The 123,054-nt window shown below is 41.6% G+C and overlaps 4 protein-coding genes and 1 pseudogene across 6 annotated transcripts; 1 reads left to right on the top strand and 4 right to left on the bottom strand.

Moving 5' to 3' along the window:
- Window positions 1–1,736: 1,736 nt before the first annotated feature.
- On the bottom strand, window positions 1,737–35,845 carry CHUK (component of inhibitor of nuclear factor kappa B kinase complex). Of its 2 annotated transcripts, none has more exons than XM_081249905.1 (21): window positions 35,680–35,845; window positions 31,420–31,514; window positions 29,160–29,274; window positions 28,434–28,503; window positions 27,491–27,579; window positions 26,220–26,309; window positions 25,956–26,080; window positions 25,656–25,763; window positions 24,916–25,051; window positions 20,529–20,723; window positions 19,850–19,952; window positions 16,919–17,042; window positions 16,376–16,527; window positions 14,611–14,672; window positions 13,535–13,644; window positions 12,820–12,869; window positions 7,275–7,371; window positions 6,835–6,982; window positions 5,805–5,935; window positions 3,732–3,831; window positions 1,737–2,975 (listed from the first exon to the last, which is right to left on the bottom strand). In XM_081249905.1, the coding sequence occupies exons 1-21, from the start codon at window positions 35,782–35,784 to the stop codon at window positions 2,946–2,948; spliced, it is 2,235 nt and encodes a 744-aa protein (XP_081106031.1). In that variant the 5' UTR covers window positions 35,785–35,845; the 3' UTR covers window positions 1,737–2,945. The 2 variants fall into 2 exon arrangements, with proteins under 2 accessions (XP_081106031.1, XP_081106032.1); XM_081249906.1 differs by having other exon boundaries at window positions 5,822–5,935.
- A 2,427-nt stretch (window positions 35,846–38,272) lies between these two features.
- CWF19L1 (CWF19 like cell cycle control factor 1) lies at window positions 38,273–64,418 on the bottom strand. Its single transcript, XM_081214611.1, has 14 exons — window positions 64,308–64,418; window positions 61,164–61,248; window positions 59,855–59,933; window positions 59,141–59,242; window positions 57,201–57,415; window positions 55,148–55,266; window positions 52,781–52,865; window positions 51,012–51,152; window positions 49,994–50,108; window positions 49,162–49,241; window positions 44,038–44,247; window positions 42,306–42,425; window positions 41,549–41,646; window positions 38,273–38,704 (listed from the first exon to the last, which is right to left on the bottom strand). The coding sequence occupies exons 1-14, from the start codon at window positions 64,328–64,330 to the stop codon at window positions 38,560–38,562; spliced, it is 1,617 nt and encodes a 538-aa protein (XP_081070737.1). The 5' UTR covers window positions 64,331–64,418; the 3' UTR covers window positions 38,273–38,559.
- A 3,314-nt stretch (window positions 64,419–67,732) lies between these two features.
- BLOC1S2 (biogenesis of lysosomal organelles complex 1 subunit 2) lies at window positions 67,733–74,757 on the bottom strand. The gene is made up of 5 exons (XM_081249890.1): window positions 74,649–74,757; window positions 74,158–74,274; window positions 70,314–70,433; window positions 69,544–69,648; window positions 67,733–68,218 (listed from the first exon to the last, which is right to left on the bottom strand). Exons 1-5 carry the CDS (start codon window positions 74,743–74,745, stop codon window positions 68,187–68,189), a joined length of 471 nt encoding a protein of 156 aa, XP_081106016.1. The 5' UTR covers window positions 74,746–74,757; the 3' UTR covers window positions 67,733–68,186.
- A 2,780-nt stretch (window positions 74,758–77,537) lies between these two features.
- PKD2L1 (polycystin 2 like 1, transient receptor potential cation channel) lies at window positions 77,538–119,051 on the bottom strand (the record flags this gene model as incomplete). The annotated part of the gene is given in 20 exon segments (XM_081249876.1): window positions 77,538–77,573; window positions 77,575–77,583; window positions 78,225–78,348; window positions 78,591–78,709; window positions 79,483–79,609; window positions 80,754–80,875; window positions 81,082–81,180; window positions 82,036–82,147; window positions 82,444–82,625; window positions 82,808–82,975; window positions 83,654–83,873; window positions 84,042–84,262; window positions 85,208–85,309; window positions 85,313–85,462; window positions 85,960–85,962; window positions 85,966–86,055; window positions 86,059–86,087; window positions 118,292–118,405; window positions 118,818–118,901; window positions 118,904–119,051. Coding segments are annotated over 20 exon segments (2,259 nt in total).
- Window positions 101,532–102,359, top strand: LOC308619729 (ras-related protein R-Ras2-like; annotated as a pseudogene). Its single transcript has one exon. The product of its transcript is annotated as a ras-related protein R-Ras2-like (transcript).
- Window positions 119,052–123,054: the final 4,003 nt, after the last annotated feature.

Genomic DNA, 123,054 nt, shown 5'->3' with positions numbered 1-123,054 from the left:
GTCACCTATTAGCGTGCCAGAATGCTGATCCAGTGAGGGCTTTATGAAAGCCATCCAAGCAACAAGAACAGAATAAACTAATAAGCCCATAACGTGGGTGTGTGTTGGAGGGTCCTCCGGGAAGACTGAAGACAATGAGCATTTGAGCTTCCTTGAAGCCTGTGTGACGGAAAGGAGTGGGATGCTAGGCTAGGCCCAGATTTTGAAAGGCTCGAATGCACTTTTTCTGTGGGGAGGGACAACTGGATGGCTAGAGAATAGAGACAGACAGACTTCCTTTTCACTACATATTTTTCTGTTCTTTTAAATTATGCATTATCTGCATGTATTACCGGAAACAAAGGACAAAGTGAAAGAGAGAGATGGGAGTAAGAAAGATGGATACAAAGGAAATAAGGGCAGCATGTTAGAAGAGGTTGGGCAGTAATGGTGTAAGCCTTGAAAGGCTAGCAGTGGGACCACAACAGGACAAGGTGGACTAAGGTTGGAGGGCTCTGTAACCTCTTGGGCAGGGAAGTATGGGAAAGCAGTACCTTAGGGCCAGTGAGTCTACAAAATGGCTTACAGTGGAGACAGGAGACGGAAGCCAAGTTGTTAGGAAACTGCAACAATGGTAGTAACAGTGGAAATGGGAAGAGGTAAATAGAATCAATTAAAATCTCCTTTAAAGGAAGCCCTCCCAGACCACTGTACCTTCTCCCTTCAATAAATGCACTTACCTGTATCATTCATTTGACTTCTACTACCTAGGAATGTATGGGACCTTGTCTGTACCAGATAAATGTTATTTGCAGAGCTTAGCTATTTTAACTGATAAAAAGCAAAGAGAATAAAAAATAACTTGTCCAGCCTCTGTTTTCTGGATGGATTCTCTTAGTTTTTCATAATATTGCTTGAATTAGGGAATGAAATGGATATAATGCACAACTGACACTTAACTCTGAAACGTTGTCAGCCAATAAATAGTGTTCAACTCATGTCTCATAAGCAAATTTGAGGTGATCGCATTATAAGACTGTTCTGACTCACACCACTTGCCCTTACGTATCACGCAGATCAGGCTAGCCTGAGATCATATCAGCCACAAACCATAAAAATGGCCCCACCCTCTACCAGATCTTTTATCAGTTATTTCAATATTTAGAAAATGCATGATCATTTAAAAAATCCTTTAACAATAATTTCATTCCAGATAAACATTCTTATTGTACTGCCTGTGTTAACTTTTCTGATCTTCCCATTCTGCTCAATATCTCCCAAGCAATAGGTACCCAATAAATGTTTATTGATTAAAACCTTCTAGAACTGGAGAAGCAAGAGAGAGACTGCCTATTTTAACAGCTGGTAGTCAGAATGTCCATATTCAGAGAAACAGTAGTACCAGATGACTAGAGTTAGGAGAAGACATCCCCAAGGTCTCAAACTTAGATGACTGGGAAAATGACACTACTAGCAAAAATGGGGATGGTGTAACTAAGACAGCAGTTTATAGGGCAAGGTATGAGCACAGTTTTTAGACATGGATAGTGTTGATAGGACATCTCAGGAGAAAAGAGTATATTAAAGAAGCTACCCAGTACTGTCTTTACCATAAGTCCTGTTTCATTCCTAAGCAAAGTACACTGAGAGCCCATTATGTTCTTCTGTGCTCCAATTCTGCTTCATAGAATCTTCACATTTTCCCAAAGCATATTCAATTATTATAATCTGATTTTAGTGAATAGAGGTTCAAAAAGTAATTTAAAAATTATTTAATATACAAAGTGAAAAACTGTCTAGAATACAAAAGAATTTCACATTTTTTTTTTAAACAAGTAACACCTTCTAAATTATTTAACAGATGATAGATCCACAATCCTTTATCTGAAACCCTTGGGGCCAGGTGTTGCAGAATCATGAAATTTTCAGATTTTAGAAAGGTAATTCAGTGCATATACCATACTACATAAACCCCAGGCAGGGTCTGTGGCAGCACCCTACCCCCAAACAAGCAAACACGTTAATATTTCTACAGCAAAAAAAAAAAAAAAAAAAAGATATTCACACTAAATGGGATAGATTCAATGTCAGTTCAAGTTGGATGTGCAAGCAGGTGAATTCTGTCACCAAGCTTATGAAAAACCTTGTTATCAGAGGTTTTTGGGTTTTGGAATTACAGATCAGGAGTACAGACCTTTATAAATTTATATGACAAGACATGAAAGATTCCTTAAACAAAAGACCCATTTATACAAATGAAAACACAGATAAGCTTTCAAATACATTATAAATTAACAGGCATCTTTTCTTTGATATTATTAAATGTACATCTTAAATACATATACACATAGCACACTTAACAAGATTTGAAAGAATCAACTGGTATTAAAGGCACAGATGCACAATCCCTTCTGTAGGAAAGGGGTACAGTCAAATGTGCATTTGGGATTGAAATTGAAAATGGGATTAAACTAACTCCTTATGATGCCAGGAAAAGCACTGTTGAGTGCAACACAAGGAGGTAGGGTTTATTCTTCAAGAAGTACAATTCTACTTGCAAGCAGTCTCTTCCACAGAAACACAGGCAAACAATTTTTACTTAGAATACATGTTAGTTGAGATTTTCTTCTCTGTATACATTACTTTGGCCTTATGCCCAAAAGTTAAATGTTGAAAGATAGTCAAGTTAAATAAGTAATGTTTTATCAAGTTTGAAGACAAATGGATTCCAAAGATGCTCCTAAGTAGCTGTAGTATTTAAACAAGTCCACTGACTCATTAAATTCTATCTGTTCAGAGGTTAAAATTACCCAGAGTCAAAATATTGCACCGTGAAATCATGTGTAGTTTCTGATCATAGTCATTTCTTCCATTGATTGGTGTCTGAAGAATGGTGTCATAAGAGAAAAATTTCCAACATTTGCAGCAACAACTTCATAGGTTTGGGACAGTCAGTAAGTGGCAAGTCATTCTGTTAACCAACTCCAATCAAGATTCTAAAACCAGGCATGAAAAAGTTACAATTAGATATTGACTAAAAGTGGTAGGTATATGGGTGTTCATTTCTGCAAGTTTTCTGTATATTTGGACATTTTATAATCAAAAGTTGAAAAACCAGAAGTACAAATAAGTTACAATTAAATAGTTTACCTTTTCTGCTAACTAAAAAAAAATATTTCAGAGTTTTTGTAAATATTTGAAGCAAATAATTAATGAAAGAGGAAATAACAAAGAATTAACATCAAGACTAAATGTAGTGAAAGTTAATTCAGTAAACATTTTATTGTAGTTTCTCCAAGTTTTAACAAATCAATAATTCACAGTAACCAAATCTTCATATAAACACTTCTATAAATTATAACCATATTAACATTGTTCATTTTGCATACAGCAGTTACTATATTTGAATTACAGTACAAATCATGTCCAATCTTATTGGAGAAAATTGATTGCTGAAGCAAAAAAGTACAAACCATTCGATTTCAGTGGTCACACTGCAAAGAAAGCTCACTACTCACTACTCATTTAACTTGACCAAAAATGCTATTGTTGAAGATAACTGATGACATAACCCTAGTATATCCGTGAGTAAGAGAAGATGTGGAGTTGAGGTCAAGCATTCCTCAAATGCTCTTTCCTCTGAGTTCTATTCCCCATCTGCATCCCAAATGCCAGATAAATCTAGCATGGAAAGTTAAATCCTTTGCACCCAACATACGTAAAACAGACATCCGTATCCATATAAAACTTACCATCATACTGTTGCCCTGTTTCTCATTTGCTTCATGCATAATAGTGCTTAAATGGCCAAGACAGTTCAAATTTTCTTCTATTATTTGTGCTAAAGTCTCCCTGTGGAATGAAAGCAAAGAGGCATACGAATTTCCTCTATTTTCTGGTCTTCAGGGTCAGGATGATTCTGCCCTTCCGACAACACTGCAACCCTGCAACCCAATGCAGCTGATTCCTGTAGTCTTCAGTTTCCTCATCCCTCCCACCCAGATGCAAGAGTCCAATTTGTTACTCCAAGCTGCTGCCTCTGCCGGAGTCCACTATAACTGCAATCTGATTTTCCTCTGAAATATAAGTGGCACTTATATACAACTTTTTCCCCCTGAAAATGCTCACTGGGGGGAAAAAAAGATCCTGTGGCACAGCTAGATGAAAGATCTCTTTGTTGCTGAAACATTTCCCTTTCCTTATAAGTAGTAAAAACATCAGCATGCTTACTTTAGAGATACACATGTAGGGGAGGAGATACAAAAGTACAATCTTTTCTGCAAATATCAAGGAAGGTGAAAAAAACTGTTTGGAAAATACAGATAACAACAATGAGAAAGAAAACAAGCAAGCTGATTCCTGAGGGCAGCAGAAGAAACCTGTGACAGGGGAGCTGCCCAGAACCAAGAAGTATCCCTGAAGTTTGTATTTGAAGAAAATCCTGAATTTGGTTTCCACCTTCTACACTTCCCTCTTCCATATGGCCTCCATCCTTACCTTTTACTAACCCTCAGTCCCTACCCGACTAGAATCAGTTCTAAGCCATGGAAGATAGTCATTATTAGCTCAGAACTAAATTCTCATTCAGCTTACTCAACAGATAGAAAAACTGAGGCCAACAGTTCCCAATCCTTTGTGGTTAAGTACCACAGGTACATTATAATTGAAGTTTTCCTTTATAATGTATTCCTACTGGAAAATGTATTTAAAAATTCCTGTTGAATATACTTTGCAAACAACCACAACCTCACATTGAAAATCACTTGTATAGAGGTAACATTTGCAACCATTTGCATCCCCTAATAAACCTACATGCCTTTAATGAAAGCAAAAAGGTATTATATTTTATTTGTGTCAATTCTGATTAATGGAATATTTCCTCAAGTCCATATAATTAATTATAGCCTATGCTGTAGCTGTGGATGTATTACATTGAGCCAAATGTATAATGACCCCAAGATATACCCTGGAGCTTGCTTTCTTTAAGAAGATAAAATACCTGGTATCAGCTTGCCTTCCTGCCATGTGCTTTTCTCTCATAAAAGGAGAGTACAGAATGTGCAACTGCATGACCTCCTAAGCAGTGATGTTACATGGCTGCACCTCTGCAAAACTAATTATGGGCAGAGCTTCCAGGAAATGCTGGTACTGTAGAGGTCTCCATGAATTGTGAGAAAAGCAACGATACACAAGCTAGCAAAGAGCCAATGGCTCTGGATATGGCACATCTTATGCGGAGAAAAATAACAGAAATGGATAGTCATTCAGCTTTTAGCAGAAGAGCAGGAATTAAAAGAAAATATAGCACTTCAAACTTGAGTTATTTGCAAAAATGATTTAAGGCACTGAAAAAAGTCATTTTAGAAATACTAAGTTATAAAATGAGTAAATTAAACTCAATTCCATTAGAGGGTTGATCAAGGGCCCTAAAATGATAACTGCAAAAAGATAGCATAATTTCTCAGAGATAAATGGTTAAGTGAGGAATAAAGTTTGGCTAAAAGATTTGATAAGCCAATAACAGATAAAGAACTTAGAACCTGGACTGAGCTAACAACAAGTAACATTTGCTGAAGATTCACTTCCCAAGCATTTTATATACACTGTCTAGCTGAATTTTCACAACACTTCCCATTTTACAGGTAAGGAAATGTGAACATTAGAAGAGTCAAGTTAACTGTATAAGGTTATTACAAAGAGACAATCAGGATTCAATCCTGGTCCATAACGCAGTGAAGAATATGTCTTAACTACTGCACTGTACTGCCTCATTCCTACCACTGCTCTTGAAAATACAACTATCTATTGTAACAAAGTGAACCCACCCATCTTGAGGAGTTACCACGCATGACAGAGGATGTTCACGTTCTGCTGAAGTTGTGGGCAGCCATGCTGATGCCTGAGGGGTTACACCTTCTAGACTGGATCCTACAAGGGACCGAGCAGAGCTCTGTGTCTGAAGGAAAAAAAAAAAAAAAAAAGATTACAGGCAAGCACCTCCACACATTCATATTCCTAAGACTTAACATTTCTATCACTACTTTTATGCATAACCAGACTATTTCTGTATAAATCTATCTCTACTCTTACACACCCCTACTAACTATCCTGTCCTTGACCCCTTTCTTCATTGACTAAAACCAAATGTATCTATCCTTCTATTCTACTTTAGTTGGAAAAAAAAACCCTCCAGTTGAACAAAGGACTGGTTTTTTAAACTAGTCAGGCACATCTACCCCCAAATTGGGTTGGGATACCACAGTAGTCTAGGGCTGAGAGGAGTATAAAAACAGGAAACTGGAAAGGAGAGAGATAATGAAAGATGATCATGAAGTCCTGTATCAGAATTGCTAGTGAGACACCAAGCAAAGAACAAGAGCGTCAACCCAACATAAAATACACGTGTCTTCAAGAGGACACAGATCATGCTGATAAAAATCCCTTTTGGGGGCTTCCCTGGTGGCGCAGTGGTTAAGAATCTGCCTGCCAATGCAGGGGACACGGGTTCGAGCCCTGGTCTGGGAAGATCCCACATGCCGCGGAGCAACTAAGCCCGTGCGCCACAACTACTGAGCCTGCGCATCTGGAGCCTGCGCTCCGCAACAGGAGAGGTCGCGACAGTGAGAGGCCTGCGCACCGCGATGAAGAGTGGCCCCCGCTCGCCGCAACTAGAGAAAGCCCTCACACAGAAACGAAGACCCAACACAGCCATAAATAAATAAATAAATAAATAATAAATTTATTAAAAAAAAAAAAAAATGGTAGATGGTAAATTTAAAAAAAAAAAAAAATCCCTTTTGCAGGGAGTAACAGCAAATCAATATCATATTACATAATTCATTAAAAATTACTTACACAGGCAATTTTAAGGAGATGCCATATTTCTTTCTGCCTCTTTCCCTGCATAAACATGACAGTATTGTCAGCTTCTTTGATGTTACTGAGGGCCACTTCCACCTTGGGCAGTAGATCAATAATCTTCTGCTTACAGCCCAACAACTTGCTGGAGAGGTAAAATCTGTGTCAGACACTTATACATCCCCCAAGACTGTACCCCATACTCCCAAACCCAGCTGGGGGAATGAATCACAATCAGCATAGATTTAATGACTGATCTGCAAAGCAATGCACACAAACAGGACACATAAATGCATGCAGCTGTGGTCAGGGTTCCCAGCGTACTGCCAGTACTCTTCCTGGTTCTAGTATATTTACCAGAAAAGGGTATTACGCTTTGAAAGGAACATGATAAAAGTATCCTGGCTTTTCAACAGTAAGGAAAACAATATTTCTACCTCAAATGACCGAACAGCTCCTTGAGAACCCGGTCCTGACTCTGCACAGTATGCACAATGATTTTCACCATCTCCGTGCTGTCGCTGTAGGAGTGATCTATAAAAGATCTCAGTCAGTAGGTATAACCTCTCTTCCGCATGAACATATCAGCCTCCAAACAAAAAAATTCCTAAAAATCTGAAACTAGTTTTAATTAACATCTCCATTTAATTTCAAAACTAAATTAAAAGATTTTAAGATTATATATCTATAAATAATCATATAACTAAAAATGAAGTCTGTGTGTGTGTATGTAATGTATATATAGATTTATCACTGTATCTTCAGTTTTAAGAAGAATCATCTTGGCTATCCTTAACCCATACTAACCCAAGCCCCAGACACATATGCAGCTTTCTGGACAAGAGATCATTTTTTCTTGGATGATTAACATAATTTGTTTAGAAGCAGTAGGACAATTCATCAAACTTTCACTGACTCAAAGGAAGGAATCCCAGCTAGGCTTGCTTGGAATTTCATGTTTATCCACCTGTTTATACCCACGAAAACGTTGAAAAAAGCTGACCAACTTAAGCCAAACCTGATGCGCTAATAAAAGGACCTGTAGACACCTTGAAAATTCAGTTTGAGGGTAGTATGAAATCTTAAAGCAAACTGGTAGCTGACAAATGTCCTCAAATGGGATGGTTGGGTGGTCACAGTGAGTGGGTTCTACCGTTATAGATGCCATCTCATTTAAAAAACAAACAACCACAATTAATTGTAATATTTCAGAAAATGGCTATTTAAGTTTTAAAACATTGGAAGGTTGCTCATGGATCATGCTGGTATTTCCCCGGACAATAATTAGTCTCTAATGCAAAAATATTATTATTATTATTTGCTATTCTCTACTTAAAATTTTCTCATTTAACCCTCACAGGAGTCCTGTGACATGGCTACTGTTGTTACCCACATTTTACTATGAAAGGAGTATTGAAAGAGGTTTAAAAAAAGTTGTGTCCTTTGTTAGCACTGCAACGACCTCGACTAGCACTCAACTTGATTCCCCACACATCTTTTTCTTTGTCTCTCCCTCAACAACAACCAGATACAGAGACTCCAAAAAGGCTCCTCTCCAAACAGCACTTCTTCATAAATCCCACGGGCTAGGCCCAACAGCTGTCCCATATAACTAACTCTTTTAGACGGTCAAAGACCTCAGAACTTTAACCTACTCCAACATAAAGAATGAAGAAAGTTGGTTTTCACCATTTTCAGCTGAACAAAAGTCTCAAGGCAACTCTAAACCGGAAAAGACACCAAAAACCATACCTCAAGTGTGATTACATAAGCCCCAACAATAGACAAAACTTCTTGTCACAACTAGTTTGTCACTCAAGGTGACTATCAGTTCAAAGAAGCCACCTGGATAGCAAGTTTATTTCTAGGCCCTGTGATATGCTGATATGCATGGCTACGGCAAAGTTTTATAAAAATAATCCAAACAAAATGTTACCAATGACTGTGGAAAGTTAATCCACTGAGTCAATGGATGGAATTTTATATACCTTCATCTGCAATATCTGATTCAATGGCCAGAAGACAGAGTAATGAATATCGATTAAAGGAAAAAAAATTAGCCTTGCTCTATTTGAAATCTTAACTTTCAATATTTTACTCTAACCACAACTTATATCACTTTTTGGGCAATATCTTCAACTTTTCTGTCCTCTTATTGCCAGCAAGATCCTAACCCTACATCAGTCTAACCACCTGCTCTATCAGTTTCTGTATCCAAGCTACTAACCACTACCAACAAAAAAAATTATACTATCATTCTCTCTGTTGTAATTACTAATTCACAGGGTTTCACTTCCGCTCTGGATTCTTAATAAATGTCTTGGATCAGCAACATCTGCCATTGCACACACAAGCTTTCAAAAATCTTTAGCATACTCCCTTAAATCTATGATGTCACACCTCTTCAATTACAGAAAACCCCACTTCTTACTTCCGGATAGGAGGACATAAAGCAGTAAGATCCTCACCTTCCAACCCCTATACCCACATAAGTGTCTGTATCCACACACATCCCCCCCCTTAATATCAGTGGCAACAAGCCCAACCCCTCCTACTGTTCTCTGGAGTCAGCCTCTCAAACTTGTTCAGAGACTTCCCTCTCCACAGGCTTTTGGCCCTAAACACAAAAATAAGCTCAAGTCTTTCTTCTGAAAACTGACCTCCCTTGATCTTCATCTCCTCCTAGCTGCTCACCTCTCTTCTTTCCTTAACAGCCAAGCTTCTGGAAAGAATAGCCTAGATAACCAGTTCTCAAACTTACTGGTCTCAGGACACCTACACTCAAAAATTCTTAACAACTCCAAAGTGTTCTTCAGCAATTAAACTGAGAAATATAGAAATATTAATTTATTCATTTAAAAATAACAATAAACTCATCTATTAATACATTTTTATTCAACATAACTGTATTTCCCCCTCAAAATTTAGTGAGAGCACTGGCATTGTTTTACATTTTTGCAAATCTTTTTAATATCACCACCAATCTTATCAGAAAAGCATTTAAGTATTGGGAAGCTGACAAATTTCAGCCGATGGATAGACGTTTTCCTACGTTTTAATTTTTTGCTGGAAACATGGAATTTTATCATTGACAATACTGCTGGCTTTTTTCCTTCAAGTGACTGGCATGCTCCATAAATTTTTAGAAAATATCTGCCCCATAACCAAATCTGAATAACCGTAGTTTTTCTGACAGTCATTGTTCCAAGTAAAAATGGTGTTCCATTAAAGAAGAGGCCGGTCAACAGCAATGTAAACAACCGCTGAAGTGGTTTTCCTTAAGACAACCATCATACCTCAGTATGTAGCAGAAGCACTTTATGAGTACTTCCTATTTTGTCACATAGAATATTAAAAAGACATATACTCAAGGGTTGAGATTTAAATAGAAATTTTACTGCTTTATCAAGGACACTCTTAAATAAAACTGGTATTTTTTTAAAACTATGAATGCATGTTAGTGAAAATCAATGACTACTAGCATACTTTGGTGCTCATGCCTTCATTCATGCTAAGCAAGGTGCAAGCTGTTTACCCACCAATGCTTTTGCAGCATCAGTGAAAATGTCAACATAGTAAAAAAGGCAAATAACATCCTAGTATTATGAAAACAGTTTTGACCTCACTGACTCCTCTGAAAAGGTTTCAGGAATCCTCAGGGGTTCATGAGCCACACTTTGAGAACTGCTGATCTAGACTGACTTTTCCATTCCCTCCTGTCCCGCTCCCTCCTCAGCCAACTACAATCTGGCTTCTGTTCCCAAAAGGCCGTTATTTGACCAAGATCACCAATGATATCCAAACTACTAAGTCCAGTGAATATTTTCATTATCATTTTTATTACCCACATCTCTGTAGCATTTCACCCTACTGATCACTTTCTTCTTGAAACTCTCTCTGCCCTATTCCAATAATATCATTCCTGCTACATATTTGAGCCATTTCTCAATATTTGTAGGCTCTTCTGCTTCTAGCCATTTCTTGAATGTTGGTATTCCCTAGGATTCCATCCTTGGTTTTCTTATTCAACATACTTTTTCAAGATGACCACTTTATTCCTATGGCTGATTACTCTCAAAATAGCTAAATATCTAGCCTGGGCTTCTCTACTAAATCCATATATATGTACACGTCTGTGTGTGTGTGTGTGTGTGTGTGTGTGTGTGTGTGCATGTATATGTATATGTATGTGTGTTTATATATACATGCATATATACATACATACATACATAATACTACTAGACATCTCTATTTGAATGTCCCACTGACACCTTAAGATCAACATGTACAAAAATGAACTCATGTTCTTTTCCCATTAAGTCTGTCATCTTTCCTATACTTCCTATTATGGTGAGTGGTCCTACCATGCACCCAGCTGCTCTAGCCAGAAACTTGGCAGGCATCCATGATTCTCTACCCCATCTCCTGCCACCCATATTAAATCCATCACCCAATACTAACAGTTCTACCTCCTAAATCTCTCTCCTGCCCTTACCCTCCTCCTCTTCACCCCACTGCCACAGTTCAGGGCTCTTTGCCTTAGCTAATGACCCACCTTATCCTGAGTCATGATTACTTCAACAACCTTATAACTAATGCACATCTCTAGCCCAGCCTCCCTTTAATCCATTATCCACAATGCTACCAGAGCAGTATTTCTAAAATGCTAATCTGATCATGCCATTCCCCTGCTTAAAACTTTTTAGGGTTTCTCTTTGCCATCATGATGAAATCCAAAATCGTTACTATGACATACCAAATCCTTTATTATCCAGCCACATCTCTCCTTCTGAAGCTACAATCCAGTCACGCTGCATCTCCTCAAACATGCTAATTGTTACATGTATATGTCTTTACCTATTATACTTAGATATGCAAGAGCCTACCTCCTTTCACTGAGCTACTGCTACTTATCCTTTAAGGCTCATCTCAGATATCATCTCCTGCAGGAAACCTCCTCTCACCAACCCTGACCTCCAGTCAGGGTTGGATGCCTATTGTATACGTACCTCATAAATGTTTGTAGAAATTAACTGAACAAATTCCACCTCAATAAAAACCAACATAGAGGAGATTTTGATATTTGTTAAATACAATTTAAGATGTATAGTAATTTGCATGTGTTTGTAAATTTTAAGGTGTAAAACTTATGGGTTTTGTTCGTTTTTTTACAATTTCAGTATATAGCAAATTAGGGCACAGACTTCACCTTTTATTTCTTCTATAACCCTTCAAAACAAATCAGTTTTTAACTGAAGGAAAATATCTTGCACATACATAATACTTTATAGTTTTCAAAGCACTTTCACAAACATCCTCTCAAATACATTGCCACATACAGTCACTGAGTTAGGAAAGCTAGGTTTCAACCCCATTTTGCAGAAGAGGGAAATGAGATACAGGGAGAAAAGGTTATTTGCCTGAGGTCACTTGGTCAGTAAAGTGCCCTATCTAGAATTCAAGGCTTCTGATTCTCAATCCAGTGCTCTTTCCAGCAGAACATGCTCTGTACTCAGCAGATGTTCAACAGAATTGTTTTGCCCATGAAATAAGCAATCAGCGACCACGTGCAGATGAAGGCATCATTTTCACAGTAAATGCTTTGGCCTAGCACATGGGCATCCCTCTGCCCATTCCACACCTGAACCCACAGTATCAAATTCTTTCCAATCTCTTTAATTTTAAGCAGCACTTATTTTTTCCCGTCTTTCCACACATTTTCTTGCTTCCTCTTTCCCTTGAGTTCCTTTTTTCTCTTTCATTCCTTTCTTTCACTTCCCTTTGAAGTTTTTTCTCTGTTTTCTTACTTTGCCTTCCTAATTTCTTAAATTCTCACGAACTTAAAAGCTGTTGTACCATAAACATCTCAATGGCAATACCCAAACTGGAATTTATTCTGCAGCTTATTTAAAATCCAGTCTCCTGGATTTGCTAGTGATGGTTTCCTAAAATGCCTTTGTGTACTGTGAAAAAGTGTCTTACCTGAAGATCTGTGCTTTAACTGCTTATAGAGATCAATGGCACGCTGTTCCCTATGAAAGAAAAAAAAAGGTTCTATATGTGAAGATAGTTTAATGATTTTAATAATCCCCAACTTGAAATGAACAACATTATTTGAATAGAGTAATGATCCCATTTTAAAGCAAGTACATATTGCCAATGAATATTTTACAGAGCATTTCACTGGGTAATAAGCAAGATCTTAAGATGCAAAGTTTAATATATTAATACTTCATATCTGCTCTGATCTACTATCACATATATAATATCCTTGCACCAGAAACACTTAAATGGGAAAAATTATGACCTGTGATTAGAGGAAAAAATCTCAAGTTTCTAATCAAAACACTTAGGAAGTTAACCTTATTTAGGGAATCTAATAAACAATATCTTCCTTGAACCAGAAGTATGGTAAGTAGGGAAACAGTTTGTAACTTAGAACACTTGAAAATTTCTTAACACTCACATGAAAAGATGCTTTGATTTAAAAAGCAAAGGTCAACCCAAAGAGTTATTTCCAAAATTTCCTGTGACTAAGAAAGAACTTCCTTTTTAAATATCATGCCAATATATTTGGGGAAAGGAAAACTGTAGAAAAGAATCACATATAGACTTAATCTGCCAGAAATACAAAGAACGAATAATCCGCTACCAAAAATTACAGACATCAACACCAACAACACGAGTTCACCCTTACAGAGATTCCATCAAGTCTCCCTGACGTCGTCCATAGGGGCTCTTCTGTAGCTCCATGATTTCAGTGTGCAGGGACATGATCTGATCCTCCAGGTATCCAATGACACCCACCTAAAATATGATGAAACACAAAAGAAATGACAGGCTCACCACCACATAACACAAAGAACTCAGAGAATGACTTGCTACAGTAAGAGAACTAAGTGATTTAATGCAGAACACTGATTTTGTTGAAGCCTTTTTATCTTTCAGATTATGGCATGTAATTTTCACATGAGCACCAACTTATTCCTAGGCTTCTCTCTTTTCTCTCCTGACAACAGTAGACTACTAGCTAATTTTCTTTTTCCTCCTGAGAAGCAAAAAGATAAAAGTGTCACTAACAAGAAAAAGTGGCCATCAAAACCACTGCATCTCAGTTCTATGATTTTCATTGCCTCTTGTTCCCAACTGCCTTGAATAAGGATGCAGAAGGATAAAGACATGGGATTTCCCAACCCAGGATACCAACTGCCCCACCCATGTCCTCAGGGAAGTGCTGGCATCAAGAAGAGCAACAACTTAGTGGGACCACAGACAGATGTACCGGGTAAGGAAGGAATCTGCCACCTAGAGAATGATTTATACCTAGTGGAACCATATAATTTATTGTCCGAACTAGCATAATTTTGAGAGTATTATTGATAATTATGGCAAGACAGGTATAAACTGAAACTGTCCCAGGTAAACCAGGATGTCCAGCCATCCTATCTAAACCAGTCATAAAAATAACAGTGATAACTACCATCTGTTATTCACTCCCATTTAATCTGTATAACCCTATTAAAAAAAGGTACAGTCCCTATAATATCATATGGAAACTGAAGCTCAGTGCGACTTCAATTTAGTCTCTTTTGCCCAAAGCCTTGGTTTTCATCCACTATGGTACTTCCCTCTATATATACAAAGTATTTACTAGATATTTGGCTGATATTCAGGAATGACAATGAAAAATACTCTACAAACCAAAACCAAAGACAATTTCTAAGGGAGACCTCAGGAATTAATAAGCACACAAAGTGAGCTCAATGATTTTACCTCAGCATAGTGGATAGCCTTTTCTTCCATTTCTTTCCATGCTTTTAACATTTTTTCTGAGGCTAAAAAAAAAGTCTTAATTGGTTATCTCAGAAATAGCCATAGCTTTAATTACTGACCTACCCATCTCCTTGCCATATCAACATCAAAAACAGAGTTATGAGTTGAATTGTCCCCCCAAAAGATATGCTGAAGTCCTAACTCAGTACCTCAGAATTTGACCTGATTTGGAAACAGAGTCACTGCAGATGCAATTAGCTAAATTAAGATGGACTCAATCCAGTATGACTAGTGTCCTTATAAGAAGAGGAGAAGAGACACAGACACAGACACGTGAAGGGAAAGCTCCATTTGACAACAGAGGCAGAGATTTAAGTGCTACAGCTGCAAGACAAGGAATGCCAAGGATTGCTGGCAAACCATCAGAAACTAGGAAGAATCAAGGAAGGATTCTTCTCCACAGGTTTCAGAGAGAGCACGGCCCTGCCAACACATTGATTCTGGACTTCAAGCCTCTGAAACTGTGAGATAATAAATTTCTGTTGTTTTAAGCCACGCAGTTTATAGCAATTTGTTATGGCAACCCTAGGAAGCCAACACAGATGATTTTCTCTTTAAAAAAAAAAAAAAGAAAGAACATTTTAAAAGTAATACATGAACATGATCTTCTTAAAAAATCAAATACTATATTGGGGTATAAAAAGAAAAGTCTCTCTCTTCCCCTCCATCCTCCACCCTCAAGGATCCCTTTGTTAGTCATTTCTAACATAGACACATATCCTTTTCTCTCACAAATGGGACCATCTATATATACTTTTCCTTCTTTGCTTTTTTCCCCAACTTAAAACATTGCTGCCGTTAAAGACCTAAGTGATCTTTTAACATCAGCACACATAGGGCTACATCACTCTTTTTAAACAGCAGTATAAGATATACAACTGACAAGTCAAAGATAATTTGATAAAATAATTATAATGTTTTGCCATTCTTCAGAGTGCCTATAATATACAAACAGAAATAAAACAGCAATCATAGAACCTGCTTTAGTGGGTAAACTTATTTACCCAACTAGACACTGCTGATCATTTATTCTGAAATACACATGCCTTGCTCAGGATAAGTATACAAACCAGATTTATTTCCCAAAAAAAGATTTGTTTCATGAAAGAAAATAGAAATGCTGAAGGCGACCCTTTTGGTTTATTATTTGAATTTTAACTCTGCTTTTCACATTTCCTTAGTATATCTGAAGGGAGATAAACTTGGAGTGAAATACTGAAAAATTGGAGGCTGCATACAATAAAAAACAGTGGGACTCCACGGTAGGCGGTTTGGGGGAAACAAAAACCCTGGAATTATTTGTGTTATTATTTATAGAAAGATAAGTAGTTTAAGACTTCCCAGGCTAAGAAGTCACCCCAAAACAGACTTTGTATCTATTTTCTAAATGAGGTTTGAAAATTGCTAATTCTTAAATCATTTTTGTAATTTTCTGAAGCTGAACAATTTTAGTCCAACTGTGGTGGTGGTGGTGGTGGGGACAGGAGGTGGGGGGGGAAGGGCAAGGGGGAAATAAAGTTGCTCAACTAAAGGTTAAGAATAAAAAAACTAACATTCAAACCAAACACGGTTTATGATGATCTGAGATGTCCTCTCTTTTGTTCTAGTATGAATGTAAGTGAAACAACTGGCTAAGAAGAAGGCAACATAGCAAATGGCTTTAAGAGACTAGACACTTCTTTCAAATACATTACCCAACACTTACATATCCCATAAGTCATCTGCTCACTATATCTTTCCAAGTCAAGCTGAATGCTTTTGTGAAAAAACTCCAATTTAGCTTTCAGTTGCTGAGATGCTGAGATTAAAGTGTTCTTCATTTTTGTTAAGTTAGCATTATATCTAAGAAGACTTAACCTAAACCAGAGCAAGAAAAAAAAAAGATATAAGCATTTCAGAAACACTGGACAAAAGTTTAAAGACTCAAATTGCCATAAGCCTAAAGCCTATGTTTCTATGAGAAATAGCTGATCTCTAGAATCTGGTCTCTAAAGACTTCCTGCCCATGATACTCTATGATAAAACAATCTTCTTATACTAGGACTGTTCAGGAACTACTGTCAAGCTTTTGTAACTGGATGGTTTCAGACCATTAGTAAGAATTCTACAAGTCTGATCAGAATATTACATTTCAAATTGGCCCAGTATATAGTATTGCATGGGATATTGACTAGTGAAAACTGGCAAAATTAATTCTTGAGCATTAATGCACATGACATTGTGCGTGTAAACAAGAGAATCCACTTACATTGCTGCTCTCTGTCCCTGAAAGAGCCTGCTGTAGTCTTCTTTTAGCCCAGACACATAGTGCACTGCTTCGGCCCATACTTTACGCAGCTGTATAATTGGAAGCTGTATTTTGCTGTCCTGTACTATGTGTAAGAAGTTGGGGAAAAGGAGAGGGGAGTTACTTTTTAAGATTCTAGAGTTCATTTACTATTCTTTGTGATTTCCTGTCCATACAAATAGCATTCCCATAGATACTAGAAACGGATGCTAGAAAGAACCACTTGTTACTGTTTCATTCAGTCAATGTACATTTACCAAGCACCTGTACACCTAACGTGAGCCCTCCAGATACAAGGGGAAATAAAAATGAAGAAGATGTAATTACTACATAATCGCAAAGCTTACAATTATTCCTGTCTTTTTTTTTCCTTGCTTCTCTCCAACCTGGAATACTCTTTTTTTCTCTCCACTAATTCAAATTCTTTATTTCTCTGAAGATCTAAATCAAGTCCCACGTCCTCCACAATCTGCCACAGTCTTTTCTGCTTCTGAATAACAAATTTCATCTCCTGGACTACCAACCCAGCTTCAGGAAAACTTTATTTTTTTACAGTATATGATTACAGGGTAAATAGCAGCTTAATAAGAAATGCATTCCTCAATGTAAGACTTATGAAATTATCTATTTATGATTATCTCTTGTCTTTTCTTTGGTAAAGGGAATGCTTCTTTCTAAAACCATGGCAGGTATATATTAAGTTCAATGAAATTCCATTTTAACATTATAAAATTCTCCAAGATTGAAGATTCATCTCATATTTAAGGTGGCAATTATATTCTCTGTTATTCTTTTCCAATGAAAATCTTCAGAGAAAGGTCACTACACTGGATTTCATATTGAGAAAACACATTATCTGAAACAGACTTCAAAAAACTAAAGCTGTGTAACTGGAAAAATCTTTGCCTCCCCTAATAATGATTAATAGCCTCAAATAACTTTTCTTCTGTTTTTATATACCCACACTTACTCCTGAGGCTTCCTATAAGAGACCAAACCAAACAAAACAAAACCCACACCTTTTAAAAAAGAGTCTGGGTGAAGAGAGCCTGAAAAAAAATCACATACTGTCAAAAATAAAGTCTGGGGCTTCCCTGGTGGCTCAGTGGTTGAGAGTCCGCCTGCTGATGCAGGGGACGCGGGTTCGTGCCCCAGTCCAGGAAGACATGCCATGGAGCGGCTGGGCCCATGAGCCATGGCCGCTGAGCCTGTGCGTCTGGAGCCTGTGCCCCGCAACGGGAGAGGCCACAACAGTGAGAGGCCTGCGTACCGAGAAAAAAAAAAAAAAGTCTGAAAGGGCCTAGAAATGATACCCCAAGTATCCAGATTTTGGTTTCTAATATTATTCTCAATTAAAATGAAAGGAACCAGGGCTCCTTGGAGAAATGGCCAATTCTAGGACTAGGGCAGGAATTTTAAAAGATGGTCCTGGAATACCATGTGGTGCCAGAAAGTAAGGAAGTGCTTAAAAAAACAAAAACAGAAACACCCTTATTGATGGGGCAAGTAAAAGGGGCACAGGAAGCCAACTGAAAGAGCTCCTAATGTAAGCTCCAACAATTTGAACAACAAAATAAACAAACTAGTATTGGATTATATCCATAATATAAAGTAAATATCCATGAATTCAAATTGATATAATAAATAATTGAATAAATTAATAAATGGGAAAGAAGAGATAAATCTTGTGTGCAAAAGAATTCCAAACAAATTATGTAGATACTCTACCCTAAAGGAGGGGGAGCATAACTTCCACTCCTTAAGTGTGGGTTCTTGCATAGTGATTTCCTTCCACAGAGTACAGTATGGAATGGGGGGGAAAGACTAAACTTTACAGTGGAGAAAGCTGACAAACACTACTTCAGCCATGTAAGCAAGGCCAATACTAACAGTCATTAATCATGTTGACAATATGTACCCTTTACATAATGTGATGAAAACAGCACTTGAATTCTGTGATCTTTCTCTCAAAAATCCGTTTTCCTAGTCTAATCATGAGAAAAAATATCAGATAAATTGCAACAGTGGGGCATCCTACAAAATATTTGACCAGTACTTTCAAGGTCATCAAAAACAAGGAAAATCTGAGAAATTATCACAACCAAGAAGAGCCTAAGGAGACATGACAACTAAATGTAATGTGGTATCCTGGATGGGATTCTGGAACAGAAAAGGGACATCAGATTAAAAACTAAAAGAAATCTGAATAAAGTATGAACTTCAGTTAATAATCATATATTGGTTCATTAATTGTAACGAAAGTATCATACTAATGTTTAAGTTGTTAACAATAGGGGAAGCTACATGTGTGGGGGAGGGGAGTAACATAAGAACTCTATACTATCTGCTCAATTTTTCTATAAATCTAGAACTGCTTTCAAAAAAAAAAGAATGAAAAGGAAAGATTATATAATGTCAGCCCTTATGCCCAATTTTGTTCTTGATTTTATAATTTTGTGCTTGTTTTTAGTTTTGGGTAGACAGAAATTGACCACTTAACTTCTTCAAAAGAAAATAATAATTCTCTCAGGATAAATGAAATCATTTGAATGTTAAGCAGTATTCATAGGATAAAATGAAGTATTTGAACATGCTTAAATAATGAAGGAGAAACTAAAAAGTGGGCTTAATTAATAGTGAAGATTTATTGTTTTGCATGTGAGAACACCATCCACAGGAAAGTAAGTCTTCTCCCAAATGAGGGATCTGGTGGTGATTTAAAATTTACCTCTTCACCTTTCAAACCATACAAACCCATCTTTCACCACATACAGAAACCTGAAGTATGAGACACAGAACAGAAACACCAAAGGACCATTTCTACTAGTCATTTTGAGTCAAAATTATATTATTTCAGATTTAAAGCTCAGTCAGTAAATGAACTATACTTACCAATATAATTTACACAGTCAGATAAACTTCTGGAAGCAAATGGTCCTTCATATACAGTCTTACTTTTATCAAACAAATAAACCATATAGCTATCACAGCCCCTCTGAAAGAGAAACAAACAAGAAAAAAGATCCTTGAAAATCCTAGGTTCTCTGAGTACCTAAGCACCAGATTTCCTACTTTGAAATGCCAATGGTGAAGTCAATTTCATTAGCATACATCTCACAGATTTAAGGTCTAAACTTTTGTTTAGGAAAAATAAATAAATAACTGTAGTATGGACTAAAGTGAAAAACAATCACTAAATAAAACTAAGGATAAAAGAAGACCTAGGGCTCCCCTGGTGGCACAGTGGTTGCGAGTCCGCCCGCCGATGCAGGGGACACGGGTTCGTGCCCCGGTCCAGGAAGATCCCACATGCCGCGGAGCGGCTGGGCCCATGAGCCATGGCCGCTGAGCCTGTGCGTCCGGAGCCTGTGCTCCACAATGGGAGAGGCCACAACAGTGAGAGGCCCGCGTACCACAAAAAAAAAAAAAAAAAAAAAGAAGACCTAAAAGAAGAACTCTAAGATGCAGACCATCCCCCAAAGGATTCCAAGTATACATCAAAAATGCAGGGCATGTAATCTCTCTGTGCAAACAGATTTCTTATACTGTAGGTATATTAGAATTGTCTTACAACTCCATCCAAAACACACTGGGAGGCTGGTTTCCGAGGATCCAAAGAAATTCCCGTCTCTGAAAGAAGCTCTTGGGAACCAGTATTTATTCCAGTTTCACGCTCAATACGAGACTGTAGTGAATGAAGACTTTCATCAGGTGGTAACAGAAAAGAAATGATCTTTGCAGAAGTCATATTTAGGATGTGTACTATCTGTTTAAATAAGAAAAAAGAGAAATAACTATTGATCGTTTGCTACATAAAAGATTCAGTGCTAGATACTAAAGAGAATTTAAACAAAAGGCATTATTTCTGCATTAAACAAGGTTCATTCATTTTCCAAAGTGAGATCTCCTTCTATCATTATAGAATGACATTCTGAAAACTGAAGAGTAGAGTTTACTTTTCTACTGCAACTGATGTTAGTTCCAAGGAATAAAGTTTCAAAGTTCTAGGGATGTACAAAATCAAGAAATAAAACCCCCAATTTAAAAAGGTAACACTTATAGAAAAACGGTACAGATGAACTGGTTTGCAGGGCAGAAATAGAGACACAGATGTAGAGGACTAACATATGGACACCAAGGGGGGAAAGTGGCGGGGAGGGGTAGTGGTGGTGGGATGAATTGGGAGATTGGGATTGACATACATACATTAATATGTATAAAATAGATAACTAGTAAGAACCTGTTGTATAAAAAAATAAATAAAATACAAAAATTCAAAAAAATAAATGAATTAATTAAAAGGTAACACTTATTTTGAGAAATATATCACTGACCTGGAAGGAAATGTTTATGAATTGCCTAATAGATGCCAACAAGTTAAGTGCTTTCACATAACATCCTGTTAATTAGATCTTCTAATCTCCATTTTGGCAAAGACAGAAACCAGAGCTCTGAGAACTTCTTGCCTAAAGCCCCAATCAAAGTAGCCTGATACAGGCCAAGTAAGTGTGAGACTGAGTTAGGTGGGGCTCTACCTCGGTAACCAAGGACAGCCACAGAGTTAGAGGTCAGTCTTTTGAACACAACGTAATTTTAAATCCTTTTCCTTCTACTGTCCTTAGATAAGCTGTACAAAGTTAATACCTATGTTTCCCCAACGCCTTATATTGACTAGTGTATACAAATGATTAAAATTATCTCTGCTAGAAATGTTTATTACAGAAGTAAAGCACTAACTTTCTTTTAATATATAATAACCTTCTAAGTTTAAAAAAGGTGGGGGGAAGAGAAGGGAATCTTCCAAGTTGACATGGATTACAGTACAAGCATACCAGCTGAGACCTTCCATTCCATCCTGGCCTAGGCAGATTTCACACTGTGACAGTGGCCACTAAGAACAATAGCAGAAATTTAGTATGAAAATCCTAAGGTGGACATTTACTTTACCACAGGGTATATTTCAAACTAGGGTGGGGTGATCATAGCATCCCACTACTAAAGCCGAGCTAGAAGGGAGCAAAAGAAAGGGTGAGGAAATACAACCTAAATTAATCTTTTTGTTCACTCAAATATTTGATAAGTACCTACTATGGTACATACTATTTAGTGTGTTGTGCTAGTAATGGGTATGCAAATTGAGTAACTTACTGATCCTTGTCCTCCATAGGATAATAGTCAAATAAAAGATATTAAGAAACATTAAAAGAACTAAAATACAATGCAAAATACAATAGGTACTGTAATGATGTAAAATATTGTGCCGATTCTGAAGGAGATTACTTGGTGGGAGGAGAGGGATGCTTTATAAAGGAGGCACTATCTGAGCTAAACTTTGAAAAGGAAGAATGATTAGAACAAGAAAAGACTAAAAGAAGAAAGGTTCTTCTAGGCAGAAAACAACAAGGTAGGCAGAGAGGTAGAAAGGGATGAGCATAATCAGAGAATATAAATTATTCAGTTCAAATGTACCTAAAATGATGTCCCCTTAGGGCATAACAGGAGCTAAGCCTGGAAGTGCAGGATGAAATGAGACAAAGATAGATTCTGAATACCAATGTTAAGAGTTTGGACTTTGAAAGGGAACTATGGAAGGCTTTCTAAATTGAGAACCTGGCAAGTTCAGAATTGTTAAAACATTCAAAAGATAAATCTCACAAAATAATTGGATATGTAAATTGAAGGACATGGAATAGTCAGACAGCCAAAGTTTCCAACCTAGGTAACTGGAAGGGTTACAGTGCAAGACAGTGCAAGTAAGGGTTATAGGAAAAGCTGCAGAAGTAATTAACGGAGCAAATGTGCTCAGTTTTTAATGAATTATGTCTTGGATAAGTGGGACCACCAAGTGTAGTTATAAATACTCTGCAGAGAGTTGTATAGTCACAACTAAGGAGATAAATTTCGAAGTTATCCATACTCAGTTTATAGTTAAAGTTATACAACTGGAGAGACTGCCAAAGAAAAGGAAGAAAAGTAATATGGAAGAAGAGAAAGCTAAGGAGAGACTCTTAGTGGCAAAGAATGTTCAGTACACTTTTTTCAACTTTGCTACATACTTAAAGTTTTTCATAATAAACAGTTGGAAAAATATGCAGACTCACTAAACTTTTTTTTAAGGGAAAGAAATATTTCAGTAACTGTTTTGTTGACTTCTTCTTTAAATGAAAATAAAACAGATACCATTCCCTCCTTGAACAATGTAATAAACATCTTAGAAAAATGCCCTGCAATAATACCAACCTGTTTTGCAGTTCATGCTTCTGTGTTACACATGACATTCCCCTGTCTGTAAATCTTTCCTCCTAACCATTCCCAGGATTAACACTTACTTATCCTTCAAAGTTCAGTCCTATTATTACGTCTAGGAAGCATCCCTGAACTACTATGAATAGTACCCTACACATACCTTATTCTGTACAACCTCAAAATAATATTGATCTTTTAAAGAAGACATTACTGTACCTGAGCTATAAATAAGTATGTGTGTGTGTGTGTATATATATATATATATATATATATATATATTTTTTTTTTTTTTTTTTTGCCCAGATTCACAGATATGCAAACCGTGGTGTTGCAAACTGAACTAAAGTCTATAGACCACAAAACACATAGGAGGGCTCTTTCCCCATGCTCTACGACAAGCACATGCTCACAGACCCCTTCCAAGTAAAAGTGATGCTATGATTACCATGAAAAGGCTAAAAAAAATCTGAGATAAAAACCGAAATTTTTTGAAGGCAACAAAGAACTAAAGAGTGTCACCAAGTCCTGCTTATCTAATACATTAGGGGATGATTTATTCCTTGGCACAGGAGAAGAAAACCAAATCATGACACCAGATATCTTTTCAATGCTAGCCAAGAATGACACCAACATGGCCTCAAGTTCCTATTTAAAAAAGTATATCAACATGAGAGTAAAACGTTATATGACTTACTTCTTTCTCATTTCAATTTTAGAAATGCTACCTGCTACAAGCAATCAACAAATATGAAAAGACCATAGATGAGAGTTGTTTTGGGGTATACAGCATAATAGAACCTCTCATTCATATCACTGGATATTTACTGAGAACCTGGTACATGCCCTGCTTTGTACACAATGCCGGCATAGGGATGGTGTGGTGGTAGGGTAGACAACTGTTAATAAAAGTAGTAAAAGCAATCCCAGCATTGAAAAGATAATCTGTATAGAGAGGCATGAGTGGAAGATGAGAAACAATTAGAGAATATATAATAGTAAAAATGATTAAATGACAAACTGTGAAGTAGAGACCATTCAGAGAAAAGGAAAGTTGAATATGTGCCAATGTAGGTGAGGAGTTACACAGAGATAGATATCAGTCTGGGCAGAAGCATCTGTCAAAGCACAAAAATGCATAATGGACTTGATGGCATAAGGAGCAGTGACAAGCTGGTCCTAAGTGAAGTGAAGGGTAAGAGAAATGAAACAAGCACTTGGATGGGGTGGACCTGAATTAAGAAAGCCCCCAAAAGCCAAGCAGATCAGTTTAGACTTGACTTGGTAGGCAAGAAAAAACTGTTAAGTTTCTTGGACAGGAGAATAAAAAAGCATTTTCAGAAGATGAGACAGGCAGTTCATGTTGCATGGACTGTAGGATGGAAAGGAAATATAGAGGCATGAAAGCCAGGTAGGAACCTTCCTCACCAAACCAAATCTAGTATGATTAGACGTAAATGAATGAGGTGAAATGGTACCAATATGAGAAAGGGGAAAACCCAAAAGATGCTACAAAGGAATAATCAACAAGACCATTTTGAAGTAAAACTGAGAATGCATACTAAAGAAATAAAAATGCATCCACTCTAAGAATATCATCTTGTTTTTCATATAAGCATCAGGAAAAGATTATTAAAATATATTTATGCCCATTTTCCAAATAAGTTTGTTAACTTCAATGCAAGTCTTATGAAGTAGACCCCATTCAAACTAACCTTCAAATTCAGAATGTGATCCATTAATACAAAACATCTTGGCTGCTTCAAAGTGAGATCAATAGGTCCTCCTCTCTGCTGAGGATCCCAGTTCAGCATCAACTGTAGCCAGTTTTCCATAGGTTCTACTATTAAACTAGAAAACATACAAAAACAGGATAAAACTCATTACGTTCCAATTTTCCTTTAGTTTTGTAAAAAAAGAAAAGGTAGTTTTACAGGTTGTCCATTTCCTTTGTCATTATTTGTATCATTTTATATCTTACTTTCAAATAATTCATGAAATGACACATGACAAGCCTTTTTTCCATAAAAAACAACCCCAAACCCACATATGCAAGTTACCAGCAACTCCAACAGGTGAATCCAGTTCCATTCCCTAAGGAATCCATTCACCATAGTATCCCAAGAGTGTTCTTAGCACCTAAGCCAATCAGTTGAATGGCAGTTCTTGTTTCCACTAGACCTGTGCTGTCCATATGGTTGCCACTAGTCACAAGTGGCTATTTGCATTTACACTTAAGTTAATTAAAATTAAATAAATTTCAAATTCAGTTCTTCAGTCATACCACCCACCTTTCAAGTATTCAGATACTCACGTGGCCAGCACAGATATAAAACATTTCCATCATCACAGAAAGTTCCACTGGATAATGCTGCTTGAAACAGACAACTCTACTACTGTTCTTTTAAAACCCTGAAGAAACTGAAGCAAACTTCCTCAACTAAAATATACATACCTACAAAGGCCATTTGGTTGAGGTAAATGGCTACTAAACCGAACTTCTCCTGTCATCTCTTCGCATGCAAATATACACTTTGGATCCTTCTTCTTAATCTTCTCATGCCTATAAAAACAAAAGCTACCTCAGTTGACAACCTGATTCTCACGAACACTAAGAATTTTTGCCTTTTAATTTTATTCAATTATGTGTTAAAAAGCAATTATACCATTTAAAGAAAGGTTGGGGGGGGGGGAAGCGGGCAACTGAAAATTCCCATTCCCATTAATCATACCAAAGTTCTCTTCCATTTCTTACCAGGTAAACGGCTGCAGATGATGCAAAAAAGGCCTATACCCAGCAATACACTCAAACACCATGGTCCCAAAGCTCCAATAATCAACAGTGGCTGTGTAAGGCTTATTCTCAAAGAGCTCTGGGGCCTTAAAAAGAAAAAATGCTTTAAACATCAACACTGTAAGAGAAAAGCTACATGAGTTTTGAACTATTATATTCACGACCTTCAGAAATAAGAATGAGAATCCTGTACACTTAAATTCAAAGAAACAATACATGTCTTACCAGATACTGCAATGTTCCCACAAAAGATGTACATAGACTTCCTTGATCAACATCTTTGGCATATCCTAAATCAATTATTTTATGCATAATCTGCAAAATAGTAAGTATTAAATGGTTCAGAAATTTGAAAAGGAAAGGCAATGATGTCCTTATAAGGCTCTGGAGAGGGTGGTGGTGAAGAGCATGGGCTCTGAAATAACACAAACGTGTTTCAGGCCTGAGCTCCATCACTTAAATAGCAATGTGATCTTGATCAAGTTACTTAACTTCTCTCAGTTTCCTATGTAATGGTATTACTAACAATCCCTACTTCACACAATTGCTATTAGGAGTCAATGAAATAGTGAAAATAATTTAACAGTGTCTGACATATGGTAAAAACTAAATATAGACTGGCTATTAATTTTTATTTTGGTATATTCAGAATAAGCTTGATCCATTAAAACTGGAAGGCAAAGGCAACTTCCAAACTTGTAAGAAGCATCATACCATTTTAGAGTGGATCAATGTGAGTAAACACCTATCTAACTTCAAGAATATCCTGAAGTCTCAGGATACAAAAAACCCCCAAATAGTTGGTGCAAAGCATACACAAAGGGCTTCTAAGAGAAGATGCATCATCAAGGTTTCATCATCTCCAACTGATCATTATCTTCACTACCTAAGGCCACACAATCCAATTCAAGGTTTAGATTCTTGGCTTTATGTCTTTATTGGAATGGAATTTGGGCACCAGAAGCAAGAAAACTGCTCAAATTACTTTGACAAAAATATATGTTCCAGGAATCAATCCACAATTTCTGGTTCTTCTCAAGATGACTCTTTTAGGAATCTGAGAAATCAAGGTTTTGAATTTTAATTAAATATAGAACTTAGGACTTTTGGGGAGGAGAAAGAGTTTTGTTTTGTTTTGTTTTTCTTAAATAAGAAACATACTTTAAACATATTTTTTTCTTAAAGCAGACCGAGGATGTGTGTGTTTTTTTGGATGTGCTTTGTAAGGATTAACAAAATTACTTACTCACTGCCTACTACCTCTGCTAGATACTGTGCTGGAAAAAAGAAATGAACAAGACAGGTGTAGTTCCTCCTCTAATGGAGCTAACTGTATTAGCAGAGGAGACAAACAACTAAACACAAAACCACACTTCAGTGTAGTGAGGGCTGGGATGAAGTATAGAATGCTATGGAGGGCACCAAACCTCAAAGACTAAACTACATCATGGAGACTCTATTCGATTGGCATGAACATTTCTTCAGGTTTTACCTACCTTTCCACCAACATCCTGAAGAACTATGTTTTCAGGTTTTAGATCACGATGTATAATTTTGTTTTCATGCAAATATCGTATCCCAGATCCTAAATAAAGTTTAAAATGTATTTTGAGGTAATGAACAACACTGAATTAAAAAAAATTCATCTCACATTTTGTACAGATCTGCTCTGAGGCTCGAATTTATATGGACCATCATAACTACATGATTAATGATTTAATAGAAGCTCAGATTTTCTCCACAGAAAACCCAGTAACAAATACTGCAGAATTGTAACATGTACTCATTTAACTTATGAAAATTAATATTAAAAAGAAATGGAACAAGCAATTGAGAAAATCCCTGTATTTATCACTGGAGCCTTTCCTTCTGACCTAGATCACCCTCTTCAACTAGACTTTTGCCTCCATGACCTAAGAAAAGAAGCAAAATCAAAATATACAGAGAAACATAGTCTGGGCTTTTGAACTTCCTCCAAGGGCCTATGTCCTGGTTATTTTAGGAATTTTTCAGGAGTAATTATGATTAAAAAGAGACTTCACCCTAAAAGAACCTGGGCCCATGAGATGCAATGCCACTGGTAAATAAAGTTACTATGTTAATCAGGGAGGGAGCAGGAGTACAACTCAATAAGGTCATTTCACACCATTTTTTTTTCCTGGCAATTGGAAGATCTATTAGTCAAATGGACACCTAGCCAAACACAGAAAACAAAAAACAAAATATCCTAATTTTAACTTAGCATCAATGGTAATAGTTAAATTTTTCTAATAATTTCTTACAGATAAAAAATTTCTTATAGATAAAGTTTCTTATAGTTAAAAACCTATGCTTTGTATAGTACATCAACAATTCTCCTAATTCCCAAGTACTATATAGAATCTTTTATAGACCAAAGGGGTATTAAATTATGATGGCATTTTCATATTGATTACATACCTATATCACTCAGTAAAGAAAGTATCTGGCTTTCTTTAAGTCCACAGCAATTTTCTGGTTTGTTGAGTAGCTAAAGAAAAAAAAAGTCTAAAAATGTATATTGCCAATATTGCTGGGTAGTAATACCGATACATTAATCATTAATCATTATACTCTGAGAGAATATTCAAATAAGAAAATAAGTCATGATTAAGAAAATATAAGGAGGAAAATTACCAAATCCATACTGAGGACATGTAAATTTCATGACAAGGTTTATACAAGTAAAAATAAAGGGAGAAAGTTTTTGACATCGAAAAAGTTGAAAAATCTCACAGATAAATATGTAAAGATAGCCATATGGTAGGTTTAAAATGAGATCAGAAAGAAAGATTTGCAACAGAGAAAACAACTTATTAATAAACACTTTAAACATTGATACTGTGGACTAAAACCATCAATACAGTCCCATCCTGAAAACCCCACCACCAATAACAAAAAGTGCATGTTCTAAATCAGGGGTCAGCAAACATTCCCTGCCAAAGGGCCAGAAAGTAAGTACTTTAGGCTTTGCAGGCCATATAATCTGTCACAATTACTCAACTCTGCTACTATAGTAAGAAAGCAGCCACAAAAGCAGATAACAGGCCATACACTCCTGACTCTTACTCTACTGTATTGAGTGGGATTCGAACACTGCTAAAGTTCATGATTTACTATCTCATCATCTCAAAGCATCCACACTACCTTCCGGAGATCTCCTCCAGAACAATATTCCATTGCTAGAAGAGGCACATCATTAATCAAAAAATTCAATTCCTCAGGAACATCACAGGCTTTTACAACATTGGCGTGGTTCAACCTAACAAGGGGAAAACATTATAATAAAAAATTTGTTTCCAATGAAAAGGGACTGAGTTTGAAATGGTAGTTAATTGGGGGGCAGTGAGGGGAAGAAAGGCTGACATTATTTATAATATTCTAATCTCTCATTTGTATAATTAAAAATTAATACTTGTTAAAAAGAAAATCTAGATAAAAATACTATCACAATTACTACTATTACATTTTTATATGCCAAGTAGTAAGCACCTTACATACATTAACTCATTTACTTATCACAATAATCCTACTATAGGTAGATTTATTAAGAGTTTCATCACACAGGAGAAAACTGAAGCACAAATTGGTTAAGTAACATAAGATTACACAGCGAGTAAGTGGTCAAGTAAGGATTCAAGTCTGGCAGTCTGGCTCCAAAGCCTATATCATACTACCTCTCCCATAATCACTTACAGCGTCACCCAGCTGTGATCACTATTAAAATTTTGGCATACTTCCTCCCAGTTTTTAATTTGTGCACAAATACATTTTTTTCAATAAATATCGAATCACATTATATATTATTTCCTAACATCTTTTTTTAACCTTAGCAATATATCATCCCATCATCATCATCATCATCATCATCATCATGCAGTGGATCTCAAAACTGGAATAGATTCCCAGGGCCTACGGACCTAAAGAAACAGTATTTCCATGTGTAGGGCCTGAGGATTTATATTGTTAACAAGCTTTCCTAGTGATTCTGCCACACAGCCAAGTTTGAGAACCATTATAGTGCATCAAGAACACTTTAGTCAGAAAGTACTTATTTCAAATCCAGACTCTTATTACCTACCAGTTGTATGACTCTATAAGCTTCAACTTCCTGCTTTATAACATAGAGATAATGCCTAAACTCAGGGTTGTTGTGACAACTAGAAGAATTATTTGCAAGCACATATTAGCACACTACCAGTGGAGGTTTTAAAATATGTCCACTTCTCCCTTCAAAAGCTTAATTCTCTTTCCCTTGAGTAGAGGCTGTATTTAGTGACTAATTTCTAACAAATAGAAATTATTTGTAGGACTTCCCTGGTGGCGCAGTGGTTAAGAATCCGCCTGCCAATGCAAGGGACACAGGTTTGATCCCTGATCTGGGAAGATGCTACATTCCGCAGAGCAACTAAGACCGTGCGCCACAACTACTGAGGCTCCACTCTAGAGCCTGCGAGCCACAACTGCTGAGCCCACGTGCCACAACTGCTGAAGCCCGCGCGCCTAGAGCCCGCGCTCTGCAACAAGAGAAGCCACTTCAATGAGAAGCCTGCGCACCGCAATGAAGGGTAGCCCCTGCTCGCCGCAACTAGAGAGAGCCCGCGCACAGCAAGAAAGACCCAATGCGGCCAAAAATAAATAATAAAATAAAATAAGTACATTTATAAAAAAAATTATTTGTAAAGGATGGAGTGTTACTTCTGAGGAAAGATCATAAAGATATGTCAGCTTTCAACTTGCTCTCTCTCTCAGATCACTAACTTTGGGGAAAGCTAGCTGACATGTCATGAAGACATTCAAACTTCCCTATGGACAGGCCCAGAGGGTGAGGAACTGATGCCTCTAACGAACAGCCACTAAATAAGCCTGGAAGTGGATATTCCAGCCCCACTCAAGCCTCTGGAAGACTGCAGCTCCAGTCAACATTTTGAGATGTTTCAGAAGGGATCTCCTGAGTCAAAACCACCCACCTAAGTGATTCCCAAATTCCTAAACCACAGAAACTGTGAGATACCAAGTTTGCTGTTTTAAGCCACTAACTTTGAAGATAATTTTTTACAAAGCAATAGATACACTGTTTAACAAAGTAGGTGAGAGTAAAGAAATGAGAGTAGTGATTGTTATTTAACTATAACGTGTAATAGATGAGCACTGTCCAAGATCTAGAAGAAACAGATTCTGCTCTCAGAAAGCTGAGTCTGATAATACCTAGCTGACTTTTTAAACTAAACCCACTTAAGCATGATGTGATGTTATTACTTGAAATAGAACACATATATTTAATGAGAAAGAGAAAAACATGTTCACCAGAAGATCCTAAGAAGAATGGGTTCCTAGCCTCCTTCCCTATGATGACATCTGGATGGGCTGCAAAACTGGGGAAACTTAAGTCATCAAGTACACTTACTTCTTCATGATCTGGATTTCATGGCACCACCGTTCTCTGTTTTTGGTGCTTAGCTCCAGGCGACAAGACTTAATTGCTATTTTGAGATCAAGTTCCTGCCAAAATAGAAAATCAACAGAAAATTATAAATTAGGTTCTTGTGCAGATTTACTTGCTAAGAAAGAAATGCCAACCTGGGGAAACAAAACTCTTTAGCTTTACTAATTAAACATATTTATCCACAGTTCTCTCGAGCCAGGTAAACCGTGAGACTATTAAACTAATGCTTTAAAACTGACCTTCAAACACACCAAAGCACACAAGCAAAAAGTCACTGAGGCTGATCCTATAACAGATCTCTTCAGAACACTGTCTCATATATACTGCTAGAATACAAAGGCCCTGTCTCCCCAGTAAACTCCTTTTTGAATTTAGTCAAGACAGCTAACAAGGGCCCCAGGCTCCAGCATAACTAGAATGAGGAGAATAACTCAGGGCTCTCAGGCTCAACAGCAAGAAATAGTTTTAATATGACCAAACCTAGGGCTTCCCTGGTGGCGCAGTGGTTAAGAGTCCGCCTGCCAAGGCAGGGGACACGGGTTCGAGCCCTGGTCCAGGAAGATCCCACATGCCGCGGAGCAACTAAGCCCGTGCGCCACAACTACTGAAGCCTGCGCGCCTAGAGCCGGTGCTCTGCAACAAGAGAATGAGAAGCCCACGCACCGCAAGGAAGAGGAGCCCCCGCTTGCTGCAACTAGAGAAAGCCGGCACGCAGCAACAAAGACCCAACACAGCCAAAGATAAAAATAAATAAAAATAAATAAATTTATTAAAAACAAAAAATATGACCAAACCTAATAAAAAAACTCCAAAATTAGTTCCTAATCTTTGCATTTCAAATGACATTAAAAAAATCTTAACAATGATTGCATATTTCCATATCTATAAAATGAACCTAACAGCTCTTGCCTCTATGACTAGTAATTTAGCCAATTCTAACTGAAATCAAAGCCAACCTGATGCACATTACAGGAAGTAGCCAGACCTCATCACATTCTGGTAACAGTAATAATGCAGCCCAGGAACAGGAAGCAAGACAGCTTGTATGGGATGGTCTGAAATGGGGGATAGCTAGAGATAAGACAGTTGATGTATAGAGAGAGAGTAAGGAACTAGGACAGACTACAATCCAACCTAACCACTGTCCTCCCTCCCTTCAACCTTTCTTTTGTTTTGCGTAGGTACCCGGTTGTTGCTAGGTCCCATGTAAGCTTTTACTACCAGGGAGTCAATCTAACCATGAACAACATTAAGTCCTAAATTATCATATATGAATAAGGCAGGAAGCTATCTATTTTGAAAAGATCCCATCCTATAGGATCCTTCAACTTCTCAGTTTATATTTCACCTACTCTGTGAAGGCCTTCTTCACTCTACCCTTTCACAAAGAATGTTCTGTGGAAAGTTTATGGATGTCCAGCAAAACAAAAAAAAGAAGAGTTCTGTGTTAAAAAAAAAAAAAAAGGAAGGTAATATTCGGGAGATGGATGGTGGTGATGGCTGCACAAAATGTGAATGTATTTAATGCCACAGAACTGTACACCTAAAAATGGTTAAAATGGCAAATGTTATGTATATTTAACCACAATAAAAAAAATTGGAAAATACTAAGTTAAATTAGTTTCATTACTATAGGACTTCACAGAGCTTTTAATACGCTAATGTGGGTTATGACTCTCCAAATGAAGAAATATTATATGCATTTATACAATGTACTGATCACTGTGTCCTCTTTTCAAAGCATTTCACAAGGTTAGTTTCTCCAAACACGTTTTGAGATGTGCCACCCTATTCCCTAGGAAGAGTTCTTTGGTTATTTTGCCATGCTTCCACATCACTTTACAAATACCTTCGTTATATAGGGTACTAAATTGTACTTAAAGTGTCTACTTCTCCCACTAGGCCTGAAATTTCCTTGAGGGCAGAAAATATTGTTTTTGTTGATTCTGGTACCATCAGCATCCAGCACAGTAATCAGCTAAATAAACCATCTCCCATCTTTTTCCCTTTCTCGTTGTGATTTAAGAAGCATAGGTGAAATAATGAGATGTGGCTTCCACCAAAACACAAGGATCTTGAAAGCTGTAAGTGAAAAAGTAATGATGCTGTTTCCAAGTCTTATGACAGAGTATTTCTTCTCTTCTCACTACAGGCTCAGCTGTCAAACGTCCCAGTTCTGGGGAAGGGCCACTGTGGACATCTGGAAAGTTCCTGAGAGATTTCTAAGATTCTAGAGGAAGCCAAATCTCTTCCATTTAAAAAGTGATGAATTCCACAGAGACAGAAAGTAGAATGGTGGTTGCCAGAGGTTGGGGGGAGGAGGAAATGGGGGCGGAGGGGGGTGTTATTATTGTTTAAAGGGTACAAAGTTTCAACTTGGGAAGATGAAAAAGTTCTGGAAATGGATGGTGATGACTGTTGCACAACAATGTAAACGTACAATGCTACAGAACTGTACACTTAAAAATGGTTAAAATGGTAAATTTTATGTTCTATATACTTTACCACAATTTTTTAAAAAAATTGGTGTATTCATCCATCCCCAGCCAGGGACCAAGCAAAGCAGTCACATTAGCATGCTAGGACGCATATGTTTTTTTCTTATGACCAGACTGAGGGGCAGGTTTAGATAACAAGACCACAGTCAATATTCTTCTGGAAGTATTTGGCTCCCTCTCTTTACTCTTTGAGTGCCTTATGTCTGATGGTGAAAATTATTAAATTTACTACTTGTCTGGCTCTCAAAGTACTTAATGCCTTAGTCCTTCACCTTCCTTTCTCCCTGTCTCCGAGACTCCCTCCTATGCTCTGTCTAGAAACCTGCTTCACAAAATGTCCTCAGTTATATCAGTGACATTAGCCATTGCAACTGCCACACAAACAAGCTTATTCCTCCCAGGTAGATTCCCATCTACCTTACCTCCCACCCTATATGGTGGGCTCTCTACTCACACCCATATTTCTTAGGACAGCAAATCATGCTTTCTCCTCTTCAATCCACTTCTTAATTCATAGGCCCATGCAAGCATTTTAGTAATACCTTAACTGTTCATCTTGTCCCATCTGTTTTTCCACACAGATTTATCTTTTACAAAATATCTTTGAGAACACCACTTTTATCTTGACATTTCCTTTTTTTAATGTCAATTAATGATGATGAAGATGATGACAATCGCAACAACACAGCAGCAGCAGGAGCTAACATCTGAGGGCTTACCATGGGCCAGGTACTCTATTTAGCTTCAGACACATCATTACCTTATTTAACTCTCAGACAGACCCATGATGTATATACATTATTATAAACATTTCATACATGACAAAACAAAAGCTATACTGCAGGGATTATTATTCCAGGGTCTATAAACCTAACAGGTCTGTGAATATCCTTCAAAAGAGAATGGACCCCCTCAAACGGCAATGCATAACGTTGTGTGGGTGTACATCTGTGCATCTGTCTGGGGAAAGGGCTCATAACTTTTACTGGTGTATCAAAAGACTGGCTCAAACATGATTGTTAGCTGCTGCTACAATGGTTAAACATTTTCACTTAAATCAAAGCACAATTCCCAAGTCTGATGTTGGCTGTCTTCCACCTGCTAGAGCACCTCACCCTCAATCTATCTCCTTCCCTTGTGAAGCCATGATCATTTTTACCAGCTGATCCTCGTATTGTTCCTTACCTAGAACGCGTCCCCAATTCCGAAGCCTACCCAATGCGTCCAAAAGCTTAACTGTGGACCCACCATGACACCGTCCTTACCTACTCCAGGCACTACAGACATCACAGACCTCCAAGTACACACATGAACACACATTCCAACAGGCAGGCCCATCTTCTCCCCCACTTATGCTCATAACACACACTCTGATGTGCGTCTGCCTTACACACCCTGACTCTGCATTCAGAGGGACACATACGAACCGTCACGCTCAGTAAACACTTTGTCACATCTTGACAATCGTAACAAAAGTTCCCCATAATAGCTCTACCTCACACACACTGACCAGGACCTCAGGTACAACCTCGGACTCAGACACCAGGTTCACAAACACAACTTGTGCGCTCTCTCTTATACACACACATACACACACACACACACGCTCACTGGCCCACAATACTGCCCAAGGTCTCACCATCAATCTCTCACATACTGACACTGTGTTCCACAGGCGCCCTGACAAACACCCACCGCCGCTCCCTCGCGCGCCCCGCCTCACCCGATGTTGGTACAGGCAAACATTCCCGAAGCCGCCGGTGCCCAGCCGCTCCCGCATCTCCCAGGGCCCGCCCGCGCCCGGCCGCAGCCCCGGGGGCCGCTCCATGGGGCGGGAGGGCTAGCGGCCTCAGGTCCCGCCACTGTTCCGAGGCCGGTTCCGGGCTGCCGAGGCTCGCGGGTCTCTCTTCTCGCGAGAGGATGCGTCACTTCCGGTAACTGCGGCAGGAAAAACCCCGCCCCAACTTCTCCCGGGGCCGCAGGAGCCCAGCCGGGGAAGTGGTGGGTAGAGCAGGCGAAAGTTTTCAATCCATTCTAAGTGCCCCGGGAATTTTCGTGGCTGAGAGAACCCATATGTGTTTTTCCAGTCTTCAAAAATATAAGATCCCTCCAAACCCTTTATTCCCTTTAAATCAGTTTCCAAACCAGTCTTTCCCGTATTCGTCTTTTCTAAACGTCACGTCGTCTCCACCCCTGTCTACACTTCACCTTTCTTCAGACCTCTGCCATCTATCCTCCAGCCTCACCACCCGCTGAGCTGGCACTGGCAAAGGCCACCAAGGATTTGAATATTGCGAAATCCGTAGAACTAGAAAGAATTCTGCACTAACAGGCCTACTGATGCATTAGGCTTCATAGTTTTCCGTTTTTCTTCTCTTAAATGATTAATCATCTTCCATTGACAGTCGGGTCAGCTCTTCTTTTGCTTTACTTCCTATACACCTGTTCCAGGATCTCCCCTATAACCCCAAACAACTCAAGGATGTGACGCTGTTCCGGAGTAAAGAATGCTCCTCCTGACTTCGGGAGCTTTTCCCTAAACGCCCTCACTGAGCTTGCTGTCAGGCATACCCCCAGTTGTGGGTTTGCCAGCTCGGTAGTTCCTCATTGTGGGGATTGTTTCCCATGAGCAATGCAGGGCTGCAGGGGCAAGCTTCCGAATGCTATTGGTGCAACAAGAAGTGCTTCTGTGTGGCAGATTGCCTTAGAATAGGGGAACCAGCTCCCCGTTTTCACTTTGAGTTGGTTGTATGCTTCACGGAACTTGGGGATCTCATCAATCACTCCAAGGTATAACATCAGCATGGAATTAAATTCTCTAAAGAAATGTGTCAGCTGTGTTAAGGGTGGTCATTTGAACCTCGTTTGAGATTATATGCACTTGAACCATCATTTGTGCAGCCCAGCCTATGAGCTACATAGAATTCCAGCTAACACTTTGTGACACATGACTGTGCCACAACAGATGTAGCATGTTGAGACTTCTCAAGGTGGATACAGCATGTGCACCACAGCAGTGCTACTGGCTGCTTTGAAAGCACTGAATGGGCTTTGGCAGAGCAAATGTCTGTCGTCACCAGAATTCCTGAATATTGCAACGAGAATGTTGAACACTGTATGACACAAAACGAGTCGTGTTGTAGTTGTTCATCAGTAACCTGTGTGTGGTATCAGAGACTCTGGTTTCCCATATGTGCTTGCTAGCCATGGAGTTGGAGCATCAGACTTGGAGGTGGCAAATGGTACCTCGAAAAACATGTCCCTTAGAGCTGGGCAGACTGCACAGATGATTGTGGCAGCTTGTTCTAATAGTATGAAGCCCTCACTTGCTAGGTGTACAGCATCTAGCTCTGGAGTGTATCTGATTTCCACAGGTGGGGCCAAAATCCCATAAATTCTCACTTGGAAAGGCTGCGAAGGGATGCTGAGGACCTGAAGACCCTGAAGCGGTCATCTTCGCAGGAACTGGGTTGTTTCCCATAGTTCACTTTTTGAGGTTTTTCTGAATTAAAAAAAAATCCTGGCACGTTAACTTCAGGTTCCATAATCTTCAAGTTTGCCAGTTTGTTTTCTTCATGTAAAAAATGGAGGTAATAATACCTACCTCATAGATATTTTGTGAGGATTAAGTAAACAGTGTCTGGGCCATAAATGCCCAGTATATAGGAGCAATTATTTTTCTTTTGGCTTCCAAGATCTGGCATTCCCCTGTGATCACTCTCTCTCTCTCTCTCTGCTCTTTCTCCATGTACTTATTGGATCACTCTATTTCCAAGCACTCCTTAAATATTGATATTTCTCAGGGAGTCATCTTCAGCTTAGGACTGTATTCACCCTATTTCCATCCATTCTCATAATTTCACCTATGGCCTATACCCTGATGAGCCCCAAAGCCCTATCACCAAACCAGATCTCCATGAATTTGTAACTATCAAACAGCAACTAAAACTCAGTATCTAAAGGAGAACTCGTCTTCTTTTTAAAAATCTGCCCCTCCTCTTCTCAATTAGATTGTAAATTCTGGACAACAGGGATCATGCTGGGACATGGCTATACTCCTGGAGCCTGAAAAATGCCTGGCACATAGGAGTTAAGTATTTGCTGAAGGACCGAATGAGCTCTTCTATATCAGTGAGATGACTGCTCTAAGAGAAAAATGGCAAAGGCCTTCTCCATCCTGGGTTGCTCAGTGAGAAGCCACCTGTGAGATCCTGGGGTAACACCTGGGCCTAAAGCCCTGGCCCCTCCTACTATACACACACACTACTTCATTTCCATGGTTAAAGGTAACATGAATACAAGACACTTCCCAACCATGAAAAAGCATTTGGATTTTATATGATAGTTTAAATATTTTTGAAAATGTTGATAAACACAAGTTGTACTTGGAGTTTGACGACAGACATGCTTTTAACATAAGATCTTCATCCTAGAATGTGACTTTTTCTATGAAATATTCAATCTTAGGCCTCTTGCTGTAGGCAGGTTCCATGGGAATACACAAAAAAGAGGCAGGGAAACAGTCCCCATGGGAGACTGTTGTTTCTCAAAAAACAGGCTGCCATTACATCCTGTGAAGTTCACAAAGTGCTCTTCCCTTTGCTCAGTCATCCAGAGTGAAGTCAAAGGGCTCAAAGTCTTTCCGGAAGCGACGAGCCAGGGTCTCCTCCTCTTCCTTGCTGATCTGACACTGCCTCCAGTCAGACTTGTCAGGAATATTAAGGATAGCTTCACTAGCCAGGACCTCCCTGCAGAAAAAGCACAAAGAAGTCAAAACGGACAGTATCAGTCCAAAACCCACTCTTCCTTTGATTCCTCTCCAGCCAGAGAGCTCCACTCAGCATCACCCAAAGAAGGTATGCAAATTTCTCTGACTTTGCTCATACCATTTTCTCTGCCCTGAGAGCCATCTCTGCCATTCTATCTATCAAAGTCATGCCTGTTATAAGTGACCAGCTCAGGTCTTATCTCTTCTAGCCCCTCAAATTCCATTTACTTCTCTGAACAACTTGGAACTACATTACTGGTACCTAGAGAAGCAACATGGCACAGTAGAAAGAGGGCAGCCCCTGATATCAGAAATATCAGGGACTGGATTCCATTCCTAGCTCTGCCACTTGCTATCTGTGACTTGAACAGATTACTTCACCACTGTGCCTTGATTTCCTTGCCTATGAAATGCAAAATAAGGGTTTTCTGATGTATGGAGACAACATAATCAAAGCACCAAACTAGCTGTAATTACATCCTGCCTTAAACTCTAGTTTTGTCATCTCAGGGCATTAGTGTGCTGAGGTGAAAAGTCAGGCACCTAGTCTCATACCCTACTCTGACTTTCTGCCTCTCTTTCTAGTGCACTCAGGCCTACATAGGCACAACAGCACAGGCTCAATGTCAATAAAACCACCACATACACAAGCTACCTTCTAAATGCCACTGCTTTATACTTTTATTTATTCTGATATATTAGAAATAACTCCTTTGCAGCCAATTAAGCTGACTGTGCTCTTTTCCCCATGGGGCCCCGGTGTGCAATGACTGCAAACAGCAGCCTTCTTAGTAGTGTATGCAGCCTGTTGCCTCTACGGGTTGCCCTAAGGGACCCTGGAGACAGCCCTTTCCAGTGGACATTCATGACTGGCATGCTGTCCCCGATCTAGGCTCCAGACAGGTACGCACGGTGCCTTGGGAAAGCCCCAGGGCACAGTGGCCAGGGTCCACATTGGCCAAGGCATAATGTCCATCCGCAACTGTTCCTGCAGAACAAGGAACATGTGATTCAGGCCCTCCGCAGGGCGAAGTTCAAGTTCCCTGGCTGCCAGAAGATCCACGTCTCCAAGAAGTGGGGCTTTAACTAAGTTTAAATGAATCTGAAAACATGGTGGCAGAAAAGCGGCTCATCCCGGATGGCTGTGGGGTCAAATACATCCCTAATTGTGGCCCCTGGACACATGGCGGGCCCTGCACTCGTGAGAGCCTTGGCGCCGTCCCCTCCTTACTCGTGCCCACCAATAAATCCTTTCTTGTCAAAAAAAGAGAAAAGAACTCTATTTGTACATTTGTATGGTTCATTTTCCACTTTGAAGCTACAGTAAATAGAAAGGCTGAAAACAAATCACATGAGTCTTCTAAAAGTCAAAGGACCTAAGTTCAAGTTCTAGTTCTCTGGGCAGTCCATCAGTCTACCTCTTCATCTGTAAAATGAAGACAGAACCACCCTTCTTGTGCAGCAGGGAAAAAAAATATGTCTTTTCAAGTATTTCGTTAACTGTAAAATGCTATGTAACTATAAGTTACTACTGTGAAAAATACTCAATGTTGAAAACACAACCAACTACCAAGAGCACAAAATCATTCAGACTCTATCCTTTGTGAGCTTATGTGCCTGTGTCATCAGTGTCCACAACTGTGTCTGTTGCTGAATCAATAACACAAAGCTAATGTCAGATGTTTGAAGCTCCTAACGCATTTCTTCTCATTTATTATCTTTTTGAAAATGTAGACAACTACATTTACTGGACTTATCCAAAGGAGGCAATCTCTTGGAGGCTTTCCAAATTAGTCCAAAAAGGGTTCAAGGCTGACTCAAAGCTCAGTTCTAACTAGGGAAAAAACCACTGCAAATCACAGACACCAGCATCAGATAACCTGTTCCACACATTTTCAATTCCCCTCCATACTCTCTCTTCTTGCCAGCAAATTCCTGCCTTCATTCTCTGCCTAATTTATACCACTTCCTGTACAGTTCTGCAGTCGCGTTCTCCATGATTTGAGGAGCAAAAATGAAGCCTCATCCAGACCTTTAGGACACTACAGAGTAATGAGTTAAGATCTCACATCTTTGGGGTCCAGCAGGCCAGGTCACTGTGTGACCATGGACAAGCTACCTAACCACTCTAGAGCCATGCTGTCCACTATAGAAGCCACTAGCCTGACATATTTAAATTTAATCCTAATTAAATTAAATTAAAATTTGAGTTCCTCAGTCATATTAGCCACATTTCAAGTGCTCAGTAGTCACTAGTAATGTGGCTGGTGATTACTATATAGGACAGTGTACTTTTATAAAACATGTCCATCATCATGAAAGTTCTAGTGGCACTCCTCCAGAGCCTCATTCTTCATACTGGTAAATTGGGATGACAGTACTTACCTTACAGAGTTTGGAAGATTAAATGAGGCAATGCATGGAAAGCTCTTGGCACAGTGTCTGGCACAGAGCACATGTTCAATTAATAGTAGCATTTTCCTCCCTTGGGCTAGAATGCCCACATGTCAAAGTTTACCCTCCAAATCTCTCTCTCAGGCTCAACTTCAGCCCTTTCATGACGCCTTCCACCAAGTAGAAATGGGCTCTCCCTTCTCTGAATTTCTAAAGTACACCGTTCCTCAAAACTTTGTTATGGTACTTTGCACATCCTGCATTGCATTACTGTCATATATGTAAACATCTGACTTGCCCTAAGACTATTGGTTCCTTGGGGCAAGGACTGTTCCTTGTTTGGCTTTTTACTCAACTGGCCATGCAGCCCACTACTTCGTTCAGAGTAGGTCTAGTGAAAATACATTTAAAATAAGAAAAATGTACAAACCTTCCAAACTGCAAAGGAAAATTCTTTTTAATTCTGTGGAAAAGTTTCTCTCCTGTGTCAAGTTCAACATAGAAATATGCTGCTCCTGGCTGTGCAATCTAAAGTAAAGAGAGTCATATGAGGACGTGCAATAGTGCTTTAAAAGTCAAAAATCCCAGCCCATCTCTTTAAAGCTTTAATTTGGCAAAGAATTCAGCTTAGAAGCACAAGAAAAAGGATGTGAGCAGATATAAATCCCAAGCCACTTAGTGGAACTAGAGTTTAAAAAGCCAAACTGGCAGACATTACAAAGATCCTCCCAGTAGCACCTACCTTCCTAAGTTCCTGCCTTAGGAAATTTCTAATTTCTTGCTCTTCCCAGGAAAGCATTAAGGCATTGATGTAATACCATCTTCGTCTCTAGTCTAATCAATACCCCATGCTCTAGTACCAAATTGTCACCTGCTTATTTAACATTTTTTTTTTTTTTTTTGCAGTACACGGGCCTCTCACTGCTGTGGCCTCTCCCGCTGCGGAGCACAGGCTCCTGACGCGCAGGCTCAGCGGCCATGGCTCACGGGCCCAGCCACTCCGCGGCATGTGGGATTGTCCCGGACCAGGGCATGAACCCGCGTCCCCTGCATCGGCAGGCGGACTCTCAACCACTGCGCCACCAGGGAAGCCCTACTTTTAAAACACCTTTGAGTACCTTAGGCTCAACATGTCAGAAACCAGGTCTTTACTTCTCCTGGAATATGACCTTCCCCTCCTGTTTTACCTGCTTGATGTCTGAGTGCTCTGGGATTTCCAACATCTCTATCTCTTGCTCCTGTGCCTGAGTAATGAAGGCATCTTTAATGTCATCAGTAGCGCAGCGGCTGAGGGGCACAGGAATGACCTGGGGCGGGGGGGAGGAGCAGGAGAAATTCTTCATGCAGGTCTCAGAGAGGTCATGCCTCCTGCACAGTCCCTGAGACGTAGCAAATCCATCACAGGGGTGGAGAAACACCCCTCAGCAGAGATTCTCCTCAGGCCAGACAGGTCTATGTCAGCCTGTCTGTAAGGACTTAAACTTATGAGCTTCCCTGCCACATGTGGGAGCCCATCTCTGACGTGGGAAAGGCTAGAAAGAGATCTCTTTGTCATTAAGCCTTTGCCAACTCCTATATAATATATGTGGCAGAGTCAGGCCCATTTGAAAACTTAACAAATGTGCCAGAAAGAAAACCACCACAACGACAATCAAATTATCCATAACAGTCTCTGAATTTCTGAGCTGCTAGCCCCAGGCAGGATCTGAGACTATTTCCTACCTCTGAGCTGCCACTCATGCTGAGCTTCACACAAAACACCCACTCTCTTCCAAATTCTATCTATCAAGGCCCACACCTTTCTTGGAACCTTCCTCGACTACCCATTCCTTTTCTCAACAAGGCACTTACTATCTGTGCTATTCACTTGTACTGCCATGCACTTCCCTGTGAATCCCTGTAAAATCTCTGGACTTATCACCAGAAACTCTTTAACCTTTTAAATGAATATTATTTAAATATTAATATGAAAATTCACATTAAATATTTTAAATATGACATCAACTATTTAAATACTTAACCTTATATTAGAATCAAATACTTAAATATTAATTAAAATTAAGTATTAAAATTAACATTATTTGTTGATGGGCACTTGGGTTGTATCCATGTCTTGGTTATTGTAAATAGTGCTGCTATGAACACTGACATGCATGTATGTTTTCCAATTAGAGTTTTCATCTTTACTGGTTATATGTCCAGCAGAGGGAGTGCGGGATCATAGATAGCTCTATTTTTAGTTTTTTGAGGAAACTCCAAACTGTTTTCCATAGCAGCTGCACCAATGTACACTACAACCCAAGTGCCCATCAACAGACGATTGGCTTAAGAAGATATGGTGTGTATATATATATATATATATATATATACAGTGGAATATTACTCAGCTATAAAAAATAATGAACTATTGCCATTTACAACAACACAGATAGATGAACCTAGAGAATATCATACTTAGTGAAGTAAGTCAGACAAAGAAAGACAAATATTATATGACATCACTGATATGTGGAATCTGAAAAAAAAAAATGACTCTATATACTAAACAGAAACAGACTCACAGACATAGAAAACAAACATGGTTACCAAAGGGGAAAGGGAGGGGGAGGAAGGATAAATTAGGAGTATGAAGTTAACAGATACAAACTACTATATATAAAATAGATAACCAACAAGGATTTACTGTATAGCACAGGGAATTATATTCAATATCTTGTAGTAACCTATAATGGAAAATAATCTTAAAAAAAAAATATATATATATATATATATGTAAAACTGAATCACTTTGCCGTATGCCTGAAACTAACACAATATTGTAAATCAACTATACTTCAAAAAAATTAACATTATTTAAATACTTATCAATATCCAGGTCCCCATACAGCCCTTCCAAGTTCTTGGGCAGAGACCACCTACCTGTAGCTGGAGGTGATGGCTCTTATAATTTCTCTCAAATAGAATACATCGTTTGCCTTGACTCTTAAAGAAGCGCCTCAGTGTAGCCTTATACTGCTCCACCTCTTCTACCACCTCTGCTGAAAGCTCCACCACTGACTGGTAGTGTCCAATGGGCAGGATGAGGACATGGTCATCAGATAAGCCTCCTTTGGCCAGGGCAAGGTAGCACTGAAGAGGAAGCACACAGAAGTGAGACGTCAATACTGCATGCGTGATTCTTCAGGGAGAAAAGCCTCTACAGAGCGTGAGCCCAAGGGTGTGGGAAAAGTGCTCAAGAGGCTCTCAGTAGAAATTCTCCTCTTAAAAAAATCTAATTTTAGAGGTTATAACAACAGTGTTGTCAAGCACCTGCTGAAGAATGAGATTAGATGCAACAAATTTCTTTTTTTCTGGCTGCACGGCTTGTGGGATCTTAGTTCCCTGACCAGGGATTGAACCTGCACCCTCGCCAGTGAAAGTGTGGAGTCCTAACCACTGGACAGCCAGGGAGTTCCCAGATGCAACAAATTTCTATGCAACTATCAAATGAACTGGGAGCCAATGAGCAGCATGCAGACCGGCTTTTGGCTACAAACACACCAGAGCTGAAGGAGACTGGAACAAACGGTTGGTTTTTCCTCCCAGGCTCCGAACTTGAAAGCAACTTTTCAGTTCATTATCACCCCCAGCCACAGAAAGATACCACTTCTGACTTCAAATGAACCACTTTCCTTACAGTGACAGCCAATCTCATCCCTAAATACACCTCTTAGGCTCACGAAAAAGGCGAAGATGACGTGATTAGCATCCAGTGTCCCTACAGCCTTAAGCTGCTGACTAACCTCTACAAAATGAAAGCAAACATAACCTAACAGGGAAGGAAGAAGAAGAAACCTCAAACTCAGGTACATCCAAAAAAACTGTAGTTCCCAACAATGGCTGCCGGCAGCTAAACAGCAACTAAAAATACTTCTGTCAAAACCCAAACACGTAAGACTGCTCTACCACTCAGACATTCTTTGAAGGGAAGACACTGAGCGAGTAGAGAAAGGGCCACTGAATATCAATGCAGGCAAATGAAGGTACTGGAGCTTTAGAAAAACAATCCAAAGTATACTTTTAGTGTGGTGGGTTCAAAGTTAAGGCTGAAGGAAGGAGTCATTTATTTTTCATCTACACTGAGAAAGCCCAATAGAATGACAGGATAAGTATCAGAAACAAACTAAAGCACGATCATCCTTGATCTCCTTGGCACGGAGGACTGAACACATCTATAGAGTTAATATCCCAGATGACTAAAGTTCATCAAAACCTCCTATGTGCTAAAACATTAAAAAAAATTTTTAAATAACCATTTTGATTGTGTTTGTTTTAAAAGGTTACTCTAGAAGCCTGAGTTTTCTAGCCTTTCCTTTATGTCAGTGGGTCACCGCCATAAAAAGCAGTTTTTATACTGTGATATGCACTGAAGCTACTGAAGTTTCTAGTCTAGACTAAATAGCACCCCCCAAGGCAGTACCTTCTAGTTCTTGTGAACAGTTTCACACTTGGCCGATCTCTTCCCTTCTTTTCAAACTCTCAACTTGTAATCTGTTCTATACTTGAATTATCTCTAACTTTATCTCAAATGTATAAGTAGGACCTGAATGAGTATTTCTCTCATAGACAAATGCATGGATTTTGCAATAGTTATTCTGGACTCTTAGCAGCCCGCACCTGCTTTTACCAATTTATAGCCATGGGCCATTAGCATACTTCTTTGTATATTCCTTGAGGAAGGCATGGCAAAGACAGAGAAAAAGCCAGGGGAAAAAAGTAATGAAATGAGATCAAGAGGAGTGGCTACAGAGGGGACTCCAAGCCCTGTGCCAGACACCCACAGGTCACCAGAGGTTCCCAAGAGGTTCCTAAAAACAAAGGACAGCACAGGTAAGTGTAAACTTGATTACTAGGTAGGCTCTAGGCTAAAATCATCATGTGACCTCCTACTTGGGGTGTTGGGCTGGGCCACAATCATAATCTGAGATACTTTTTGCCCCTCTAGCTTTAGGTCAAGATGAGAAGCAAACAGGTTTCCTGATTATCCCCTAGGCTCATACCCTAAGCCAGATACCCTAGGCAATAGAAAGGTAAAATAAATGGAAAGGAAAGGCCATCTCTCCTGGAGGCCCAGAGCAGCACAGAGCTAAGTCACCCATTCCAAATCTCTTGTGCCCTGCATGGCATTCTGAACCTACTAACGTTTCCTAAACAGAAGGCAGTCTGAAGCCTTCTCCCATACCATACCATATGGGAGAGAAGGATAGCATACACTAATCCAAGGAGGAAACCAAAATCCAAGAGAGTTAATCCAAAAAGGGTATTCCTATAAAAAGAAGAGTTTTTCAAGTTTGCTTCTCTTCCCACTGAAGAGTTCATCCACAGGCTCTATGGCCCAGCTCTGTCACAGGCCTTGACCCCATTCATGCTCCCCCTAGAGATAGGAGTGTGCCAATAAGCAAGACATTAAAATTAAATGTAAATGACTGGGACTCTTCAGTCAAACAATAATGGAAGGAGAGGAATGTGACTTAGAATGTAAGATGACACAGATTCTAGTCAGTCTACAGGAGGCCACAGAAAAGGGCCCTCACTGTCAGGATAAGCTGAGGAAAAGGTCATCCCCAGGAAACAAAATTAGAATAAATCAATGAAAAATGGATGAAAGTATCTGTCCGCAGAAGCATCACACACTAAGAAATGATTTGTAAATATTTTCCTCAGGAGCCTTGGGAAATAGCCAATTCCAGTCATGGGTGACTAGGGTGCAAATGTAACCCTGAAAATTAGGCTTCTTTCATTCTAAATGAATGAAAAAGAAGGATAATGGTCTATATGAATCCCAGAGGAATGAGGATCAAAAACTAACATCATTTAATACCTAATCAAGCCCTGCCCAAGGAAAAGTATCTGGGGAAATCTGAAATAGGATGACTTTACTGTGAGACACACATAGTTCATCAGAACTTTCCACAGCCTGAATAAAATCCTTCTCAAAATCATCCAGTTCTCATAGTCTGATTCAGTGCTTACCAAGCAATCTTGTAATTATTATCTTGGGTTCCCAGATACCCATACCAGGAATGTGGATGTGGGTATTCCCGTCATTAGGAAGCTATATCCTCTACTACTAAGCAAAACTGAGCATTTATCACTTTAGTCTTTTATATAATCAGTGTAAATCAGTTCCCAACATTGCATAATTATCACAAATAAAAATTAATAAACTCAAGTTTTCAAATCTGAAGATATAAAAAAGAATATCAACATTTTTAGCCAAATATGAGTGTAAAGGCAACAGAAGACTCCCTTTTTGGGACAAAGAAAATCCTTGTGTTTGTACTTCCCTGGTGGCACAGTGGTTAAGAATCCGCCTGCCAATGCAAGGGACACGGATTCGAGCCCTGGTCCAGGAAGATCCCACGCGTCATGGAACAACTAAGCCTGTGAGCCACAACTACTGAGCCCATGCGCCTAGAGCCTGTGCTCCGCAACAAGAGAAGCCACCGCAATGAGAAGCCCGCGTACCACAACGAAGAGTAGCCCCTGCTCACCTCAACTAGAGAAAGCCTGCGCACAGCAACGAAGACCCAACGCAGCCAAAAATAAATAAATTAATTAAAAAAAAAGAAAATCCTTGTTTTAAATAGTAATTCAAAAAAGCAACTCATCACCCCAAGTAGTATGAAATAAAAACATATAAAGTTCAAGAATTACATAAAAACATCACCCTAGGAGAGCCATACCTATTTGTCAGAGAGGAGGGAGAGAGGAGCAATCTTGTGAAACTGGCTCTACTAAACCACAGGAGAATTGCTATAGTTGCTCTAGTCAAAAAGATAGAAAATAACAAATGTTGGCAAAGGATGTGGAAAAACAGGAACCCTCATACATTGCTGGTGGGAAAACAAGATGGTGTAGCCATTTTGAAAAATAGTTTGGCAGTATCTTAAAAAGTTAAACATAAAATTACAAGCAATTCCACTCCTTAGGTGTCTATCCAAGAGAAATGAAAACATATGTTCACACAAAGACATGTATGCAAATGTTCATTAATAGCCATAAAGTGGAAACAACTCAAATGTCCATCAACTGACGAATAAATAGACAAAATGTAGTCTAGCCATACAACGGAATACTATTTGACCAGAAGGAATAGAAAACTGACACATGCTACAACATGAATGAGCATCAAGAACATTATGCTAAGTAAAAGAAGCCAGACACAAAGACACTGTATGATTCCATTTATATGAAATGCCCAGACAGAAATGAAGACAAAAAAGACTAGTCGGGCTTCCCTGGTGGCGCAGTGGTTGAGAATCTGCCTGCTAATGCAGGGGACACAGGTTCGAGCCTTGGTCTGGGAGGATCCCACATGCCGTGGAGCAACTAGGCCCGTGAGCCACAAGTACTGAGCCTGCGCGTCTGGAGCCTGTGCTCCCCAACAAGAGAGGCCGCGATAGTGAGAGGCCTGCGCACCGCGATGAAGAGTAGCCCCCGTTTGCCACAACTAGAGAAAGCCCTCACACAGAAATGAAGACCCAACACAGCAAAAATAAATTAAAAAAAAAAAAAAAAAAAAGACTAGTGGTTGGGCTTCCCTGGTGGCACAGTGGTTGAGAGTCCGCGTGCCGATGCAGGGGACACGGGTTCGTGCCCTGGTCCGGGAGGATCCCACATGCCGCAGAGCGGCTGGGCCCGTGAGCCATGGCCGCTGAGCTTGTGCATCCGGAGCCTGTGCTCCGCAACAGGAGAGGCCACAACAGTGAGAGGCCCGCGTACTGCAAAAAAAAAAAAAAAAAAAAAAAAGACTAGTGGTTGCCTGGGGCTGTGGGTGGGTATGGAGACTAACTGTAAATGGGCATGAGGAATCTTATTGGAGTGATGAACATGTTCTAAAACTGTATTATGTGATGGCTGTACAATCAGTGAGTTAACTAAAAATCACTGAATTGCACACTTAAAGTAGGTAAATTTTATGATATGTAAATTATGACTCAATAAAGTTAACAGAAAACAAACAGGTGTCTCCTCTGTTAAAGGTTCATGGAAGTAACTCACATGTGTGCCAACGCTGACCACCAAATGCTTTTCCACTTCAGGGCTGGCAAGGCAAAACCAGCAGGGTCCTGGAGGCTGAGCTTCATGTGGAAGAAAGACAAATGTTACCATGGTCCAAGCACTCCAGCACATAACCACCCTACAGAATTCAGCCTTGTCTGATCTTTGTATCCTGCAAACACTGATATGTACACGGTACTGCCACAACAGACTGGGTCTGCTGTGCTCCCACTATGACCCCCATCACCATTATCAATTAAACTAAAACTCTATTAAAAGTTCTGAATTTGTAACCAATCCACAGGTAGGTGATCCATGTGATAACCATATATTGACTAAAGTAGCATGTAACTGGCAACTAACTGCAATGAGAGAACACTCAACTGGGTGTCTGGAGCCCCAGTTCTAGTTCTAGTCATGCCACCAGCTATCCACATGACCCTGGGAGTACGTGTACCCTCCCGAAGTCAGCCTCTTCATCTTTGAAACAAGGGGGTGGAGAAAGAGGATCTCAATGTAATAGCTGTAAGTCTTTTCTACCAGTTTGATTATTCCATTATTTTATAAACCCATACTGGTTTTGTAGGCTCTTAACCTTACGTTCACAGACATGACGGAAAGGAGCTTTTTCCATAGTTCTGACAAGAATAGCCTCAGATAGCCTCAAAGTCAGGCCACCTTTGCATTCTTTTATTTTTCTTATTGGTCCTAATGACTCAATATACAATCTTCTTCTGCCAGAAGAGGCTCTCTTAGCAATGCTGCTTCCCAAACAAGACCCAAAATAACAGTTATTGCTCACATAAGAGACCTCTGGAACCAAGGTACTTACGAAGTTTGCGAGGCTGCTTTGGGTGAGGAGAAGACTTGCTATCTCTGCCTGTAGATGAACGCTTCCTTCCCTGCTTTTCATTTAAATCAAAGAAAAACTGACAGGCTGAATCTTCCTGGAACAGCCAAAGGTAGAAGAGTAAATGTTATTAAACTAACCTTTAGACAAGTAGCCAACCATCCAGATACAAGGGAATGTTCCTGCCATGTCATGTCTTTACTCCCTGCCCTTTCTGCCTATTCTAGAGAAGAAAAATATTTTCCCAATCCTGATGCCTGGACTCTCAGTCATACCTCTCAACACTTATCCAAGCTACCACCAAATTTATCCCTTTGGAAAAGTGAATTAAAATGCAAGTTATACAGCAATTCTTGCCTAAAACAGAACAGCATGAATCCACCCACATTCCTTTCCCTTTCTCTCTCAGTAGGGCCATGGTGCAGTCTTACAATTTCACAGGTGAAACAATTCTGAGTTTTAATTTAAAAGATAAGAAAAAAAGTCTGAGAAAGTAGACCATGCATACTAGTAAGGAAACTTGACATTCCTTGCTTTAGTGAAGGGAAAACGAATTTCAGAAAAGTCTGCTATTAAGAAATTTCTTCAGAGTAAATCTTATTCACCTATACCACTCATTATAAAATCACAAATTACATTGCTACCAAGCAGTTGGATCCTTGCCTGAAAAGTTAAGAACAGAGAATTAACTTTAGACAAGGAAAGACTTTACATGTGTAACCCCAACATATGAACCAAGTTTAGACAATGAAAGACTAAAAATATGAAACTGTTAACCCCAAAGTATAATTAAAAAAACAAACAAAAACAAAACAAAAAACACATTGAGCTTACTGGAAATCTACTAAGGCTTTCTAATCACCAGCATGATTTCCCAAAGGAAAAAAAAATTTAGATTCGAGGGATTAAACTTGCCTTATGAATTAAACTATAACCAGGAAAAGGACATCTGTAATGGGCAATCCTGCCCAGAAAATGCCACCTCTCAGTCAGAACATACCTCAGGGGCAGGAATTTGCTTTCCTATGGATGCTTCCTTCACAGACTTTCTGTAAGGGTTTTCAGTGACATCTAGAGGCTGTTTTACCAGTTCTGCTACATCCATTAGTTTCATGGGAACAATACTGAATGCATAAAGATACTTTGGGAGAAGAACAACATAATATTAAGGGAAATACTGTTTATGCAAATGTAATCAACCTATTTTATTATAAAATTTCACATAAAGCTTCAGAAACTGAGTAAGATTAAAGAGCAGCAACCAGCCCATCTGTGGTTCAGAGAATCCATAGCAATGCCATTTCAGTGATCTCTGCAGGGGCAAGCCAAGGGCTGATGAAGTAACAAGCAACTAATCAAAGCCCAGCCCTTACACAAAACAACTATCACTGCAAGGCCCAGAGGGACTTGCTCCATAACGCTTGAAGACAAATTGCTTCGGTCTCTGGGTCCTTTATCTTTGTGCACTTTGTCCACAGTCACTGCACTGCCCTTCTCTTTTTCTAATGAAAACTAAATTGGACAACTTAGTGTTTCCCCCTGATTTTATACAATTTCTGCTGTATATGCTGATAGATTTTCTTAGGGATTAGTAGCAAAGAAATAAATACATAAATATCTAAAACCATGGACTAATGGCACAGATACTGAAAACTTTACGTGAGATATGAATAGATGCTTAACCTCACTACTGATCAGGGAAATACAACTAATTTACAGTGATACACAACCTTCTTCTATCAGAATGGCAAAAAAATGTTAATAAAAATTTGACACTACCCACTGAGAAAACAGACTCATACACTGCTGGTAGGGGTGTAAACTGGAACAAAATTTTGAAATGAATTTACTAATACTTGCCAAATTTTAAAATGTGCATATTCTTTGAGTGAAGTATGCATTGCTTAGGGTTAAGGCTAACATGTCCCTGAAAGTAAAGCAATAGACTAAAAATACTGTGAGTGATGCTCAGTCTTGAAAGGGCAGTTTTAAAAAAGGAAGAAAGGAAGAAAGGGAGGGAGGGAAGGAAGTTAAAAAAATTACAAATCTGAACTTGCTAGGAATGCACTGGGCCTAAAAGTTTAAGATATTATGGAAAAAACAAAATAGGTATTTGTTTATCTTTTGCATGTACATTGTTTATGGCATATTATAGTAGGATAATCTTCAGATAATTTATGTATTTTCCCACATGACTGACTGTTTTGATCTTTAGCTATTCCAATCCACAATATCCTGCTTTTGGCCCTACAGAATCAGAAATGCTCTCAGGGAAGTGAGAAGAACAATATACTTTTCTGGTATACCCTCTTTCATTCACCTGTACTGTTTTCCAGTATAAAGACAGATTCCAGGTATCACTAAGATCGCCAAAGCCAACGAGGGCTTAGGTAAATCCTTGGGAAGATTTTATTATTTCTGCTAAATGAAGTTGCTAAAAGAAGCAAAGCAAGAGTACCATCTGAGGTCAAACTCATGAAAAATACCCATAGAGACGACCACAGGGATGTGGGAAGAAAGACATCATTCATTTGAAATTTTGCCTCTGTTCCCCTGGGCCGATTTTCCCAAACCCTTCTCTAAAATCTCCTACAAAGGACCCAAGGAAACCTGACCTTTCATTACCATATTATTATAAAGAGTAAAGTCACTAAGTACTGGGACATCACAGTTGGGGAGAAGAGAAGATCTGAATGTTAAACTGGGCAAGAGGAACATTTATCAGGCAGACAATGAATATTAACCAAACACCAAATACTCAAAATTTACCTTTTTCTTTTCTGGATTTCCAACATTTGCCAGAGCTATGAACCTGGTGGTGTGCTGTGCATTTTCCTGCAGAATGATGTGGTTTCTATAATATATTGGAAAGATAATAGGTTACCAACAAACTTTACCTTTTTTTTTTTTTTTTTGGCTGCACCTCGAGGCTTGCGGGATCTTAGTTCCCTGACCATGGATTGAACCCAGCAGTGAAAGCGCCGACTCCTAACCACTGGACTGCCAGGGACTTCCCACCAACAAACTTTACTTTTGATCTGCAATTATGAAATATGTAGACTCCATGGGGCCATGAAAAAAGCACAGGTCCTAAGTCTATCACTACATCACCACCAGTAACATCTCAGATGTTACCTGTCCATCTAGTAGAATAATCACCCCTACTTCCTAGGGCTGCTGTTAGGAAAAAAAGGAGATCACGTATTTGAAAAGCACAAAAAACTCTAAATTTGGCTTTAAAAGAGTCGGAAAATTGGCAAAATGTTGATAATTGCTGAAGTAGGTTATGGGTTCAGGAGGGATCATTATACTATTCTCTCTTCTTTTGTGTAATAAAAAACTACAATAATGAAAAACAAAGAGAAATGAGTTTTAAGTGGAAAAAAATGCTTCAAATGGTAATACATAGCATGATTTCATTCTCTTAGGAAAAATATAAAAATACATGAGTGCCTATGTTTCCTGGAAAAAAAATGCCAGTATTTTTATTATGATAGTTATGGGTTTTTGTTACAGCTCTGGTTAAAAAGTTGTACAGGGTTTTTTGTTGGGTTTTTTTTTAACAGCTTTATTAAGATCTAATTCAAATACCATACAATTCACCAGTTTTTAGCATATGCACATTTACTAAGCCACTACCACTATCTAATTTTAGAACATTTTCATCAACTAAAAAAGGAAACCTTGAATCTATTAACAGTCACTCCCCATTTTCCTCCAACTAGCCCCTGGCAATCGCTAATCTACTTTTTATCTCTATGGATTTGCCTATTCTGGACACTACAGATAAATGGAATCATGTAATATGTGGTATTTTGTGTCTGGCTTCTTTTATTTAGAATCTTTTCAAGGTTCACACATGTAGCTTATATCAGTACTCCATTCCTTTTTCTTACTGAATAACATTCCATCATATGGATATACCACTGTTTATTTACCCATTCATCAGGTGATGGATATTTAGGTCATTTCCTCATTTTGGCGATTATGAATAACGCTGTTATGATCATTTGTGTACAAGTTTTTTGTGAACCTATGTTTACATTTCACTTGGAATAGGAGTGGAATTGCTGGGTCATATGGTAGGGAAATGCCAAATATTTTTGCAAAGCAGCTGTACCATTTTACATTCCCACCAGCAATGTATGAGGGCTTCAATTGCTCCACATCCTCAGCACTTATTATTTGTCTTTTTGATTATAGCCATTCTAGTGGGGTGAGAAGTGGTATCTCATTGGTTTTGATTTGGATTACCCTAATGGCTAATGATGCGTGAGCATATTTTCATGTGCCTATTGGCCACTGGTTTATGTTCTTCAGAGAAATGTATATTTGGATCCTTAAAAGTTTTCAGTGGCTTATTCCTATAACCTTTCTGTTTTTAGTGAATGGTTTCAGAGAACAAGAGGTTTCTCTGGAATGCATATATGGAGATATAAAAGAAAAATCTGTAGTACCTATGGTTATATCTTAGGCTGTGGGATTATAGGGAAAGGGCGGGTTATATTCTTCTTTTTGCTCACCTATAGTTTTTGAACTTTCAACAACACATATATTGCTTTTGTATATTAAAAAAAAAAAGGTTTTTATAAATCATTTTAGGGATTACCCATGCCTTTAAAGTGAAGATCTTTCAGAGTTAACTATACTTAGCTCTATTACTTATAAAATGGTGGTTTTATTTTCTCCATAATACATCCTTTAAAAACTCCATCTCCAAGCTATACTGAAAAGAGAGAGAGAAAAAACTGATACAAGTTCTTGATTCCTAAATTGAAATACTTCTTAGGTGATTATCCTGAGTTTAAGACTATACAAGGAGTAACCGTTTAACCTGATCAAAACAGGATTTACTGTACATCAAGCTATGATAATTAAACAGCATTGTTATGTCAGACCCTCAAACCTTTAAGGGGCTTTAAATGATACATTGGATGATACAGTATCATCCAATCCCTTGTATTAGAATTAGGAAACCAAACTCAGAGAAGTGGAATGATTTGAGAGTCACTCATTTCATGCCTGAGTAACTAAAAGAAACCAAGATATTATATGGCTGAAATGAACATGAGAAGTTTACACAGAAAATCCAGGCAAATTCTTCAAAAAAACCAAAAAGAACGAAATGCTACTCACCGATATGGAAGCCTCTCATAATAAGTCTTTTCCAATGCAGCAAAATGATATCTTGGTTTCAAGCCTGTGGCAAGACTGGAGATCAAAGCAGAGCCACATTTTCTGGTATCCACTTCTCCCTAGTAAATAGAAACTTAGTCATCATAACAGACCTAAGAGTTATCATGAAATGCAGAGATATAACAAGACACTTTGAAATGTCTTTGGAATATTTATGTGGCTACAGTGTGGGCAGTAGGATTTGCGTCATGAATTCCATACTTATGGCAATCAGAGAAATCTCAACACATTAAGGGGAACTGGGCTATTACAAATGCAGAAATAGGAACAGTTGTTGGAAGCCAGAGGTTAAGGGAGAAGGTAACTCCTCCATACTAATACCCAAAGCAAGGTTTATTACAATCTTTTTTTGGAAAGTAAGCACTCTCTCTGGAGCCCACAGACAGTACGTCTATAATTTGCTTCATTGGGCTCCTGTAGTTCTGACAATGCAGACAGTCATAGTCATTGCAGAAGATCAAAATTAAAAGCTAGTTTTCAGGGCCCCTAGGATCCATAGAATATTTGCCATAGAACATTCAAGGACTTCATCACATAAGCATACAATCCTTTATTTTGCTTCAGTCAAGGAAGGTGTGGCTTGTGGAAGGGCACAACCATGCCCTTGTCACAGTTTGTAATACAAAGTCTGTCAAAAGTTAGGCTTGTTCCCAGAGCTTCCATTAACAATAAATTATGTGCTCTCTCATCCATAACATTATTTATGAACTTCATTCTAAGAGAAGGTATTAACTGGAAATAAAGAAATTACCAGAGTTAATTTTCCACTAAGTAAAGCAAAACCTTCCTTTTGTCTTATGCTTGCCTCCTTCAGGTGTCTGCTAAAGGGCAGGGAACTGGCCTTGAGGTTAGTTGCAGTACCTTAGGGGCTAGTGAGTTATACTGTTTTCTCCCCTATAAATACCTTGTATGATTACTTATAAATTTCATCAAAATCTACTTTAATCAAAAATTGTAAACTTTTGTAGCACTGCTCTTTATTCTTCCTTATAGAGTATCACGTGTCTTTCTCCCATCATCACTTTAGTAGTCTTTCTCTGGATCTTTCCTAGTTCTGCTGTATCTTCTCTACGCTGCAACCAGCACTGCCTCTTGTATACTAGTGGAAGAATAACCATAGGTTTGTGGAAGGGGAAGAAAGTGTTGTCCCTTCTCCCTTCAAAATCCTGACAATGGCTGGTATTTTTTTGGCCTTTTTAGTCATGGACACATTATGTTAAAGTTGGCAGAGTGGTCTACAAGGCCCTTTCCTGGATCATCTCTGATAACTCTACATCTAGGAACTGATATTTGTCCCTAAATGCATTCTTACATTTTCCTTCACTGAAGCTCAGCTGATGCTTTCTGCTCTCACATACAGCCTTTCAAGGTCTTCCTTAGGCTGATTTCCACCCAGGTAGCTTCCCATGGCAGCTGTCACTCACCAACTTGGCATACAACCTCTTCCTACAAAAATATTTAGATCGAACGCCATGGCATGCTCCAATACATTCCAACATTAAAGCTTTCCCATTAGAAAAGTACTAAGTTTTCAATATATTGTTTCCCAACTTTAGATCACTATCCTCAATCCCATGATGATTCCACCTTTTAAAATATGTTGATAGCCAAAAAGATATAATCTGGAATGGAAAGGGGGGAAAAAAAACTGCAGAGCTGCCACTAGCTATAAATCTTTTCACTGAAAATTAGTGACCCCTCAAAACTTCTTAAGAAGAAGCTTGAGAAAGGGTACTTGAAGCAGAGAATATAATTTTTTTAAAAAATTCATTTATAAGTAAGACTTCAGCATTCTCTCTTCAGTGAATCGTGCTTTCGTTAAGATCGACTTTTGCTTTGGTCAGCCAATAAGGCTTTAAGTAACCCGAAAAATTCACAAAAGATTTCTACTGAAAGGAACTAAGAGCTGAAATAGTCACATAAAGAGCAAAAAGCTCAAATTAAGCCACTGCAATTTGCTTTTAGAAATTCCAACTGAACAAACACTACTCACAGAAGAATTCCCAAAGTTCCCCACATACTTGGGCCACGGGGATGTGAGCAAGATATCAACACCCTTAAACTGGGATGTTGACCACAGCATTGTTCTCAGGGAAAACACATCCTTGGCACTAAAACTGTAACCTGGGACAGGTTCATTTAAGGACTCTGTCCCACTGAGGTACACAATCTGCAGCCCCGAGCTTCCAGTGAAGACACCTTTACGACCTGGGTTCAAAGAAAAATGGACAAGTTTTAGTCAAACTGCTGAATGAAATGTCACTCTGGTGATGAATCTCTTTCCCCATGCCCCACTTCCAGCTCCTAGGTCTCAATGTTGGATGGCTACAACAGTATTCCTGTTCAGTAAGTAAGAGCAGTCCTTATGTGAAGGCTGCTGGAGCCCACAGTCTGATTGCCCCAGGTGCCTTGCAAATGAAAAAACCTAGGAAGCACTGATTAAGAAAAAGGCTTTCTGCCTCTAGAGACTCCAAAGGGACTAAAAGAAATCTAGACACCTGGATACAGGGAGAGGCACTGAGAAGAAAAAAAAATAATTGCAGCTGTGAGTAAGCTATAGTCTAGAATAAATGTACTTCTTCATGAAGGCAGAAGCTTCCAAATGAAGGAAAAGATTTGGAAAAAGCAATTACTTTGGAAAAATTAAGAGACTCTGCCATCTTCTAAATTTATTCATAGCTTGTGCCCTTGATTCCGTTTCCTTCTTGTTGCCGCCAGAATCTTGTTCCATCAATTTTCACTTCCCTTTCATCTACTGAGTCTCTTCTCAAATGGCTCTTTCCACATACTAACTCATAAAGGAACACACATACTAACTAATAAAGGAACACACATATTGACTAACAAAGAATAATAAAGTAAAAAGGAACACACATACTAATAAAAAAACTATAGGGGCTTCCCTGGTGGCGCAGTGGTTGAGAGTCTGCCTGCCAATGCAGGGGACAGGGGTTCGAGCCCTGGTCTGGGAAGATCCCACATGCCGCGGAGCGGCTGGGCTCGTGAGCCACAACTACTGAGCCTGCGCGTCTGGAGCCTGTGCTCTGCAACAAGAGAGGGCACGATAGTGAGAGGCCCGCGCACCGCGATGAAGAGTGGCCCCCGCTCGCCACAGCTAGAGAAAGCCCTCGCGCAGAAACGAAGACCCAACACAGCCAAAAATAAGTAAATAAAAAGAAAAAAAAAGCTATAAAAAGAGCATTTATAGCAAAGGAAATCTAGAAGCTTTCTAAAGAAATGAGAGACCGAGAGAGAGGAAATGTGAAGACCAGTTAAGCCATTTTAGAAAAAAATGAGTTGAATGATCCAAGAAGCAGTAGTGGTGGGGGGAGGGGAGCAGGTGGAGGAGAAAAGCAAAATTTGACAGTCTGGCTTTTTACAATAGCCAGACACTGAAAGAACCACTAAGAGTTTCAGGGGGTTGTGAAGGAACAATTTTAACCTGGAATTGAAGAGTGGACCTGGAATCAGAAAAAGGACAAAAGCAGTGAAAAACCCAAGGATCAGCACTAAAAACTTGAGTTTTTCAAAACTTCAGTGAAACCTAGAGCTATAGCAAATTAGGAGTCCAATTAACAAATAAGCTGTATACATCTAGGAATGTTATATGGTGAGACCACATACATAGAATTTTTTTTTAACACAGTTTATACCTGAAGTACTCCAAACACTGTAGTCAAATATTTTATTCCTCTAGTTGGCTGAAAGAGTATATATTGGGTTGTGAAAGTCCAAGGAGATTGGGGAGAGGTGGGAGACAACATAGGAAAAATGACATAGTCTTAAAGGTATAGACACTGACTTCAGAAAAAAAAAACCCTGATCCCCATTCTCTCAGGCAGTAATGGCAGATGAATTCAGCTACAAATTTCCTGGGAGGCTAATTCCTGGGACACATTATGTTCATTACAAACACACAAGATATCAACTTACCCAGATAAGTAATGTTTTCAGCTAATTCACACCCATCAACATCTTCGAAATATTTTACTGCTTCCTGGTTATTGGCACCCAGCACGTATGTCTGAATAGGAGCTAGTGAGAGAAACAGACATGACACCAGCTAGTTACCAGATCTGCTTTGGAACCTGAGAACTGTATCCCCATAGGAAAAACACTCGTAGCAAAAGTAAAGAGTCTGAAATCCTACGGAATTCCCTGGCACGGGTTTGATCCCTGGTCCGGGAACTAAGATCCCACAAGCCACATGGCACGGCCAAAAAGAGTCTGCAATCCTATACATGGAACATGGTCACCACATAGGATATCCTACAACCAACCTTGTGGCTTGACTACTAAATGGTATCACTAGGCTGATGAAGTAACATCTTAGAGGGGATGGTCAATGTATAGTTAGGAAAACACAGACCCCAAAGAGCTTAATAAAAAACACTGAAACTGGGGGAAAAAAAGAACACCTATGGTTGCATTATTCAATTCCTTCCTACTGAGAAGAGAATTCTTTTTCTGGAACTAAATCCAACCAAATTCAAAATGTGAACATTTAGATACATAGGCATTCTTCCCAGGTCAATGCAGAACTCAAAGGCAAACGCTTCAATCACTAACGTGTGAAAAACAACTAGGCAAGAACCATGTAGCCTTGAAACTTTATTAGAAATCATATGTTAAAAATAAGTTCTGTACCTTTCTTGATGCCAGTTTTATATTCCTCCCATTCAGCATCTGGAGTGGAGCCAAAGAAATTTCCTACACACAACAGCAGCTAAAATGAGTTTTTTAAACAGATGTATGAGATTTTTTAATAATATCAAATAGTACATAATTAATTGATAATAACGTTATTGAGCTAATTATCCTATTTAATGATCTCAGTTTTTTCCTTAATCGATATACAGAATTTCCTTAATCAATTTACAGAATTTCTAAATAATTCTTTTACAACAATTGTAGTAGTTACTGATTTTATAAATTACTAAATTTTGGCTCCTTGGATGTCAAATACAAGCTGGGGAAAGAGACAAGAGGGTCAGGGGAAAATGGAGAAATCAACCTTAAAAAAATCTCTCTGCAAAATACAAAACAATATTAGATACCCTGAGAGATACAGGGCATAAAGGACACATTTCCTGCTTGTTGCCTTACTCAACCTTTAACCCAATGAACAAATTATCCCCATATCTAGAATACTCTTCTGTACTCTAAGAATTTACAGTGTAGCTGGCAACAACACATAACAATTACATAGGGCTCTTCAGTCTGTGAAGCATTTGCATATATGCTATCTGACTTCACTCATACCATATACCCATAAAATAGATCTGTGCTTCCCAAACCCAGGGTCAGAATCACTTAGGGAGGTTCTGCTAGTCTGTTTTCAGTTTTGCGTACAGTAATAAAGTAACAAAATTCAAATTCAAAAAAGTATAGAAGGGTCTACAGTAAACACATCTCCCTTCCCACACCACTTTTCAGCTGCTAAATTCCCATGCTCAGAAAAGGAATTCGGACTTCCCTAGTGGAGCAGTGGTTAAGAATCTGCCTGCCAATGCAGGGAACACGGGTTCAAGCCCTGGTCCAGGAAGATCTCACATGCTGCGGAGCAACTAAGCCCATGCACCACAACTACTGAGCCCGCGCTCTAGAGGCCGCAAGCCACAACTACTGAGCCCACGTGCCACAACTACTGAAGCCCGCGCACCTAGAGCCCACGCTCCGCAACAACACAGGCCACGGCAATGAGAAGCCTGCGCACCGCAGAAAAGAGTAGCCCCCACTCACTGCAACTAGAGAAAGCCTGTGTGCAGCAAGGAAGACCCAATGTAGCCAAAAATAAATAAATAAATTTGTATACATTTAAAAAAAAAAAGGAACTCAGTCTAACAAAAAAGGAGAGTATGTGTTCGACTGAGGAATGTATAAAGGAGCCCAAACTTTATTTTACTGTGTTTGATTACAACAGTCAAATGAAATGCAGTAAAAAGAAACATCTTACATCAAAGTTTCCACTTTTCTTCTGAATTGCTCGAACTCTATTGAATAAAACATCAAACTTTCCTTCAACATCTCCACATGCCAAGCTGCAAACAAGACATAAATGTTAAGGCAATGCAGGACACACAAATAGGCCTGCCAGGTTTGGTATACACTAGTCTTCCTGGATTAGGGAGATATGTGATCCAGTCTCTGAGGTTACCTGAGAGGTTCACAGCATGTGAACTATTAATGACCACTGGGCAGCTCCACCTAAAGGCCTCACCAATAACTTCACCATATCTAAAATTTAGCTTATCATTTCCTCCAAAATTGAACCAGCTTATTCTCACTTGCCAAGTTTTGTGGCTGAGTCTACTGCCAACTTGGTTACCAAGACTCAAAAATCCCCCATCCAGTCATCGTCTCCTCAATTCCTTTTGACAAATATCTTTCAAAGTCATCCTGTCCTTTTCATTTCCACTACCACTATCTTAGCACAGGGCTTCATTCATCCATTCAACAAACACACTCAGGACATCTACAACATGCTTGCTAAGTGCAGTATGCCAAGTACTACGCTAAGGACACGTCAGGAGTATAAAGAAGAGGGAGACTCAGTTCAAGCCTCAAAGAGTACAGAATCAGGGAAGGGGAGGTATGCTGATAGTTATAAATTTATATGAAAAAGGGCAATAGGGCTTCCCTGGTGGCGCAGTGGTTGGGAGTCCACCTGCCGATGCAGGGGACACAGGTTCATGCCCCGGTCCGGGAAGATCCCACATACCGCGGAGCGGCTGGGCCCGTGAGCCATGGCCGCTGAGCCCGTGCGTCCGGAGCCTGTGCTCTGCAACGGGAGAGGCCACAACAGTGAGAGGCCCGCGTACCGCAAAAATAAATAAATAAATAAATAAATATATATTAAAAAATATATATATATATATAAAGAAAAGAAAAAGGGCAATAATTGGAGGTATGTGTAAAGTGTTATTGGGTAGGGAGATAGAAATTGGCAAGACCTGAGGTTTGTAAGGCAGACTGACCCTAAGTTGTGAGGTAACTTGTTCTATAATCTCGTTTCTGAGTTTTTATACTTTTGATTTACATGGTGTTTCCACTTCTCATATCATTTTCTTAATGTCTTTTAACTCATCTTGAAATATTATAGTTCTTGTTTTGTCAGTGTGTCTTTCTGGTGCGCTTTACTGTCCATACCACTGAACATTTTCAAGGTAGTGAAAATGCGGGTAGTGAAACGATCATACCCGTTTTAGAAAGATCATTTTAGTAACAGAGTGAAAGATGGTCTGGAGGAACAAGTGACTATAAGCAAAAATACCAGCAAAGAGGGCAACGTCAAATGAAGACGGGGAGGAGAGAAACAGACGAGAAATTTAGAATACTGAAGACTTGAACACAAATTGGAGTGGAGAAGTAGGAATGGAGGATAATTACAAGGTTGAGCAACTGGGAGTCCTGTAGTTTATTCAGAGGCAGAATCAGAGAGAAATACAGTGAATCTGGTATTGGATACAACGCAGAGAATATACTTACATTTCCTCTAATTCTCTCCCTTCTTCCTGTCCACCCTACATAAAGCCAGCAGTTTAATGTTCTTTCCTCAAAAACATTAAGACAACTCCACTGCCTGAGGAACCACAGCTTTCCACAAGTCCCTGATCTCTCTTCCCAATGCTTTCTCCAAGTTTCCATAACAGAAACCTTCCCTACTGTCGATCTGATCACTCTCTGTCTCTGCCATTGCCTTGGGTAGTTATTTCTCCTAACAGTCCCACACTACCCATCTTGAGTCTAAAATTTTCCCATCCTTCAAGGCCTATCACATCTCTAAAGCCTTCCTGGCCGCTCAGCAAGTCCTCTTCTCAAAACTTCAGAAACCCATATAGCTTTTCAGAGCAATCTCTGTAATAAATTATTACCACTTTCACTTATCTTCTGAGCACCACCTCTTCTAGGAAGCCCTCCAGCCCCTATCAGTCACCAAATCCTGGTGCTCCCACAGGATCCTGCACTTCCTCTCTCATAGCAGGTGTCACATGGAATTATCTCTGTTTTGGGGAGAGCCATTGTCCAGTTTGTACATCATAAGACACCTCAAAGTTCATCATCTCCTCCTCTGGGCCCTCTTCCAGTGTTTCCTATCCCACTGAAGAAAGAAATCTAGGACCGGGACAATGCTGACACCTTCTCAGTCATAACCAAACCACCTCCAATCCCTGTTGATGTCCTCGCCTTAATAAACCTTGAATCCCCGCAATTCTCCTTTGCCTTTACGCTATCTAATCCTAGCTGTTTTCTACTTTGGCTATAATTTTTTCTTCACATTGCAACCAGAATCGCCTTCCAAAATGAAAATTTGATCATGCCAAGGCGTTCTTAAACATTCCAGTGATCCAGTGACTTTTTTAGGATAAAGACAAAACTATTAATCAAGGCTCAATCCTCACTACCTTGATTCCTCACATTAATCCAAATACGCTATACGCCCTCCCAGAACCGTGAACCTTTTCCTCCTGACATTTATCAGGACCGTAATTCAACATTTATCTGGATTCTTTGATTAATATACGTTTCCCTAAACTGTAAGATCCATTAGGTCAGGAACTCCAATTGTGCAACGCCTAACACAGTGCCCGGCGCACTGCAATTGTTCAATCAATACCGTTGAATGAATGAATGGAAGTCCTCTCTTCACCATCCCCTCAAAAAGCGCGCCAGGGCAAAGGCCCTGTCTTTCTCTCCTGTCGACCACTGCCCAGAGCCCATCAATGGGCCCCATGCCTACAATTTTTGGCTAGTAAATATACTGCGAGAAACGAAGGGGAAATGATGTCAGAGACCAAGACGGCCTAACATGGAGGAGGCCTGACGCTACGAGCTTCCTCCTTTCTCAGCGAGTGTCGCCAAGAGTCCCCCTCTTCAGAAGCGAAAACGGCCAGGAAGAGGCCGGCAGTGGCCAGGCAAAAAGACGCGATCGAAGCTCACCTGCAGCCGCCGGGCTTCAGCCCCCGTCTTTCTGTCTTTAGAAAACCCCCTCCAGCTCCCGCGCGCGCGCGCACACACACGCTTCAGGCTCAGGGTCACTCTCTCTCACACACACAAACACACGCGCGCCCGCGCGCTCTTCAGACTCAGGGTCACTCACAGGCGCAGCGGTTTCTCAGCCATCTGCCCTTATAGTCTGGATTGGGACGACCACCGAAAACAGGCACAACGAACCCACGCTCCTCCGGAAAAGGCGGCCGCACTACGATAAGACGTCAGCGCTCCCCGCTAATGAAAGCTCATTTACCTACGGAGAGCGCCGAGGGACAGATGCCTCTCTCAGATGGTTTTGCCTCGAGCAGGAATCAAGACACCAGGAGCGTGGAGAAGAAGGGACAAAGGACGAAAAAGATTCCGATTGTAATTTTTTAGTTGGGGGCAGTTGAAATTATTGAATTGCTAGAAAGCTCTCTGCACGATGTTGGCCCCAACCTAATGATGTAACTCTCGTGGGCAAGACAGACCAAATAAATAAATATTTTTTAAAAAATGAGAGTACGTGGGAAATTTGTAATACACGATTTTATTTTATTTCATTTTTTTTGGCCACACCAAGGGCACCTGGGATCTTATTTCCCCTACCAGGTATGGAACCCGCGCCCCCTGCAAGTGGAAGCACGGAGTCTTAATCACTGCACAACCAGGTAAGTCCCTCTAGTCTCTTTTAATCTACAATAGCCCACCTACCTTTTAGTTTTGTTTTTCATGACATTGAGTTTTTTGGAGAATTCAGGCCTTCTTGGTTGGAGACAACAGTGTTTAAGGAAATGGAAGAGTTCCTGACAACTGAGGGGCATGGGAGACTCACCAAATGCAGCCAAGCAATTCAAAATTAACTGAAACTTAAAATAAGTTTAAGGAAGAACAACAAAGTTCTGATTTTCCTCACAACTTCTACAATGTTTTTTTGGGAAAAATCAGGTTAAACTGCCTCAAAATATTGATGCCTCTCTACTGCTGTCACGTTGATATTTTGTCTGCTCTGGGGGTGATAGAGCCCAGCCCAGCAGTGGAGGTCAAGATGGAATCTTGAAAAAGAGTAGAAGTTTATCAAGCATGGGCAGGTGATGATTTCAGGAAGACGAAGCCTCAGTTAAGATATGAAAACTCATCCATAGAATTCTGTGTTATCTTTTTTCTAAATTGAGGTATATGGAATTCAGTGTTATCTTTGCAACTTTCCAGCAAATCGAAGTCTGTGGTAAAGTAGAAAGTTTATGGGAAAAAAACTCATCCATTCGAATTTAAGGTAGCTCAAGATAGCTCAATACAGTGTTAAGTGTCAGAGTAACAGGGAATGAAATTGAAAAAAGGAATAAAATAGGGGCCTTGTATGCACGCTAGGAAATCTGGCTTTAGAAAACACATTCTTCCCAAGCGCACATGGAGCATTCTCCAAGATAGATCATGTATTAGGCTACAAGTCTGAATAAATTCAAGAAGATAGAAATTATATCAAGTATCTTTTCTAAGCACAATGGCATGAAACTAGAATCCAGTAATAGGAGAAAAACTGGAAATTCACAAAAACATAGAAATTAAATAACACACTCTTGAACAACAAATGGACAAAAACAGATCAAAAGGAAAATCAAATGAAACAGATGAAAATGGAAACACAACATACCAAAACTTATGGATATAGCAAAAGCAGTTCTAAGAGGGAAGTTTACAGCTGTAAATGCCTATATCAAGAAAAAATACCTCAAATAAACCTCAGGGAACTAACATTACACCTCAAGGAACTAGAAAAAGAACAAACTAAGCCCAAGGTTAGCAGAAGGCAGGAAATAATGAAAATTAGAGCAGAAATAAATGCAATAGAGAAATGGAGAATAATGAAACTAAGAGTTGGTTTGGAAAAGATAAAATTGACAAAACTCTAGCTGGACTAACCAAGACAAAAAGAAATTAGGACTCAAATAAATAAAGTTATGAATGAAAGAGAAGACTACAGAAATACAAAGACTATGTAAGCAATTATCTGCCAACAAATTGGACAACCTAGAAGAAATGGATACATTCCTAGAAACATATAACCTACCAAGATTGAGTCATGAAGAAAAAATCTGAACAAGTCAATAATATGTAACGATTTTGAATCAGTAATCAAAACCTCCCAACAAAGAAAAGCCCAGGATCAAATGGTTTCACTGGTGAATTCTAACAAACACGTAAAGAATTAATGCCAAAAAAAAAAGAATTAATGCTGATCTTTCTCAAACTCTTCCAAAAAAATTGAAGAGGGAACACTCCCAAACTCATCTTATGAGGTGAGCATTACCCTGATACCAAAGCCAGATAAGGATACTACATGAAAAGAAAACTACAGGCCAATATCCCTGATGAATATAGATGTAAAAATTCTCAACAAGATACTAGCAAACCAAATTCAACAGCACATTAAAAGACTTATATGCCATGATCAATTGGGATTTATCCCTGGGATGCAAAGATGATTCAACACACACAAATCAATAAACGTAATATACTCATTAATAGAATGAAAGATTAAAACTGTGGTATTTTCAGCTCTATCTTGGGAGAACCCTGTATCATAAATATAATTGGGGATGTTGTCCACTCCATATATGTATATCAATTTCAAAATGCTAGTTTGTGTCAGGATGTGTATCTGGCTAAATGCTTCAAATCTTGTATGAAAAAGTTATAGAAAGTTTAATAAAGAGCCAAAGAGAATTACATTAGACTAGTTCACCCTCAGAAACACAAAAGTAATATGAAATATTTACTAAAAGTTTGGTTTCTAAGTTAAAAAAGTCTGGCTTTTTCAAAGAGGCCAGGAGAAGTCATGAAAGAAATCTAAGCAGGAGAAATGTGGCCAGTTTACATTTTAGAAAGATTGGTCTGCCAGCAGCCTGGACTGCAGGTTGGAGGGATATGTAAGATAAGACCACAGCAATAGTCTAGAGAAGAAGGGGATAAATGATGGTGGACGAGAACTTAAATGGTGGGACATGACAAAAACAGAATTAAGAACTCTTTTGGAGATGGAATTGGGGATCTCAGGCACCTTCCTAACCACTAACACCCAACTCTGGATATGGTTGACTGTCTTCCAAACTAGACTGGTCAGTCACTATCCTCCATCCACTGATGTCTTTCGTCTGAAAGGAAAACAGGTCCCTGGGAGCCCCCCCTGACCCTGCAGACACAAGTAGGAAGATATTTCATAAAAATGCTTTATTTAATGAGTAGCAGCCCGAGTCGCAGCCCCACCTCCCCACCTAACACGTACAAACACGTACACATCCTGTCCTTCTATTTCCACAAGGGAGCACATGCCAAGGTGATATCCATCCCCAGCCATCTGACTCATACAGAGAACAGATAGGAGGGGCCCATCACATACACCAAACTATCGCAACAACACTCCTTTCACTGTTTCTGTTCAGTCTAGAAGACTTGGCCTAAAATTGTTTTAAGATTTTCTGTTATTTGCAATGTTATGGAAAAGTAAATTACTGACATTCACAAGGTGACAAACTGTCAAGAAGAAGACTGTTTTGTTTTCCTTTTTTAATTTAGAATCTTGTTAGCAATACATTACATCCTTAATAGAAAAAAACAACCATTTACACAGTAACTCAAAAACCAGCCATTTAAGAAAATAATGTAGTAATCAACTGCTACCAGGGAAAACAGGCCCACTCATTTGATTCTACTGGCAAGTCCAGGTTTATGCAAAATTTGAGAGAGTCTCTGTCCTGAATGGATGATGAAGCATTCAAGTAAAAGGTAAGGAGTTATAAGGGTGAGTTTTTGAGGGATTCTGCCTCAGAAGAAGTTATTCCAGGAGTAGCCACAGTCCTTCAGTTTACTCCAATGTTGCAAAGTTTCTGGGACGACCAGCATAGTTGCCTTTTGAGGAGTTTTGACAATTCATCAGCCTCAAGATTCAGGTCTTATAAACATTCTTTCCACATTAAAAAAGACTTTGTCCCACAGGAATAAGTTATCATCGCTTCTCCAGCTTCTTGTATTTGGCTTCTGCAGGGGGGAGAGGGAGAAGAAGTTATACCTTTTAAAATTGGCTCTTACAAAGATACTTTTCAGTTAGCCTTTCTAGGTAAATTCAAAAACGTCTATTACATTAAAAAATATCTATTAACTTCAGTCCTCTTAGCTGTCCAAACTGTATCCAAATTATAGGCATACCATAAATGGCAACTATCATATTAGCTAAGGACAGATATTTGGATATCTGTCCAAATATAATCAATGTGCACAACTTAAGGAGTCAAATATACACATACAGAACTGAGAACCTAACGTGAGTTCTCTAAGTTCTAACCCTATCAACAGTACCTGATCAGATGCTCCACCAGGGTTAAGCAGACCTACTGGCACTTGAGCCACCAGGAGCCTTACAAAGCACAGGAAATTGCCTCTCCAGGCTCTGTCCCAGGCACCCTCTGAGAGCCAGACTGGGACTTTGAAGAAGTACGTTTCACCTTTTATTTTCTTATCCCTACCCCTCACTCTAGGAAAACAATTTTGAAAGATACAGAAATTTAAAAGACCATCACATAAACCTCAATGTATGGATTCCCTTTTTCTTTAAAACCTTGAAAGCATCTGGCACAATGCCTTCTAAAGTTCACAGTCACCATTTAGTAAATTTAATTGTGGACAATGAAACTGCTAACTACCACGCATGTCTCAGTCTGCTACAAACCAATCTTTTGAAGTAGTCAACAACTGTCAATGATAAAAATAAAATAATCTGTAAATTATATCTAGGCTAAAAACAACTGCATTATTTTTAATCATGGATATAAGAGCCAGAGTCAATTAGCAAGGCATCAGTACTAGTACGAGTTTCCTCCTTAAAGGAAAAGTAACCCTTCAAGAAAGGCTTGATTGACTACTGTTTTCTAAGACATGTATCTACATTATTAAAGATGCTTCAGCCTGCTGAACCACAATGAAGAGCTTGAGCTTTGTAATCAATCAGACCTAGTTTGAAATATAGCTCTTCTATATACTAGCTTTGTGTCCTTAAGCAAGTTATAACCCCTTCAACCACAGTTTCCTCTTCAATAGAATGGGGATAAAAATTATGACTTACCTCAGAGACTGAAGGAAAAAAAACATAATAGACATAAAATATTAAGAACAGTGCCTGATATATCACTAAGTGCTCAGGAAATGTTATTTTATTATTGTCACTAATAAAAAGTTACTTTCAAGAGGTTCTGTGAAGATTAAAATAGATCACTGTAGGCACACCATAAATGTTAACCATCTTATTATATGAGGTCATACTGGCAGGAGGGTACTCATCAAACCAAAAGAGAAATAAAAATGGTTACCCAGTTTTTTTGAATACGCGTCCAACTTGTAGGCTGCCTGCTCAAGAGCTGCTACTTGCTCCTCAATTACATTGATCTGATCCAGATAAGGCTGTAGTCCAGCATCTTTAAAAACAAAGACAGACCCCAGGTTTATACAACACCAACAAGGAGTGCAGAAAAAAGTGGAAGGTAAGCATGCTAGTGTCTCTCCAGCTCTGCCTAAGACAGAGTGGGTGGAGTGACATGATTCTGATCACTAGCAGGCAGATGCCTTAGAAGACAGTAGCTAGCTGATCAGGTATGGCGGTGACCTAAACAAAGTTAAGTCTCTCGCATCTACTGGTTTTCCTCTCTTAAATTCCTTGCTCCTCAAGCAATCTTTCCGTTACTGATTTGGTTTCTTGGGTACTCCCAGACCAAGAAGGAGAGCCCTAAAGACAGGGAACACAAATATAAGTCAATGGGAAAATATATTCTACCAGTCTAAAGTAGCATTTTCCAATTATAGATGTTCTGGTTTTCTGTTTATAAAGTAGTCCTTTATAGGTTTCACTGTTAAATTAATTCACTGTTTTTCCAGGAATAAACGGATCAAATCAAGATTCAGAAGCAGAAATAACCATACCATCAAAGCATGCTAATCCTCACAATGGAAGAAATTCACCTTAATTTTCTAATTCACTTTTAGAAAATGAGCTCCTTGAGGACAGGGGCCATGTTCTCCACTGCCCCAAGCACAAAAGAACATTAAATACAAACACATTTAATTGTAAAAAATTATTACTTACACTTCTGGTTTAAGTCCTTTAAGTTTCTACTAATGTTTATAGCAATATCTTTCATTTCAAGATACTTCAGGCTGGTTAGTTTATTCATATTTTCCAGAAGCTTATAGTCTTCACTGGTGGCTTTAAAACAAACAGAAGACGTGATGCCTTTAAGATTTGTTTAGATAACTGGAATGCGGAATCAACTACCAAATGGTAGTTCAAGGCAGGACCTAGGGACTGTCAAAGAAGCAGGCCACTTTTGATCTGTGACATTTATACTCAGCCTATGTACTCTAAATGTCTAAGTAGAAATTCAGGCAACAATCAGCAAACTATTGAAACCAAATAAAATCCAGAAGCTTCAGGATCTTAGTTAGAAAGGAAAATGATAAACTCATGTACCAAGAAAAGGGAGGTGAAACAGTCTTGGTACCTCTACAACATGAAAACATGTAATTTGCCAGACTGCAGCATAAATACATATATATATCAATATATATATAAAGTCAACTAGGACCTCAACACTTCTTTTTTTTTTTTTTTTTTTCTGCCAGCCACTCTGCAGCATGTGGGATCTTCCCAGACCGGGGCACGAACCCGTGTCCCCTGCATCGGCAGGTGGACTCTCAACCACTGCGCCACCAGGGAAGCCCCCTCAACACTTCTTAGTAACTCATTTATTACTTGTGAATCTGTACTCCATTTTATCCACTGACTTCCAAACCATTTGCCTCCTTCTCACATCCTCAATTCCCTTCCCCATCCCTACTCAAAGCAAATGGCCTTTACTCCAACTTTCCCAAAAGCCAAGCCCACTTACATAAACTGCCTCAGTCTTTCTGCCTCACTTCCAAACTTCTCTGTACCTCAGTGTCTTCTCGAGAGGCAGAAGCGTTCCTGTTCTCGCCACGACAGCTCCTCCTCCCGTGCGCCGATCCCAACCCTTCCACCTCTTCAGGGCCTCTCTTCAGTATCCCCTTTCCCTTGCCCTTCCAAACTCTCTCTCCATCCCGGCACCTTCCTCTCTATCTAGAAATATATTCCGGTTTCCTCCAGCCCAAAAGCACTCCCTCTACTGTACACCTACATCATTTGCTCAGTAAAGCAAAGGAGCTTCACTGCTAACCCTTCTGAAAGAGTAGCTTACACTCACTGCTTCCTCCTCCTCACCCTTCACTCGTGTAAACCCTTCCAGTCTGGTCTCTGTCCCCACCACCCAGAACAATTACAAGCTCCAAGGTCATCAGTGCTCTCCTAACCACCAAAGCCATGGCCTTTTCTCAGGTATTATCCTCCTGGGCCTCTCCAATAACATCTGACACTACTGATCTCTCTCTCTTCATGAAACACTCATTTCCCTCGGCTGCTACAGCATTTTCTCACTGCTCTTTTTGAGTTTCTATACCACATCTCTTCTCATCTAACCCCCTTAACTGTCAGTTCTCAACTTTCCCTCAGCTGTGACACATGGCTGATGTTTACATGGGTGGCACATTTCCATGGGCATTCCCAGGGTTATGCTAGCTTCCTTTCAAACTCAAAAAAGTATCTGTATAGGTAAGAATGACAATCACAGGGAAATTACAATCCACTTAAAATTCATTTTGTAATAAATCATTTGGAAACCTAGGTACTTTAAGTACTGTTAATAAAAACAAATTAATTGCCCAATACAGGCATTCCCTGAGATTTCAGTGCAGGTCCTCTTATCTACCTCTATGGTCTTCCCTGGCAGTCTCATCCTGCACAGCCTCAACTCACTCTGCTATGCTCCTGCTCTGATCACTCTCTGAGCTCTGGACTCACATGTTGAAGTCACCTGGATGTCTTGATAACAGTCACCTGAGTGTCCCAGTAATAACTAAAATCAGCCAAGTCAAAACTGAAAATATTATTTTCACACTAAACATGGTTCCTCTTTCCAACCTGCCTATTTTGGCTGAGGACACCACCCAGGCTTAAAACTGCAGACACATCTTAAGCTGCTCCCATCCCTTAACACCCACTTCAACAAGTCCTATAAATTCCACTTCTATAATGTTCTTGCATCCATGCTCCCCTCCCCATTCCTTTTACCATCACTCTGTCAGACGGTTACTTTTCATCTGAAATATTGCTCTTCTGTGTCTCCTGCATATCCATACTCTCACTGCTATCAAATTAGTCTCTCTCAAACAAGGGTCACACACTCAAATACCCAGGAGCCAACAATATTATGTAAATGAGTGAAGCAAGCCAGGTGTTTGCATTTTAAACGCAAGATTACTCACTTCTACAAAGAAATACACTCTCCCACTTCTTGGAACCTTACTCACTTCTACAAAGAAATACACTCTCCCACTTCTTGGAACCTATGGTCCTCTTAGTCTTAGTCTGTCATTTACTTTACCAATCTTGATAGACGTTGGTACAGAAAACCATTTCTGTACCACTACTAAAAAAACAACAATATAAGAACGGTAATAAGTGGCAACTGACACCAGGTCTCAGTAAAAGGGAGAAAACAGGGAGTAGTTGGGGACAAACTGCACAGCGCTGGTCCATTTAAAGGAGACAATGCCCAACTCTAGCCAATTAGAGCCTTGCAAGAATGGGGGACTACTACTGCCAAATCTTTGGAATTTTTAAAGAAAAGCCAAAAAAAAAATCTAGATTTTGTTGCTTGGTTTCTTTTGCTCAGAAATAAACAAACAAATAAATAAATAGGCTGTTGGAGACTCACAACCCCTCCTATTCTGCACCAAGCATTTTCCCATACATTCTGGTTCATAAATTTAGCTCACAGCAACTTCCTGGGGAAGTGAAACAACATAACAGCCTTTATGAAAAGCCACACTGGACCAGACTTCATTTTTTTAGATCCTCCTCCACACATGGGTCATGTGTTCACCTGGAAATACACACTGGACCAAAAAATTAATCATGTCCCAAAGGGTGGGAGAGACGAACCTAATAGATCCCTAAATCTGCAGGTCACTCCCCATTTCCCTTTAACCTCGTAAATACACCTGCTTAGCCAACAAACTGCTTGCTTATACCACCTCACTCACCAGTCATTTCCCACTTTTTGGCCAATCAATCACTTTACAGCCCTGTTCAAAATGCACCTCCCCTAAAGAAGCACTTCTTTTTTTTTTTTTTTTTTTTTTTTTTTTTTTGCGGTATGCGGGCCTCTCACTGTTGTGGCCTCTCCCGTTGTGGAGCACAGGCTCCGGACGTGCAGGCTCAGCGGCCATGGCTCACGGGCCCAGCCACTCCGCGACATGTGGGATCCTCCCGGACCGGGGCACGAACCCGTGTCCCCTGCATCGACAGGCGGACTCTCAACCACTGCGCCACCAGGGAAGCCCAAGAAGCACTTCTTGATGAATTCTTTTTTGTTTTCTCAGCCTCAGTCTACACTAAGGAGGCCTGCAGGGCTGTATTAAGTATTCTTATGTGTTTCTGTACCGAATTTTTTTTTATTCAAGTACAGTTGATTTACAATGTTGTGTTAATTACTGCTGTACAGCAAAGTGATTCAGCTATACGTATATATACATTCTTTTTTCTTTACATTCTTTTCCATTATGGTTTATCATAGGCTATTGAATATAGTTCTCTGTGCTGTGCAGTAGGACCTCGTTGTTTATCCTGTGTTGCTGAAAGTAATTCGTGAATTTCTCCAGGGAACGGATGGACTTCTTTCCTACTCATTCTTGACCTCCCCAAACTTCCACCAGGCATGTTTCGAGGTGTGTGGGGTTAGGGAGGGAGCCGCAGACTGACGCTGCTAAAGCACCTCACAGGCCTACCAGGGCCAAACCCCAGCTCCAGCGAGTGGTGCCCGGAACTAGCGGAATCAACCCGGGCCCCGCCTCACCCGTCAGTTCCCCAGTCAGGTAAGTTGCCATCTTGGAGAACATGTCCCGGCAGAGTTCAGTGATGTCAGCCTCAGCGGGCTCTTTTGCTTCCTCAGCGGTCTCCACGGCGGCATCATCTGGATCAAAGGAGAATGAGTAAGTGCCCCGGGCTGCCCTGGTCCTAATCCAGCCAGAGAAGCCTCTCCCTACATCCCTCCAGCGGTCCTCATTGCATCAAATCGGCTCCATTCTCCATGTGCCGTAATTTCGAGTCCCTCACTTCGTCCCTGCCCCACCTGACACGCCAACTCTGCTCCCTTGCACCGGCCTCAGCTCACACTCGACCCCGCGGCCAAACCTTCTCAGTCGCCCTGACAGGACAAACACGCGTACACACAGGCGCGCCCCTCCGACCTGCCCGCTCCCGCCAGGTGAGCCCTGGCACCTCGGACCCGTAACCCAGAGCCCCAGGCCTCCCACTGGACATTTCGTCCCCATCCACTCCGCATACCCCGAACGGGCTCCTCGCGGTGAGTCTCTGGGACACCCTCGGCCGCCGCCGCCATGCCCAGCCCCGCGCTGCTTCTGGTTCTGGGATGCCTGCGCATGCGCGCCGGGCGTGCCCCGCCCACCCCGCCCTGGGTTCATTGCCCTGCGCTTCTGCGCTTCTGGGCTAAGCCATACCGCAAGGAGTGAGTGATAGCCAAGCGTAGGCAACAAGCCGAATTTGAAGCTAAAATAAGCTTCGTGAGTCGATCAGCTGCCATGAGTCCGACGTCTGGAACAAAGGATGCGCTCAATTCTGCGGCCACTCCCTGGCGGGATCACTAGCCTAGTAAGACCTCTCTGGGATGGGTCGAGCCCAGTGCGGCCTGCTGACTAAAATGACCCGAGACAAGTTAGCCCCTCCCCAGAGAATCCTCACCCCGGCTGCTATTAGTCACTGAAAGACTGCTCAAGGAATCCTTGCTTTTGAAGATAGTCTCATCTAGGCTCTGGGAAACCTTCGGGCATTATCCCTGAGCCGAAAAACTCTCTCTTCCTATGTCCTAGACTAATATCAGCTCATTGGACCTTTTTTCCCAAGCTTCAGTCTGGCACCTACGTCTCTTGGGTTGATACAGCCTTTCTTTGTTTATTTATTTTTGGCTGTGTTGGGTCCTTGTTGCTGCGCATGGGCCTTCTCTAGTTGCGGCGAGCAGGGGCTACTCATCATTATGGTGCATGGGCTTCTCATTGCTGTGGCTTCTCTTCTTGCGGAGCATGAGCTCTAGGCTTGCGGGCTTCAGTAGTTGTGGCACGCGGGCTCAGTAGTTGTGGCTCTCAGGCTCCAGAGCACAGGCCCGGTAGTGTGGCGCACTGGCTTAGTTACTCCGTAGCATGTGGGATCTTCCAGACCAGGGCTCGAACCCGTGTCCCCTGCATTGGCAGGTGGATTCTTAACCACTGCGCCACCAGGAAAGTCCCGAAACAGCCTTTCTGTTTTTTTTTTTTGTTGTTGTTGTTGTTGTTTTTGCGGTACGCGGGCCTCTCACTGTTGTGGCCTCTCCCGTTGCGGAGCACAGGTTCTGGACGCGCAGGCTCAGCGGCCACGGCTCACGGGCCCAGCCGCTCCGCGGCATGTGGAATCCTCCCGGACCGGGGCACGAACCTGTGTCCCCTGCATCGGCAGGTGGACTCTCAACCACTGCGCCACCAGGGAAACCCCGAAACAGCCTTTCTTGAAGAAAGCTTAGATCATAATTGTTTAGGACTGAGGATACACTCTGGTTATCTTAATTGCATTCAGCTGTTTCACAAGACTTCTGGGTGTATAGAATGTATTTGATGGGATGGGAGAATGCAGGTGGGTGAAGGGAATGGATGAAAAAAGAAACTGGGAGCAATGGAAGGTGCAGAATGAGGGAGGAATAAAAGTCACAGGGGCAGAGAGAGGGGATAAATATCAGGTCTCAGGATGCAGGCCTATACATCCAGAATCTTGGTGTAGGAGTTTTTTTGTCTTATCCCTGCTTATCCTCCATCTGCACTCTCACCGCCCACACCCAACAGCGCACGCACGCACGCATGCACGCACACACAAACACACACACCATAATCTCTTCACTCTAAGGACCAGGCCTCCCTAGGTCACTGTCTCCACTCCCTCCAATAGTAGTGTCCGCTATTTCAAACCGTTCCTATGAGTCAGAAGTTTTTCTTTCAGAACCCCTGGGGCAGCCAGCTTCTTCACATTGTCACTGCCTCAACTCTACACCTCCCAGCAGGGATGAGCTTTCTCCAGCCCAGGTACAAGGATGGTTCACAGTTCCAGACTCTCTTCTTTCCGCTGCAGTCCCCGAAGCAAGTGCAAAGTCCTGGTTTTCCTAAGGATTTTTATTGATAATCACCAGGCAAACCCACATTGTCCTATGGAAGGACAGAGTCAGAGTCCCCCACATTTTATCCAAATATCTCGGAATCCTGAGGTCATTTCTTTGCCAGCTTCTCCTCAGGCCCCATCTCTGTCCTGGTTTTCAGCCCCTTCAGTGTTCAGTGGCATGTCTGGAGGTAGGTTTTTCCACCGAGTCTTCCTGGACTTTGCTGGGGAAGGCTGGGGGAGGTCACCACTCCAACTCCTCTGCAACATTGTACTCTCCCCACGAGAGAAAGTGTCCTCTCTGGCTTCCCCTTCTCTTTCACAGGGAAACCCTATAGGGAAGACATGAACCCCATGGGTACTGGCAGTGGATCTCTAGATGCACAGAGGAAAAGGTTCACTGGCAAGTAGGAAGACATCTAGATATTGCTGTTCTCTCAGCTTCTACTTTTTTCACAAATCATGGCTATCCAGATGATTAGGAAAGTTATTACCCTCCTTTCCTTTATTATTATTATTATTTTTATTATTTTATTTTTTTAATTTTTTTTGCGTTACGTGGGCCTCTCACTGTTGTGGCCTCTCCCGTTGCGGAGCACAGGCTCCGGACGCGCAGGCTCAGCGGCCATGGCTCACGGGCCCAGCCGCTCCGCGGCATGTGGGATCTTCCCAGACCGGGACACGAACCCGCGTCCCCTGCATCGGCAGGCGGACTCTCAACCACTGCGCCACCAGGGAAGCCCTCCTTTATTATTTTTTACTGACTTTTTAAAAAATCATCACAGCAGAGTTCAGAGCACAGGGAGTGAGAGACCCAGCAGGAGATATTTCACAGAGTTATACACAGAAACATTGGCTCAGAAGGCCGGGCACAGGGCGGGACTCAGCAGCAGCAGTGGTGGGACCCGCTGCCCTAGAAGTGGAGGGTGTGTACTGAGGGGGCTTCTGGGGAGGTGGTGACAGAGGAGCCTGCTGTCTGATGCTTTAGGACCCCTCCCCCACCACTCTCCTGCCCGCCCTGGAGTCCCCAGGGGGCTGGAGTCACAGCTGGGGCTGCCTGCAGGTGCTCCCAAATGCCTTGTTCCCCCTGTTGGAAGAAAAAGGGACAGGTCATTTGGAGGAGGAGTTTGTGTCCCACTTTTCCTTTTACCTGGATCTGTTTCTCCTACCCCAGACCCTCTCCTAGGGGCTAAGGCTGCCCTCAAGGCCAGAGCAACCAATTTCATGTCTTCCCTCCAACCCCCACCTCCACGATTCACTGACTACTGGGAACATGTTGCCCCAGGAGCCTGAAACATTGGTCTTTCAAAAATGTTTTGCCTCGGGCTTCCCTGGTGGCGCAGTGGTTAAGAATACGCCTGCCAATGCAGGGGACATGGGTTCGAGCCCTGGTCCGGGAAGATCCCACATGCCACGGAGCAACTAAGCCCGTGAGCCACAACTACTGAGCCCATGTGTCACAACTACTGAAGCCCGCGCACCTAGAGCCCGTGCTCTGCAACAAGAGAAGCCACTGCAATGAAAAGCCCGCGCACCGGAACACAGAGTAGCCCCCGCTTGCCGCAACTAGAGAAAGCCCGTGCGCAGCAATGGAGACCCAGTGCAGCCAAAAATAAATAAATAAATAAATTTATTTTTTTAAAAATGTTTTGGCTCTACCCACTGAGTGGAAAAGATGGTAGAGTTCAGCTGTGGGAGCCGAGAGGATCCAGGTGAGAGACCACTCACCATGCCTGGAGAGGGAGCCAGCTGCCCTTTCTTCTCCAGCATCGTCAGCTTTGAGCCCATGGCATCAACCTGGGTCATGACTCCTTCCAGGACAGTCTCCAGCTGCAAAACTCTCCTTTTGAGCCTGTGCAAGATTTGAGAGAGACCAAGGGAGCAGAAATATGTGTGTGGAGGGCTGGGTGATTCCATACAGAAGAGTATGTGTCTGGATGGGAGCAAGGAAGGTAAAGCCCAGCCTTGTCAGGAGAATTAAAGGGGGAGAGGGGTTTTCCCTGGGGTAGTACAGGGAATTGGAAGGTTGTGGAAAGAAGCTCAAGATAGGATGACATAAACACAGTCAGTCCCGGGCCGCCGGGCTGCACGTACATGTAGAATTCTTCTCCTGAAACCCAGCCACCTGCTTTGGCAGCCTCTGGACTCAACTCGCCTGCTGGGCTACTCACAGTGGACCAGCGCAGGTTCTCAGTCTCAGCGGTGAGGGCCACCTGATCAGGAGGTCAGAGAGCAGAGAGAAGACAACTGGGAAGCCATCAGGTCCTGCTCCATCACCTGCTCTAACGGGCTCGCGGGACCAGGCCTCGGGCTCCAGTGCTTGCTATTCCCCTTCCCTCTCAGACTCTGGAGACAACAGAATCAGAATGGTCGTGCTGAACACAAAGCTGGCCTAACCTCTGGGAGAGAATCACCTCCACAAGAAACAAAACACAAGCTCCTTGAAGCATTGATGAATGAGGTGCTCACTAGAAGCCAACTCCATTTGGGGGAGCAGGGACAGTGTCCTGGCACTGTTCCTTTTACCCTTGGCTTTTTGGTCTATACTGGATAGGGATGAAGCAGGCATAGCAGGGGCAGCTAAGGATCAGAGTTGGAGAACCCCAAGGAGAAGGCAGCTGCTCAGAAGGAATTGTCAGGGATTCTCAGACAACTGGTCCTTTTCTCCCTAAGACGTTGTTTTAGAGCAATGGTGATCAACCTTGGCTAGGCACTGCAGTCACCTGGGGGGTTGTAAAAAGGACTGATGGCTGGGCCTCCCAACTCCCCCAGAGATTCTGGTCTAGGGTGTGTGGCCTGAGCATGAGGATTTTTTTAAAGCTCTCCGGGGCGTTCTAATATGCAGCAGTTTGAGAACCACTCTTCTAGAGAGCTCTTTCCTGCCCATCTGTCAGAGGATTTCCAGTTTGGGCTTGTGTTCTAGGTGTGCTGGCAGGGAGGGGAGGGTGAGCAGTTTCCTTGTAGCCTGTCCACCAGCCAGGCTCACCCTTTCCTCCTCCAGGTCGTGCCGCATTTGTTCCTGCTCTTTCTCATCCAGGATGTGATTCCCATCTTGGTCAAACCTGGTGAAGGCAGCCGTGAGCTCAGTGATCTCATGCTCTATGTGCCCCAGCCTGAGGAGAGCAGGGTGATGAAATGACTTCTGACCTGCCGTGGCTGGGAGCTTTCCGTTATGGACTCCCCACTCCTTTTTGCTAGACTCTGGCAAGAGTCTTGCTCTCTAGGGAAGAAGGGCGCCCCAAGAGAAAGCCAGGATATCCAAGATGTAGCGATTTGACCCCTGAAGAAATCACTTGAATCTATTTCTTCCTTCCCTGACTCCTGCTGACTAGGTTCAGGCCCTCATGATCTCCTAAAGGAATTATTGCAAAATCTCTTTGTCTCCAGATAACCTGCCCTCTCCCCCATCCCCCCTGCCCTATGGCCTTCCCTTCCCCTGAAATCCATCCTTCGTAATGCAATTAGAGTAATTAACCTTTCTAAAGTACAAGACTAAATATGCCCCTTCCCTGCTTAAAATCCCTCCTGGGCACCCTATTCTTTGAATAGAGTAGTGTTGTTCAAGGCTTTTCCCAATGTGACCTTAGCCCATTTCTCTGGCCTCATCTCCTGCTCTGCCCGACCTTTCATTTGATACTTTACAATGCTCAGCTACTTATTACTCCTGTATATGTTGCTCAATTTCATACCTCTTTGCCTTTGTATATGCTTTTATTACCCCATGCTCCCTCTCTTCTAGTTACTTCTACTGTGGAACTTGTTCTGTGATTCTGTTTATTTGCTTACATGTCTATGAACTCCTGGAGGACAAAGACTTTGTCTCATTCAACTGTGTGCCTGGCTCACAGCTGGTGCTCCCAATATATTTGTTCAATGCTTGTTAATATGTTTAACTGGGAAACAGGGAGAGGATGGCTAAGGAAATAGACCTGTGTTTGTGGGGGAGCATAGAACTAAGATAAGAGTTTTGTGGGAATGAGGGATGTATACGATGATTAGGGTATTATTATTGTTACACTAGTCCTAAGAGTTGTTCAACAAGGTCCAGAATATCATAGAACATTGTCAGAGTCCTTTAAACCAAGGGCACAGTTCTGAAGGTCAGGATCAGAGACCTATAAACCAAGGTCAAAGGCCTGTAAACCAAGGTCAAAGGCCCACTGGCCAAGATCAGAGGCTTATAGGCAAAGGGTGTATGCTTGAGGGTCAAGGACTTACAGACCAATGTCAGGGAAGGTTGGATCTCTGGGTGCTCACTCCTTCAAGGTGTTGGTGAAATCCTCAAACTGGATCTCCTGCTCTGCACCCTGCAGGAACTTCTGCACTTCTGAAACCTGCTCTTTCCTCAGATGCAGCCTCAGTAGGGTCTTGTTATAGCCCTGGAAGGGGAAAGGAAACAGGCACCAGTTCCCACAGCCTCTTCATCTCTTACTCCCACCCCCACCCACAGGGTGACAGGATCCCAGGGATAAGCTGAAGGCACACAAGGGCACAGGCCCCTAACCAGTCAGGCACAGACCAGGACACAGAGCCTTGGACCTGGGCCCTGATGCACATGTGTGGCTCAAGGAGACTAAGTAGTCACCTGTTTCAGGAGGTCCGAAAGCTGTAGCTCATCCTTCTGTCCAGCCAACTCCTCCTTGACCTCTGAGTATGTGTCATTGATGATAGCCAGAAACATATTCTGGAGGATAAAACAGGGACTGGGGTCCTCACTCCCAGACCCATTAACAGCATCGAGCCCATTGACCCTATTAATGTCCCAGACACATGTTCTAAAAGGGCCAGTGCTTTCAGCCCCAGCTCTGCAGCCCACTGATCCCCACATCTCTGTGTCCACAGAGCGCAGCCTTTCAGCACAATTCTGTTACAGATGGGTCATGTTCCCTCATCAACCGGGTGTTCTCACTCAACTGCTGCAGTAACGACCACAGAGATACCCCAACATATGCCACAGACCCCCTGCATGTAAGAGTCCACCAGTCACTGAAGCCAGAAACTTTCCAAGGTGAGAGTAAAGTTGTGCTCTCTTTACCATCCATCCCCAATCCATGTCTGTATCCCCATCCACTGATCAAATAAAGAAACACACTGGCTTTTCTGATAAAAATCAAACCCAGATCTTTCATGGTTGGCAGGGAGAGAGAGCAAATACAAAGCAGTGGTAGTAGAAAAAGCCGGAGATCCCCAGAGGAAGGGGAGTCTTAGAGCATAGGCGGAGAAGCTTCTAGGGGTAGTCTCTTCTCCTCATGAGGCACTTTTCCTTCTCTTTCCATCCTTGGAGGATAGGGGTTTGATTTTAGTGAGGGAGCCTGCAGATTTCCTTATACTCTGCAAACTGCCTAACTGTGCTGACCACACATTAGCCAGCTCTCAGATCAGGAAGCTCTTCCCTCCCCCACCTCTCCACCCTTGATTTGAGAAACCCATCATAATCATTAGTGCAGAACATGGACGGGGGTCAAACCCCCACCCTGCAGGCCATCCACGTCTCCACCCCTCAGGTTCCCAAATCCCTACCCCTCAGAGGGACCCTCACGAGGAGCACAAAGAAGACATAGGTGACAAAGTAGGCTGGTCCCAGGACGCGGTTGGCATTGTCGATAGCATTGTAGTCAAAATCCCCAAGGATGATCCGGAACTGAGTGAAACTGAGAGACCAGGGTCTGGGATTCACCCAGAGCCTGACAACAACGCTGACCCCATCCCATTTTCTCCCTACTGCTCTTCAGTGAACTCAGACCCCTCCCTGCACCTCCGCCCAATCTGATGGAGACAGAACAGGATGCAGAGACACTGAGCACACACACCAGGGCTTCCAGGAACTCACACAGATGCTTAAGCACAGACACGCCCACATCCACATACCCAGCTGCCCCAAGGATACACACATCCACAGAGCTGGAGGGTGAGGGGCCAGGGAGGAGTGAAGGGGCAGAACGCACACATGCACTTGATGAAAGTGTTGATGCTTTCCACTCGGGTCCCAAAACGCAGGTAGCCCAGCTGGGCGTAGGAGAAAAACACTATGAAGAACATGACGGCGAAGCCCAGGATGTCCTTGGCACAGCGGGCCAGTGTGGAGGAGAGCTGGGTCATGGTCTTATTGAAGCTGATGTACTTGAATATCTGGAAGGGCCATGTTGAACCAAGCGATTAGGGAAGGAAACAGAAAAGCCTGGAACGGTCCATCCCAGGGGCCTAAGGGGGCCACAGGAGTTGCCACGCCAGACAAGGAAAATGAGACGAGTCCTGAGGAAGGGAGAATGCGTGCCCTGAGGTGTTGCTGGGGGTGAGGAATCCCAGGGTACCTTGACCCAGGCAAAGAAGAGGTTGACGGCGTTCATGTTGTATTGTGTCTGACAGAAGGTGAGGAACTCGAAGTCAGCATACGTGTTTGGCTGCTGCAGAAGCTTCCCCATTAGCCGATTCACCTCAAGGGTTCGGAATACGTGGAAGCCCACATCCACGATGGAGAGCTGTTACAACAGGGCCCAGGGGGTGTCAGAGAGTCAAGAGGATCTCAAGGGAAGTTCAACAGTGAGGTTCCAGGGGAGAGCTGTGGTGCGTAAGACAGATGGGGAAAAAAACCACATCCTTCCCTGCTGAGTTGTTGACTATCTCAGGTTCAAATGGAACTGGATAGGATGATTGGGGAATGTCTGAAAGCTCAAGAGAAGGCTTTAGGGCCAGTGGTAAATATGTAGGTTGTAAAGGACCATGGAGAAATGGAGCCAAGCAATTTTATTTCCCCCACCACTTCCCAGCCTTGGTCAGAAATTAATGTGTCCTGTTAATAGGAAGGAGACGAAGATGAAGAGGCAGAAAATTTTAATAGGAGTGAAGAAAAAAGGTGGGGGGGGGTCAAGGGGACAGGTCATGAAGACAAGAGACAGAGAGGAACTTAATATTAAGTACAAAAATAAAAGAGCAGGGCCTGGATCATAAGCCAGAGGGAGAGGGGATATAGAGACAGGATTTTTCCAGGGCTGAGCCAGGGGAACATCAGCCTTTGGTTTAGGGAGCTGTTACTCAGTGATTTGACCAGAAGTCACAAGGAGGACTTGTGACTCCAAAAGGAAGAACTTGGAGCCCCTATCAGGGTAGATCCCTTCCACCACCCCATATGTGCCAAGTCTAAGATATCTGTCCCTCACCAAGATGACCACTAGGTCCAGAATGTTCCAGATGCTGCTGAGGTAACGAAGCCAGTGGATGTGGAGCTCCAGGATCTCCTCTACTACATAGTAGAAGATGAAGATGATCTCACAGCCAATGATAAAGAAGTCCCAGTTGCTGACATAGTGGATCAGCTTAACTGTGCGGATTTGCCAGGATGGGATGGCACCTCCTGTAGCTGGAAACTCCACCACCAGTCTGTGGGAGGAGGGGGAGATGTCTGGTGGGGCCTGGGCTGGAACAGTTCTACCCATCCCCTCCCCTCCCCACCCCCACCATAGGGTGCAAGTTTAGGGAAGAGTCTCCAGCAGAGGAGAAGGGAATCAGGAGCCATGGATGGAGGGAAGGCAGGGAAAGGGGACCCACCTCAGAACACAGAAAAGATTAATGTTGGCATTGTAGACTGAGAAGTCAATGAAGACCACCCGACTGTCCCTGTCCAGCCACAGGCCCTCCTGAAGGTCCCTGAGTGCCTCTGCACTGGCCTGTTGAGATCCTGGAAGGTCCAGGTGGTAGCCACCTCTGCTGTAGCTTGTGAGCTGGCCCCAGTGAGAGGAGCCCCCCAGCTCATCCTGTGAGTGGTAGGTCTATCTGTCACAGAAGAAGCCATCTGAGCAGAGAGGTCTGAACCAGCCCCAGAAGCTGATCTCCCAAGGCAACGGCAACACTTTATAATTGTCTTGGCTTTACAGTTTCATATATATATATATTTCACATATATTACCTTGTTTAATATAACTATTTGAGGAGGGGAGGGTAAATATTATCTACATTTTACAAATGAGGAAACTAAGACTCACATATCTGAGATAATCCAGCTAGTTAGTGGCAGAACTGAAACTCAAATGTAAATCTCCTGATTTTCACGTTGTCACCAAGCCTACGGATGACAAACCCAAGCCCACGTTTGACTCCAGCCTGAGTAGTCCCCATAAGGGAAGCACCCGGCCCACATAAGCCAGAAACGACCCCTTCTGCTCTTGTAGTTTTGCACCTGTCTGCTGAACCCTATGATTTTCTGTTCTGTCCACAAACGTTCCTCCCTGGACCCTTCTTTCCTTCCCCTTCTTTCCTGTCCTATCCACGCATCTCCCCTTTCTTCCCTAATTCCTCATCCATCCTTGGCCCCTTGCTGCCTTCCGCTATTAGTTCCAAGGGTCAGACTCTTCCAAGCACGACTCGTGGGGCAGCATCAATGTTTCATCCATCCTCCATACCCCTGAGGGGATTCTGGCAAGAAAGGATGCTTCCTCTGGCAGGACTGCCTCCAGAGTAGGGCAACCGGGACTGTGACCTGTGTGTGTAAACAAGTCCAGAGGCTATGGCTCTGTCTGCTAACATACCCTCTCTGTTCCTCAGTGACCCCAGACCAAGGTCTCCAAACAGTCACAGATGGGTCTAAGGGAGATGCCCCCCAGCTCCCCCAAGTACCCCCAAGGCTCCTTAAGACTCAATGGAAGTGGTTCCCAAACCTGGGATGGTGTCAGGCTCAGAGGGGCAAGCCCTGCGACACTGATGGGGGGACTCACTCACGCTATGCCATTGAGGAGCCCAAAGGGGAGTTGTTCTTCCTTGTCTGGGGAGTAGACATCGTAGCAGCTCAGAATGTCCTCGTGGAAGTCCTCGTGCACCACTCAGGAGTCATTGCGGACCCTCAGCTGCCGCAGCCTCAGAGTCCCCAGCAGCAGGTTCTCACAGTAGATGAAGGAGTGGGAGCCGCGGCCCAGGCTCTGGTTGTTGTACCATTTGGTCCAATACGAACTGTCCAGTAGTGGGCCCTGGGCAAACTAGACCACGAACTGGGTTGAACCTGACCCAGCCTCATCCTGACCCTTACCCTTAGAATGACCTTTTCCCACACTCCCTGACCCCTTCAGCTTGTCTCCAACAGTATGCTGGAGACAGTAAGAGTCCAACAGTATGCTTCTGTTGGACTCTTCAGCTGACCCATGAACCTTGGCCAGATCTTAGCCTGATGTGGCCTTATTCTTTATTTAAAATACTTCAAAAGGTATTCTGCCTTACCTCTGATTCTCAATACTAGATTAAGTACTGACTTAAATCTCTGATTATCATCCTGATTTCCAACCTATCACTACCTGAACTCTGTCTAGTCTGATCCTTTAATTCATGCCCGATCCTTTGACTCAGCCTGATTCTGGGATGACCTGGTCTCTGGATATGGCCTTATCCACTGTCTGACATCCCTGAACCCTGGCCTGTGGCCTCAGGCTTTAGGCCATTGAGAAGAAGAGGGGAGGGATAGAGGAGATCTCATACTCACATCTCAGAAGTCTGCCATGCTGCTGATGGCCTGGAAGGAGACTCCAGTGTCTGATGGGGTATGTAAGAAGAGCTCAGACATCACTTTGGTGTAGGATTAGGCGCTGGAGCTTGTCATTCCATAGGTCACTAGAAACCAACCCAAGAGGCTGTGTCTTGAACACTGTTCCCTTCTCCATTATCCAGAGGGGACAGGAAAGCCTCTGCCCTGAGGCCAAAGATGCCACCCGGATGGGACCTATCTCCTAGAGTTGGCTAAGGAGGCTGACGGTTGCATTGGGGAAACCAGGGAATACATTAGGGAAGAGTTGTGGCTATAAGCTCTCTTTCTCTCTTCCCAACTCACCTCAGAAAGACTGAACTCCACTCAATAATTATCTCCTGACATTGTCATTCTGAATATTCACTTTTCTCTTCCTGAACCAGCTTAACTTCCTAGTTCTTACTCCCCAGAGCCAGGAAATTTCTACCTTCTGCATCAGGTAGTGCTTCCTTTTACTTGGCCTCTATTAATGCCCTTGGGAAAATGCCTCCAAATTCTAGAGTATGCCAAGGCCCTGGTCAAATATCGTACAATGGAGATGTGGTATCCTGGACCTTGGAGTCAGCGACTCTGCAGTCATGGGAGTAGGAGGTAGGCATGGCACCTCTGGCCCTGGTGCATCCTGATGGGCACAGTTGTCTCCTGAGAGAGGGACTCAGAGCATCCCCAGATCAAAATAAAACCTGGCCTTTGCCCTGAAGAACTAGATCTCCCTTGACCACCCTAATACACACATCCAGTCTGAAGTAGGGCTGTCAAGGGACGCTATAAGTTTTCTGGTTAAAAGGCACAATTTGAAGAGTATAAGCCATTTACTTCATAGATTGCCCCTCAATTTAGATTTGTTTGATAGTTCCTTGTGTTTAAATTCAGATTATACATTTTTGGCAAGGCATATCAAAGAAGTAGACGGTGCCCTTTTCATTGCATGATATCAGGAGGCACAAATTGTCTAACTGTATTATTACTGGTGATATTAACTTTGATCCCTTGTTAAGGTGGTATCATCCAGCTTCCTTCAATATACAATTATTATTTTTCTCTTTGTAATGAATACATATTTTGTGGGGAAATACTTGGAAACTATGCAAATATCCTGTTATTCATCAATCTTTCACTTACTAGTTTTAGCATCCTTTGACAACTTTTGCCTAATTATTACTATTAAGGTTGTCAAGCTGTGATTTCCTCATTCCATCATTCCTTCTGCATTTATTAGTTGGCATTCTCTTCAGGAAGAGCTTTTGCTTCTTCCTCATTAATTTATTCATGTATGTGTATCAGTATGAACTCATGGATTCTTGTCTTTTCTTTAAAATTTCTATAATTCTATAAAAATTTTTATAATCTGTCAATATTTTGAATTGTTACTCAGTTTTTTAGCCAGGTCATGAAAAACAAAGAAATTGTCCTAAAATACTAAAGAACCATGACAACTACATGCAATATGTGCATCTAGTTAGGATTATATCCTGGACCATAATTTTTTTCTTTTGCTGTAAAGGCTATTAGTGGAATAATTGGTGAAACTATAATAAGGTCTGTTCATTAGATGATAGTACTGGATCATCAATAATTTCTTGACTTTGATCATTTCCTTGTTTTTAAAAAATACACATTAAAGTATTTAGGAATAACAGGACATTATGTCTGCAGTTTACCCTCAAATAGTTGTGTGTGTGTATGTGTGAAGAGAAAGAGGTGGGCAGAGAGAGAGCATGATAAAGGAAAAGCAAGCATGGTAAAATATTCGTATTTGGGAGATCTGGGTGAAATATATGTAAGAACTCTTTGTATTACTCTTGTAACTTTTCAGTTCACTAATTAAACTTTAAATCAAAAAATAAAATAAAAAAATTTAAGTAGGATTTGTCAGCCTCTTGTGAGCAATTCCCTTTAAGAATTTTATTTTCAAATCTTGGAAAATATTTTTTTCCCTTTCTGGAAAGGGAATGCTTTGGTGTGGACTGAAGTTCATCCACAGTCTTGGGGGAAACAGAGGCCGGTGAGTGGTCCCAGATTAGGCACAAGCAACATCATACGTTTCCAGGAGGAAATCAGCAAAAATAAAGCATTATTATTTCACATTTCCGCATCCCACTCTATTAATTCCAAGAAATGACTTGACTTCTCTCTAAATCAAATCTGTGATTCCCATCCTTAGTATCTGTAGGACTCAGACTCAACTCTTCTGGATCTGGAAAATGGGTTGGAAATCAAACTTCTGTCTGCTGAGGGTCCGCTGCAGTTAGAACTGGTGGTCAGTGAGCTGAACTTTTCCTAGACATTGCTGATTAAATTGTTATACCTCTAGATGGCCACTAGGTGGTAGTCACGGCTATATCTTTTCCTCCTCTCCAATTCTCCAAAGTTACCACTTAAAATCAGCATTGCTCTGAACAGATTGTCAACACCTTACGGAGGCATAACATCACTGATTATTATTCAAGACAGTAAAGACTATGTATTCTGACAAAAATGGTTTCACCTAGTCCAATGCCCACTGATACTCAAAACACCTAATATATGCCCTATGTTAAGTGTTTGACGTGCTTATTTCATTTAATCCTACAACAACCCTATGTATTAGGTGCTATTATTTCCCAGTCTCCGAGGGCTGAAGTCACTTTCCCAAGGTAAACAACTAAGGGAGCAAGGATTCAAATGCAAATCTGTTTGCCTCCATAGTAAACTAATTCTGTTCTGCTTTAAGGACAGCACTATATCCAAAAGGTAGAAGTTACAGGAGGGAAAACTTAAGTTTCATAAAAGGCAGAGATTCCCAACCATTAGTGCTTCTTATTAAGAAAAGGACCACACTTCACAAACATCCATTTTGCCCCTAAAAGTGTCAGCAAAGGACCATCTGCTGAGGATCACGTGAAAGGGGTTCTGGCAATGGGCAGTGGCTGGCCTTCCTGGATCCTTCCTTTAAGATCCAGTGAAGGAGTGGAATTGCTCTGTGTGTTTCAAAAGGTAACACTAGGTCAGAGAAAGGGAAGGAACAGGGAGGAATCAAAATTTGTGTCAGTATATCAAATGTCAGTATGTCAGCACTTTAACACCTTTTAGGTGTAGTGAGGGCCTCATTCCAGGAAATTTTCAGACACTGGACAATGACTGCATGAGAATGCTATGAAAGGGATTCAGAGACCAGGTGGCCATCCACTACAGAGAATCTGATTTTTTTTCTCTTGGACAGAAACTAAATTCTCCCATACATTATATCATGCCTTTTACCCTTGGCTTCAGGTCAAATTCACAGTTGTTGAATAATAATGATAATCACCACTACTGACATTTATTATTCACCAGGCTTTGAATACATTGTCTCCCATAATCCTGAAAAAAAACCTCATAAAGTAGGAACTATTTGTATTTTATGCAGATAACTGAAATCCAAAATGTTATTAAATAATTTGTCCAAAGATCAGATAGCAAGCAGGTAGACTTGAATTCAAACTCAGGTATGATTCTCTCCAAAGACCCTGAATTTAGCCACTGCTCTACATTATACTAACATATCACTCCACTACTCAAAATCCTTCTGATTAGGGACCTGACTCTCCTTCCAAAGGTCAATCCAAATGGTTAGGATTGTGCACGTTTATAAGGTGTCCTTATAAGAAAACTATTTGAAGAGCTCAATATCTGAGTCAAGAGGCAAATTATGAAAGCAGTTGGTAAACTCAAAAGATCAACATCTTAAAAGAAGCTTCAGGGACTTCCCTGGTGGCTCCGTGGTTAAGAATCTGTCTGCCAATGCAGGGGACACGGGTTCGATCCCTGGTCCAGGAAGAGCCCACATGCTGCGGAGCAAAGATCGCACATGCCACGGAGCAACTAAGCCCGTGCGCCACAACTACTGAGCCCGCATGCCACAACTACTGAAGCCTGTGCACCTAGAGCCCATGCTCCGCAACAAAAGAAGCCACTGCAATGAGAAGCTCGCACACCGCTCGCCGCAACTAGAGAAAGCCCGCGCACAACAACGAAGACCCAACGCGGCCAAAAATAAATAATAAATTAATTTTTAAAAAAAAGAAGCTTCAAATTTCTTCATTCTGGTATAAATGAATAAATGTATATAAATCTGTATGAAGAATCATACTCGGACATAGATGAGTCTCAAAGAAGGAAAAAAATCACAGGCATAAAAATGTTACCTGGGTTATTTACAACATCAAAAAATTACAAGCAACCTAAATGTCCTACAGAGAGGCAATAAATTATAAATAATTATAAATAAATCATATCACTGAGCCACTTAATGGAGTATGATACAACCATTGAAATGGTAATAAAAGCAGGATGTAAAATTGTTTTGCTGCTATCATTACACTTAAATATTTTTAAATATTAAATATATAAAACCTTAAAGGAAAATTGGACTTCTTAGTTAACAGTATAATAGGCAGATTTTATTTCTCTTCATTCCCATGGAGTTCAATTAATGCTATAATAATAGAACATAAAAATAATAAAATCATTTTTAAAATCTTTCCACCTATTTGTTTTCAAGTCACAGGATGAAATTTCCAGGTGCTGGATGCTATATTGGGCTTTGTGACTACTTCCTAAGACCCTCTCTTGGTTCAAACCATGATTTTATTTGAGGTATCACACCTCTACTAATCATCTCACATATGTTGCCAGATGCTGAATCCACAGCTGGCTCTAGGACTTGGACAGGGAGCTCAGGGCTAAGCTAATCCACAAATACCCCTCCCTTGGTACCATTGTCAGTTCAGGGATGGGCATGTAATCCATCTGAGATCAAGGACTCATGAAGAGAGATTTCTGGAACATTTTGGGACCTACTGTCTCTTACTAGATATGAATAAGAAAGCCCCAGATGATCCAGACTTAGCATGAAACTGACTGTGCAGCTGACAGAACTGAATAACAGAAACAGGTGAGTCTTTGATGATGTCCTTAAGCCACTGGATTGATCAGCCCTGAACCCTGTCCTCCTTTGGACTTTCATTACCTAGACAAAAAATTCCATTCAGGTTTAAGCCTGTTTTCACTGGATTGTATTTTATTGTGACATATTCCTTACTTATAGGAAAACCATGACATTTTCAAAAAGGTTGCATTATTTCTGAGGAAATGGAGCTAGAAAAGCTTCTGCTACTGTCCGAACGTCTCTAGAGGGCTGTGGATGACTTTAGCATATCTGTGACAAAGTCTACATTAATTAAAATACATTATTACCCTATATTGAAGAGGGCTTGCTGACTAGGTCAACTGATGATGATATTCTAGGAACATGCCTACCATTCATTTCTCAAAGCTTTCTGAACTATATTTTGGGGTAAAGTCAGGTTTCTAGAATATCATGAAATTTATACACACAAAACATATATATGTGTGTTTATAAATATCTATAATGTACATATATGCACACATATATGTATGTATAGAGATACCTAAATATATATACGTATGTAAATATATATCCCTACTCCTAAAAATTGCCTTTATAGAGTAAGGATATTATACAGATTTTAAGGGAGGCAGATATAAAACACAGTCAAAAGAAAAGTAGCTCCAATCTTTAACACTGCTTTTATCCATTATGATATTCCATGTTTCTTACATAAAATCCAACAAAGCCAATTCTTCCCAGAGTTAGCATCTTCTTATTAACTGGTGTGCTCATTCTTACTCACAATGAGAACTACTCAATCTATTTGTGTTTTCTTCTTTGCTTTGGTTTCCAGGAACCTCAGGCTTTGTTCTCACTTTCAGTGCATTTGTTTATCTTAAGTTATCTTCCTCCCCTATCTCTTCCCAAGTCTTTTTTAAGTCTTTTTATTACAATTCTAAAGGGTTATATTTTATTGTATCTGTGTTTTAAAAACATATATTTATTTATTATTTATTTATTTGGCTGCGCTGGGTCTTAGTTGCGGCATGCAGGATCTTTTTTTTTTTTTCAGTCATGGCATGAGGGATCTAGTTCCCTGACCAGGCCCTGCATTGGGAGCACGGAGTCTTAACCACTGGGCCCCTGTATCTGTGCTTTGTAATGTAAGTGGCTCAGATTCCTTTTGGACATAGGTGGGGCATAAGTATGTTGTAATTAAATAAGTGTGACTGTAATAATTATTATTAATCATCATCATCGTGAGCTTGAATAATAATTTGATTTTATCCATTCCAGTATATATAGCAGAGACCAAATATTCTTGTCCTCTTTTTTGAAGTGCTGGAAGACCTTCCCAGATCAGAGCAATAAGAAGTCAGTGGTTGTTTTGTGCCTCTCCTTTCCCAGGTGATTGCCATACAGGTTATCATCATGCTACTGAGCTCCTTCCCTGTCCCTAATTACTATTTAAGGGAACATAGCCATCCTTTTCTAATAGCACTCTTTTTGAGCAGGAACGAGATCCCTTCTCTCAACTAATTGACAAAGAATCTTGAAGAGTTGGGTGCTTCTGCCAGCAAGTGTATAATTCCTTTATGTGTCTACACTACTCCTCTGTTGGAAACTCTGTGCCTTCAAGTGTTTGACACGCAAAAGCCAACTGCTAACTGGCTAGCTCTGAGGAAAAGCATTGAGGATGCTTCTCTAGAAAAATGGAGGTCTCTTTCACCCCAATCCCAGCCCTGGCAGTCATTATGTGGATAGAACTTCCACTGTGATAACAGTCCTCCAACTGTTGAAGAGTTGGAAGTTCCTTGGGCTTTACCAATTCTATATATTTAACCAACAGCTCCTCTGATGGCCTTTTCCTGAGCCTCTCTTATCACCTGGCTTGCTGAGAAGCTCTCTGAAATATCTTTACCTATTTATTAGGACACTGGATCCCATTTGGCTTTGGTCATGTAAATAATTTGGAGGGAAATAAGGTCTATGATTATCCCTACAGGGTGAGTCGACTATCTTGTGAAATAAAATACAATACCCTGAAACTCACCCTTCTTAATGCCTCCCCAACAGCCTCTGATGATAGTTTCACAATAGCTTAGCCAAACACTTTAATACTCACTCCTGATGGAAAAGAACCATATCTCATCAGCTTCCATTATGATTTATGTCAGGGAGGTTATAAGTTCCTTGATTTCTCCAGGTTCCATTAGCTGTTACTGCTCCCATGCCAAACTATGGGCACGATTTACTCTTCCCCTACCTGGCACAAACTGCTAGTTATTCCCCAATAGCTTTCCTCTCCTTCTTGCATAATAATATAATTTTATCTAGGGGCATATGGCTGCCCAACTAAATGCCACATTATCCAGCTTCCCTTGCAGCTAGGTATAGTGACCATTTGAATAAATTTTGGCCAATGGAATGCAAGTGGAGTGACATGTTCCCATGTACATCTCTGACTTATGTCCTTAAAAGGAAGGAAAATGCTTTCCCTTTCTATTTTCCTACTTCCTGTTGGCTAGAGCATGGACATAAGAGCAGGAGCTGGAACATGAGACAGATGCCATATGTTGAGGATGGCAAAGCAATAAGGTAGAATGAGCCTGGGCCCCACATGATTGTGGAGCCCCACATTAGTCCAGGCCTTCTTATACCTCAGATTGTTACATGACATAGAAACAAGCTTCTATCTTATTTAAGCCACTATTATTGCAGCTAAACCAACATCCCAACTGAAGCAAATCATATGAATACATCCATATCAGAAGGGTACTTTGCAAAAGGAACTTTTCTAAGAAAATTAAGATAAGCATAGAGGGAAAAAGAGTTGAAGTCAACAAGCTGTTAGCACAAAATTCCTATCCTAAGAAAAGCCAAGTCTAATCTCAGACCTCTTGGTTAAACCATTTACTGGATACATAGAACATTTTTCCTTTTCTTAGTACGATGTCCCCTATTAAGAAATTCTTTTGTTGTCAGGACTTCCCTGGTGGTCCAGTGGGTAAGACTCTGTGCTCCCGATGCAGGGGGGCCGGGTTTGATCCCTGATCAGAGAACTAGATCCCGCATACATGCCGCAACGAAGATCCCACAACTAAGACCCAGTGCAGCCAAAATAAATAAATAAATAAACAAACAAACAAATAAATACAAATTGAAAACTTTTTTAAAAAAAGAAATTATTTTGTTGTTCTTCTTGGGCAATTTCTCCCTTCACTCTCTTCTTTGCTTGCCATTCCACTGACACATTCTGATTAATGCTATTGGATCATCCAAAGTTGGATTCCAAATACCTTATGGTTCTTAAGATGGAGAGTAGGCAGAAGAAAGTTGGGACCTGGAAATGAGGGAAGGGTTAAGTCCTCAGAGCGTTCACTGAAGTATTTCACATCAGTGTATCTAAGAGAATACAGCTGAGAGAACTGTATCACTCACAGCTACCTCGGTAACTAAGCATTATCAAGCCTTTTAGGACTTACGTTGAGAGGATTAAAGTTCTAGAGAACCTATGACTACACATGGCCCATTTCTTCTTAGGAAATCAGATTCACGGCCAAAGGGTTATGAGTTGCTTTTGAAGGAATCCAATCAGGCTGAAGGTGATCATTCTGAGAAGTGGAAAACGAATCCAAGAACCGACTAGTGATCCCCCTAAAATTTCTGATGGCTCTGAGATCTTATGACAGGGGTAAGAAAGACCTATAAATATGTGTCAATGCTGAATCAATTTCGTAACAGATCATCTCAGGGGATGAAATACTGAAATAAGATACCTACACGATTGGAGATGGGTCTAGGGAACAGGCCACAAGAATACACTTGTGATTAGCTGCTGGAATTTCTCTGTTCTGTTCAATTTCTTAGTGCAGATGCAAAAGCAAGCAAAAGCAATTGATTTTTTTTTTTTTTTTTTTTTTTTTTTTTTTTTTTTTTTTTTTGCGGTACGCGGGCCTCTCACTGTTGACGGCCTCTCCCGTTGCGGAGCACAGGCTCCGGACGCGCAGGCTCAGCGGCCATGGCTCACGGGCCCAGCCGCTCCGCGGCATGTGGGGTCCTCCCGGACTGGGGCACAAACCCGTGTCCCCTGCATCGGCAGGCGGACTCTCAACCACTGCGCCACCAGGGAAGCCCCAGCAATTGATTTTTATAGATTTAATATAACCTTAGCTGATGGATTGTAAACTGTTACATGGTTTCAGAGCCACTTGAAAAGTTTATTAAGACAGCAGTTAAACCAGGAGGTCAAAGGCCCTGAGGAAGATGGATGGTCTTCTTCAGGGCCATCCTGGAAAGAAAAATACTGGCCCCCAAATAGCATAGTTCTTGTCCAAAAACCTCAAGACATAGAATGAACTTCAGCAATATCGGGAGAGATATATAAGACATATATAGCTTGGTCTTTAATAAGAAGGGCACACTGTTTCAAGAGAAGATGCCAACTGGGGTATAACATAAGAGACCTCCTCAGTATGGGTTTTTTTACTGGCTGATGAGTCAGAAGTGGTTCTACACATATCCTCCTAGAAGGTTACAGAGTAAGACTGTGCTTGCTCTTATCTGTGTTTCCTTGAAAGATTTTACCTGAGATCTCCCAGAGACTGATCATCTTGAAAAAAGCCAAGGCCATGGAGAGTACTATAGACCTGAGGTTTAAAGACTGCTGCCTAGGACTTCCCTGGTGGCGCAGTGGTTAAGAATCCACCTGCCAATGCAGGGGACACAGGTTCGATCCCTGGTCTGGGAAGATCCCACGTGCCGCGGAGCAATTAAGCCCGTGCGCCACAGCTACTGAGCCTGCGCTCTAGAGCCCGTGGGCCACAACTACTGATCCCATGTGCCACAACCACTGATCCCACGTGCCACAACCACTGAAGCCTAGAGCCCATGCCCTGCAACAAGAGAAGCCACTGCAATGAGGAGCATGTGCACTGCAACAAAGAATAGCCCGTGCTCGCCACAACTAGAGAAAGCCCACGTGCAGAAACGAAGACCCCACCCAGCCAAAAATAAATAAATTAAATAAATTTTTTTAAAAAAGACTTTGCTGCTTATATCTACCTACACCAAAGAGATATTTAATACTAAAACTGAGGAAGCATTAAGAGAAGAGCCCTTGATGTTAAAGGGTGCCATGGCTAGAGTCCTTGAAAATGTGGACCCAGGAAAGCTGGGAAACCAGGCAAGACATACCTAAACCACATATATAGGGGTTACCCCAATTATGATGCTACCGTTTCACGCACTATCCTTATAAAAGATTACAGAAAGATAACTAAGGTAGTAGAATTGGTAATGAGTGATTTCACTACAGAGAAGCCACGGACTTCACCTGTAATTTTGCAGTCCAAGCTGCATGCATCAATGATTCCGTGAAGACTGTAGGATAATCAATACCATGACCAAACCATATGTTCATCCAATGACAAGAATCGATTCTCTCTGGAGTTACAGGGTCTGTTAAGGGTAGCCCATCACTGATTGGCTCATGTGATATTGCAAAATAAAAGCAGTCCAAGGGGCTTCCCTGGTGGCGCAATCGTTGAGAGTCCGCCTGCCGATGCAGGGGACACGGGTTCGTGCCCCGGTCTGGGAAGGTCCCACATGCCGCGGAGCGGCTGGGCCCGTGAGCCATGGCCGCTGAGCCTGTGCGTCCAGAGCCTGTGCTCCGCAACAGGAGAGGCCACAACAGTGAGAGGCCCGTGTACTGCAAAAAAAAAAAAAAAAAAAGGCAGTCCAGGAAAAATGTATGAAGACAGCTTCAGACACGGCAGATAAATGCATCATCTCCTTTACTACAGGGCATGCTCACTCAGTACACAAAAGGAGGCTCTCAAATTGTTCTACAGAAAGGGACGACATATTTAAGTAATTAATATATGGATTTTTAAATCATTTAAATCAAGACCATGTCATTATCGCTTTGAAGGGCGTGAACTCCTTGAAACACATTATCAAACTTTTCCTATGTAAGTTGGTACAACTGAGGCAGGAGATAGATGGACTCCAGGCTAGACATTTACAACTGGCCTCCTGTTCACACTTCCTGGGGTAAGAAGAAGATGGGCTCCAGGCCAGACGTTCATTACTAGCTCCCTGTTTACATTTCCCGAAGCAAGAGACAAATGGGCTCCAGGACTACATATTTATGACTGGTCTCCTGTCTATATTTCGAGATCTGCACCTCATAAAAACCAGCAACAGAAATAAGGTAAATAACCGGACATTGGACATTTTTATGGCAGGGACAGAGTGGGACTACACCCTGTTAAAAGATCAAGAGGTCATATATTTCCCATCCTTGGGGCAAGGGAAACATTGCACATGTGCAGAAAGGCTCCTTTGGGGTCAAAAAGGACGGGGCACCTCACCGTAATATGTGATGCTAAGGCCATCCCATAGGCCTCTGGGCTGTAATCCATCTTGGAAGAAAGTTGTGCACGCATGTTGGGGAGGCTCCTAAGGCAGGTCAGGTGTGGAAAAAGCAACCAGATAATTGGCCAAATGTAAACAAAGACCCAGAAGAACTGACCTATATAAATGACTTAACCACCTCTTTACTGCACTCCTCCTCATTAGGGAGGATGCCCCACCCTTTCTCTCCAGGTGTGCATCTCTGCCTTGCTTCTATCTTAACTAAACAAACTGTTTCTCTGTGCGCTCTCCCAGTTGTTGTTGTGCTATGTCTCTAATAATAAACTTTGTACCTGTTTTTACAGTTTTGCCTCTGTGAGAAATGCATTTTTCACTGGGGGCAAGAGCCAGGGGGTGTGGTGGCTAGGATTCCTAGTTTTCATCCAGGCTACCCAGGTTCAATTCCTGGGCAGGGAATTAAGATCTCGCTTCACACCACCACTCATTGCTGCCTCGCCGAGATCACAACCACTATGGAAAACAGTATGGAGGTTCCTCAAAAAACTAAAAATAGAATTGTCATATGATACAACAGTCCCACTCCTGGGCATATATCCAGACAAAACTCTAATCCAAAAAGATACATGTACCCCTATGTTCACAGCAGCATTATTCACAATAGCCAAGACATGGAAGCAGCCTCAACATTCACCAACAGATGAATGGATAAAGAAGATGTGGTATACATATACAATAGAATATTACTCAGCCGTAAAAAAGAATGAAATAATGCCATTTGCAGCAATATGGATGGACCTAGAGATTATCGCTAAGTGAAGTAAGTCAGAAAGAGAAAGACAAATACCATATGATATCACTTATATGTGGAATCTAAAATATGACACAAATGAACCTATCTAGGAAACAGAAACAGACTCACAGACATAGAGAACAGATTGGTGGTTGCCAAGGGGGAGGGGGTTTGGTAAGGATGGAGTGGGAGATTGGGGTTAGCAGGTGTAAGTTGTTATATATGGAATGGATAAACAACAAGGTCCTACTGTACAGCACAGACAACTATATTCAGTATCCTATGATAAACCATAATGAAAAAGAATTTTTAAAAAGAATGTATTATATACGTATATATATATATATATATGCATAACTGAAATACTTTGCTGTACAGCAGAAATTAACACAACATTGTAAATCAACTTCCGTTAAAAAAACAAAACAAAACACACCTTCCCTGGGGCTCAAGAACCAAAAGTGAACAATGTTTCACTGGAGTTCCCATCAGAAAGAGCCTTTCAAAGAAATCTCAAGAAGCTGTGTCAGGGACAGGAGGACTATGGACAGTGGACCGGAGAAAAAAGTCAAAAGGAAAGAAGAGTCAAATACTGTGGGCAGAGGTAGGTGAGAAGAAAGCACAGTGGACCAGAGCTGGGGAAAGAGACAAGAGAGAAGAAAGGAGATGCTGGGAGAGTGAGGCCAGGATACAGAGGTACCCAGCAAGAAGCACTGCCCCTGATTCCTGCCTTCACTGCAATCTGGCAGTTCCTGGCAGATATTTTGAAGTGTGAGTTAGTTTCTACAAAGTACATCAAGAGATCCTCCTATACTGAGATTTTTGCCATCAGCCATCAACACCTTGGGAAAGCCTCCTACACCTCCCACCTTCGGTGGACATTTCATCTCTGTTTACACAGACCGCCTTCTAGTATAAACCAACCAAAGCCTCTTATCTAAAATTTATGTATATCTACATGTGCCTAGAAAATGGCTGAAATTATATACACCGAACTACTAATAGTGGTTAATAACAGTGGCCCTATTGGACATTTTAAAACAAGGACTATGCATTAGTTAAAATTACATTTTCCTCTCAGACTTGCCCTTCCAGACTCAGCAAAGCTCTTGCCTTTCCATAGTCTGAGGTCCTAGCTGGCTCTTGCTGCCTGCTTCAACCCCTGCCTCCTCCAGGCTGAAAGCCAGAGGTGTTAAAACAAACAAGCAAGCAAACGGCAATGACTTTAGGCTTCCCTGGCATTGACTCTGGGCCTCCTCGGATGTGAATGGTTGCCTGCCTCTGGGACCTGCAACAGTTCCCAGGTCTCTCTGATCATTTTGCCCCTCACATCTTGCCATGGTCCAGAGCACTCCTTCACCATGACATTCATCACACCACATGTCACTGTTGGTTTACATGTCCACCTCTTTTGCTCCTTGAAGGCAGAGGATGAGTCTCTCTATTTCAAACCCTTTAACAGTTGGCCTAGGGCCTGACACATAGTAGGACTTCATAAATGTTTGAACGTATGAATGTATGAATACCCAAGCTCTCGTTGTCTCAACTGTCCTTTTCCTTCATGTTGTGAAATAATCTGCTCACCTTTGAGAACCACCGCCCTATGCCTCATTTCTGTGACTAGCACCTCCACCCAGACCTGAGAATCTGCCTGAACTTAAAACCTTAGACTTCCTGCTGCCACCACTCCATAGTGTAAAGAGATCATTATCAATATTATTAAAATCCCTTACCTGTGTGCCACATTGCATAGTTTTCAAAGAGCTTTTCTATGCAATATCTTGCTATAGCCGGTCAGCCATGGCCTGATTGTTCCACCTTACCCATGAGCAGTTTCCTATGAATCATGAAGTTCAGAGTTTATATGATTAGCTCAGGGTCATTCAGCTGGCGAGAGGCAGTCAGCACTCAGACTTGTGCCTTATGAATACGTGCTACGTGTCCTTTCTCAGGCCACTTACACTGGTGGTGCCCCAGATTTCATCAGCTAGTGCTGCCTGCACTTATGTGCCTGACTGAAGCATAGTTCTTAAAAATCCTTTCCCTGATCCTAAGATCTAGCAATTAAATGTACTACTGTACTTCTAGAGACCAATGACAGTCCCACATGGGGGAAACTAAATGACAAGTTGTCACTCAGCATTGGACAACAGGATATGTCCAGGCCCACCGGTCTTGTAATAGTGATCCATGCCCTGGAACTTCTGGGACACCAGGGAATTCTGCTATAGCAAATACAGGTCAAAGCCTGCTGGTAGGGCCTAAATCCCAATCATTTAAGTTGAACTGACTCAGATCACCTCACTCTAGTACTAGAAGGAATTCACAATTCTCTGGGTCTGGATAGGCCAAGGGTAACTGAGTGTGCTGAGGCATGAAATCATCATCCCACGGCCATTCTTAATCCTTGGCAACCCCTTCTAGAGGGCTAATCTTTCGGATCCTTGCTAAGCATTATCCTGGTGTTTTCAAACAGACCTTGGGCTTCCGGTGGGTTAAACTTTACATTTCAATATTTTCCAAGTTTATGGAAATGATGTGGAATGACAACTGATATTTATTGAAAGCCCACTATATGCCAGGCACTGTACTAAGTACCTTATTTGTTTTCCACCAGTCTCACAAAGGCAGACATTATCCTCATTTGAAATACAAGGATAACACAACATTGTAAATTAACTATACCCCAATAAAATTTTTTTTAAAAAGGGGGACTTCCCTGGCGGTCCAGTGGTTAAGACTCCATGCTTCCACTGCAGGGGTCACGGGTTCGATCCCTGGTCAGGGAACTAAGATCCCACAAGCCGCGCAAAAAAAAAAAAAAAAAAAAAAGAAAAGAAATACAAGGAAATCAAGGCCTCCAGAGATTTAAGTATCTTGACCTACATCTTGTCAAAGGCACGTGTCTAGTAACTGGTTGTACCATCATTTGAAGCAAGTCATCTTATTCCAGGTCCCATGCTCTCTCCATCACCACTGTGCCTTCACTAATGTTATGATACTATGTGACCAATTATCTTCTGCCATCATTACAGCCACATGGGGGTTAGGGGCTCACCCACAGACATTTCCTGAACGTCCAATATCTTTCTGTTCCTTTCTTTGTTAATTCTAGGTATGCTCAGTCAAGAAAGACATCTTCTATTTCTCAAAAAATTAAAAATAGGACTACCATATGATCCAGTAATTCTACTCCTAGGTATTTATTCAAAGGAAATGAAATCACTATCTCAAAAAGATATCTGCTGAGAGGGCCATTTGTAGCGGCGCTGGAGGCTGCGTTTGGCAGGCACTGCGAAGACGTGCGCAGGAGTGAGGCCCCACGGCCGCTGCAGCCCCTCGCCGATGCGGTCACCTCGCTTCTCCGCGTCTCGGTCGGGACCCGGTCAGCCCGGGCGCCGCGCTGCCGCCCGGACCGGCCCTCCAGCAGCTCCCGGCCCCCGGGACCCCCGCCCGGCCGCTCGCCCGCAGCCCGCCAGCCGCACAGGTCCCCGGAGCCGGGCCGAGGGCAGGCGGCGTCCCCATGGCCACCGCCGGCTGGCGGGACGGCTCCGGCCAAGAGACCTACCGGCTCCTGGTGGTCGGCGGGGGCGGCGGGGGCAAGTCGGCGCTCACCATCCAGTTCATCCAGTCCTATTTTGTAATGGATTATGATCCAGCCGTCGAGGATTCCTACCCAAAGCAGTGTGGGATGGGTGACCGGGCAGCCCAGCTAGATATTCTGGATACAGCGGGAAAGAGGAATTTGGAGCTATGAAGAACAGTACTTGAGAACTGGCGAGGGTTTCCTGTTGGTCTTTTCAGTAACAGAGGCAGTTTTGACGAAATCTATAAGTTTCAAAGACAGATTCTCAGAGTAAAGGATCGTGATGAGTTTCCAATGATTTTAATTGGTAATAAAGCAGATCTGGATCATCAGAGACAGGTAATGCAGGAAGAAGGACAGCAGTTAGCACCGTAGCTTAAGGTAACATACATGGAGGCGTCAGCAAAGATTAGGATGAATATAGATCAAGCTTTCCATGAACTTGTCCGGGTTATAAGGAAATTTCAATAGCAGGAATGTCCTCCTTCACCAGAACCAACGAAAGAAAAAGACAAGAAAGGCTGCCACTGTGTCATTTTCTAAGAATCCCTTGAATTTTAGCTACAAACTGCCAGGAAAAGCCCTCATCTTCTCCCTCTCTCCTTACAGTTTACATCACGCTGGTACCTTTCTAGCCTTAGATAAATGATCACCGTGGTAGCCTTAGACCAAGAAGCTGGCTAATCCTTTCCATGAAGCTAATCCAATGGTCATTCAAGACAGATTTAAAGGAAACACTAAGGCTGCTTCAAGGATTTCTGATTCCTTTAAAATGGATATCTATATACACAGACACATTCTTTTTTTAAGGACTTACTTTTAATAGGGATGAATCAGTTTTGGAACCTAAGCTGTTTGCCAAGCTGAAGTCATAGGTTGTGAAATAACTTTTAACTTCTGGAATCATATTGCCTACTGTTACTCTAAATAGAAACATAGGGAGTTTTTTTAAAATGTGAATTTTTGCCTATCTCTAAAAATTTTGATGTCAACTTTAGTTAACCTTAAATACACTGAATTGAATCCACAAAAGTGAGACATCTCAGACCTTTACCGATGCTATAGCCTTTGTTTTCCAGTGGCCAAAACACCGAAATGTCTACTGTATTTATAGGTTAAAAACTGTGTGTAAAGCCTTTACTATTATTCCTAAAGATAATATTCTCTGTGGCCAAATATTTGGACTCATTCTGGACTTAGTCATTTTAGTGTTCTTGGTTTTTTAATTTAACCCTTTTCACAGCCATGTTGAGAGTAACAATAAATAATTCCTGTCTGTCTTCCTTTTCAAGTATTTCTGGATAAGGGATTCAGAAAAACTAAAACTGTTTTTGTTTGTAATATAAAATACGGAATTGATCTTTCCAGGGTCAGAGATGATTAATGTTTTGCTATATACTTTTATACATTATTTTCTTATCAAACCAGTTAACAAGTATTTTTATATGTTTGTAAGCAAATATGCTTTCACAGCATACCTGTGTATATGTAAAATAAGTATTTAATTCTCACTGTGCACTTTTAGCTGACAAAGGAAAAAAAGTCAAAACTACAGAAACTGTGGTAGAGCCTTACATGCTGTTCTGGTCCTGGCTGTACCCACCTTTGGCCAGTCACATAGCTACTCAAGAAATCTTCCCAATAGAGTACAATGGGATGAGAATCTGAAATCACTTCCGATATCCCCTACTAGATATTGACTGTTATATCAAATAGTAAGTGGTAAAACTTTTAATTGACAATTAGTATAACTGTGGATCACTTCCGATTTTGTTTTTAATTCTGTGGATTGTGTTTAAACAATTCAAAAGTATGTTCCTGATTTTGAGATACTAAGTGGTATTGCACAGTTGTCACTTTATTGAATGTGTACAACAGTTCCATGAAGTTTTTAAAGCATACCCTTGAATAGCTTCAGGTGCTAGAATTAAAATTGATCTGTTATCACACACACACAAAAAGATATCTGCACCCCTAAGTTTATTGCAGTATTATTTACAATAGCCAAGACATGGAAACCACCTGAGTGTCCACTGATGGATGAGTGGATAAGGAAAAGGTGATGTGTGTGTGGGGGGGGGGAGAAAGAGAGAGAGATATTGTATGATCTCACTTATTTGTGGAATCTTAAAAAACAAAGAAAACCAAACAAACACAAAAACAAAAACAAAAAGCAAACAAAAACAAAAAAAAACCCTGAACTCATAGATACAGAGAAGAGATTGGTGGTTACCAGATGCAGGAGATGGGCAAAATGGGTGAAGGTGGTCAAAACATAAAAATTTCCAGTTATAAGATCAATAAATCCTGGGGTACAGGACTGGTGACTATTGTTAATAATACTGTATTCTATATTTGAAAAGTTGCTAAGAGAGTAGATCTTAAAAGTTCTCATTACAAGAAAAAAAACTGTAACTATGTGTGGTGATGAATGTTAACTAAACTTATTGTGGTAATCCTTTCACAATAGGTAAATATATCAGATCATCATGTTGTACACCTAAAACTAATACAGTGTTACATGTCAATTGTATCTCAATTTTAAAAAAGACATATTCTTCCTGATCTCCAAGCTTACTTCAGCCTCTCCTGTTAATGCAAGATTCCACCAATCTATGGACAGAATCTTAAAATTCTCTACAAGAAAGCAGAGTGAACAGAGGCAGGCATTTCCTTACAACCAGTAGCGGATAAAGAACATCCAATTGACGTTAGTTGGTGTGTAGATACAAGTCACCAAAGGCCAAGGGTATCTGCCCTCCTCCCCAGCTCCATGGTGACCAGACCCAGCCTTGTCTTGGCTCAGAGCTGCTCCTATGGGGGGAAGTGGGGGCAGTCCCAGGTGCACCTTTGAGATAACAATACTGTCTCCTAAAACAAACAGCCATTGTTTCCACACAAAGACCTTCAATGTTTCCTCCATCAACAAAAGGCTACAGCCATCCTGCCAAGAAGACAAAAGGCTGGAAGCCCTTTCAGAAACAGCATGACAGTGGGGGGGAAGGGGTGGAGACAGGAAGATCGTTCTCCAGCACTTTCTCTGCCCAGGAATAGGACTGACTCCACCCATCAGGGACCGTTCTGAATTACTGATCACTCCTGGGCTATTCATAATGACAATAACAACAGCTTCCTAATCTGTGAGATGGAAATAATAATATCTATCCTTTACAGGATTGCTGTCAGGATCAAATGAGGTAATAGGTATGAAAGCTCTTTGTAAGGTTTAAAGGGCTGCATGACTGATATGGTTATTATGAAAAGATCGATGGTTCACCCACAATGCCTGCATTAAAAAGATAGATCTGGGCTTCCCTGGTGGCACAGTGGTTGAGAGTCCGCCTGCCGATGCAAGGAACACAGGTTCATGCCCCAGTCCAGGAAGATCCCACATGCCGCTGAGCGGCTGGGCCTGTGATCCATGGCCGCTGAGCCTGCGCGTCCGGAGCCTGTGCTCTGCAACGGGAGAGACCACAACAGTGAGAGGCCTGCATACCGCAAAAAAAAAAAAGATAGATCTATTTTAGCCAGATGAGACTCCAAATAGCCCTGGTGTCTAGACCCACCCGGTTCCTAGAATAAAGCATAAGGGAGAAGAAATGTGGTCAGTATGGCTGACCACTATAGTCTACTGGGGTCCATCCCAGGCCAAACTGCTGTGCAGGTGATGCCTGACTTAGTTGACTGTTCTTTCCAGCCCCAGGAACTCACATCCTGGAAATAAGCCCTTTGATGGTTGGTCCCTCACCTAAGGTCTAATGTGCCAAACTTCACCCCCAATCTGCTTCTTTGCCTGTCTTCAAATATACTTCTTATGCAATTTACACAAAAGTAAATACACATAGTATATTAAAACATGAGAAAATTTTCCATCCTCACTAGTAACAAAAGACCAATAAATTAAGGTAAATTGTACTACGTTATGCCTATTCAGTAATAAAAAATATAAATAAGAATATCCAATGTTAATGAAGTTGTGACAAAAATTGGTATGACCTTACAGTGCTAGCAACATAATAAATTTATATGATTGCTTACAGAGGCAAAATGACAACACATAGCAAGTACCAAGAATACATTCCTGTCTTTGTAGTAATTTTCTCTCCCTGGAAATTCCAAGGAGATAATTCAACAAAAGTGGTGAAAAAAAGCAGCAAGCATATATATATTTACCTACTCTAGGCAAATATTGAAATAACAAGAGAAATGTTTTAGTTAATTGTGGTGTGACTGTAGTCATTAAAATGAAAATATAAAAACAACTTACAAACATGAGGAACTATGATATAATTGTAAGTGGAAGTGTACAGTATGATACAACTAGGCAAAATATATAACTATATAGATAAAGTTTGGTAATTAGAAAATAACCTTTGGTACTGTGGTGGTGAATTGTATTTCAAAATGTTCCTTAAGTTTTTATATCACCTTTTAAATATGGAAATAAAAAGAAAGAAAAGTAATCAGCTGGTAGAATTCTCTCAAGAGTCTGCTTCTGGGACTTCTCTGGTGGCGCAGTGGATAAGACTCTGTGCTCCCAATGGAGAGGGCCCAGGTTCGATCTCTGGTCAGGGAACTGGATCCCGCATGCATGCCACAACTAAGAGTTAACGTGCCACAATTAAGGAGCCCGCCTGCCACCACTAAGACCTGGTGCAACCAAATAAATAAATAAAAATATTTTTTTAAAAAAGAGTCTGCTTCTTTTAGGGTAGGGCATGGAGTTATCCTTGATAAGATGTCGATGGGTGTTAATAATTAATGTGTCAGACTTCCGGGTAAGATGGCGGAAGAGTAAGACGCGGAGATCACCTTCCTCCCCACGGATACACCAGAAATACAGCTACACGTGGAACAACTCCTACAGAACACCTACTGAACGCTGGCAGAAGACCCCAGACCTCCCAAAAGGCAAGAAACTCCCCACATACCTGGGTAGGGCAAAGCGGAGAGATCCCCACACAGAGGATCGGTGCCGAGCGGCACTCACCAGCCCGAGAGGCTTGTCTGCTCGCCCGCCGGGGCGGGCGGCGCTGGAAGCTGAGGCTCGGGCTTCGGTCAGAGCGCAGGGAGAGGACTGGGGCTGTCGGCGAGAACTCAGCCTGAAGGGGGCTAATGTGCCACAGCTAGCCGGGAGGGAGTCCGGGAAAACTCTGGAGCTGCCGAAGAGGCAAGAGACTTTTTCTTCCCTCTTGGGTTCCTGGTGCGCGAGGAGAGGGGATTAAGAGCGCTGCTTAAAGGGGCTCCACAGACGGGCGCGAGTCGCGACTGAAAGCGCGGAGCCCAGTGACGGGCGTGGGACGCTGGGGCTGCTGCTGCCGCCGCCAAGAAGCCTGTGTGCGAGCGCAGGTCACTGTCCACACCGCCCTTCCGGGAGCCTGTGCAGCCCGCCACTGCCGGGGTCCCGGGATCCAGGGATGGCTTCCCTGGGAGAACGCACGGCGCGCCTCGGGCTGGTGCAACGTCACGCCGACCTCTGCCGCTGCAGGCTCGCCCCGCACTCCGTGCCCCTCCCTCCCGCCCGGCCTGAGTGAGCCAGAGTCCCCGAAGAGGCTGCTCCTTTAACCCTGTCCTGTCTGAGCGAAGAACAGACGCCCTCCGGCAACCTACACGCAGAGGCGGGGCCAAATCCAAAGCTGAGACCCAGGAGCTGTGAGAACAAAGAAGAGAAAGGGAAACCTCTCCCAGCAGCCTCAGAAGCAGCGGATTAAAGCTCCACAATCAACTTGATGTACCCTGCATCTGTGGAATACATGAATAGACAACAAATCATCCCAAATTGAGGAGCCAGGAGTTAGTGCTATGCCTCTGAGGTGGGAGAGGCAACTTCAGGACACTGGTCCACAAGAGACCTCCCAGCTCCACATAATATCAAACGGCGAAAATCTTCCAGAGATCTCCATCTCAACACCAGCACCCAGCTTCACTCAACGACCAGCAAGCTACAGTGCTGGACACCCTATGCCAAACAACTAGCAAGACAGGAACACAATGCCACCCATTAGCAGAGAGGTGGCCTAAAATCATAAAAAGTCTGCAGACACCCCAAAACACACCACCAGACGTGGACCTGCCCACCAGAAAGACAAGATCCAGCTTCATCCACCAGAACACAGGCACTAGTCCCCTCCACCAGGAAGCCTACACAACCCACTAAGCCAACCTTAGCCACTGGGGACAGACACCAAAAACAACGGGAACTACGAACCTGCAGCCTGCAAAAAGGAGACCCCAAACACAGTAACATAAGCAAAATGAGAAGACAGAAAAACACACAGCAGGAGAAGGAGCAAGATAAAAACCCACCAGACCTAACAAATGAAGAGGTAATAGGCAGTCTACCTGAAAAAGAATTCAGAATAATGATGGTAAAGATGATCCAAGATTCTATTTCCAAGATCCAAAATCTTGGAAATAGAATAGACAAAATGCAAGAAACAGTTAACAAGGACCTAGAAGAACTAAAGATGAATCAAGCATGGATTAAAAACACAATACATGAAATGAAAAATACTCTAGATGGGATCAATAGCAGAATAACTGAGGCAGAAGAACAGATAAGTGAGGGGGAAGATAAAATAGTGGAAATAACTGCTGCAGAGCAAAATAAAGAAAAAACAATGAAAAGAACAGAGGACAGTCTCAGAGACCTCTGGGACAACATTAAAGGCACCAACATTCGAATTATAGGGGTTCCAGAAGAAGAAGAGAAAAAGAAAGGGACTGAGAAAATATTTGAAGAGATTATAGTTGAAAACTTCCCTAATATGGGAAAGGAAATAGTTAATCAAGTCCAGGAGGCACAGAGAGTCCCATACAGAATAAATCCAAGGAGAAATACGCCAAGACACATATTAATCAAACTGTCAAAAATTAAACACAAAGAAATCATATTAAAAGCAGCAAGGGAAAAACAACAAATAACACACAAGGGAATCCCCATCAGGATAACAGCTGATCTCTCAGCAGAAACTCTACAAGCCAGAAGGGAGTGGCAGGACATAATTAAAGTGATGAAGGAGAAAAACCTGCAACCAAGATTACTCTACCCAGCAAGGATCTCATTCAGATTTGATGGAGAAATTAAAACGTTTACAGACAAGCAAAAGCTGAGAGAGTTCAGCACCACCAAACCAGCTTTACAACAAATGCTAAAGGAACTTCTCCAGGCAAGAAACACAACAGAAGGAAAAGACCTACAATAACGAACCCAAAACAATTAAGAAAATGGGAATAGGAACATACATATCAATAATTACCTTAAATGTAAATGGACTAAATGCTCCCACCAAAAGACACAGATTGGCTGAATGGATACAAAAACAAGACCCATATATATGCTGCCTACAAGAGACCCACTTCAGACCTAGAGACACATACAGACTGAAAGTAAGGGGATGGAAAAAGATATTCCATGCAAATGGAAACCAAAAGAAAGCTGGAGTAGCAATTCTCATATCAGACAAAATAGACTTTAAAATAAGGACTACTAGAAGAGACAAAGAAGGACACTACATAATGATCAAGGGATCGATCCAAGAAGAAGATATAACAATTGTAAATATTTATTCACCAAACATAGGAGCACCTCAATACATAAGGCAAATACTAACAGCCATAAAAGGAGAAATCGACAGTAACACAATCATAGTAGGGAACTTTAACACCCCACTTTCACCAATGGACAGATCATCCAAAATGAAAATAAATAAGGAAACACAAGCTTTAAATGATACATTAAACAAGATGGACTTAATTGATATTTATAGGACATTCCATCCAAAAACAACAGAATACACATTTTTCTCAAGTGCTCATGGGACATTCTCCAGGATAGATCATATCTTGGGTCACAAATCAAGCCTTGGTAAATTTAGGAAAATTGAAATTGTATCAAGTATCTTTTCCAACCACAATGCTATGAGACTAGATATCAATTACAGGAAAAGAGCTGTAAAAAATAGAAACACATGGAGGCTAAACAATACACTACTTAATAACAAAGTGATCACTGAAGAAATCAAAGAGGAAATTAAAAAATACCTAGAAAAAAATGACAATGGAGACACGACAACCCAAAACCTATGGGATGCAGCAAAAGCAGTTCTAAGAGGGAAGTTTATAGCAATACAATCCCACCTGAAGAAACAGGAAACATCTCGAATAAACAACCGAACCTTGCACCTAAAGCAATTAGAGAAAGAAGAACAAAAACATCCCAAAGTTAGCAGAAGGAAAGAAATCATAAAAATCAGATCAGAAATAAATGAAAAAGAAATGAAGGAAACGATAGCCAAGATCAATAAAACTATAAGCTGGTTCTTTGAGAAGATAAACAAAATTGATAAACCATTAGCCAGACTCATCAAGAAAAAAAGGGAGAAGACTCAAATCAATAGAATTAGAAATGAAAAAGAAGAAGTAACAACTGACACTGCAGAAATACAAAAGATCATGAGAGATTACTATAAGCAACTCTATGCCAATAAAATGGACAACCTGGAAGAGATAGACAAATTCTTAGAAATGCACAACCTGCCAAGAGTGAATCAGGAAGAAATAGAAAATATGAACAGACCAATCACAAGCACTGAAATTGAAACTGTGATAAAAAATCTTTCAACAAACAAAAGCCCAGGACCAGATGGCTTCACAGGCGAATTCTATCAAGCATTTAGAGAAGAGCTAACACCTATCCTTCTGAAACTCTTCCAAAATATAGCAGAGGGAGGAACACTCCCAAACTCATTCTACGAGGCCACCATCACCTTGATACCAAAACCAGGCAAGGATGTCACAAAGAAAGAAAACTACAGGCCAATATCACTGATGAACATAGATGCAAAAATCCTCAACAAAATACTAGCAAACAGAATCCAACAGCAGATTAAAAGGATCATACACCATGATCAAGTGGGGTTTATTCCAGGAATGCAAGGATTCTTCAATATACGCAAATCAATCAACGTGATACACCATATTAACAAATTGAAGGAGAAAAACCATATGATCATCTCAATAGATGCAGAGAAAGCTTTCGACAAAATTTAACACCCATTTATGATAAAAACCCTGCAGAAAGTAGGCATAGAGGAAACTTTCCTCAACATAATAAAGGCCATATATGACAAACCCACAGCCGGCATCGTCCTCAATGGTGAAAAACTGAAACCATTTCCACTAAGATCAGGAACAAGACAAGGTTGCCCACTCTCACCACTCTTATTCAACCTAGTTTTGGAAGTTTTAGCCACAGCAATCAGAGAAGAAAAGGAAATAAAAGGAATCCAAATCGGAAAAGAAGAAGTAAAGCTGTCACTGTTTGCAGATGACATGATACTATACATAGAGAATCCTAAAGATGCTACCAGAAAACTACTAGAGCTAATCAATGAATTTGGTAAAGTTGCAGGATACAAAATTAATGCACAGAAATCTCTGGCATTCCTATATACTACTGATGAAAAATCTGAAAGTGAAATCAAGGAAACACTCCCATTTACCATTGCAACAAAAAGAATAAAATATCTAGGAATAAACCTACCTAAGGAGACAAAAGACCTGTATGCAGAAAATTATAAGACACTGATGAAAGAAATTAAAGATCATACAAATAGATGGAGAGATGTACCATGTTCTTGGATTGGAAGAATCAACATTGTGAAAATGACTCTACTACCCAAAGCAATCTACAGATTCAATGCAATCCCTATCAAACTACCACTGGCATTTTTCACAGAACTAGAACAAAAAATTTCACAATTTGTATGGAAACACAAAAGACCCCGAATAGCCAAAGCAATCTTGAGAACGAAAAATGGAGCTGGAGGAATCAGGCTCCCTGACTTCGGACTATACTACAAAGCTACAGTAATCAAGACAGTATGGTACTGGCACAAAAACAGAAAGATCAATGGAACAGGATAGAAAGCCCAGAGATAAACCCACGGACATATGGTCACCTTATCTTTGATAAAGGAGGCAGGAATGTACGGTGGAGAAAGGACAGTCTCTTCAATAAGTGGTGCTGGGAGAACTGGATAGGGACATGTAAAAGTATGAGATTAGATCACTCCCTAACACCATACACAAAAATAAGCTCAAAATGGATTAAAGACCTAAATGTAAGGCCAGACACTATCAAACTCTTAGAGGAAAACATAAGCAGAACACTCTATGACATAAATCACAGCAAGATCCTTTTTGACCCACCTCCTAGAGAAATGGAAATAAAGACAAAAATAAACACATGGGACCTAATGAAACTTCAAAGCTTTTGCACAGCAAAGGAAACCATAAACAAGACCAAAAGACAACCCTCAGAATGGGAGAAAATATTTGCAAATGAAGCAACTGACAAAGGATTAATCTCCAAAATTTATAAGCAGCTCATGCAACTCAATAACAAAAAAACAAACAACCCAATCCAAAAATGGGCCGAAGACCTAAATAGACATTTCTCCACAGAAGATATACAGACTGCCAACAAACACATGAAAGGATGCTCAACATCTTTACTCATTAGAGAAATGCAAATCAAAACTACAATGAGATATCATCTCACACCAGTCAGAATGGCCATCATCAAGAAATCTAGAAACAATAAATGCTGGAGAGGGTGTGGAAAAAAGGGAACACTCTTGCACTGCTGGTGGGAATGTGAATTGGTACAGCCGCTATGGAGAACGGTATGGAGGTTCCTTAAAAAACTACAAATAGAACTACCATATGACCCAGCAATCCCACTACTGGGCATATACCCTGAGAAAACCATAATTCAAAAAGAGACATGTACCAAAATGTTCATAGCAGCCCTATTTACAATAGCCCGGAGATGGAAACAACCTAAGTGTCCATCATCGGATGAATGGGTAAAGAAGATGTGGCACATATATACAATGGAATATTACTCAGCCATAAAAAGAAATGAAATTGAGCTATTTGTAATGAGGTGGATGGACCTAGAGTCTGTCATACAGAGTGAAGTAAGTCAGAAAGAGAAAGACAAATACTGTATGCCGACACATATATACGGAATTTAAGAAAAAAAATGTCATGAAGAACATAGGGGTAAGACAGGAATAAAGACACAGACCTACTAGAGAATGGACTTGAGGATATGGGGAGGGGGAAGTGTAAGCTGTGACAAAGTGAAAGAGCGGCATGGACATATATACACTACCAAACGTAAGGTAGATAGCTAGTGGGAAGCAGCCGCATAGCACAGGGAGATCAGCTCGGTGCTTTGTGACCGCCTGGAGGGGTGGGATAGGGAGGGTGGGAGGGAGACGCAAAAGGGAGGGGATATGGGAACATATGTATATGTATAAGTGATTAAATTTGTTATAAAGCAAAAAATAAAAAATTTAAAAAGAAATAAATTAATTAATTAATGTGTAACAAATTTGAATGCAAAGAGACTGCTTAGAATGTGTGTCAGGCTGCTAGTTGGATTCCTACTTCTGCCACTTATTTGCTGTGTGGCCTTGGGCAAGCTATTTGCCATATCTAAACTTTTCCTGATTTGTAAAATGGGAGTGATAACAGAACCAATTTCTTAGAGTTACTGGGAGTAGTCAATGAGATAATGTACCTGGCATTGTGCCAGGCACATCGAAAAATTATTCAATAAAGCTTTGTTCTTTGTGCTGTTGATAATGACGATGATGATGGTGGTGGTGGTGGTAGTGATAAACTGGGGTCTTCTGGAGAAAATGCCTTAACTTAAAGTTTTAATGTCAGAAGTGGATGCTGCTCAAATGATAGTGTCCCTAAATGTGGAGCCAACTACAAATTTGAAATGTATTTTAAAAATAGACATTCTAGGGACTCCCCTGGTGGTCCAGTGGTTAAAAATCCACCTTCCAATGCAGGAGACATGGGTTCAATCCCTGGTCCGGGAACTAAGATCCTACACGCCGCGGGGCAACTGAGTCCGAGCACCACAACTAGAGAGCCTGTGTGCCACGACTAAGACCCAACGTAGCCAAAAATAAATAAATTTAGAAATAGACTTTTTAAAAAGGACTTTAATTTTTAGAGCAGTTTTAGGTTCAAAGCAAAATTGAGTGGAAGGTGCAGAGATTTCCCATACACCCCTCACCTCCACATACACACAGCCAGAGTGGTACATGTTACAACTGATGAACCTATGTTGACACATCACCATGATCCAAAGTCCATACTTTACATTAGGGTTCACTCTTGGTGTTGTACATTCTATGCATTTAGACAAATGTATAATAATGACATGTATCTACCATAATAATGTCACACAGGGTAGTTCCACTGCCCCCAAATCCTCTGTGCTTTACCTACTCATTTCAGCTTCCCCCAAGACCCCGGCAACCACCAGTCCTTTCACTACCTCCATAGTTTTGCCTTTTCCAGAATATCATGTAGTTAGAGTCATACAGTATATAGTCTTTTCAGATTTGCTTCTTTCTTGAAAGGTACTTTTTACAAACAGACTAAAAGATTAAGTATTTTGAAATTCCCCTAGATAACAGAAAGATAAATACTATCAGTAATTGTGTTAGATTCTTTATATACGTTATCTCCATAAGATAAGTATTATTATCCCTGTTCTACCAACAAGGAAGTGCCTAACATCACAAAACCAATAAGCAGAAAAGCTGGTATCTGAATCGAGTTTGTCTGACTCCAGTGTTCTATCTTTCCATTATGCCATAGTATTTATCTTAATGCCAATATGGGTCCTGGAGCATCTGAACCTAGTTTCAGGAACTGACAGGGAAAAGCAAACTGGTACAGTGCATATCCATATCATGGCAGCATATCACATGTCATGGCAGCTCTTAGAAGACAGCTTCCTGATAGAACAACACAACAGCCGCCCTGCTTTATACCAGATTCTATGTCCAGGACTTGCATCCCTGTCCTTAGGCAGGACATCTTAGTCAGCACACTGACTAGCAGAACTAGGTGGGTCTAGTTTAGTGCTTCTTAACAATTTTTGTATTGTACCCTAACCCAGGAGCCTCTTTAGACATTGTTTTCCTAATCACCCTCCACCCTAATTAAATTTTTTTTTTTTTTTTTTTTTTTTTTTTTTTTTTTTGCGGTACGCGGGCCTCTCACTGTTGTGGCCTCTCCCGTTGCGGAGCACAGGCTCCGGACGCGCAGGCTCAGCGGCCATGGCTCACGGGCCTAGCCGCTCTGCGGCATGTGGGATCTTCCTGGACCGGGGCACGAACCCATGTCCCCTACATCGGCAGGCGGACTCTCAACCACTGCGCCACCAGGGAAGCCCCCTAATTAAATTTTAATACCACATATATTCTCTACATTTGCTTATGTACTATAGCCCTTTGGAGAGCCAAAAAGCTATGGAAATATCTAAGTGGGATTTTTTTGCCCTGAAAGAAACTACTTCCACCCCATTGGGGGCTATATTATCCCCACTGAGAATATATAGTCTAGTTGCAGGTGGCCAGAGCTCAGGGAGGCTGAGGAAGCTGAGATGCCAGACAGGTGAGGTCAGGACCCTGGAGAGCACCAAAGAAGCCCTACTGAAACCATGTCCAAGGCTCAATGTTGCTTGAAGATTAGCCTGAAGGAAGGAAGGGGCTGGGCGAGCATGGGGCCTAGGAAACTAGTTTTAGCAGTATTTTATTATGTGTTGTAGAAACCATCAGAATGTGAAGGCCTCCAAATTCTCTTTCATAAGAATGTTCTTGAGGGGGCTGGCAGTTTGTGCTTATAACTCTTCAATGGCTCCCCACAGGGTCCTCAGGATAGCACCTCAATTCCATATCATACCTTATAAGACCCTTCATGACCCGCCCCTACTTAAATGGCCAGCCTTGTCATCTTTTACTACTTTGTTCTTCAAACTCTCTGCTCCAGCCACACTGACGCACTCTCACTAAACCATGCCCTCTGTCACTTCTGGGGCTTGGCGCGTGCTGTTCTTTCTCCCCAGAAACTTCCCTTGTCTTTACCTCTCTTTCAGGGAGCTAAATTCTCCTCATTTTTGAGATTTTAGCTTAGAAAGTATTTCCTCTGCATGTCCTCATATATTCCCCAAATCTGGATACAACTGAAGTAACAGCATCACAGAACTCTGAACTGGTCAGACTGACTATGGAGTATTTTGTCCATTACTGGGCATCATATACATCAGGCCTAGAGACAGGCAACCAGGATGGTGAGCATTATGGAATATTTTTTACTATATGCTAGGCACTGAGGTAATGACTTCATGGATATTGCCTCATGTACCTTATGTAATAATCTTATTGGATTGTGTAGGTACAGATGAGAAAACTGAAACTCAGAGAAGTTAAGCAACTTACTCAAGGTCCCTCACCTGGTAAATGGTAGAACCTGGTGTTTGAACCCAAGTCTGTGTAAATTCAGAGCCCATGCCTTCAACCTCTGCATAATATCACTTCTGGAAACCATATTATAATGACTGGTTTAGTGAGAAACTAGAAGGTGACTAATCCAGAGACCATATTACCAAGGAGAAACATGAGAGCCATATTCAGTCACAGTGGAGGGGTTGTCACTTCGGAGAGTAACAGGGAAGTAGACGGCTCAGTAGAAGGAAGTTCTCAAAAGGAGAAGATGAGCCCCTGAAAGGCTCAAGGATCTGTCACCTCTGTGTATCTCGGTCCAACGTCTAGCACAGAAAGGGGAGCTCCGTGGATGAAAGGAGATAGGGCTTCCCAACAGTAGAAGAGCTGCCCCATGAAAGAGTGAAACTCCCATGGATGTTCCCCATGATGGGGCTGCTTGGTCACCTGACAGAGAACCACAGGAGGGATTTTGGAGAAAGGATTTCTGCGTCCTTGAACTAGATGACCTCTAAAGCTCCTGGCCACTTAAGGATTCTGTAATTATTGGACTGAGTCCACGACTCAGACTTTGGCAAGTTACAGACCATGTAGTATTTGTCAGTGCATTGAGATCTCAAAAAGTAGAGAACACAAGTGGATAGGACTTCTGGGCTCCCAGAACTTAAGCTTCCCACCCTGAAGCCAGGATGGTTCAGTCTAACTCTGGGGAGCTAGAAACCTCCCCATCTTGCTCCAAAGGCTAACCTGGAAATGGAGATATTCGAGTCATTTATAGAGAAAGTCTCTGCCCGCAGGTTACAGCTGCTGTCACAGGATCTGAAAAAGGAGAGAAACACTCCTTCCTAGCAGATGGTTGAGACAAAAAGTCAATATGTCAACAAATGAATTTCTGAGAGTCATTGCTGAAAGGAATCAAACGGGCCCCCAAAAATGTACACTGGGTTGACTGTTGTTCCCCACATGCTCTGCCTCCTTTCACTCCATGCTGATGGCCTGTGGTAAACATGCAGAACTGTCCCGTCTATCCCCACAGAGTGAGTCCCAACAGAGTACAACCAAAACAAGTGTTCAGCTTTCCTAGAGGGCTCATACACATGTGGATAGCTCACAAAGATGATGAAATTTTAAACCAAAACTTATATAATCAGACCTTCAGATTCTACTTGCAAACGATTCATACATCCTAAAAAGAACAGAGGCTTCTGTGGGGTGTAAAGCCACCTAGCAATGGAGGCACCTTAGTTGTAAGGTCCAAGCTGCAGCTTCAATCAACACACGCATACACACACAACTCTATGAAACTAGCCAAAATTCACCTGTGCAAAAATTTAAAGAAGCGATTAATAGAAAAGCAAAGCATGTTTATCTGTAGGCCTTATAGCATCTGTTTGGTCCACCTTTATTATTAGCTCCAATTCTTTGACTCTACTCTTCCAAGGTTCACCGATCTATCTATTCACTTGCTTCTCTCAACTTAGAGACCAAACCTTCCCAGCTTATATCTATAGATAGATCTTCAGATAAGCTTCCCTCAAAGCCTGTGGCATGGTGCTCTTTCACATAGGAGAACCTTAGCTGTACTGACTACCACACCATTTGCATCTTTAATCCTTTTATTAGGGATCTGAGCTCTAAGGCCTGCTGAATCTTTTTCCTCCTGCCTCCAAAGAAATGTGGATCAGATCTAGTATAATAACTCTGTGAAACCCACCAAACTATTTTTTCTGAACAGAAAAGAGTGTCTTGGGACTTCCCTGGTGGCACAGTGGACAAGAGTCCGCACAATGCAGGGGGTCTGGGTTCGATCCCTGGTCAGGGAACTAGATCCCACACGTGTGCCATGGCTAAGAGTCCACATGCCACAACTGAGGAGCCCGGGAGCTGCAACTAAGGAGCCTGCCGGCCACAACTAAAACCTGGTGCAACCAAATAAATGAATAAATAAATAAATAAAAAGAAAGGCGTGTCTTCCACTCTTTACAGAAGGGTAAAAACTTCCACCTGCTAATAGAAAACAGTGGCTGTTAAGTAGATATCAGGAACTTGAACTTAAAAAGTGGATTCCCCTTATAACACTTGACGAAGTAACCTGTATTAAAAACTTTCCAATAGTCTGCCTTTTTCTCCTGAACTCAGTGACAACTTCTTTTTAATTAAAAAATCTTAAGCTGAAAAGGTATAAAATAGACTGTTATTATTGATATAAAGATCCCAGGGCACAGTCTGCTCATACAGATGGAGGCTGTCCCCACAGAGGTTGCCCACAGAGGTGTGTGCCCAGTTGTTGTACACATAGATGTTCTCACACACAGATGTGCACAGGGACAGATGTTACTCACAGAAACAAATGTCCACCAGGAACACGATGTACACCAAAAGCTCCCGCAGGGTGGTGTTGACATAAAGTTCCTGGTTCTCAGCTGTGTTCTCAGTCAGGGTTGTTCCCCAAAGTCCTAAGGGAGGGACATTGGAAAGATGCCCAGGATTCCCAACAGCAGGGTTCCTTCCAGTGACCCTACCTATCAGTCCCTGGACTTTATTCTCATTTCCACCCCAGCCGTTTTACCTGTCACCTTATCTCAGGTGGGGCAGTCTAAGGCATCATCACATCCATGTCTTCCCTCAAACTAGCTCCCTCATACCCTTCTGGGTCCCCAAGAGATGACTGTGCCAGGCTCTCCCTCTGAGAGACCACTAAACTAGCCTCTGTACTCTGGGGCATTCAGCTCTAACGCAGACCATTCACAAACCCCAAAGACACACTGAGATTCCACCTCTTCTTCAGACTGTATTCCCTTCTAACAGCCTCTGTGGACCCCTTCTCCTGACTCCAGTATCTCATGAGAACCCTCCCCAACCAGGTACCTCTGATGCCACAACAGATCTGAAGGCAGCAACCGGACACCAGGGTCTTGTGTGCCTTCTCCTGGGGTCCATCTTCAGGCTTCTTGGTTGGGATGGAGGAGGCACCGCACTGGAGATGGTACAGATCCTCGGTGTCCCACGCGGGGAGGGGGCGCCACTGTAGGCGGGGTTGTCCCAGGCTCCGCTCCCCAGCTTTTGCAGCTCCTGCCCCTCGGGACATTGCACAGCATTCATGGGGAATGAGGCAGGAGAACTGGCACCTCAGGAACCCACTCTCACCTGGAGAAAGAGAGAACAAAGACACAGTCCAGCCTAGCCGGCAGAGGGCAAAGGAAAGGGAGTGTGAGAGCAGCTGGTCTCACACAGCCTCTGTCTCCTGCCTTTTGTAGGAGGAAAGCGGGTGCCTGTTCAGGGGAGGGAGCAGGGGAGAAGGGTGGGGAATGACCATCAATCCTATCAGGGGCTCCCCCTCCCCTCTTGCTGCAAGTGCTGGGGACAAGAGGAAAGGGAGTGGGAGGGAACTGGGAGCCAGGGGCTTGATGGGGAATAGGAGGGTGTGGAGACTGGGGCTGGAAGGAAGGAGGGGTGAGAGAGGTGAATGCTGTGGGGAGAAGAGGGCTGCTTGCACATGGGGCCTGGGAGGGATGGTCCTGAGTCAGACGAAAGAGGTGATGAAAGAGCAATGGGTGGGGCTGGAAGGAGAGGGAGGCTGGCCGACTCCACAGCAGGTCTGAGTTCATGTCCACTAAAAGCTCCTGAAAGGGCCGCCATGGATCAGGGTGGGGACCAAGGGCAGGCACAGGAGACTGAAAAGCGTTGCCTCCCTCCCAGGCTCAGCCAACGGTGTCTGAGGCTCTTTTACTGTCTCACCTGGAGCTGCGCCCTCTCCTCATTCCACCCCCACAGCTGGGGGAGAAGGATAGTGGCAGGAGGACCCCCTGGTTCAGATACTTAAGGGACAGGCTTTCTGGCCACTGATGGGGAGGGGAAAAGCCTGCAGAGTTCCAGATGATCTGTATCCTTTTTTCCGAGGTCTGCCCTCTTGTAGCTTATGGGTGAGCTATACTGCTAGAAAGGTCTTCTTTGAAGGTGTAGGGCTCAGCCTAGGGAAAAGGCTAAGCACTGACTGGGAAGATGGATCAGAGAGCAAAGGGCAAGGACTGTGTGACCTGAGACTCCTTAAGGGGTAGGTATATCTGGACCCAGCTCAGCTGACAATCTTATCTTGTGGCTCTGCTTAGTACTGGACCTAGAACTGAAAGCAGGAGCACAAAATGCTCATAGAAGAGGTATCCAGGCTGATCTGCTTTTTATCCAGTCTTGGTTTCTGAATCAAAACCCTGGCAAGGACCCTTGAGCACATCCTTGCCTGTGCCCGGATCCAGCCTCTGATCACATGCCCTGGCTCGTTTGTCTACAGGCTCAGTATGGGGCTGGTCCCACAAGTGCAGGTGGTTACCTCCTCCCTGATGGCTGGAATGGGGGCTGCCCTCTCTCCAGCTCCTGGCTCCCCATCTGGGCTACTCTACTGATGCGGTGGCCTGAAGCCCACCTTTGGGCTCAGTAAAACATCAGCCTGGTGGAAGTCACCAGTCTTCAGTGTCCCCATAAAGAGATCCTGATCCCAGACAACCAGGGCTGGGCTCAGCTCCTTGATAAATAAATGTACCTCAGCATCTGAGACAGCGCCTGTCCTACCCCTGGGTCTGCTGCATGGAGCTCCTGCCCCAGGCCCAGATATTATGAAGGGAATTAACTCTCTGTCTGGGCTGGAGCTAAGGCCACTCTGTGAGCTTTCCTAGATGGAGGAGTTCCCATCTTTCCATTTTTTTTGGTTAGTGGGACATACATTCCAAGGTGTTTGTTTCCTTTGGGAAGACAAAGGATCAGGAACTGGGCCTGTACTGCTCATTTTGTCTGAAATCATCTGATAGTGAAGGAAAGGGAGCTGCTACCTCTCACCCACATGCTCTTCAAACAATTGCAAAAGGACCCCTGGCTTGCAAAACTGAACTCTGGGACAGGGGTGATGAACAGGAAGCTAGCAGTAGAGTTCAGAGAAGTGGGGGAAGGAACTGGAGATGGTTTCTGATTCCTTTGGGGTAATTTTGTATCCTAAGGGAGGCTTGTGAATAGCAGGGGTTTGGATGGACCCAAGGAGGTGCATCACGTGACAGGTCCCTGACCCCTGATGATGCTGAAAGCTCAGCTTCTCTGTACACTGGTGCCAAATCAAATCTTAGAGACAGAGTTTTGGGTGAAGTAGAAAAGGACAGCTTTATTGCTTTGCCAGGCAAAGGGGGACACAGTGTGCTCCTGCCCTTGAAAACTATGTGTCCCTCTTGGAGAGGATAGTGAGAAGTTTTACAGTAACGGTTCAAGCCGTGATCAGCTTGTGGACATTCTTCTGATGGGTTGGTGGTGAGGTAAGTCGGAGTCAGCATCATCAGCCTTCAGGTTCCAGCTGGTCTGGGGTCTACCTGCCTGTGGGCAGCATACCATCATTAATCATTAACTTCTCCCACCTGGAGGGGGTTTCAGTATCTGCAAAACAGCTCAAAGATCTTGTTGTGTGTATCCTTGATGGGGAACCAGGACCTTGCCCCAAGGCTGCACTACTGTTTCTCTTGACTGTTTGTTTCTCCCTGGTCTCTCATCCCCTCCCTTCCCTAATTAGTAACTGCTTGAATCTGCCCATTGGAACTCGGGGAAGGTCAAGGAGGCTGAATGAAGACTATATCCTATAATCAAAGAAATGGGGGACACAGAAAGGCTTTGTACCCAGGAGCCCCACAGGGCACTGCTCGGTATCACTGGGAGCTTAAGGCCAGCAGTGTGTGGCCTGTCACGATCACCTACCTGGCCAACATTGCTCTACCCTGCTCTGTCTTGAGCACTCGCCAAGTAAGGATCAACCTATAATGCCCCCCAGGGGGCACAGGTTATGCAACAGAGCTTGGGAAATATTCTCAAAAGATGTTCTGTGTTCCTAGGAGGTTTAGTCTTACTCAAGAAGTTGTAAATGTGGTAATAAAGTGGGATCTCCTAATGACTTAATGGCCAGCAGTCCTCCATGCCCTCCAGCTTCTATTGGCACTTGACTTCACTCTGTTAAAAAGGGCAGCTCATTTCAGGGGAGTCCTGTAGCAAAACTCAAGAGGCTTGAACTTGAAACCAGAACTCCTGGGTTTAACTCTTTGTTCAGCAACACACTAACCAGATGGTTCTGGACAAGTCCCTTTTGAGTCTTTCTTTACCTATGTGCAAATTGTTGATAATAAGGCCAGCCCTGTTGACCTTAAGGACTATTTTAAAACTAAAATAGAATATAGAAGTCCTTATAAACTCTGTACACTATAAAGCACACAACAAATTTAATGATCATACCATTGCATCCATCCTGGTGCATCCCACTCACACACAGCAGTTCATGGTTAAGGTAGACACCTTCATCCAGGACTCTGTTGTCATTGCCCCTGAAGGACAAGGGTCCCAGAACTCTCTGTGCCTACACCCATTTCATTTCAGATGACACCAACAGAATGGAATGGTAGCATTTCAGGTGGAGAGTATTATACAAGTAGCCTTTGAATGAAAGCACCACTTAGAAGAGTTTTATAACCACATGACAAGCCTTGTGAGTCATCTAAACCAAAAGTACCTCTTCGTCATGAAGCCTCTTAACCACTTGGTGAATTGGTCCCATTGCTTCAGTGGGATAAATTTTTTGGTCACATGCTCTCTTCATGCAGACATCAGGAAGAGAGTTATCCTATTCCCACCACCAGTGCACTCCCTTTTCACAACATCCCCATCCCAGCCAGCTTCTCCAGTGCTACCTGGATCTGCTAGGCCTTGACAGAGAGTCCAGAGACATCAAAGTCTATAGGATGGAAACGTGTGGTCCATCTCCTTATAAGTTTTCCATAGAACTTCCTCTGGGATAAGACACTTTCCATACTTTAGAGAAAGGAACACTGGGGAGATTCACAGTCCAGGTTCTACAGGGAGAAGCAAGCTGCAAACCACCTTCTGTATTACATGGTGACTCAACCTTTTTCACCCCAATAGACATAAACAGTAGGAAATACTTTATAAGTAACAATGGCTCACTATGGCAATGATTCTCAGTGGAAGACACTAGAAGTCACTTATCCATAAGAAAGAACCCTGGGTATAAGAGCTTAACCTTCACCACCAGAGTCATTGCATAGTAAAAATACCGAAATTCGGGGCT

The sequence above is a fragment of the Mesoplodon bidens genome (assembly GCF_964165515.1).
Source record: "Mesoplodon bidens genome assembly, chromosome: 1".
Lineage (NCBI taxonomy): Eukaryota > Metazoa > Chordata > Mammalia > Artiodactyla > Ziphiidae > Mesoplodon > Mesoplodon bidens.
The sequence above is the reverse complement of the archived record's forward strand: the minus strand, read 5'-3'. Positions and strand labels throughout refer to the sequence as shown.

Bases quoted from the DNA above. Each gene is read 5' to 3' on its own strand.
- CHUK (XM_081249905.1), bottom strand. From the start codon at position 35,784: ATGGAGCGGCCCCCGGGGCTGCGGCCGGGCGCGGGCGGGCCCTGGGAG. The intron at 26,310-27,490 runs GTAGGTAAAACC...ACTATTTTGCAG, and splicing joins TTCAGGATGTTGGTGGAAAG to ATTATGCATAAAATAATTGA. The intron at 2,976-3,731 runs GTAAGTTTTATA...GCCTGGTTTTAG, and splicing joins AACAGGGCAACAGTATGATG to AATCTTGATTGGAGTTGGTT.
- BLOC1S2 (XM_081249890.1), bottom strand. From the start codon at position 74,745: ATGCGCAGGCATCCCAGAACCAGAAGCAGCGCGGGGCTGGGCATGGCG. The intron at 74,275-74,648 runs GTATGCGGAGTG...CCTTTGATCCAG, and splicing joins CCGCGAGGAGCCCGTTCGGG to ATGATGCCGCCGTGGAGACC. The intron at 70,434-74,157 runs GTGAGGCGGGGC...TTTGTTTTAAAG, and splicing joins CCTGACTGGGGAACTGACGG to CCACCAGTGAAGACTATAAG.
- CWF19L1 (XM_081214611.1), bottom strand. From the start codon at position 64,330: ATGGCTGAGAAACCGCTGCGCCT. The intron at 59,934-61,163 runs GTAAGATGTTTC...AACTCATTTTAG, and splicing joins AGAAAAGTGGAAACTTTGAT to CTGCTGTTGTGTGTAGGAAA. The intron at 55,267-57,200 runs GTGAGTAGTGTT...TCTATTTACTAG, and splicing joins GGAACTTTGGGAATTCTTCT to GGAGAAGTGGATACCAGAAA.